The sequence below is a fragment of the Saccoglossus kowalevskii genome, chromosome 3, assembly GCF_978046115.1.
Source record: "Saccoglossus kowalevskii chromosome 3, keSacKowa6.1, whole genome shotgun sequence".
Lineage (NCBI taxonomy): Eukaryota > Metazoa > Hemichordata > Enteropneusta > Harrimaniidae > Saccoglossus > Saccoglossus kowalevskii.
Window position 1 is genome coordinate 13942878 of NC_140643.1, and position 144179 is coordinate 14087056.

A 144179-nucleotide genomic window follows, 5' to 3' on the forward strand; every position below is an offset into this window, starting at 1 on the left:
GTGTGTAATTAACTCCGTTAGTATGTAAAAAGCAGCATGAATGGGTGTGTGTGTATGTGAGCGCCCTCTACGATGCATTCAGAAGTGTGGCGTCAATGTTCGTCCGATTTGAAAACAATAATAAAAAAAATTATGATAATTTAAGCTAATTTATTCACGAAGACCTCGTTACTCCCTCAAATTAAAAGTGTTTTCACTTTATCCAATTGTGACGGCCATGTATGATCATTTATGCTAATTTTTGCATGGATCCCCTTTGTGACGTCATCATTTATGCTAATAAGTTATCCACGGCCCCATTGTGATGTCATCGTTTTTGCACAAATCCGATTATGACGTCACGGTGAACAGCGCCCCTCCATATCGCCCCCATAGTGTCACCTAAACAACTTGTAGGGACACGTAGTTTTGTGTAATAGTATCCAAGTACCTCTTATAAGACTGAATGTTGAACCTGGATATATTCTTTCAATGTGCACTCCCTGGTTTTTCCATACAACAAAGTAGCAATACTCCAACTCTGAAATGTTTATCTAGCTCAGCCTGGATAGAAGTAGGCACGAGTTTGATCTAAAACTAGTTTGGCATCTTTCTCATTGAGGCAAACATTGTTGTCCTTGGGGCATTCATGAATTTGCAGCTCTCACTGATTGTATGGCCGCTGATGAAGAGAACATTACTAAGCAATACACAGGAAATGTTTGACAATACTGTATGTATGCATATTATTGTGAAATTATATAAGAAATGTATGTATGTATAAGTGTTAAAGTTAAAACCTTAATTTTACAGACAACCCCACAGCAATTGTATTCAACAATTCCATTTCGTGATGCGCCACGAAAAGGGATGAGATGTTCTAGCGAAAATCGAGTGAGATATTTTAGTTGTTACAGCACATGTTTCAGCTTTTGGTTATAGCGCCACCAATAGACATCTTTTGGATAGGTATTTTGGATTGTAGACGAAATATGGTGGCTGCTGCCGATTTTTAAGGACCCGAAGGTCAAATACGCGTTTGTTTTGGAATCTGTGTTAGACACCACACACCGTAATAGTAGAGAGCAGTAGATAAATAGAACCTTGTTTGCTTGAGTCGTCTAAAATCACGGTAGGAACCAATTTAATTGTGTATTTCCAGTTTTATGCTATCTACTGACCGTCAGAAAATTAGACACATGCGTTTTGTGTTATTGACGACGCCGATTTATTGTTACCTCGTCTTTCGCAGTCTATTCGTTAGTAATACTGAAAATTTTCATTACATATGAGTATTGTATATTATTTTCATTGAACAGTTTTTATGATGAATACTATTCATGCAATTTACGGGCATTAAATGATGACTCATTAGTGTATGGCATACCATGTGCGTTTTGATATTCTGAAATTGTACTGACTATTCCACTGCGTTTATTAATACATCATCGATGTTCTGTACGATTTATTTAGTTGTTCTTTGTCAGCATATCAAATGTTATTTAGGGTTTTTAACCAGTCACCGTGTTACCAATGACAAATGAAGGATTTGAACGTTGACGCAGACGTGCCTTTTCTGAATTGCTTTAAAGTACCGGCCTCAGATATGAGTTCAGTATGTTTTGTACTTTCAAATATGTATGATTTAAAAAATGCAATGTTACAATTGTATTTATATTATTTCAATGTTTACAAACAATTACAGTTTATTTGGTTCACACCTGATACAATTTGCTCAACGACATACTGTTAAATTTGTTAGTTTGAATCATCACAGGTATACCACACAAATTTATTGAAAGATGCACTGTATCATTCAATAAAAATTGAATATTATCTTATTCGGGGGTTACAGGGATATATAAAGCGAATGAAAATATTCAGCTGGATCAGGGACTTGAAAGCTAATATTATTTTTCTTCAAAAAACGCATAGTTTGGAAAACAATATCATTTATGGTGTTCACAGATTAGAGGTAATGTGATATTTTCTCACGGGATGGGGGGCAAGGGGTGTCATATTATTAGAAATATATAATGCAAGGTGAATAGTGTTATTAGGGATTCTAAGGGTTTTTACAAAATATTCAGGTAACCATTGAAGACAACAATTGTCATATTGTAAATACATATGGTCTTAATTACGAACTTGATCATTGTATTTTTTTGACATTGGTAACAAAAACCGGCTCAAAATGGATATAACTCCTGATACTCAAATAATTTGGGGAGATGGCCATAATTATGCATTGGATATTGTTTTGAATCGTAAATGGGGCAATCATGAGAATGGCGGTGATCATTAGATTGGTATAAAAAACTAATGAAGAATTTTAGCCTCGTTGATATCGGGCATGTCCAAACTCTAGTTGTTTTACATGGAGTCGTTACCGACCCGAGTTCATACAGAGTAAATCGATTACTTGTTGGTTAGTGAATCATTGCAATCTTCTGTGTATCCTCCTCAATGAAACCAGAATTGGAGTCGAATAATTTAACAATTACTCTCTTCATTACCGTAAAAATCAAAACAAACCAATCACATACAATTTTCCATTATCAGTACAAGAATACAAAAATCTTAGAAATATCCTTTTAATTTTGAATTTTATGAAATTTCGTATAAGGGATCTTACAATTACCTATTCAAAGAAACGAGCTGCAGAAAAAAAGAAAGACAATTCTGAAATTAAACATTGAAAAACTAGCTTTGGAATTGAAATATAATTCGGATCTATCGGAACAGCTGTCCGCTAGGCTTGGAGGCAAAAGGAAATCATTAGAAGAAGTATATGACCATATAATTGAATGATGTATAACTAGGTCGAAAGCCGATTGCTACGAAATAGGGTAAAAAATCTAAATATTTTCTTGGCCTAAAATAGCCAATCAGACTAAAACTCAGATGAATTTGCTCTTATAGGCCACTGTTCCCTTTTCTTTATTACAATACTGATACAACAAATCATTGGTCAAATGTCAAGTACATCTTGTCTCAACTTAAATGCATTTTGTATAAAAACAGCTAAGTTACTAATAATTTCAAATGAATTACATGACATTAAAGAATAAAACTTATTTACAGATGGATTTGTTTAAGACCAAATGGGAATGAGCCGCTTTCTAAGCATCTCGTATAGAGGACATATCATAATGAAATGATATTCGTCCTCTACTTCCATCATGCCACAAACTTGACATAGTTTATAGCCCCATGACCGTGCCGCCCTCTATTGCCAATACATGACTGAAACATCCAAAGCATGACAAGGTTCTACTCAATTTAACATTACTAAAAAATAATCTTCCCCTTGGAATAGCATTTTGAAATTACAATATGTACGTAGTTTGTCTTTTGTACAGACCTCCGCTCTCCAATTTTGTCTAAATATATCATTTGCCCAGAACATATATTGACAGAGAAAGGCTTCAGGGTCACCAGGACCCTGCCAAAACCACACTTGGGTGCATAGTTAATAGTCTTAGCCAGTATTTCATACACTGTATAATTATAAATAGGGTATATATCTACCACACTCTCCAATTACTGCAACGTCGGATGTGAATGACTTAACTCCTAAAAAAGCTTTGCAATACTTTAATTAGACTCTTTCTACTACCCGATACTCATTATGTCCCCTGATCTCTGACCCATAACTCATAATTGGTAAAATCATACCATCAAATAATTTAAAATAATCATTATATGGAAGAATCCCAGTATTATGTATCATGCGAAAAATTGCCCCCATCGCTTTTTGTGCTTGTCTTGCTAATGTATTTGCAACCATTGACCATGAATTTCTACTAGAGATCAATAAACCAAGGTATTTGTAGTAACTCCCTGTATTAATCCGTGTCCCTCCAAAAGCCCAGTTTTCACTTTTCTTAACAATGACCCTGCGTCTAAAAAACTATGATTTCTGTTTTACTTAAGTTTAGCGACTTTTTCCAAAGTGTACGAAATAGGAGAATCACTAGAAATGGCCACATCATCTGCATACACAAGTGAAAATAAATTTAAAAGTTCCTGTGAGATTTGAATTCCCACGTGACCTGAATTTTCTAACATAGTACTTAGTTCATTGATGAATAATGTAAATACAAATGGACTAATCATGCAACCCTGACGTACCCCAACATGACAAGAGAAGTTGTTTGTAATACCTTGCTGCAATTTAACACAGGCTTTGACATCTTTGTACATGGACTTCAAAATAATAAGCATTTTCCCACTAATACCCTCTATACATAGTCTATACAATAATAAGTTATGGTCTACTGAATCAAAAGCTTTGCTAAAATTCACAAATGCGCAATAAAATCTACCTTTCGATTTACTCAAATATTTTTGAACCATAACATGCAAGACAATAACAATAACCTTTGCGAAAACCCGTAGTATCTGCCCAATTGACCAGTCTTATATTCAATATTGGTATGGAAATTTTAAATGAGTTTAATAAGGTAATTCTCCTGTAATTTTGTGGATCAGTCATACTTCCCTTTTTATGCATTGGTACTATTATTCCTTTGCACCATTCATTTGGAAAGACTCCAGTGTCAAAATAACATTAAACATAAACATTAGAGCGGGAAAAAGTATATTTTTGGCAGCTTTATAAAAATCATTGGGAATGCCATCAGGAAATATAATACATACGGAAAAGAATATTTCATCAGTAATCGGGAAAATTTCCCTATTTAAAATAATCAGACAGACATCTTTGTGAGGGTCCAATTACATCTAAGGAAAATTACGAGGCTCTGCAAAATTCCAAATAATAAAACACCGAGGAATGATGGTCTTAGGGCCGAATTTTACAAAATTGTTGGGCCTTGGTGGGTTCCTGTTTGGTGATAGCATTGAATTTTGGGTATGGAGTATGAAAATAATCAATTACACGAAGGCTGACAGTGATAACACTACTTCCTAAAGAAGTAAAAAGAACCTCAAATATATTAAAAATTCGCGTCCCATATCGTTGTTGAATTTGGATTATAAGTTTGCGTTTAATTGTGTTACCCTGAGAGTGGAAAAGTATTGCCCTCCCTTATTTCTGAACTCAAGTCTGCATTTGTTAAAGTTGGATATATAGGTGACTGTGCACGTCTGATAGATGATCTTATGAACTACACAAAAGACAGGAATATACTTAGAATTTTATTTGGATTGATTTTGAAAAGGCATTTGAAATGGCAATATATTTGTGCTGTTCATTTATAAACTAAAGTCATTGTTTCTACCCTGATATTTCAAGTTTTGTAATGAACAAAGGCTTTTCAACTGGGTATTTTAACATGAATCGGGGTGTAAGACAAGGTGACCCTTTATGCCTTGTTTTGTTTATTTTATGTGTGGAACCTTTGCTAAAGGCTATTACTGAAAGTAATAAAATGGTATTAAGATTGTTTCAAATCAAGTGAAATACACTGCTCATGCAGATTATCTCACCACTTTTGTTCGAGATTTGGCCTCAGACTGTGTTAAAATTGTTGGTATATATTTTTCATATAACAATGATCCTGCGACTTCCATGAAAAATATCTTGTGTCAGTTGGAAAGCTTTTAAATTTTTGGGTTTGTCGCAATTTGTCTTTACTCGATGAAATATAAGTTATTGTATATTTAGCTATTTCAAAGCTCTTGTATACTTTTAACCTTATTTCCGCGATTTAATCAGTATTAAATAAACCTAAATTGATGTTTTATTATTTACTCTTGAACGGTCCGATTAAGATCGCCAGAAACACTGTGATTGGTGATATGTTAAAAGGGGTGCAAAAGCAATAAAAAATACCACCCTCAATGGATAAGTTTGGTGTCTTAATTCGGTTGGTGGAGCAAATTTGTTTTTCTTTAATAGGGAAATGTTACTTGCCACCTTTTTACGAGTCTATTTTTCATGCATGGTCGGAAGTAAATATGCATAACCCCCCGAAAATGTCCAAGAAATCGTAAGGGAGATGAGTTTGGGTTTGTAGATGCAATTCCAAACACTTGGCATATTAAATGTTCTTATGTTGTTAGACCCACTCTCCCAGTAAGTGTTCCTAGTGATTGTAAAAATATAGTTATTAGCAAAATGTTCACAAGGATACTTATCCAAATACTAGATACAAGGATTTTTTACCCCGAAAAGCGAAATATACTACCAAAGTTTGGACTATAACTGTATTACAAGGTTACAATAGAAACCAAGTCACGTGCGTTTTATTTTAAACCTTTGAGAAATATTATATTTGGGGTTAAGTTTATCATAATTGGGGCACAAGTTTAAATCTAGACAGTCTTCGGGATAAACATCAATTCCTACCTGGAGATGGTAATTTTAGTACTATTACAAATCAGGTTACATCGCTTGCTAAACGGGCTATTTACACTGCTAGATGACAAGACACCTTACCCAGTTTCATAGTATTAAAACATTTGGTGTTCAATATTTATAAAATTGAAAAATACAATGCAACTCGTAAAAATATTATGAAGCATCATATAAATAAATGTGATGATTTCCCTGTTGAATAAGTGGAATTTTTGACTTTACTCTGATAAAATGTTTTATCTGTGATTGTTCTGTACCTATTTGTTCTGTTTCTTTTTCTTGCTTTGTTAATTGAATAAAAATAGTACATAGATTGAGTCATTCTTTGATATTCAGAAACTGCAGAAAAAAATATGTTATTTAAAAGGCAAATAACATACTAGTACTACATTACTGAATTTGTTTACTATTATTAGTTAATATATACCCACAAACAACATGATTATTGTGGCTGTTTGCCATAATGTAAATACATTTATCAGAATGATTCAATGAAATAAAATTAAGATTATCCTTGTGTAAATCGTATAATATGTCCTCACATCGACGCATTGTTTAATTTGGCTGATTACAGAATAACAATATGTTCTCTGAGCCAAGTTGCCAATTCGGGGAAATGATAAACATTTAGAGGCTAATTTCAGAATTGTCTTCAGACGAATATGTATTGCCGAGTCACCAAACGGATTCAATGCTTTCATACATTTACCTCTAAATATATAACTTTCGTCACATATCTGGCCAAAATATTTTCCTTTGATTATGATTTGTGTTCTTTCAAGGTAATGCAGTAAAATTTACGGAATTTCACAAGCGGATCTGAGTCATGCATTTTTGTTACCTTATTTTGTATTTTTTTTTAAACTTGTATTCAAGTGGAAAGTTACTCCTCAAAAGTGGCACATCAGTATAACATGCCAATAAACGCACAGACACCATTCTGCGCTTTTGCAAGCCCTTTATTGCACCAACAAAGAGAATAGAAACATAGTATACACCCAAACCCGTGACTTTAACTAAATATTCTTTTCGACGAAACTAAGCTTTATTATTCATATAGTGAGGCTACTGACCATCGGTTGACTGTAAGTGTACATTAACATCTGCAAGATAAAAAAAATATTCGATCAATCAATCTATTCATCAATCGTCCATCATGATATTCTGATTCATTCAGTTTTTCATACTTACTGTTTGCCTTGAACTTTCCAGCTCTCTCCAAACTCAGTAACATTTTTTACAATGACACCGTTGGGTTTCTGAAAGTCATTTGTGGCATCACCGTCACCATTACCAAGCAAACCACACATCTTTCCGCGATAATAATCACCAGTGAATTCGATATTAAAAACATGTTTCCTTCCCGTCCAGAATATCTTGAATGTTGTGTCTTTCACGTTGAAAGTCAATATTGCCATGTCATCGTCATGTACAATGTTTATTTTTTCAAGACTGTCATCACTCTTCTGAAAGAAAAGGGGATCATATGTTATTCTGTGATTAATAACTGATTTCATATTTTGAAATTCTATTCGCTGTGGAAAGTCTACACTGTATAATATTTCCAACATGTCATATTTGCATGTACAATTTATTAATACAAATGTTTCAAAATTCGGTGTCAGTAATGGTAGTCTTCCTATTTTTTTGTACGTACATGTTTACCAACACAGATATCATCAGTAACTGGAAGTTCTGACTTGTACACTAATATGCCCAACAGTATATAAATTGAACCTTGTACTGACCACATAATCGATGCTATCGAAAGTGATTACTTACAGTCGCAACATTGCCTTGATTAACGACAACGCTTTCATTTCCAACTGTAACATTGATGGCAACAGCTCTGGTTCTAATTTTATCACCGACATCGTCTCGTGGTGCTAAATCAGCCGTGATTTCAAACTGAGGGTTGTTGCTGGAGCAGTCCTTTACAAGTGTATACCAACAGGTGCCTTGGAAAGTGTAATCACGCCCGTCTAAAGTAGTTATGTGAGGGTCATGTTTCACAACTACAATAAAAGAGTGTGGACAGGATGCATTAGAACTTATTTTGCATGGTTGATTTTAAATTGTTCCCATGATTAGTCGTTCGATATTATAATATCTCAAAGTGCGTCATAAAAATGATATAGTGTCTTACCGGCACATTCGCATTCAAAGTGAAACGCGGCTGACAAGATTTCATCTTGAGTCAATGTTCTATTGTAAATTTGTATACAAGTTAATAGACCATTAAACCATTCTTGGGCATATAGGCTTCAGTTGCTATTTCTCCTGGGGTAAAAACTCCAGTCGTTATCAAATTCCCATTCAAATACGCATACCCAGTGTCATTGTCAAAATCGTACATAACAGCCCAATGATACCATTTATTCAAAGCTGGTATATGTACGTCTAATGGTGGTACTACAGCTCCGTTGCGTTTAGTAAATCTAACACGTGCATACAACTCCCCTGGTGCCACAATACTTGCTTCTTGCGTCATTTGAACACCACCATTCGTAATATTTGGATCGAAGTAGAAGATAGGCCCCGCATTACCATACGGACAAACCCACGCCATGATAGTGATTGACTTTTTAGTGTCAAAAGCACCATTGTTTGGAAAAAGTAAATACGAGCTGGGGTTACCACGGAATTCGTAAGCGCCGCAATAACGTCCATTAGCTCGGAGGTGAATTAAGCGGTAACCTGTAGCGTTTGTTATATTCATGACTGTTTTAGTTTGCAAACTGTATCTTGCATACCGTTTGCGTTAGTCAATTTGACATTTTCTGTGATGTGAGTGATAAATAGCAAGAAGCAGAACTAGAACTGTCAGTGTTCCCATGTAAAGTGAATTCAATAACTAAGATACACCCATTTCAACATATTTTGCTATGAATTGGCAATTTAAATACAAGTATTGAGCGACAGATAACATTGAATTACGTTGGCAGTACACATAACTATATACAAACCACACGTCACCCTAAGCTTGTGAATTGACATCGGGTGAAATAAGGGTATCCAAAGTATGGACTCATTATGATTACATAACAAATTCTATAGTAGTTAAAGATGTGTTGAGTGTTCATAATTTTAACATGGAGTGCAGTGTCCAATATATACAGATGATATTAGATTAGACAATAATCTAATAATTCAGCAACCATGGATGAGTTAGATAGTAAATAACGTCGGAAAACAATATTCAAATTCCAAATTTGACAAGACATAGTATATCACTATTACACAATTTGCCGATTCAACTAAACGTGATGAATGTCATATTATAAATTTATAGAAAAGTGTTCCTAGCATTATAACATTTCTACTTCAAACACATACCTGACAAAGAATTGACAAGTACCCTAAAATACAGCTGACAAGTACACAAGAGAACACAGTCAAATCTGTATGAGATTAATATTTGTACCTCATGGTAATTGCTTTATATTGTCAAGAAAATACTTGATGATATCTATGGAGCCCAAACAAATAAATATGGAAATATCATAACCGCACGCAGGCTTTAAGTATATAATGCGTCTTAGTTGCGGAGACAAAAATTGAATTCGCAGCCAAATAGCCGGAAATTTGTTTCGTATTTTCTTGCACCAATGTCTTAACCCATGTGGTCTCATTATGAAAATCGAAGACCCTGATTAAATTCCTCCATGTGAAAACTTTCTACAAATTATAACTAAAACAGAATGAGGTTGTTCCCTATTGAAATACACACGAAGTTATTAAAACAATTCCAGAAACCTAGAAATTAGCCTCAACATACCTCATCTTCATGTCACCGTCTTAGACAATAACACAACTAGTACACATATTAAATATTGTTTTTAACAACATGAAATCAAATATTAATTATCTCACAGGACAATCACCGAGTTGAATAAGATAGTAGTCTATCAAATAATAAAAACCTAATATTTTAACATAATGTTAATATATTTACACAGAGACTATCCGAACCTGGCACAGAGAACGTAATTTTCACGCATTTCCAAATATTTTATAGCTAGCAAAATACAACAACAATGGAGACCAGATATAAAACAACTATATTATATGCCCGGAAAGCAGTTAGTATGTTAAAAATATTAGTCAACTAAAATAAAAACTGGCAAAGCAAATAAGCTGCCCGATCTTTTGAGTAAGATGCCGCGAAAAATTGATCACCATAATTCCGATATTCATGGGATTTTTTTCTATGTCTGACAGTCGTTACGTGGTACAGCTGATAATAATAAGACTACACCAAAACAATACTGGTGAGCGGATGTTCCATTTTTAGTACAATTGTAGGATTGTGTTGGCGAATACAGTAATCAACTGAATACAATATGATTGACAGAACTAGCGTGATGTAATACTGTTTTTCTGTCGGCTTTGCTGAAATTTTACACCATCTTTTGTAGGATGTTCGTTTTAATTTGGTTATTTGTGTCTTAAACAACTTATTTCTCAATTCCATATTTCACACAATTTTGGCGATCACTGAAAAAAAAATGCAAAAAATGCAGCAAACTTTTAGCAGGTATAAATTTTAGCAGTTAAAGAACAATAATAGACCAACTAAGACCACTACCAAGTAATGACGGATCTCCGCGAACAAATGTTCTACCCCTGCGTGTATAGGCAGTAGTAGTGATTTTTAATTTTCAGTTTTTAATTGGCGGGGACAGGTGACTTGTCATCGTCTACAGAAGGTGTAAGGTGATCGTGGGGTCCACTAGCTTGTGGGTTGTCCTTGGGCAACACATATCACCCTCTAAGCCTCCCGTACCAAGGCAACGGCGAAGATACCGGCAACAGAGTATTAGATGCTCCTGAGGACAGATGATTTTTCCATTGTGGTTTTACAATGGCTTCAGGCTAGCTCGACGGCTAAGTGGATGATTCGTAGTTTCACTGCAGACAACGTTTAGGCGACATCAATCATTATAAACATGGTACCGCAATGACGGAGATGAGAGTGGCACCACCACTCAGTATTTCCTGCCAAAGAACCACCTATGACATGACATAAAAAAAAGCCATACTGGATCAGTCAGGGCCCAGGGTAAAAACGGCCACACTGTCTGTTGACGCTCACAGGGGTGGCAGCGAAAAGTTAGCTATTTTTTGGAAACCAAAAAAAGGACTCCTGATAGCTAAGAACAACATATGTATTGGTACATGGAATGTCCGATCGCTGAAAGACAAAGAGAAGCTGGACATTTTGGTTAATGACATCTCAACCATTGAATGTAACATCTTCAAGATTTCTGAAATACCAAGTTGGTATTTCAGAAATGCGTTGGACGGGAATTGGCGAGACAACAACTTGCGAAGGTCACAAAATATGGTACATCGTTGATGAAAACAAGCATGTTCAATGAGTCGGAATATTAGTAGAGAAGGAAACATTAAAGTCAGTAATTGAATGCACACCTATGTTCAGCAGATTAATATCAATCAGATTAACAGGCAAACCACAAAACTTGATGATCATCCAAGTCTATGCGCCGACAACAGGCAGCGATGATGATGCAATTGAACAGTTCTATCAAGATATTAAACAACTGGTTAAGAACAAACAAAAGAAAGACATCCACATTATTCATGTAGATTAGAGAAAAATAAAAAGATATCAGCAAAAAATGCAGCGACCACAGAACAATTAGGTGGATCAGTCATCCAAGCAAGATTTTACTCAACATCATTTCTAACCAAATAAGACCTAAAGTAGTAAACATCTTAGACGAATCACAAGCAGGCTTTAGGAAAGACCACAGTACTGTAGAGCAGATCTTGAACCTCAGACTAATATGTGAAAACCAAAGAAACCATCAGAAAAACCGTCCTTCACAACTCCATGGACTTCAAACAAGTTTTTGACAGCGTTTGGCATGAAGCCTCGTGGCACACAATGAAAAAACACAACCTTCGCCAAGGAATGATAAAACTGATACAAACATTATACGGATGTGCAAAAACAACAGTTATGATTGGCAACAGCTATAGCGATTGGTCTGAAAGCACAGTTGGCGTGCGACAAGGATGTATTCTATCTCCAACACTATTCCACCTGTTTTTAGAATGCATTATTGAATGTGCAGGACTTACCATCAATAACTTGAGATTTGCTGATGACATAGATCTTATGGCAATCAGTAGCCAAGAACTAGCGGAAATAACAAGAAAATTGGACAGAACATCTCAAAAATATGGAATGGAGATCATTTCTGAAAAAAGTAAAGTAATGGTCAGCGGAAAAAGCATAAAGGAAAATGTTACAGTTCACGTAAACGAAGAGCAGCTAGAACAAGTCAAAGAATTCAAATACCTTGGTTCAACTTTTACAGAGAATGGAACAAATGAGATAGAAGTCAAGCAACGCATAGGAATGGCTACCAGTGCTTTAGCCAAACTGGAAATAATTTGGAAGATGAGGAAACTTATTACGAAAACGAAAATAAAGCTGTTGAACTCCATGGTAAAAAGTATTCTCATGCATGGCTGCGAAAGTTGGACAATAACGGACATGAAACGAAATGCCATCGAAGGCTGCTGGGAATAACATGGAAAGATAAAAGAAGTAATAAATATGTATGGACTAGAGTCACAAATCACTTTCAAGCGAGCGAACAAAAACCAGAACCTTACATACAGACAGTGACAAAAATAAAATTGACCTTTTTGGGCACCAAGTTCGCAGAGGAAAGATGTCAAGAGACCTCATCCAGGACATATGTGAAGGTAAAAGACCGCAAGGAAGGCCAACAAGAACATGGCAGGAAGACATCAAGGAGTGGATTAACCTCAGTTTGCAGAATGCATGTCACTGAACATTGACACTGGTCTGTTGTATGCGCTGCATGAACGACTCACCATTGAAGATCCGTTGAATGAAAATGTCACGCCAGGGACAAACCAGCCTGTTTATTTCAAAACTATAGTATGAGGTTAGATGTGAACATGATCGTGCTTTATTACAATGTGCATCATGGGTTTCCATGTAATAGATAAGGCATCAAGCAAACATTTTAAACTTGGGTTTAAAATTAGTTTTGAACAAATTTTGGCAACACTATGCTAATCTGCATCCGACAGTGATGATTTCATTTCACTGTCTATTAAATCGCTGATTGTATTCACTCCACCAAAGTTGAAAAAACAGTTCATGGAAAATGGGATTGTTAAAAAGGGTTTTGGTTGTTAGTTTTATACTTGAACATTTAAATAATGACTTGTTTGTTAAGACAATACCAGGATTTGTTGCCTGTCCAAGTAATGGTGACCATGACCATACTGGTTATAACGGATATTAATGTTGCCACAATCACAGTGTTTGTTTAAAATGACACCTGTGGTGCGTGTGTACTTCTTTATTTTATTACTTCGTTTCATGATGCGCGCTTTTTGTGACGTAGTGAGGTGTTGGTTGAAAAACGAAAATAAAGAATAAGAGCGATGAAGATGTTACGATCCCACGTTCCAGTCTCAAAGCAGACGACGAAAAAGAAGGCTAGTTCACGAATATCTAGATATCCGAACTATTCGTTTATGTTTGTCAAACAATTCATATACTTCAATATACGACTAAACTGTGTTACAAATTTTAACAAAGAGTTTGACTTTCTTTTTCTCATAAAACGCTGTGCGTCGCCAAAGTGAGATCCAAACGAGTATTTAATCCAATATGTTGAAGCGAATTTTGATCGCCACAAACGGGGCATTCATTGTTTTTACAGTGGTTTATTTTGAGCAGAAAATTCCTAGTTGTGTATGTGCCTTTTAAGATACATCATTGAGCATGATACTGTATAAATTGTGTTACGCCAAGCATGATTAACACTGATTTATTTATATGCACTGCCTTTGACAAATTTGTAAATTGGCAGATTCAAATCATCAGAAAAATGCAAATTGAATGTGTAATGTCTAGAGTGCAGTATCTTGGCTATCATTGTCATCAGTGCCAACACATAAATAGAATATAGAATGGTGGTAGATTTGAGAAGGGTTAATCAAAATTCATTACAACAAGTATGCCAAATGAGCAACATTATTTAGGAAAAAAATCTAAGAATATGAAGTTCACGTGACCATCGTAAAGATGCCTCTGTAAGTAATTTACCTGCATGGCCTTGGTACTAGAAACAAAATTAACAACATCTTTGGTTCCGTAAGGTAAGCAATTAGAGATGGAATTTTTCAACAGGAATCCAATGGTTAAAATCTTGATTACAAGTCATTAAAGCTATACGTCATCTGTATACGTTATATGTATGAGTTTTTACCCTATGGTCTCATTATGACAATAATCTGAATATCTGATTAAGTTCATAAACGGCTCAGTGGCAAGAAAATACGATTCTTTCCTGTGAAACCTGGATATCAATTTTAACTGAAACTGAATTAAAACGTTCTCCACAGAGAATTCGAGAAACCTAGGAATTAGCCTCAATACATCCCGTCGTCATGTCATCGACGGAGACAATAGCGAAACAAGTACACATATTAAACATTGTTTTGAACAATCTAAAATAACATAGGAATTGTATCACAGGACAAGCGCCGAGTAAAATAAAATAAAAGTCTATCATAAAATATCAATTAATAGAAAACTAATAGTTTACGTATGGCTGCCAGACATAACAACTATAATTCGCTTTTTCGAGAGCCCCATAAAATAGCAAATCATGACAGGTATTGTTGAATTATTGAACATAAACTCAGTTGCGAAATGTATTTTGTAAACTGTAAAAACTGTAAAACATTAGAAATTGGGGTGCAGGGAGCCGAAAATGAAGATTTCCTGCTTTCCAGCTGAATCTAATAATTATCAATTTGTAATGTTTAGCTTTCTTTCAATATTTCGGCAAAATGTTAGGACAGTTTTGTTAATTTGTATATGATGTCAAAACAACCAGTGTTGGCGAGTTGATGTGTCTGGTCATTATTGAACAGCTAGTAATATGATAACAGAAGCATTCTGTCATTGTCAGTCAATGCCATTTTCAGTGAAATGTATATTGTCCCATGTACATCTTGTCATCTTAAGTGCATTACCGAGTGCCTTAGATTTATACAGAGATATTGATGGTAAGTATGTTAAAAATATTAGATTCACCAGTACTACTCAATTTTGGATCAACTAAATACAAATCCTCATAATTGATCCCCATAATGATGAATATGCACTTTGTGTATCAAATGACTACTGCTCGGCCTCGAAAGTAAGATGCCGCGAAATATTGGTCACCATCATTCTGATATTAAGTCATAAGCTGTTTTTGCCATGCCAACAGTCGTTATGTGGTACAGCTTGTCTGTGCACTAACCTGATAATAATCAGACTACACAAACACAATACTGGTAAGCAGGTGTCCCCTTTTTCAGCACAATTGTAGGATTGTGACGATTACATTAATCACCTGAAAACGAGTTATGATTGACAGAACTAGCCTGATGTAAAACTGTCTTTTCACCATATTTTATAAGAAGTTAGTTTTAATTTGAGCATTTGTGCCTTGAACAACCTACTTCAACCTTCATATTTCACCTAAAATTTTGAATTTTAATAATATTAGCAACACCAGGAAAACGCAATCACTCCAAAAACAGTCATTTTACTCGGGCGAAACACTTTATAAAATCATTTTCAAAAAGCTGCCCGCCTTAAGGCTGAATAATGTGCAATCACAGAATCATTCTAATCTCCCCCTTGCCGGCGCCATTTCTATAGCAATCTGGACTAATAGTAGCATGCTGGTACGTGCTGTTATAAAACTAACTACTGACAGAAATTATTTTTAAGGGGGCTCCTGTTCATATTAAATATCACATGTAGTAGTCCTCAGACGTGCTGGCAGTCAAAGCGGATCGCACTGATTGGGGGGGGGGGGGGTTAAACGTCATGTATAGATTCCCCCTAAACAAACCACAGGAAGAAAACATGTCTACGCTTGCACTTGCACAACCATGAAGCAGTGCATTTTGTTGTGATACCTTAGCCCTGACACGTATGGTCTGTGATATGACTGACAACCCATCGACGATGAATATAGTATGCAGATATACATGACAGTATTGTGATGTATATTAGTAAATCAAGTTAGGGTGTTTCTTCATGATCATGGCATGATTTGCTTCCCTGTAATCAATGTAAACAAACAGACATATTTTCAAAAAATATTAAATAATACATTAATCTTTATGTACTGTGAATAGTATGTTGAACTTGTTTTCATACATATGTGAAATGTTGGCACACGAACCAAATTAGTCCAAGCCAGATTAATATTATATTATTATACATCTGTTACCGTAACGTCATAAGTTACATCGTGCCGTAATTTTGCGCTATTTTATGGAATGATGACGCGTGTAAGCGTCCTCTAATAATAAAACAAACATGGCTGCCATCAGGGTTTGACCGGACGCCATACAAAGAATTTCGCTGATTCTGTTCTAAACATTTTGGATTTCGGCATTCCCATGATGTATCCTTGAAAGGAAAAGATGTATAATAGTAAGGTTATTACTCAGACAGTACCCTGTTGCATCGACCTCCGCTGCGCGTCGGTCGATACTGCAGCTGTACTGTCTTCGTGCATACTTTGAGGTATGTTCGTAATAACCTTATAATATAGCTACCAATTAAAATGTAAAATAATCCTGAACTTAAATATACTTTAGTTATTTCAGTGATGTTTAGCTGAAACAACTAAAGTGACAAAGATTACATATTTAACACTAATACAATTCGTAGGTAAATCTTGGCAACTAGTCAAGAACAAATGAGTAAAATATTAATTAAAATATAATGGACATATTTTTAAAATATACAAATATAATTTTCAGAACATAAACATATAAAATAATAAGTAAATCATGTGACTGTGTCTGCTGCACTCTGACCATCTACAACCGATGTTACTGATCCCTTATGTATTAATATGATTCTTATTATTAATATTATTATTCAACGGCTGATACAAAGTTTCCAAAGAAATCCAATGCCGCCCATGCCATAAAAAGTTCGCAAGTAAAAACAAAATCAGAAAAAAATAACGTCATTAAAATTAATGTGCGCCCTATATACGACATGTTTTTTTGTACAAACTCGGTCCAGAATGTCGCAAACAAGGCATTTATCGTGCTGTTCTAATCTTGAACTGAAGATATACGTACCTTTAGTGTAGGCATCATGAAGAATTCTCCATTGAAGATCGTCTTCTAGTTTGGATATTTGGAAATTTGGCTTAAACTCGCTTGTCGAAACTCAAATGTCGCGTCACACACTACCAATTTTATCAGTATGATGTTGAGCATAGAGTGAAACAGTCATATGTTTATAAAATTATAAAAAAAATCTTCTTAAACAGAGATATATTTAAATCATCGGAATTATATAGATCAATGTTATGGTAATTGTTGGGGCAGATAAAAGACTATCTCCGGCTGTTTTAAAACCGGAGACGGAAACCACCCCTTTCTCGCACTTTGATCAAGTCACCCACTTTGGTGACGCCAGCATCAACAAAAGGTTCGAAGACATACGGTTTATTTCTAAATGGGTGTAAAACCATAGGATTATTATAAATAGGTTCTCAAGGAACAGTGAAAACATTGCCGGTGTTTACCTTATGGCGTTTATCTAAAGAATTTCAACATTTCAGATCAGAATAAAAGGTAGGTATATGAAAGGATAACATATCAATGCTGGTAAACATTAAGTGAGCTGTGTATTTGCATTTACCTACTTTGTAAGATGATAACTCATGAACAAGGATGTCTGGAGTCTGAATATACATATTTGTGAATGTATTTCATGCACATGACTTCAACCCAATGCCCACCATGGCATAACAAATCACAAGTAAAGACTGTATGTAATTAACAGTGTCAATAGGCGGAGTACGACTGGTAAAACGGTACATCGAATAAGAAAGAATAACGTTATTAACAATTAACGTGCGCCCTCTATATGACATGCCCGGCAAAAAGCATGACCAATATTCAAGCTTACCTTCAGTTATTTGTACAAGCTCGGTCCATTTTGTTCAGTGTAATCATTGTTGTTACCAAGGTAAAAAACGAGTAGTTGCAGGCCAATATTATTCCATTTGATACATTGTTATTCCATTTGATTTGGCGAATCAACGGAGTTAGACCTGCGGCCGACCCACAGGACTACTGATTGAACTTTGTAGATATTAAGCCAATTTACCAATTCACCAAAGTCTTCATTACTTGTTTTTGCTGTTATTGTTAACCCATTTACTTTACTTTCATTTCTTATTTTATCAAGAAAAGATACAATACACATGACATAGCGTTGGGCGCAGATTGAATAGTTTGTGGAGGGGTGCACTGAGAAAGTTGTTTATTCGAAACAATATTAAACTTGTTTGTATATTAACCCAATGATATAATAATAAAATGGTCACCATGGCCAAATTCTTTCGGAGTGCTCATAAGATATGTATGATTAACCCTGTTGAAGTGCAATTATAATCGAAGACATGTAAATTCATTTACATAATCAAAGCAGTCGCACAACATGGTAAAATTGGGGTGTATATGCCTGCCTGGTACACAACAGCTTTGATCAGGATGTATAATGTTGCCGAGAACAAAACAGAACGCAATGAAAAGATTTTTGTGATGATTTTGTAATGACTGCATAATAGACTGACTGGGCGACATTTTTTTAAACAAGTATTGCCACCTTTTTTGGGGTAGAAGGGTAACAAACTCTCTGTTAGTAGAGACATATAAAATACCATCAATGATGGACGTAAGTAAGACCCGATGAAAATCCTCACCTAAATCATGCCATCATTTTTTTTATTAAACTCATTGGGCAAGCCGTCGATTTCAGGAGTACGCCCGGACGGTAGTCCTTTAACTTGTATTGCCCAATTCCTGGTACAGTCTTGTTTCCAATTATTGGTAAGTATAGAGAAAAAAAATATATATATAATACAGCAATCAATTGGCCTGGGATGATGAAATAATAATATTATCATGACAATACCACGAAGTATGTAAGACAGTGTTCGTACAATCATACACACGAAATTACTTCATGACATGTTTAAAAAACACTTTTGTCATATGTCTACTTTGTGACCCAACCTTTAGTGTTTTTAGGTTTGCTCCTTGAAATCACATTTGTCATTGTTAAAAAATAGTTACCGTTAATTCCTCAAGGTTTAACAATATTATGATACCGTATTCAAAACTTGCTGACCCATGATGATGATATGCTAATTAAATTAATAACAGTTGAAGTGTTCCCGGATTTTTCAAATCCGGCTGTTTTTAATTTGTTTAAATATATATGCACTATTGTTTGGGATATTTTGATAATTTGTTATATAGTAATAATTTAAAAACATGCTGATTAGAATTTGTCCTTATTAAATTTTGCTTATTATTTTTCAGGAACTTTCACACAAGTGATATTACGTTAATCCATATGGGACTTTGAAATAAATACAGAACACGTAATAATATTTGAGAACATTCTTTCTTATGTAAATATGACAATATATGTATTGTTTCAAGACTTTTATAATCACTTTTTTCATACAAAGAAAAGGTATTGCAGACTTGGTTGATTGCTTTGATTACATAGGGATGATTATGGCCACAGACTTAAAGATTTGTACTGGGCCACATATATGTCCCACATTTCATAATTCGATGTTTTGCTCAAACTGGCCAGGCAGGTCATGCCTTCACTATGTTAGTAGGTAATATGTGTCAACATTTCTGGCCAGCCGTTGCCATAGAACAGCCAAAAAGTTACTACTTTAATTTTCTTATATTTTTATTTCATTAGCGAGAAATTTAATATCAAGAATTTTTCATCACGAAATGGATTTTTAACTCTTCTGTGATATTTCTTTGCTGGGCTGATTTGATTTAAACTTGGCAGGCAAGTTACACATTCACTCCAGTTAGGTAGTAAAATCTAAAAAAATAATCCTTGTTCACCGTTGCCATGGCAACAACCAAAATGTAATACTTTCGCGCCAAATGTATTTCATTCCACGATTCTAGGATTAAAAAGCTCAGACATAGCTCAGTCTAATCAACTTGAGTGTGAACACAACTTTATATTTGTGTTATGGATGTCTTTTTTGATTATCAAGAAATTTACCTCAAAATTGATATCTTTTCATTAGTAACAGATTTTTAACTCTTCTGTGTCTTTTTGGCTCAGCCGATTTTGTTCATACTTGACAGGCAGGTTCCAGGTTCACTACTCTAATAGCAACAGCCAATAAACTGATGTTTAAATACATTGGCCCGAGGTATTACCTCCTACCAGTCTTGTTGCAGTGTTCAAATGATCATGACAGAAACTCACCGGCGCCGACATTGTTACACTGTGTTCGCATTCCCAACGCAAATTTGAACCTTAAATAAACTATAAAAACTGAAAATAGAAAATGCAAACGCAGAATGGTCGAAAGTTATAACAGCAGAATACGTGCTACCAATAAAGTAAAGTGTCTCCTAAAAACTGAATCTTTTTGCGTACTTCATAAACGGTGCCCGGTTTTAGTTATAAACCAACGATAATTTAACGTTCATCGTTATCGTCATGTCATATATAGACATATAGTGCTTCATATGAAGAAGTGAAAAGTTACAATTGTATTTATATTCTTCCAATATTATCATAAGAATGCAGGTTGTTTGGTTGACACTTATTAAAATTTGTTGAAAGACATACTGTAAATGATAAAGTTTGTAATGAACAATAAGGTGCATCTGACATTTCTAATATTAACAAAGTATATTATGTGGTATACCATGATAACAGCCACCTATAATAACTCAAACTAGGTATGTTAGGATTACGAGGAGAGGCAACCAATGTTGTTTTCATTACAATGCGTTTCATGGACAAAGTTGTTTCACACTGTACCTGTGTAAGTTTATATTCTTATTTGTTCATGTTCATTTGTTTTTGTTCAATTGTTCGCCAAAATTTACCCTCTTCTTACCATTCATTATCGTTCGTACATTGTACCCAAAAATACAAAGCCACTTACAAGATTATTCCTGATTGCCAACCAAGCCTTAACATCTAACAGTCACACCAATCTGAGATCAACGTGTTTAAAGATAGTTTCTATGTTTCCAATTCTGCTTCATAAGATATACAGCTTCAATCATAAAATTATAGTATCTACAATAAACGTTTATATTTTAATTGAATTTACAGTCAGTAGTTAAGTGTACATTATAGAGCATCTTAAATAATTAAGACGTCACAATAAAATCCGTTCATAAAGTAGAAACAAATAAGACGTTACAATATAACCCGTCATAAATTAGCATAAATTATGAAGTCACAATGGGCACGTGTACATAAACTAGCATAAATTATTAAAATTAACGTGAATGGAGATTTGAATGATTACGACGTCACAATGGGATTGTGTGAATAAATTTGCATAACAAATATTTTGAAATATAGCGAGTGACGAGAACGTCGTGAATACATTAACATAAATTAGATAAATTATATTTTTCTTTTTAATCGTAGCAATGACGTCACACACGGCATGAATTTTATGATTGAACAATAATGGATGCTAACATACACAAACACTCACACTGCGTATGTTATTAAATGCACGGCGTTTTTGCGTACTAACAGAGTTTATTACACAAAAGAAGTTACACGGAGTTACATAGAGTATAGATTTCCAGCATAGTTTAATATTACTGAAAAAAGAAAGTAAAAAAAATCGATTAAACACTGATTAACATATTCGATTAAAAAACTGAGTAACCTTGAAAAGTCAATCCACAATCTGTCTAATCAGTCAGAATAGCTTATCTGTCCTAAAAGAAAATAGAGAAAAATAATATAAAATCGATAGTTGTTTAAAGAAGGTATAAGTGATATGTTTGAAATTTCAAAGTATAAATCACCCAGTGAAACTGCGTGGGAAAAATATTTGTCATAAAGAGATAAATTGAGTTCGGTAAAGTTCTTGATACATCTGTTCACATAAACGTCGTATACATGCCTATCACACGTGGAAGGGTCAACTACGGAGTACATAGGTTCCCCTCGACATCTGCGCAGCAAGTAATACCGAACGCATTTACCGCACACTGTAGAGAAATCTCTCAAATTCCACGTAGCAGGGTTGACTAACGCATGAGTATAATATAAAATATAAATTATTCTCCATGGTGAGAATCCTTCAGATAAAAAGCTACCCAGAAGAGTAGCGTCGGTGAAGACAATTTTAAATGCGGGATTTTCGGTTGAGCTGATATAGCAGAACTGATTTTTAATGATAATTTCAGTCTGATTTCCACGCCGTTGAGAAAATACTTTGATTGAAAAAATATGTCTCTGTGTATTCGCCCGATCATGTCGACCATCTTAGTGCGTGATGTGCGTGATGCGTTATTCATTTTTCAAATATCGCTGCACTGATCTGCGTTGATTTTGCGTTCCCTCCATAATTCAATAGCGTTTTGATCAGGTGGGATGTGCAACCAAAATCTGCTTCCCATTCATGTACACATCGATTTCATTGAAGTGCGAATACAACCACAAGTTCACTGGCCCTACAGTAGCGTCCACAGCCAAATTTTCCCGTTGGCATTTGTGATTTTTACCTTGGTGTGCAAAAGCATAGAACCAATATCGATGTAGTCACTTCCGACCGAAGCTATTACGAATTTGATCGGACCATTAGCTATATTCGTGGATGGGTTCCTGGTAGACGGTAACCTCCATCATTTGACTGATATCGATGTAATCTGTAATTTTGTAAATGGGTGGTTGCGTGTTGAGGCATCCAACAATCATTATTACCACTTCGGTCCAATTCGGCAAGTATCTTTTGAAAACCGACATTGAGTTTACAATTCTCCTTCTTATTCGTCTTCTTCCCCTTTCCCCTGCTTTTAGGTCACTATACACTATGTCTCTGGTTTGCGTAGGTAAAGAGTGAGGGTTTGGCATTTATACTTGATGGTTGTTGTAAGAATGTACCTTGCCATATTCCTCTTATTACCCGGCTTCGTAACGCTATGGGAATCTCGATGCGCGAGCCGTGCAATAATTTTCCATATCACGCCCGGGCCCCGTTTACCATATTTTGTAAACGCGTCTATTTCCTGGAACTACTTTCTGTTTAGAGACAACGCGCGTAATTTGAGTCTGCGCTTCGATAACGGCTGACGATATTCAGTGGATAGGCAATATACCGAATGACCAGTTGGACTCATTATTACCCTGACGAAATCCGGCATTCCACCACAACCAATCATAAAGATAACTGGTCACAAACACGTGTCAAGTTTACAGTACTACGATACAGCGACACCGATGCCGATGCCAGCTGACTCCACAGAAGATCATCGGCGCATTTCAGATATTCTTAGTTGAGCTACGCCAGAATCTGGAACTGTAAACCAAACTGCTTCTTGCCAAGCAATTGTTTCTCGTTCACGGACAACAGTTTTTAACAACTGTGAAATCAACGTGTCTCTAACTGCGGCTACAACATCAGCTCCAAGAAAACGCACGTTGTCGTGTTCATTCTTAAGAAAGAAAGAAAGTTTATAATGAGTTCGTATTTACTACCGTTAAAATATTGTTACAAATTTACATTCATTTGCTGTTTCATTAAAACGTAATTTCTGGATATATTTGGTATCGTGGTGTCTATTTTGTGAGAGTTGTTGGCGCGTTTGCGTCGTTCAGATTGCCCCGTATAAATCCGCGCCAGTAAAACGGCCCGTATGGTGTGCCATTAGATCCAAAATTGAAAAACACCAATTAATAAAAGAATGAATAAAAGAATAGATACATAAATGAAAGAATAAAACAATAAATAAAAGAATAAATTGAAGAATAGAATAAGAAATAAATTAATATATTGAAGAATAGAACAAGAAATAAAAGAATAAATTGAAGAATAGAACAAGAAATAAATTAATATATTGAAGAATAAATAAAATAATACAACAAAAAATAAAAGAATAAATTGAAGAATAGAACGATAAATTAAAAATATAAGAATAAATAAAATAATACAAAAAAAATAAAAGAATAGAAAAAAGAATAGGAAAATAAATAAATAAATAAAAGAATAGAAAAATAGAATGAGCTTATTTAAATAAGTGTTTTAAAAAAGCTGTTTAAAAGTAAACCGCCGTTGCGTCGCAACGGAGCTAAAAAGTAAACCGCCGTTGCGTCGCAACGGAGCTAGAACTTTGACCCCAACCTTTAACCCCGAAGTCCTAACGCACACACGTCGAGGGAAAGTCAGCATCAACAGGCAGGCGCTGATCATCGTCGATCTCGTTTGGTAACTGCGACTGAAACAGTTTTGTAAAAGACGCCAAGTACTGAGGATAAAGAACAATTGAAACTTGCTGGTTTAAAGAAAAAACAAAAACGGCGAGCACGAATATCTCATGAACATATTATATTCTGAATTAGACATGCTATGTCATTCACAATTTGGCGCACGTGTAGCCGAAATACCAAAACGCTTGTTGAACTCAGGCCACCTATATATGTATATTTGCTGAAGCTTTTTTTTAGAAAGGACTTATTCTAGGATCTGCTGTAAACAGTTGATATGTGAAGCCATTATGAACAAAATGTATTGGAACCAGAAATGACGACAAGATCAAACTTTTATGTAAGTATTCTTGTCTGCTTTGTATTTATTTATTTATTTATTTATTTATTTATTTATTTATTTATTTATTTATTTATTTATTTATTTATTTATTTATTTATTTATTTATATTTTTGGCTATTTAATAATATTATTATTTACATCATCCCAGGCCAATTGATTGCTGTATTATATATCATATTCTTTTTATATATATACTTACCAATAATTGGAAACAAGACTGTACCAGGAATTGGGCAATACAAGTTAAAGGACTACCGTCCGGGCGTACTCCTGGAATCGACATTTGAAGTTTGTTGTGCATCAGCTTGAGTTGATATTTCTCCCGGGGTGAGAATTAGAGACGTTATGAAATTCCCATTTAAGTACGCATACCCAGTGTGATTGTCGTACACGACAGCCCAATGATACCATTCATACAAAGCTGGTACATGTATGTCTAATGTTTAGTAAAAAACAACGCGTGCATACAACTCCCCTGGTGTTGTACTTTCTTCTTGCGTCAATTTAACACCATCAGCAGTCATATTTGGATCGAAGAAGAAAATAGGACCCGCATTACCATACGGACAAACTCACGCCATGATAGACGTTGACCTGTTTGTGTCGAAAGCACCGTTGTTTTGGAAAAGTAAATACGAGGTGGGGTTAACACGGAATTCATAAGCGCCGCATCTATGTCTCTTGGCGCATTCTGGTATCAGCGTTACATTGCCCCAAATGTGCTGTGCATGATTACCATTCCCAGACGTGTCAGCAAGGAAATGTTTATCATTCAGCGGCCAAAATGCTACAGCAACATTTGCTATTAAAAACAAAACAAATCTTCGTTAACATATATATTAACACTCAAAATATTAAATTATATAGATTAGTGGGTCTGTAGTGTACTAGTCGTAAAATAAACATTACAATGAACCACCTTTTTGAAAAGACTACGACTGGCAGGCGATTTGTTTTATGATCATGCGAGAATCATGTTTCTTTACCCATTTGTTTATATGATAGTACTATATATTCACTATCGTATCTTGAAATATATTACCTTTAATTCGGAATGGTGATTAATATTATTGGTAAAATCTAATCATTTATACTCGTATTTTGGCAAATAATAACAAATATCGTTATTCAATTGGGCATTTGTGAGTGAACAAAGTGTTTTATATAAACTCACGTGCAGAGTACGGTGTAAAGTGTGCCTGAAACGACATAGATTTATAATAAAATGACAAGAGAAACACACGCACACATACAATTTATAATTCATCAAAGGAAGAATGCATTGACTGCTTTGTCAGCAGGAAGCTTAGCAAAATCAGGATAATAGATCTGTACAAAGTATTTCTTTCAGGACTAAAGTACGATCGGAACAATACCATACTAATAAATAATATTATATACACAATAGAAATATTAAAATTTTCACGATCTGACAAATCAAATGAGAAGACGGAAACAAACTAATATCACGATCAAGCGAGGTAAACACGTTATTTACCAAACATAATGTGTATCTACTCACCATACCCTGGCCTTCCAGTGCAATGATTGTCGCAACGATCAGTAGAACGCGGAGCTCTTGTATTTATTTTGTTAGTCTCTATTGTCATAAGTTTGATTGATGCGGATATATGTGTCTCACCCGGAGATTTTGGAGATTTAGTGCGGATGTTTGTTGAAAACCTAGAACATTCTATATTTGTGGAGCACGCAGTGGATTATGGGAAAATTACACGATGTTATTCTCGGTTCACAATTAAAAATCTGGCATTGTTATTATGTTATTCTGCTATCCATATTTCGAGATAGATTTAGTGAACATTGACAAATCTATCCATTTGATATGTTTGATTGATGTTCCATCGCACCTTGTTTTGCGGATTTAGTGTGGGCGATTGTTGGCGTGTATATGAGTCAAAGGTCGAAAATCTGGAACATTTTATCTTTGACACATCATGCAGTTGGTTATGGGAAATTTAAATGTAACTCTCCAGTCACCAACTCAAAATCCGAAATTATCTCAGTGGAATGCAGTGGTAACCTGTAGATGTACATTTATGATTTTTAGTCTGCAAACTGTATTTCACATACCGCTAGTGTTAGATTTTTAATGAATATGACAAAAAAAAATTTTTTGGCGAGAAAACTGTCAGTGTTCCCATGTTAAGTGAATTTAGTAAAATACAACTATTCCAGCCTTGCTCTTGCTACTGTATGATATATATTTTAAACATGGCTTCGCATACCCGTTAGTGTTTCAAACAACATAACGATGCTGAGCCTTAATTTTCACTAAATGTAGGGAATAACTGGACGTGTGAATAAAAACCATACCTTAAAATAATTTCTATGAATTGTCAATATAAATAACAAATAATATAAATAGTGATGGACGACATTGAATAATAAAAGCATTCTGTTGGTTTTACCACAGGGAGTTGGACAAACTTGTGTATTTTAATAAAGTATTAAATAATAATATGTTATATATATATAACTTTTCTTTTACCCCCCTCCTGGTATCGATTTCAAGTAATCACTGATCTTTATTTATACCACTCTTTCCTTTATCACAATCTTTGTTACGCGCTAAGTTATATAACATTTTATTATTTAATAATTTATTAAAATACATAAGTTTGTCCAATTCCCTGTGGTTGTGCTCATGCCACAGTCCTGGCGCGTTTCAACCCTTGGGATATTTTACTATAATAGGTTGTGTCTACATCGCGCGTTAAATTTGCATATACAACATTAGCGTGTAACAAAGATTGTGATAAAGAAAAGAGTGGTATAAAAATATCAGTGATTACTTGAAATCGATACCAGGAAGGGGGGAGGAGTAAAAGAAAAGTTATATAACATTTTATTATTTAATAATTTATTAAAATACATAAGTTTGTCCAACTCCCTGTGGTTTTACACGTAAATATATACAAACCATATCACATCATATGCTGATGAATTTACATCTCTTGTGAATAAAATGACATCTGGTGAATCCAAAGTATGGACTCAACATGATTGCATGCCAAAATCAATAGTAGTTACTCATTTTAGGAGAGGTGTAGAGTGTTCATAATGTTTACATGGATCACAGTGTTTTCATAGTAGATGATATAAGAAAAGGCTAGACAATTTTGTGAGCTAATTAAGCAATCATGGATAAGTTAGATAGTAAATAACGTCTGAAATCAATAATAAAATACACAATTTCGAATGCTGGTCAACTAAACATGATGCGTGTGCTTTGGAACAGTTTTGATGTAAATATATGTATTCTAAAGTTGATTCATGTACTTAACCAGGGAAGTAAAACAAATACCTGAAACGATTTGACAAGTACCCTAAAATACAGCTGGTAAGTACTCAGATGAACAAAGTAAAATCAGGAAGAGATTAGATATGTGTACCACATGGTGATTGCTTTATAATTTGCTCATGAAGCAAAACAACAAAATATGAAATAAAATAATCTCACACCGACTTTATCATGCGTTTTTTACCTATCCGGTCTTAGTTAATTTAAATACCCAGCTAATACCGGAGACGGTATTTTTAAATGGGTTTGTGTCGATAATGAATATCACATATAGCACCCCTCAAAGTTGATGACAGCAATGTAAATGCAAATCTCACTCACGCTAAAATTTCAAACCACCAGTCAATCATCTGGATAACATTCTGCTTCCCTGCAGTCAATTATTAATAATAAACTATGTTCTACTTTTAAAAAAAATCTAACAATTTACTAAACTTAGTCTCCTTAAACTTAAGCTCAAGTATTCATAATACAACAGTGAAAGAAAACATATCAATTGATGGATTTTTCAGTATCAGTTGCAAACTAACTTCTAACAATAGAAATGTAGAATAATCCCAAACGTAACTATTATACCTAGATGTTTAATGGCTTTCAATTCAAACAACTGGATGACATGGATTACGTATTTAACACTGTAACACAAATCATAACTGAATCTTGGCTTCTAGTCAAGAACTAATCATTCAAATTGAGATAAAAAGTTTTCAAAGAAATCCGATGCCGTTCATGCCATAAAACGTTCACACGTAAACATGAATGTAATTAACAGTGTCAGGTGATAGGTGGGAAACGACTGGTTAAACAACTGAAGCAGAACAATTAACGTGCGCCTTTTATTGGGCATGTGTGGTAAAAAGCGAGATCAAGATTAAAGTTTACCTTCAGCTTTTTGTGTAAAGTTCTATTTCAGATCTGACTGTCACCCATAACAACAGCCGCACTTGTAAACAGAGAATGTACTATACTTGACAGGATAGATATCTGTATGATTTGGGAGGCGGTATTATACAATACCGCTATGAAGGCAACTTGGACTACTGTTACTGTTCGAATTGGTCGAATGAAAAAGCAACAGGTCAGTTACAGTGGAGCAGTCAAGGAAAATATGCTGGATGAAACTGCGCCATCACATAGTGAACACCTGTAATAAAGCCTGCCATCAAAGCGACGCGCCATTAAAAAAAAACGAAGATTGAAAATGTCACGCCTGTTAAATTCAAAAACACTGTGTTAATCCGCATTTGACAGCCATGCTTTCATTTCACCGTCAATTAAATCACTGATTATTATCGTTGGTTTTAAAAAAACGAGCAGTTCACGGAAAACGGGGTTGTTAAAAATGGTTTCATTGAGAATGTGATAAACACTTGGACATTTAAAAAAGTACATGTTTGTGAAGATAATATCAGGATTTGTTGCATTCTTAAATAATGATGGCCATGACCATAATGGTTATTAGCGATATTACTGAATATTACTGATTATTAATGTTGCCATAGTTACATTTGTTTTAATAAACTGGCACTGGTACATATATATTTCTCTATTGTATTAATCCCTTTCATGATATGCGCTTTTTGTGACTTAGTGAGGTGTTGGTTGAAACGATAGTTTTTCAATTGGTTTGCTACCACTTTAAGGTCATCGTAAAAATGATTGTTTGAGCATATTGTATCTTTTATTGATTCAGTTGTGATGAGTATTTCGCAAGTGGGCTCCTTTAAAATGTCAGATATATACATTGAATAGTACTGATTTTATATCGTCGTCAAACGCTGCTAAATTTAGCGTACGTGTTATTATACCATTAATTACTGCTTGGTGTGCATCGGGTAATAAACAAGTTTTGTTAGCTTCCATGGTAACCCGAAAGTTTAAGTGAAAGGGTAAACAGTGGTGTCATTTTTAAAATTAAAGTCAGGTGGCCAAGTTGAAATTACCATATTAGTTTCACCTTTTATTGCGTGTCGGTTGTCCCAGACGCGTATAAGTGTGTTTGTTTCCGACCATCTTCGCCAGCCAAGGACCATTTATTCAGCCATAGCCTCAACATCAACCTTTGTTAGATTTCACCACAATTCATTGTATGTCGTACGTCCTGAAGCGATTATAGAATTCACTTGAGCTCATTTTCATCACCCAATCAGAAGTCCTGATAGAAACACATTAGTTAGTAAAATTAAAATGGTGGAATATCGAAATGAACATGTTACTAGATAATTTTTTCTGTGAACGAGCTTTTAATACTGACCATCAAAAGAAAGTTTATTGTGCACCTTTTGGGGTCAAATGTGTAGTGTTTGTTGCAATGAAAACCGGGACGGGCTACCCGATATGTTATCAGTTTCGACAGTTTTGTCAGTTTACAAAAACACAAATATTTAGACATTACATTGTCTCCATTCACCTGTCAATGAATATAGACCTTCTTTTATTGACTCCGAGTGAATCAGCAAAAATCCTACACGTATTAACCTGTTATGACCCCCTTCCACACTTTTGAGACAGTTGAACACCTTGTCTCAACAATAAAAAATTCACGAGACCAATGTAGGTTTGAAGTGAAGGCAAGACATGTCCTTCATGGAATCTAGATCACAGTATGGACTGTGGTGTTGGTGGTGGTGTAAACAGTAGTTTATGATGTAAAAGTGGTAGTAAAATTAGCGAAAGACATTTAGTGTTAGTTTTCAATACAACTTATATTTGAAATTATCTCATTCGCTTTTTACTTCGTCCATATCGTTATAGAAGCGTGAAGCAAAATTGTTGTCTGATGCCATTCACAATTTTTTAGATGATCAATCACTATGAATTGTTCAATCCTCAAGAGATTGTGCAAACTGTAACTAAAAGCATTTTTAGATGAAGAAATACATTGATAAATGAAGATACTAAATGTTAGTGATACGCTCACAAAGGTTTGTCAATTAGGTTTTGAATATATTTCAAAAAAGTTGCAATTGCAGTTTTTCCAGCCTCTTTCAAATCTGGCTAGTATTTTATTTTACAAATACTGTCTTAAGTTCAGCTTCATGTGTTTTGAAGGAACAAACAACCCCACGCCAAAGAATCTAGTTATTCTATTGACGGATACTACATCCCGTGAAAAGGTATATAATTATCACCTGAATTATTTATATATGTACATCAAATTTACCCATATCATGTTATATATTAATAAATTAGCATGTTTTTTTTCATGATTTAGGGCCGTTTAACATTTTGCTTTGGCAAACGTTGAGAAACATTCTTTACTAAGATTCCATTGCGTATTAAGGTGTCCTTGAGATGTGCGGATCCCGACATTATTAAAACGAAACTGACGCTTCCAGAGTTCGGTTTTGAAGCGGTAAGTTAAAGATAGGTGCATCTTCGAGACAAGGATGGGAAGTATCATTTCAAGTTCGTTTGTTTAACTCCGTTCACCGGGACTATTAAAAAAAAATCTCATCAATATTGATGGTACATACTCATCGAAGTGAATGCATTTGCGCATGTAGCTCCTATCTAGTATCGTTTTCAATATCAACGCGACCTTGTGATGGTAGATTTGCAAACCTTATTAAAGTAGAGATGCAGTTTACCTGACAGGTATTTGAATTAGTTAATTAGGAAACCAAGATGACCTCCCTTGTCCACAAAACTATATTTTTTCGGAAAGATTATTGTATGAATTTAAAAATTTTGTAAGCATTTTTTTATGGACACTGTAGTTTGAAATATGCACGAAAATGTGCTTTTTGGTCAAATTAGCTTCTAAAAAATAGCCTTTAAACCATGCCTCTGTTTCCTGTCAAAATTGGTTTACGGGTACATATGTTTACTATGAAGAAATTGCCGTCTTGAAAACTGTCTACCAGTTGTCAATTTCGCTGGGCAGCAGCTTAAATTTCACTAATTCAAGTTTATGCATAAATTAACACCCAGGCTAGTTGTCCGTACGATTGTTGTAACACTGTTCAACCAAAAACAATGCCCCTACTGCGTTTTGAAGATAATCAAATTGTCAATCAATTATGAAAATTTCAAAACAAAAGATCAAAGCGTCTAGGAACTATTTTTTCTGGGATGTGCACTAATAAGAAGCTGAGATAATTGCTAATTTGCATAACAATTCACTCAGTAAGAAGTTTGCTAGTGCTCATCATTAAAATGGCTGTAACAGTTCCAAATTTAAATGTATTATCGTTTTGTAAAACGTTAAATATAGTGCATAGTATGGAGATCCCGTCATTACTTTTTTCACCATGTTTCTTTTTTATTATTTATGCACAGGCTTGCTAAATCTTGCTAAGCATTCAAAAGCGAGAATGTTTGTACCTGTTATCTATATTTTATAATCGTCTTTTGAGTATGTTCCACTATTCAAAATTCTACAAAAAATTTACAATCTATAGCCAAGACTATTTCGATAATAAAAAGCTATAAAAATAAATTCACTCCCAAGTGCCCACGAACCTGCATCTCTACCTTAAATACATTGCGGAGAGCCCTGACGATGTTTACACCACGACGACTGACCGATAGCTGGCGACAATGTCATGTACAATGGAATGCAGGAGTACCTTGGAATATGGGTAGTTTCGGGGATGATTTTTGGTACTCTAAAGGGTAGTTTTGTCACCGTATTTGGCGGCATGTATATAAATAAATCGCGAATGATGTAAATTTCCTAATTAAAAACCGACCCGCTCGATATATAAGATAATATCTAGTTGGAGCATTCTAGCTTATCTTCATTCCGAAGATAACAATTGTAAAATATTGAGTGAGTTTCCACTATACACAGCAACCAAAGCAGATGTTGTTATTTGGGGTAACACTTGGACCATACTCAAGCAATCAAACAAATTACGTTAATTCAACTGAACTGTGCTAGCAAATCAAAAAGGGTAACAGTTAAGTTCAAACGAAATCTAGATTTTTTCCTGGTGGCGGATTGACCATTGGAATTCATGTGGTTGGATCCAACCAATCGAGTTATTTATTTGGAGCAATGATTAACCGTGAATAATCGTTTAAGAGCATTATAAAAACAGCGAGACAGGATTTCCTTGCACGGACAGACATTTTCAGTAATGGCACAATTTTGACCAAAAACAATTTTCTCGTTCTAAAAAGATTGTTAATTTCAGTTCAAAATTAGACCTTTTGATTTTTGTCTCCATTTAATAATAATACCCAGATGTTTTGAACAACAGGGCGTCAGATCCATGTGTTTCCAGTGGCTTCAAAGAATTGTGTATATTTAGACCGAATCACAAAACGTTGCATTGAAAAGGCAATAGCACAGACCGTATCTGATCTTCTTTTTTTTCAATGCTGCCCTATGAGTGGCAAATGATATCAAATCTCATCAAAATCCACGGACCTATACTCCTCAAACTTAATTCCTACATGAAAATATATCTTTTCTCGGGCGGAATGCCATGATAATATATCGGACTAACTAGTGGTATAGAATTGTCCCTCGAAATGCCACCAGTTCTTTAACATGATCTATTTTGGATGACTAATTGCACGTCATTTTACTTATTTATTTGTTGGGCCATTTGATCAACGGAAGGTTATGTTTATTTCTTGTCTTCTACCCATTTGTAAGATACGTTTTCACCGATTTTACTAATACATAAATACATATTTGACAATTCTCCTAACTTGTTTGAGTTATATAACACTTTTCAAATGGTATTGTATACCATGTCCTCACATCGACATATTGGTCAATCTGGCTATTTACAGAATAAACAATATGTCTTCTGAGCCAAGTTGCCAAATCGGAGGAATGAAAATTTTCGTAGGCGGGTTTCAGAGTTCAGCGACGAATATGTATCACCGATTCATCTATGTCACCAAACGGAATCATTGATTGCATTTACCTCCGAATATATAAATTACGCGTGCAACCAACATATCCTTCTCTAAGTACGCGGAATTTTCTCCTCAAAAGTGGCACATCAGTATATGTCAATAATCACACACACACAATTCTGCCCTTTTGCTAGCCCTTTATTGTACCAACAGAGAGAATAGAAACTTAGTATACACCCAACAACCAAACCCACTTTAACTGAATCTGCGTTTCTACATTAAGCCTCATTTATAATATTCATATAGTGAGACCTGTGAGCACCTGTTGACTGTCCAGTGGTATACATTAACATCTGCAAGAAAAAAGTGTGAAACAAATTTTAATCTATCAATCAATCAATCGTCTGATCGTCAATCATGATATTCTGATTGTTTTGATACTTACTGTTTGCCCTGAACTTTCCAGCTCTCTCCAAACTCAATAGGATCCTTTACAATAACACCGTTGGGTTTCTGGAAGTCATTTTTGGCATCACCGTCAGCATTACCAAGCAGACCACACATCTTTCCGCGATAATAATCACCAGTGAATTCAATATTAAAAAAGTGTTTCTTCCCAGTCCAGAATACTTTGAATGTTGTGTCTTTCAACTCGAAAGTCAGTATTGCCTTGTCGCCTTCGTGTACGATGTTTATATTTTTGAGACTGTCATCACTCTCCTGAAAAACAAGTTAATCATATGTTAGTCTATGCTTAATAGCTGATTTCATATTGCAAAATTCAATTTGTGTATTACAATCCAGTCGGTGTGGGCAGTGTTCACTGTATAATATTTCGAACATGTTGTCATATTTGTCTTAGTCGGGACAACAACAACAACCAACCAACACAGACATGATATAGGTAGCTGAAAATTCTGATTTCAACACTAATATGTGCAATAGTATATGGATTAATCTTACTACTGACCATACAATTGATGTTAAAGGAAGTGATTACTTACACTCGGTACATTGTTCTGATCAACGACAACGCTTTCATCTCCGACTGTAACATTGATGGCAACGGCTCTGGTCCTAATTTGATCACCAATATCGTCTCGTGGCGCTAAATCAGCGGTGATTTCAAACTGAGGGTTGGTGCTGGAGCAGTCCTTTACAAGTGTATACCAACAGATGCCTTGAAAACTGTAATCACGTCCGTCTAAAGTAGTTATGTGAGGGTCACCTCCCACTACAATGAAAGAATATAGACGGGATACATTAGAATTCAATATATATGAATGTCCCTATTGTTAGTCATTTGAAATGATAAAATCTACAAATGTCATATAAATTATATTGTGTCTTACCGTTACATTCGCATTCAGGACGATGCGCGGCTGTATGTATTTCATATATATCCAATGTTCTATTGTAAATTTGTATACAAGTTAATAGACCATTAAACCATTCTTGAGGATATAATGCGGCGCCTGCTTGTGCATCAGCTTGAGTTGCTATTTCTCCTGGGGTGAGAACTATAGACGCTATGAAATTCCCATTTAAGTACGCATACCCAGTGTGATTGTCAAAATCGTACACGACAGCCCAATGATACCATTCATACAACGCTGGTACCTTTATGTCTATTGGAAGTACTGGAACTGTGTTGCGTTTAGTAAATATAACACGTGCATACAACTCCGTACCATTTAATATTTGCCTCAATTGAACACCATCAGCCGTCGTATTTGGATCGAAGAAGAAAATAGGACCCGCATTACCATACGGATAAACCCACGCCATGATAGTGGTTGACTTTTTCGTGTCGAAAGCACCATTGTTTGGAAAAAATAAATACGAGCTGGGGTTACCACGGAATTCATAAGCGCCGCATCTACGTCCCCTGGCGTTTTCTGGTATCAGCGTTACATTACCCCAAATGTCCTGTGCATGATTATCATTCCCAGACGTGTCATTAAGGAAATGTTTATCATTCAGCGGCCAAAATGCTACAGCATCATTTGCTATTAAAAACAAATCTTTGTTAACATATATATCAACACTCAAAATATTTAATTATATATATAGTGGTTCTGTATTGTAACAGTCGTCGACGTCGGACAGGCGACTTGTTTAATTATCATGCGAGAATCGTATTTCCTTTTTCTTTTGTTTCTATGACAGTATTATATATCTACTATATAATCTTGAAATCTGTTTAATTCGAAATAATGATCTCAATTATTGGCAACATATAATCCCACTCCCGAGGATATTAATCATTTATTTATTAATCAAATATTGTTAAAATTCATTTGGGCATTTGTGAGCGAACAAAGTGTTTTATATATACTCACGTGATGAGTACGGTATAAAGTGTGCCTGAAACGACATAGATTTATAATAAAATTTATAAAATTATTCATCAAAGTCAGTCAGGAAGCTTAGCAATATCATATTAATAAATATGATAAAAACAATGGAAGTATAACGTAATAAAGTCAAACTTAGATGTAACTATTTTCACCCTGCATTATTATGGTATGACAAATCAAATGACATGGGATCAATCTAATAACACAATCAAGTGAGGGAAAACATATAATATTTACTCACATCACCCTGGTTTTCCAATGCAATGATTGTCGCAACGATCAGTAGAACTCGGATCATCTTTGTATTTGGAGAACGTCTACACGCGCTTCATCAAAAGTTGTAAGTGGTGTATACAATTGCAACTGTGGGCCTTCAATTTATCCTGTGAGTCTCTATTGTCATAAGTTTGATTGATGTGGATTTATGTGTCTCAGCTGTTTTACGGATTATGCGTGGATATTTGTTGGCGTGTGTGTTTCACTGATTGAAGACCTGGAACATTTTAGTTTTGCAGATCACGAAATGTGTTATGGGAAATTTATATGATGTTTTTTTCCATTGATGATTTGTTAGTCTTCAATCTAACTGTTTCTTACTGTATGATATAGAATAAACAGTTGAATATACTACTATGGTTGGTGAATACACATACACATCAATGAACTACACATCAATATGTACCCTTGAATTGAGCGACAGACGACATTGAATAAGAATATTCTGTTTACTGCACAAATAAATATACGTAGAACAATCGAATTCAGCGAAAAGTTGAATTAATGATTTGTTATTCTACAATCTACGTATTTCATGTTAGATTTAGTCAGCGTTTCATATTTATTTGTTTGATTGATGTATCTGTCTCACCTGTTTTGAGGATTTGTCGGCGTTTGTTTGCGTGTATGAGTCACAGGTCGAAAACCTGGAACATTCTATCTTTTACAGATCACGCATTCGGTTATGGGGAATTTAAAAGATGTCATTCTCCGACAGCCACCTCAAAATCTGAAATTAGCTCAGTTTATTGTGCACCTTTTGGGGTCAAATGTGTAGTGTTTGTTGCAATGAAAACCGGGACGGGCTACCCGATATGTTATCAGTTTCGACAGTTTTGTCAGTTTACAAAAACACAAATATTTAGACATTACATTGTCTCCATTCACCTGTCAATGAATATAGACCTTCTTTTATTGACTCCGAGTGAATCAGCAAAAATCCTACACGTATTAACCTGTTATGACCCCCTTCCACACTTTTGAGACAGCAACGCTGATTGGTGGCGCCAGGTCCTATGCGCTGCAGTGAAATACAGTTTATTTCTAACACGATCATGCACAGGTTCCTGCGTCGATTATGAATAGCCGGCTTTAGCGAAAACCGTGCGATTCGGTCAATGGTTTTCGACGCTTGTATTTTATGTCAGCCCGCCATACAGCTCTGGAATTGAACCGTTTAATTCGGTCAATCCCAGTCGTGTCATCACATACGTATATTGAGCAATGAAAACCAAGCACTTTGTGAGTAGTTTGTACTGCCTTCATCAGAAGCACCGTTACCAGGTGAGTTTTTCTTCCATTATGAGGCATGGTTCTGAACCACTAAACCAATATGCTTCATTTCTGAAAATGACTTGCGCAGTTAGTTATATGTCGCTTACTTTGGTACACTTCTCTTGGATTTGTTTATTTCACTACAATGTTTTATTTTTAAATTGGCAAGATGGAAAGCGATTTACATTGATCAACCAAGAAAAAAACACTATTATGCGCCTTCAAGAATGGGAAACTATTTCAAGAAGATAAGATAAACACTTTTAGAAAGAGAGATTCTATCTTCTATATTGAACACCTTGTCTCAACAATAAAAAATTCACGAGACCAATGTAGGTTTGAAGTGAAGGCAAGACATGTCCTTCATGGAATCTAGATCACAGTATGGACTGTGGTGTTGGTGGTGTAAACAGTAGTTTATGATGTAAAAGTGGTAGTAAAATTAGCGAAAGACATTTAGTGTTAGTTTTCAATACAACTTATATTTGAAATTATCTCATTCGCTTTTTACTTCGTCCATATCGTTATAGAAGCGTGAAGCAAAATTGTTGCTGATGCCATTCACAATTTTTTAGATGATCAATCACTATGAATTGTTCAATCCTCAAGAGATTGTGCAAACTGTAACTAAAAGCATTTTTAGATGAAGAAATACATTGATAAATGAAGATACTAAATGTTAGTGATACGCTCACAAAGGTTTGTCAATTAGGTTTTGAATATATTTCAAAAAAGTTGCAATTGCAGTTTTTCCAGCCTCTTTCAAATCTGGCTAGTATTTTATTTTACAAATACTGTCTTAAGTTCAGCTTCATGTGTTTTGAAGGAACAAACAACCCCACGCCAAAGAATCTAGTTATTCTATTGACGGATACTACATCCCGTGAAAAGGTATATAATTATCACCTGAATTATTTATATATGTACATCAAATTTACCCATATCATGTTATATATTAATAAATTAGCATGTTTTTTTTCATGATTTAGGGCCGTTTAACATTTTGCTTTGGCAAACGTTGAGAAACATTCTTTACTAAGATTCCATTGCGTATTAAGGTGTCCTTGAGATGTGCGGATCCCGACATTATTAAAACGAAACTGACGCTTCCAGAGTTCGGTTTTGAAGCGGTAAGTTAAAGATAGGTGCATCTTCGAGACAAGGATGGGAAGTATCATTTCAAGTTCGTTTGTTTAACTCCGTTCACCGGGACTATTAAAAAAAAATCAATATTGATGGTACATACTCATCGAAGTGAATGCATTTGCGCATGTAGCTCCTATCTAGTATCGTTTTCAATATCAACGCGACCTTGTGATGGTAGATTTGCAAACCTTATTAAAGTAGAGATGCAGTTTACCTGACAGGTATTTGAATTAGTTAATTAGGAAACCAAGATGACCTCCCTTGTCCACAAAACTATATTTTTTCGGAAAGATTATTGTATGAATTTAAAAATTTTGTAAGCATTTTTTTATGGACACTGTAGTTTGAAATATGCACGAAAATGTGCTTTTTGGTCAAATTAGCTTCTAAAAAATAGCCTTTAAACCATGTCTCTGTTTCCTGTCAAAATTGGTTTACGGGTACATATGTTTACTATGAAGAAATTGCCGTCTTGAAAACTGTCTACCAGTTGTCAATTTCGCTGGGCAGCAGCTTAAATTTCACTAATTCAAGTTTATGCATAAATTAACACCCAGGCTAGTTGTCCGTACGATTGTTGTAACACTGTTCAACCAAAAACAATGCCCCTACTGCGTTTTGAAGATAATCAAATTGTCAATCAATTATGAAAATTTCAAAACAAAAGATCAAAGCGTCTAGGAACTATTTTTTCTGGGATGTGCACTAATAAGAAGCTGAGATAATTGCTAATTTGCATAACAATTCACTCAGTAAGAAGTTTGCTAGTGCTCATCATTAAAATGGCTGTAACAGTTCCAAATTTAAATGTATTATCGTTTTGTAAAACGTTAAATATAGTGCATAGTATGGAGATCCCGTCATTACTTTTTTCACCATGTTTCTTTTTTATTATTTATGCACAGGCTTGCTAAATCTTGCTAAGCATTCAAAAGCGAGAATGTTTGTACCTGTTATCTATATTTTATAATCGTCTTTTGAGTATGTTCCACTATTCAAAATTCTACAAAAAATTTACAATCTATAGCCAAGACTATTTCGATAATAAAAAGCTATAAAAATAAATTCACTCCCAAGTGCCCACGAACCTGCATCTCTACCTTAAATACATTGCGGAGAGCCCTGACGATGTTTACACCACGACGACTGACCGATAGCTGGCGACAATGTCATGTACAATGGAATGCAGGAGTACCTTGGAATATGGGTAGTTTCGGGGATGATTTTTGGTACTCTAAAGGGTAGTTTTGTCACCGTATTTGGCGGCATGTATATAAATAAATCGCGAATGATGTAAATTTCCTAATTAAAAACCGACCCGCTCGATATATAAGATAATATCTAGTTGGAGCATTCTAGCTTATCTTCATTCCGAAGATAACAATTGTAAAATATTGAGTGAGTTTCCACTATACACAGCAACCAAAGCAGATGTTGTTATTTGGGGTAACACTTGGACCATACTCAAGCAATCAAACAAATTACGTTAATTCAACTGAACTGTGCTAGCAAATCAAAAAGGGTAACAGTTAAGTTCAAACGAAATCTAGATTTTTTCCTGGTGGCGGATTGACCATTGGAATTCATGTGGTTGGATCCAACCAATCGAGTTATTTATTTGGAGCAATGATTAACCGTGAATAATCGTTTAAGAGCATTATAAAAACAGCGAGACAGGATTTCCTTGCACGGACAGACATTTTCAGTAATGGCACAATTTTGACCAAAAACAATTTTCTCGTTCTAAAAAGATTGTTAATTTCAATTCAAAATTAGACCTTTTGATTTGTGTCTCCATTTAATAATAATACCCAGATGTTTTGAACAACAGGGCGTCAGATCCATGTGTTTCCAGTGGCTTCAAAGAATTGTGTATATTTAGACCGAATCACAAAACGTTGCATTAAAAAGGCAATAGCACAGACCGTATCTGATCTTCTTTTTTTTCAATGCTGCCCTATGAGTGGCAAATGATATCAAATCTCATCAAAATCCACGGATCTATACTCCTCAAACTTAATTCCTACATGAAAATATATCTTTTCTCGAGCGGAATGCCATGATAATATATCGGACTAACTAGTGGTATAGAATTGTCCCTCGAAATGCCACCAGTTCTTTAACATGATCTATTTTGGATGACTAATTTCACGTCATTTTACTTATTTATTTGTTGGGCCATTTGATCAACGGAAGGTTATGTTTATTTCTTGTCTTCTACCCATTTGTAAGATACGTTTTCACCGATTTTACTAATACATAAATACATATTTGACAATTCTCCTAACTTGTTTGAGTTATATAACACTTTTCAAATGGTATTGTATACCATGTCCTCACATCGACATATTGGTCAATCTGGCTATTTACAGAATAAACAATATGTCTTCTGAGCCAAGTTGCCAAATCGGAGGAATGAAAATTTTCGTAGGCGGGTTTCAGAGTTCAGCGACGAATATGTATCACCGATTCATCTATGTCACCAAACGGAATCATTGATTGCATTTACCTCCGAATATATAAATTACGCGTGCAACCAAAATATCCTTCTCTAAGTACGCGGAATTTTCTCCTCAAAAGTGGCACATCAGTATATGTCAATAATCACACACACACAATTCTGCCCTTTTGCTAGCCCTTTATTGTACCAACAGAGAGAATAGAAACTTAGTATACACCCAACAACCAAACCCACTTTAACTGAATCTGCGTTTCTACATTAAGCCTCATTTATAATATTCATATAGTGAGACCTGTGAGCACCTGTTGACTGTCCAGTGGTATACATTAACATCTGCAAGAAAAAAGTGTGAAACAAATTTTAATCTATCAATCAATCAATCGTCTGATCGTCAATCATGATATTCTGATTGTTTTGATACTTACTGTTTGCCCTGAACTTTCCAGCTCTCTCCAAACTCAATAGGATCCTTTACAATAACACCGTTGGGTTTCTGGAAGTCATTTTTGGCATCACCGTCAGCATTACCAAGCAGACCACACATCTTTCCGCGATAATAATCACCAGTGAATTCAATATTAAAAAAGTGTTTCTTCCCAGTCCAGAATACTTTGAATGTTGTGTCTTTCAACTCGAAAGTCAGTATTGCCTTGTCGCCTTCGTGTACGATGTTTATATTTTTGAGACTGTCATCACTCTCCTGAAAAACAAGTTAATCATATGTTAGTCTATGCTTAATAGCTGATTTCATATTGCAAAATTCAATTTGTGTATTACAATCCAGTCGGTGTGGGCAGTGTTCACTGTATAATATTTCGAACATGTTGTCATATTTGTCTTTGTCGGGACAACAACAACAACCAACCAACACAGACATGATATAGGTAGCTGAAAATTCTGATTTCAACACTAATATGTGCAATAGTATATGGATTAATCTTACTACTGACCATACAATTGATGTTAAAGGAAGTGATTACTTACACTCGGTACATTGTTCTGATCAACGACAACGCTTTCATCTCCGACTGTAACATTGATGGCAACGGCTCTGGTCCTAATTTGATCACCAATATCGTCTCGTGGCGCTAAATCAGCGGTGATTTCAAACTGAGGGTTGGTGCTGGAGCAGTCCTTTACAAGTGTATACCAACAGATGCCTTGAAAACTGTAATCACGTCCGTCTAAAGTAGTTATGTGAGGGTCACCTCCCACTACAATGAAAGAATATAGACGGGATACATTAGAATTCAATATATATGAATGTCCCTATTGTTAGTCATTTGAAATGATAAAATCTACAAATGTCATATAAATTATATTGTGTCTTACCGTTACATTCGCATTCAGGACGATGCGCGGCTGTATGTATTTCATATATATCCAATGTTCTATTGTAAATTTGTATACAAGTTAATAGACCATTAAACCATTCTTGAGGATATAATGCGGCGCCTGCTTGTGCATCAGCTTGAGTTGCTATTTCTCCTGGGGTGAGAACTATAGACGCTATGAAATTCCCATTTAAGTACGCATACCCAGTGTGATTGTCAAAATCGTACACGACAGCCCAATGATACCATTCATACAACGCTGGTACCTTTATGTCTATTGGAAGTACTGGAACTGTGTTGCGTTTAGTAAATATAACACGTGCATACAACTCCGTACCATTTAATATTTGCCTCAATTGAACACCATCAACCGTCGTATTTGGATCGAAGAAGAAAATAGGACCCGCATTACCATACGGATAAACCCACGCCATGATAGTGGTTGACTTTTTCGTGTCGAAAGCACCATTGTTTGGAAAAAATAAATACGAGCTGGGGTTACCACGGAATTCATAAGCGCCGCATCTACGTCCCCTGGCGTTTTCTGGTATCAGCGTTACATTACCCCAAATGTCCTGTGCATGATTATCATTCCCAGACGTGTCATTAAGGAAATGTTTATCATTCAGCGGCCAAAATGCTACAGCATCATTTGCTATTAAAAACAAATCTTTGTTAACATGTACATAAACACTCAAAATATTTAATTATATATATAGTGGTTCTGTATTGTAACAGTCGCCGACGTCTGACAGGCGACTTGTTTAATTATCATGCGAGAATCGTATTTCCTTTTTCTTTTGTTTCTATGACAGTATTATATATCTACTATATAATCTTGAAATCTGTTTAATTCGAAATAATGATCTCAATTATTGGCAACATATAATCCCACTCCCGAGGATATTAATCATTTATTTATTAATCAAATATTGTTAAAATTCATTTGGGCATTTGTGAGCGAACAAAGTGTTTTATATATACTCACGTGATGAGTACGGTATAAAGTGTGCCTGAAACGACATAGATTTATAATAAAATTTATAAAATTATTCATCAAAGTCAGTCAGGAAGCTTAGCAATATCATATTAATAAATATGATAAAAACAATGGAAGTATAACGTAATAAAGTCAAACTTAGATGTAACTATTTTCACCCTGCATTATTATGGTATGACAAATCAAATGACATGGGATTAATCTAATAACACAATCAAGTGAGGGAAAACATATAATATTTACTCACATCACCCTGGTTTTCCAATGCAATGATTGTCGCAACGATCAGTAGAACTCGGATCATCTTTGTATTTGGAGAACGTCTACACGCGCTTCATCAAAAGTTGTAAGTGGTGTATACAATTGCAACTGTGGGCCTTCAATTTATTCTGTGAGTCTCTATTGTCATAAGTTTGATTGATGTGGATTTATGTGTCTCAGCTGTTTTACGGATTATGCGTGGATATTTGTTGGCGTGTGTGTTTCACTGATTGAAGACCTGGAACATTTTAGTTTTGCAGATCACGAAATGTGTTATGGGAAATTTATATGATGTTTTTTCCATTGATGATTTGTTAGTCTTCAATCTAACTGTTTCTTACTGTATGATATAGAATAAACAGTTGAATATACTACTATGGTTGGTGAATACACATACACATCAATGAACTACACATCAATGTGTACCCTTGAATTGAGCGACAGACGACATTGAATAAGAATATTTTGTTTACTGCACAAATAAATATACGTAGAACAATCGAATTCAGCGAAAAGTTGAATTAATGATTTGTTATTCTACAATCTACGTATTTCATGTTAGATTTAGTCAGCGTTTCATATTTATTTGTTTGATTGATGTATCTGTCTCACCTGTTTTGAGGATTTGTCGGCGTTTGTTTGCGTGTGTGGGTCACAGGTCGAAAACCTGGAACATTCTATCTTTTACAGATCACGCATTCGGTTATGGGGAATTTAAAAGATGTCATTCTCCGGCAGCCACCTCAAACTCTGAAATTAGCTCAGCGATGAATTCTGTGGGCACCTGCAGTTGTTACATTTATGATTTTTCAGTCTACAATCTGTATTTCACATACTGTTTTTGTTAGATTTAGTCAATTTGCCAATTTTTGTCATGTGATCGGTGAAACAATTTTTGTGATGTGGGAAATAAATGGCAAGAAACAAATGCCAGTGTTCGCATGTAAAGTCAATTCAATAACTAACAAACAACTATTTCAACCTTGCTAATATATAATAAGTACGTTACTGCACTGTACTCCGTTAGCATTTCTAACATATGGATGCTAAGCTTTTATTTTCCCTAACTGTAGGCCATAACTGAACACAAACATACATTGGCAAATTAAATAAGAGAATTGAGCGACAGAATAATAATAGTAACACGTCGGTTGTACTCATAAATATATGCAAATCACACTTCATCTCAAGCCGATGAACTGCTATCTAGTGTAAGTGGTTTGACATCAGGTGAATGGACTCAACACGATTGCATAACAAAATCAATATCAGTTACTCATATTTTTTGGGGAGAGATGTTGAGTGGCTATATTTGTATGAAGGACAATGTTCCTATATGTACTCCGAGTTCTAGCATATCGTAAAAGCTGGGAAATGTATATACGCCAGAAGAGAATGTTTTTGTAAAAGTGTAGAATATTGGTTTAACTGAAGGTAGAATTAATGGGCTATATAATCACAACTTGAGCAGGACATCACTTCTGCCAAATCATTCGATTCGGGAAAGAATTTGTTTCCATTAGAATGTCGAAATTATTTTCAAAGGGACCAATTGTTTATAGGCATTCATGTTTTCCCATTTTGCTTGTCAATATCTTCTTTCGCCACAGGCCACAGTGGAGTTGTATAGCTGTGCTTTATAAAGAACTGTCTTATGTAGTTTTCAAATAAATTGTGGACTGTTGACTATTGAGTAATACAACTTGTCTAAATTATAGGCATGTTGTGGTTTACGACCCAATCATATTTCAGGTTATATTGTGTAGCGGATTTGCGGCTGTTGCGAGATTGAGTGTTTGTATGACTAAACTTTTACTAGAACGAGGAAACGTCTTATTTTTGTCTGATTTCTTGTTGCTGGGAGTAGAATTAACATAAATTGTAGAGTATGCGGAAAACATAAAGTATATGCAATGTGAGCCCTTTTTTTTATAATTTTCATGTTTCGAGATGTCATCAGAGCCTTTACCATGTCATCGGATATGTTTTCTGTTTCTTTCAAATTCGGTTTTTGTTATATGAGGTATATGAGGTATAATCTGGAACAGTTGATACCCCCTTTTCTAGGTTTACCCATTGCAATTGTCTAGCAAACCGATTAGCATAGAATGGTTGGCTACACCACCGATTGTTATTCTATTGTACATTCACCAATTGTGATTTGTCATTTTGAGACTGTAAATGCATACACGGTTGAGGCCTTCTACCACTGGGATCTTCTTTATCGGTCTCTTCTGGTCAAGCTTGCTTACTATGTTTTGTTTTGAAAACTACCACAATATGTAGATGATTTCACAGAATAATGTATATTCCCGGAGATCAGTCTGTATGGTCACAATAGAAGCTCTTCTTTAAATGTCTCTTCTTTGTAAGTAACAAGCAATTGGTTTGCCGTCGAGTATTGCTGGAATAGCAGTCTCGTCTGAATTCACTGTTCATCATCGGCAATTGCACGTTAATGTTTTGACTTTTTTATTTTCAAAGAAAGGTAATTACAATTACTGTAAAATAGTAATATTTCAACATGTTACTTTTGTGATAAAAATGTAAGTCCATCCATAATTAGTAGTTGTTTTGGGTCTTAATGCTAGTGATAAATAACGCCCAACTCCACTTTTCCTATTTTTTATTTTGAATGAATGGTGCAGTACCAATTCTCAGTTCAGTCACCCAACATTTTTTTCAAATTGTTGACTGAGAAATACAAAATATCTCCAATCGGCTAATTGCTAATACTTGATAACCCAACACTTTTTGAAAATGCAAATACGGGTAAAACACAGTTGCGAGCAACAACAAGTTCAATCAGGCAAAGGAGCACAACCTCATTCCTGCAAGCTAATGCTACTAACATTTTTAAAATACACAATAGCTGAATCAGTACAGTTCATTGATTGTAAATGTATTTAGAAAAGCTGTTGCCACAATAACCTGGTAACTCTGATCATTGATCATCGTCAATATCAACATTCTACTCAATGTGGAAATAAAATAACCTTATACAACATTTACGATTATGAATCGTTTTATAGCTATGTAGAGGTGTGAACATCAGCGAGTGGCAAAATAAAGGAATGAAGCATGGTCTCGAATATGTAGCCTAAAAGAGAATTGTTGAAGTGAACCCTTCTATGACTAACATCTTAGTTATAGAGAGACAATTAAAATACATGTACGTGTTAAAACAAGCAAAATAACCGGTAGTCTGTATCGTATTTTACCAGGTAACATAGCACAGAAAACAAATATTTTGACATACTTTAAAAAAGTTTACAGCTTGCAAAATTAAAAAAAAAAACGGCCAATCTAGCGTCGCTGTTCCAAGAGGCCCAGGGAAAGCAGCAAATTGTTCAATCAGTGGAGACAAATGTATTCTGGGAAAATCGGTGTAAAACGTTGTGCGAGAGTGCTTAGAAATTGAGGTACACCAAAAGGAAAACAAAAACTTCCAGCTAAAACTTTTCAATATTTAGGATTTTTACTTTCCTAAAGAAAAACCTATAGTCCTATTAAGGTCAACTATATGTTGTGTAAATAGCATAACAATAACGTATATTAATCAAAAGAAAAGTTTAATTTTATGCTAAAGTCGGAAATCATATTTCTTTGCTGCGCAGTGACATGTATTATAACACTTGCCTCACAATGCGCGCCATGCTGATCAATATAGACAACCAAAAAAAGTTCCTATTCGATGCTGGTGTCATGAAGCTACTAAATATCACTGTCCCATGTAAATCGTGCAATTTTTTTCACTGGGTGCCATGGATAGTAAGTATGTTAAAAATATTCGCCATGGATAAAGTGAGTCACCACTACTACTCAACTTTGGGTCAGCCAAATAAAAATCAAAGAAAGCTTCGAAAAAAAACTTGAAGGTATTCATGCCGGAGGCATGAAGAACAAATACTAAATTAAAAACACATCTTCAATACACATAAAGCAAAAATTTGGATTATGGCATGCAAAATCTTTGAAATATGTCTTATTTTGACCATAGACTTTGTCCTATATTTTTACAGTAAGCACTTCTAACGTGCTTCTAAATGAGCAAATACTGTATTTAAAAATACTGCAAGCGATAATTAAGTTTGTTCCAAGTAGATATGGTTTAACAATTATAAATATTTATGAAATAATTACCATATATGATGACTTAATATCTTGGTTATACATCATGTCAGACCACAAACTTATAGCACCAATTGCATGTATCTATCTCTAACAGTACTTTGTACATTACTGTTATGCATATTAATAAACACATATGAAACTAATAGCAGGTAATTAATATGCATGGATTTCAATCCTGAAATAATCAGATATGTGGATTATTTAAAATCTCCTATTCATTAAAACATGATCAGTGATACTCAAGATATCTGTGGAGCCCGATAAATTGTTTAATTTGTCAAAATTAAGTAAATAGAAAGCACAAACTTTAACACTAAACTGAACATGTATATGGCTTATCCCTAAGCATCTAATACGTATCAAGTTTTATTGACATAATTTCAATGGTTCTTGAGAAAAAGGTGGAAACGCTTAAAATTGGCTAATTAATATGGTTAATTAGATAATCGGTATGCATATTATGCATAGATTTTCAATAATACTAATCAGTACTGCGCTTTATCCCGGGCATCTATGCACTAAACAAGTTAAAATGCTTAAGTCCAATTTGGGTAATTTCAACCAGAACCTAATCACGTGTGTGTAATATCACAGAGCATCAATGTACTATGTTTCATTGAAATCTGTTTAATAGTAAACGAGAGACAAGTGGAAATGCTTAAAATCAGTTTATCAATATGCAAATTAGGTAACTAATATGTACAGAATTTCTGTGCGCTGTTCTAGAGCATGTGTACCATATTTCATTGAAATCTGAATAATAGTACATGGGAAACAAGTAAAAATGAAAATTAGTTAGTTAATATGCAAAATAAGTAATTAATATGCACGGATTTCAATCAAAACCAATTATCCCAGAACATCTATGTACCAAGTTGCAATGAAATCTGTTAATTAGTTCTTGAGATATCAATGGTACAGACACACACACACACAGACGCACTAACAGCTTCGCACACGGGAGTCAAAAATGGTAAGTAAATAACCTTGGCTGCAAGGTTGATCCTCATAATGAGCAATATGCATGTAACACACTTGTGCTTCAAACTAATATTTCTGCCCGATCTCTTGAGTAAAATGCCGCGAAAAATTGATCACCATAATTTTTCATTCATGAGATGACTTTTCCATGCCTAACAGTCGTTATGTGGTACAGCTTGTCTGTGCACTAGCCTGATAATAATCAGTCTACAGTAAAACAATACTGGTGAGCGGGTGTTTAGTAACATAAACCCCTTTTTGCACACTATTGCAGCATTGTGTCAAAGATCACAATAATCGTTTGAATATGATTGACAGAACGGGCATGATGTAATGTTGTTTTTATCTGTCGGTTTTGGTGAAATTTTACCCAATGTTTTGTATCATGTCGGCTTTAATTTCACATTAAACCTAAAAACCTCAATTTTCAACAACAGAAAAAAACCGCAATAAGTACAAAAAACGAATCAATGTCTATCCGAATACGTTCTATGCAGCACAAAAATATTAAACAAACATGGTTGTATACAAATATGCTTTATATTAAATCTCTAATACACTGCATGAAAAATAAGTGTTCGCCGTCCGAATATCAAAACGCTAAATTCGTGCATGCAAAACTGTAAGACAGTGCACTAGTTCTATTTCATTCATTCCCGCCACTTCACTATCAATTTGGGGAAATAGTTGAATACGCCCTCTCAAAACGAAAATTTATAACAGAACAACTCATTTATGACACTGGTATAACTGAATTATCGCTTACAACCTCAACGTAGGACTCGACTGACACACCCTCAATGTCACTACACCCTATTAAATGATTTCATTCTTATTGATGTAGGATTGTTAAAGCGGCGGCCATATTACCAACACCTTTTCACACAGTACGGAGCCAAACCATCCCTAAAGGCCAGCATCACTCACGATTTTAAAGACCAACAAGTACAGTACTTACATATAAAAACTGTACAAGTTACTCGCTAGCCACACGCAAAGAACAAGACGAAAGACCAGTCGATCGCTAATAACACATGTCCTAGCAATGCGAGTAGTTGTAGTGGACAGTGTGATTGGTTGTGGTGTCATTATTGTTGCTGCATATCTTTGGCGTTTATTTTCTGAGTTTGCGCGTAGAATGTTTGAAACTATATTGTTCATATCATACGTTGAGAAGGACAGCCAATATTATCTGAATGTTGGTTGAACTGGTTGAAGTGCAATAGTGGTTAAAATAGTTTTGTTTGATGATCACTTCAACGACAAAGAGCGTAACTATATTTATAACATCATTGTGGTTATTTGTCAAGTGTGCGCATCTTGTAGAACACTCCTATTTGATTTTCAAAACATGGATTTGAACCCGTAGTGTGGTCTGAATAGCAGGATGTTATATTACTAATCTGAAATGTACTTATAGGATCAGTTCATGTATAAGCTTTGCTATATCATACTGAATTTACTATTAGTTTTTACTATGAAGGGGCAAAAAGTATTATTTCCTATTATTTTTGCTCTTATTTGCAGGTTTGTTTCGAAGGCTCATCTCAGTTAAAAGATGAAGTGGTAGAACAAACAGGGTGTCTAGAAAAGTTGTTATGTAAAGTGTCTGGCACTTCATTAATCAGAAATATACACAGTGCTGTACTTTTTGCCTAAAATAATAACAAAATTAAAACAAATCAATGTTTGCAGTACAATTTCAATTCACTACTACAGCATGCGATTGTCACTATGTAAATAAAATGGATATAATAGATGGACTTGCCAAGTGTTATTCGTTTTGTTATTATATGTTTTTTTTTACATTTAACCTTACTATAACGTTTTTTGTGTATATATATATATATATTTTTATCCTTTTTTCACTTGTTATAGCAGGCATACCATGCACATAACAGATGTTTGTAGTCTCCCAGGAAAAATTCACAGGAAGTATGGAAGCCATTTTTACATTTCGTGTGCAATTGGTTCTCCTATACAGGTATAATGTATGATGGTGCTTTTAACGTTGGTCGTTCATGTGTTAACTCTAATGCACACGAATATGTAGTATTGTTTAAAATGTACTATTAGTTAAAGTTGAATGACTTTGTAGTTAACATTTGACCTGTACGGCAGTCCGCTAGGATAATGAAGCCATTTCGTAATTGTTTAAGCTTTAAACTACGGATTCCATTTGACAACATCAATCAAGTATGCACGCTGTTATCAAAAGATTTAGGCCAACATTTGCTGACTACGAAAGCCAATTGCTTCTTTAAAAACCTATTAATTAAACATTAAACCTAATTAATAAAACGATATTGTCAATACCACATATTGTTATAATGTTGGCAACAACTTAGATATAGTCAGATGTACAGAACGTAGTCAAACTAAGACATAGTTATAAATTAAAAACTAAAAGTATAAAAGGAAAACACCGTCCAAATTGAACGTTTCACATCTGGAATCCCACACAAATCTCAGCATTTCTAGTTTTGTGCAAATCGAAGCACATTTGACGGTTAAACTGATACGCTATTTTATGTCTTGTATATTTTAAGTGAAAACATACACTTATTTACCAATAAATGTGTTGTCAGGATGAACAAGACGTGGTTGGCGATCTAACGTTATAGTCGTGGTTTTTAAAAAGAACTTTTCAAACAAACATAAATGAAACTTTTTTGAGAAGACGAGAGAAGTTTATTTTGAATATAGCAATATAAATATATGATATACTTTAGAGATAAATTATTTTTTTCTTTTTTTAATAACCAATTATTCACTTTCCATTTTATTTGATTATAAGGCGAAAAATTATATAAGATAAGATAAGATAATTCTTTACAACCTTATAGAATGAATTTCATATCTATTTTGGTTTATGAAATGCAATAAAGGTGTTAAAATAAACATAACAAGTTAGATATCTAATATCTACTACAATACAGATACATGGAATAATGTAAAAAATATTAATGACCCATTAGGTGGTTTTCTCTAATGGTATTTGCTGTTTTTATAAATTTGATAAGCTCTGTTAGTAAATATTTGTTGTTTGTATTCAATATATGAATGAATTTTTCTTTGTTTGTACAGTGTTGAAAATTGTTAATTTTCTTTGAAAAATGTGAATATAACAACTCTCTTTCATCTGTGTAAAATTCACATTTTGTGATGTAATGAATTTCATCCTCAAGTAGGTTGCATTTAGTACATTTTCTGTCTTCTGTTTTTATTTTTGGTCCTTTGTGCCTTCCCATCTCGATGTTTATTTTATGGGCACTTAGTCTCAATTTTGCTAATAGACCGATGTTTTCTTTATTATCCAGGATTTTAATGTATGGTTCAGTATTTATATTTTTCTTCAGTAATGTATAAGTTCTTAGTTTTGAATCTGGTCTTTGATTATCTTGGTTCCATTTATAATTGTAATATTCATTCACTTTTTGTTTAAACTGGTCTTTTTTAATTGTTTCTAAATTCTTAATATCATACAGTTGTTTTATTTTATGCAGATTCATTAACCATGTGTCATTATATTTGTTTTGTTGTTGATCTTTTATTGCGTCATATACGAGACTGATTGGGCCATTCTTAATAATATTTTGGTAGTATATGATTGCATTCAGTTGTATTTTTGCTAGTAATGGTAGTCGTCCAATTTCCATTCTACTACCAATGTTACTTGTTCTGTTATTAACATTTAATAATCGTCTACAGAACATTAAATGGTGTTTTTCTATACACGTTTTGTCCCAGTACTCTGGTCTGCTATTGATTCCCCAAATTTCTGCAGCATAAGTTAAAATTGGTGTCTGGATGCCCTCAAATAATTGTAATTGTAAAAGCATGTTTAACTTGTTTGATGTTAATACTGGTTTGATTGCTGCATCAGCTTTTTTTGCTTTATCTATCAATCTTTCCATGGTCATGTTTATTGCCCCATTTGTATTAAATGTTACCCCTAGATATGTGAATTGGTTTGTTTTCTCAATTGTGTTTAGCCCATATGAGAATTCTGTATTTTTTTTATTTATGACCATCTTTTGTGAAAATCATAATTTTTGTTTTTCTCATATTCAACTGTAAACCCCATTGTTTTGTATATTCATAAAGTGTGTCTAATGACCTTTGTAAGTCTTCTTTGTTAATAGCTGTTAGAACAATATCATCAGCGAATAGAAGTGAAGAGATGTTTTGACTATTTAGGTTTGGACTATCCATTGTACAGTTATCAATGTTGGCTACAAAGTCGTTTATATAAATGTTAAATAATGTTGGGTTTAATGGACACCCTTGTTTGACACCTTCTTGAATTTGAAAGCTCTGGGTCACTTTGTCATCTAATTTAATTTTGAATTGCATATTCATATACATATGTTTTAGGACTCGATATGTATCCCCACATATGTTGTTTTGTAATTATTTTATGAATAGTCCCTCTCTCCAAACTGTATCAAAACATTTGTTTAAGTCTATAAAGCAAGTGTAAAGCTTCTTGTTTTTTGATTGGTATTTTTTGATCAGTGTATGTAATGTCAGTATATGATCAGTTGTTCTGTGATTGCGTCTAAAGCCGGCTTGGTTTGTATGGATAATGTTGCTGGTTTCAAGATGTTGTGTTATACGTTTATTTAAAATTATTGCAAATAATTTTCCAATTGTGTTACTTGTTGATATGCCTCTGTAATTGGCCGGATCATATTTGTCTTCTTTTTTATGTACTGGTGTGATTATATTTGTGTTCCAACAATCTGGATATTCCCCACCTTTGTAAAATCATATTAAAAATCTTTTGTAATGCTTCTGCTATAAATGCATGACTATGCTTTAGCATTTCAGATGGGATGCCATCAATTTCAACTGATTTTCTTGTTTTTATCTTTTTCAAAGCTTCATTGATTTCTTTAAGTGATATTTCAGCGTTCAACATATTATTTAGGAAATTCATATTTTCTAATTGCCTTAATATTTTCTGTATTTCTGATTGTCTCTTTTCTGAAGTACTAGTATTTTGACTGATATTCTGGAAATGGTTTATCCAATCATTGTATGGTATTTTAGACACAATGCTGTCTTGTTTTCTCTTTGTGTATTGTCTTATTACCTCCCAAAATTTCACTGTATTTTCTTCATTATCTATGTTGTCTAATTTTTGTTTCATCATTTGCCATCTTTCCTTTTGAAGTGTTTTGACATATTTTCTGAATAGTTTTCTTTCTTCATGATATACTTTTCTCAAGTTTTCATCATAAGGTCTCTGTTGTATGTGCTTGGCAAAAGTTTCTAGTTGTTTCTTCATTTTCATACAGTTTGAGTCAGTGCATTTTACTTTACTTTTCTTAATGTTTTTTCTGTGTTTTGTCTTTTTTATGTTACATTGTTTGGCAATGTTTTCTAATAAATTTTGAAATTTTGGGGTTATCTCATTTACATGTTTTTTTGTGAAATCAGTTTCTGTAAATGACTTTATTAATTGTTCACCTTCTTTTGTTTTTAAAAATATCTTGTAAATATCTGCTGCTGACTTCGTCCATTTATAGCTTCCTGGGTGATTTTGCAGGTTTTTGTTTATGTTAAACTCTGTTTCTGTAAATGTTGGCATTTGTATTGTTGTTGGTATTGGACAGTGGACACTTCCTGGTACTAATGTTTTGACTTTAAAGTTCAAAATACATTTACTTAATCTATTGTCAGCTAGAAAGTAATCAACAGTGCTGGCACCTCCATTGTCAGCATGGCAAGTAAAGTGACCAAGTATGTCACCATTATATCTAATTAAATTTTTAGTTCTGGCATTAAAATCGCCTTGTATCATTATTGCACCCTTCTCTTTGTAATTTTGTATTTCTTGTTCAATAGCCTGGTAAGGGTTCATGTCTAAGTTATTCGCATACCACGAGGAATCAGCTGGTGGGACATACACCATGCATAAATAAATATCTCTTATAAGATTAAAATATTTTTACCAAACGCTTCAGCGTGGTATTAAGAATTTGTTTTCAGGGTTTGAGATTGAGAAGACAGTCGTTCTTGTGAAACAATGGACTTACTTCTCCAGGGTATCAAGGGTATTTATGATTATTTGAAGTGGGAAACTGATACTTTATGGAAGAGCAAAGTTAATTAACCCCGCACATTAGTGATTGGTCTAGGCTAGTTGAAGACGTTTATAGAGGGGTGACTCGCTAGAAGTATTCACCGTGAGTCCGTAATTTTTATTCTGGTTTTTATTACAACACATGTTACTGTCAGGAAGGTTTAATGTCTTGTATTCGCATAATGTGAAAATATATTGTCAAAATATATACGGGTGCGTGTATGCGTGATGAAACTATACAAAATTTGCTCTACGCACACCCGTTTCATGTGTTAAAAGAACATCGCGATTTTCTCATGGAATTGTTAAATCTTGGTATCATTCCCAACTGTCACCAAACTACGTTTTGACGACTCGTGTGCAATTGCAAGAGAATATTTCAGGTATACTCAAATTGAATCTCAGCACTGTGCCTTTTATAAATGTTATGGTTCTGTTGCAGCAAATCTCCGAAATATTGGGGCAGCAAATTTGCAAACTCGCTAGCGAATTAGCTAACTGCTTGGGTTTTGCTAAACAGTTGGCTTTCGAATCTCAGTTAACCCAAGCAGTTAGAGATGCTGAAATGTTCGAGTTACGGACATCGAGTTACGAAAATATTGAGTTACAGAAATGACCACACCCATATTTTTAAACCACGCCCACTTTTGTGAAACCACGCCCAAATTGTAACTCGATGTTCAATCAACAGTTAACAGAACTTCGAGTTACAGGCAACATATATTTTTATTTTTGTTAAACGTTATAATTTGGGCGTGGTTTCAACAATATGGGCGTGGTCATTTCTGTAACTCGATGTCCGTAACTCGAACAATTCAGCATCTCAAGCAGTTAGCCAATTCGCTAGCGAGTTTGCAAATAGGCTATTCAAATACTTCTTTCGTTGCGTAAAACTAGCTTTCGCCAACGTTCCAGTGCTGTAGGTTCATTTTCCAGTCACAAAAAAGGTATTTGTGATCACTAGATTGGTCGATAGATGTTTTAGCTGGTTACAATCATGAAAACTGCAGAACGGTTCTCCGCCATGAATTTGTAGGCGGGTGTCAAATCCCCGGTCTATGCAACTTCTCAGGACTGTAGGGGCCGAATGATCAACGGAAGAAGGCCAACCGACAGGACTGTATTCATGACTAGTTTCATGGGTTAATAGGCCACTCCTTTGCTTCAATTCCAACTATATCTCTGGAAATATCACTTGCCGTTTATCATCAATATTTCGATATCCCTCAATGTCTCGATTGCGTGTCTGGTAATTCTAACTAACTACTATTTCGCAAAATTTTACCAGCCTTGCCTCCACCAGTCATTTAAGTCAACTCCCATATTGTCCTTCACAGTGAAGGGTAATTACTCAGAACATGAAGCTATAACCACAGACCGTCTAGGTGCTGTAATTAAACCCTTGTATAAGCGCCGGTTAGACAGGCTTGAACTATGTATGTGAAGCCAGCCGAGAGGTATATTCAATCATATAGATTTCTCATTGTTTGGTAACTATTTGCTGCAAATGCAACAAAAATCAATATAAAAATATTACCCACAAAGCATTCTACAGGTTACTTGTTTGTTAAGTTTTAACCATTGTGTAAAATCACTAGAGTTCTGTATCACAGTAATACCAGGTCTTATTGATTTCTTTATATACATGCTTATACCACCAGAGTTTTTCCATGCTTTACTATGTTGCCTGCGAATTTTGTGATGAACATAGTATTCTTGTGGTGTTGGAATTAAATCAATTGATTTCTGGTCTAGCCACGTTTCTGTAAAGGCATAGATGTGATAATTTTGAATACATTTCTCAATATTGATTAACTGTTTTGTTTTAGTGTCTACGTTTTGTGATATTTTTGGAATGTAATTATAACGTAATCCATGTGAGTTCCAGTGTCCAATTGTCATTATGTTTTGTGTAATAACATTTTTCTTATATTTATTTCCTTTCATGGTTTTGTGCATTTTACCATTACTGTGTACCACTGCTTCTTGTCCTGAGTTGTGCTAGTTGTTTTTCTAGGTTTTTTAACGACGCAAGTGTAGTCACATTGAGGTATTAGTATCGTCTGCGTCCTGTGTAATCTGTGTATCATTTTCTTGCTGGTATTCATTTCTCTGTTTTCTGCTGATGGTACTCTTTAGTACTGAAGCATAAGTACCGGTAGGTTGGTTTGATGCATTCTTGTTGTAGTTTGTATGTCTAGTTGGATTTGTTTGAAATCCCCATGTATTATTTTGCATAATCCTTCTTGTTTTTGGACGTGCTTCTAATGAAGAGAAATCATTTATTGCAGATTTCATGTTATTAATGAACAACTTTACACCCTCATTGTGGTTGATATGTATGCCATCATTCCTAAGATTACGTAGTTGTATGTTATTCATACTGACTCTGTGGATATCTTTTTTGCTATCTTTGGTTTTAATCTTGTCATTCAACATATCTATCTGTCTCTTGTTATTTTCCAGCCAGTGTCTTCTTGGAAATATCTCGCATAAGAACAGGACTATATTTGGAATTTTCTGCTTTATAATGAAGATAAGATCTTCATAGTTTTTCCAGATATCGTCACTGCTAGTTCCATTGTCAATATTATTACCAGCAATATTAAGTGTTAATGTTTTTATAGTTGTTGGGAATTCATTTTATAATATTGCCTGTCTTATGGTATCTATAGTAGCACCACTGTACGTTAACACCATTTGATTCTTTGCTAAATATCTGTTATGTATAGAGGATGACTGAGAATCACTCATAATAAGATGTTGTACCCCGTTTGGTATTTTCCTGGGTTGACGTTGTTTTCTGACATACTGTAACATTATTGGTTCCTTAGTTGTTTTTGTTGATGTGTAACTAGTGTCTTTTTGCTCTGTTGATTGATGGGATGGCTGATTGGTTTCATCTACAGCTGTTACCAACTTTTCATTATTTTTAACTTTTTCACCAACTTTATCTATTTGTTCCACTACAACTTCACATATCTTTTTTCCCATTTTCTGAAAGTTGTTTTCATTTGTGTAGCTGCTTGTTGTTTGTTTGTCCATTTCTTTCTTTAGTCTGTTTATTTCTGAGTCCTTACTTTCGATAATTTCTTTCAATTGAGCTGTTTCAATAGTCATTGAGTTGTTTTCAATAATTGTGTTATTTATCTTTACTCGCATCTTTTCTATGGTGTCTTGTTTCTCTCTAAGTTGCATCTTTATTTCTTCATCTTTATGTTTTATTTCCTTCTGGAGTATTTTCACATCTACTTGAATATTGCATTTTGTTGCAGTAGCTGAGGCTACTTTATGAAGAAGTTGATTGAAAGTGTCAGTAATCTTGGTATCCATGTTTGAAAACAGTGAGATTTGCTGATGATGATTATCTTCAATTAGTTCAACAAGTTGCTGATTATCAATGGCTTGTATCTTTGGTGGTTGTTTTGGTGACGTAGATGTATCTCCATTTATCATTCTTACTGGTATTTTGCTGGGAGTATCTTCTTTAACAAATAGTAAATGGGTAGATTTGTTTTGGGTGGGAGTTAACGGATTGGTGTATACTTTCTCAACTCCATTCACTACTTGTTGGCTGGTATCGCTATTTTCGATGTGACCATTTGACTGTGGTCTGTCTGCTGTTTTTTCATCTTGTCTGTATTTTATGGGCTTTCTAGTGTTTCTTTTTGGGTTTCTTCTTGTTGTTTCGGCTGTTTCTTTATTAGGCACTTCAATATTCAGTTGTAATTCCTGTTGAATGCCTTTCATTAATATTTTCCCTTCATTCATTACCCATCTGTGGTATGAATTGCCTTGTATTAAAAGTGTTCCATTATTGTATACTTTGATAGTTACTGTGTGGCCATTACTACTTGTGAGTTTTAGCTGTACACTCTTTTCATCTGATTTTTGTTCATAAGGATAGTTACTCTCAGGATATGTATTTTTTAAACAGGTAATCCATAGGTCTGTGTAGCACTTATTTGAAGTCAGTGTAACTGATTGTTTGTTGATGTTTATCTCAATGTCGTTACCCTTCAGTTGATCAAATGATTTAAAAAAGTTCTTTAATTTTTCACTATCAAAATGCTCTTCCATACTTTTTTCATTGACAGGTTTTGTGGCAGGTACTATAGTAGTATTCTGCATGATCACTGTGCACGTGTTGTCTATAATGTATTGTCCTTGTTTGAGTGTTTGAAACACTGTTCTTGGTTCTTCAAAATTGTTTGTCTCATTGTGTCAGCAGTATAAACAGTGTTTATGCTGCCTCAATGGATTGTATTCATTTCTTTTTGTCTCATTACACAAATAATCACCCAACAGGTATAATGAGGAAACTTCTTTATGTAGAAATTACAGTTCTTTAGTAATAGATGACTTACATGTTATAGCATATGGTTATATCTCACTTAGATCTCAGTTGCTGCTGTCTTTGTTCTTTAACCTTGGATTCCAGCACACATTTCCAGTGTAGAGTGCAGAGTATTTAAATCCATAGAATATATGTCTCTCTAAGTGGCTGCTATACTTCACAAAGTGTCTCACCTCTTCTACTAATCATTCAGGAATTAAATCCAGTAGATGTAATAGAACAGAAACTTAGACTATTTTCCTAGTTGATTTGCTGACCTTGCTGTTGTTCACTTGTAAACATTCCTTTGTCTGCCAGTTGTCAGTCTTTTCCCCGTTGCTTGCATTTAGTTATCCCAAATAACTCTTCTCTGGTTGTATATAGTGTAGTATATCTTTATCAGCTCCAAAGACTAGATGTTTATAAAACTTGTTGTTGTCCACCTTATGATATACTGCATAAAACTAAAGTATTTTGAAGAGAAAAATGTCATGGTACTGACAGGAAGTCAGCCATCTTGATAGATATAGATTTGGTCAAAGGCAATGTCCAGAATTGATGAAGGGAAATTTGAAAATGTTGGACAGAAATAAAATTAACCACATCAGAACGATTTAAAACAACTTATTAATGACTGAGCTATTTTGATATATGTGAGGCTATTTACAAATACATAAGTTACAATTAGAATATTAATTGCAATGTCACGTGTTATGCTCAATAACACTTGTTACATAGACATGATTATTTATTAACTATTTATCACTGGTGCCAATTTCTAATATCTCAAAAAATGAGATTTAAATTTGTATTTTGACAATAGTGCTCTGAAATAAATCTGACTAGAAATCACATATGTAAAGTTCTACACTGTGAATCACATTGTTTTCACATCGTGCATCTCAAATAACAGACCTATATTAGTCGTCAAACTTTCCCAAAATATCTCAATACTCTCAGCACACAATTCTTTTTTATATGCGTTTTCAAGTTAGGTTGATTTTTCAAGTTAAATTGTCTTCTTATTTTAGTTACAACTCAAGCAATTTTTATCTGATCATATTCAAATACGTAAATCGTATCAATCACTATGATATGTCGATGTCAACTAGCAAGTTCAATCTTCGAGATATGTGGTAAAATGTGGCTGAAATATAACATTTTAAACTGCTGATGAGAACTAGATGTCAGTAAAATGCTCTACAAGATATATCAGTTGAAAAAGTCATTACTCAAAATAAGTAATATGACTAGTTGCTATCTTTGATCTTAACATGGAACAGACATCGTGAATATGTAGATTAACATGTATAATATAGGTACTAAATTTGACAAAAAAACAACTGACAAAGCATGACCATTTTTGCCCTGATTTATAGCCAGTATTTTTCGCACAAACTGTTTCGATATACTACGGCATTGTTACAGTAATTTTATATTCATCTTACGCAAAAGAATATCGTTTATCGTTAGTTTCTCTCCATTTGTTATTTAATCTAGATTCTTAATAGGCAAAGTTTTAGATATATTCCATATCCGGAACTGTCACATTTCTCCATCAGACTTGCCTGGACCAAGATATTCAAAATTAATATTGACATCACTCACGACACGATTGAATTTGTAAAGTGATTGCGATATTACAGTTATCATATCTGTTGTTCAATGTTAAGCTACTGGTTACACTTTCCTATCTTGAACATTTATAACAAATATCATATATGGTCAATTGATATTTCAGTTATACCACTTTCCCCACCCTTTCACTATAGCCCTGATTGCATGCCCATCTACACAAATGCATGATATAGTGTAGGTATGCATAATAATGAGGTCACATGGGCATAATTACAAATAGGTTTTGCCCCACAAGTTTCAACTACTATCTTAACGAATTGGAAGGATCCTGTTCATTTTTGCTTCAGTTTTTCCTCAAGATATTATACAACAAATTTGCAAAATATATACTCCAAATGCAACCGGGTATGATGGTATTTATCCAAAACTTCTGCACATTGTATCATAAATAGTTCATTATCATAACTAAAAGAGATATTCCCGGATAGCTTGAAAATTGCAAAAATTATTTCCCTATATATGGTTATATGTTTTGTAAGTACTTGCAACTTAACCAGTGCTATAATAGAGATACTATTATATCACTGGTTAAGTTGCCAGTACTTATCTGCGACAATGCTCAAAATATTACAGTTATGCATATTAATGAGGTCACATATATGGTCATCTAATATTTATTTCATCATATTATGAATCTTACTTGTGTGCAATTATTCTTAGTAATACTTATTTATTGAAGAAAGTTTTGTAATTTACATCGAGCTGTTTTTGCACATATTCTAGATATATATGTTACTTTTAATTAAAACAACTTTAAAATTTTTACTGTAACATGATAATATGTAACACATACACTATGTGTGATGGTGATAATACACATGTACGTCCATGCCAGATGATTCACTTGTGGGAAGAAATTGAAATGTCTGACAAAAACAGTCATTGTCATGAAAAAAACACATTAAAAATACTGTCAAGAATATCAATATAATATATTCATCGTCCATATGTTTTCAATCATACCACAGACTCACTGGTCTTATGTTTATGGGCTGATGGGCGCTGACCTTGGTACATCCGCAGAACGTTGTTCCTCTCTGTGGTTTGTGTATGGGAAGCTGTGCGTGTAGTTGGACACCTTTCGAATCAGTGAGATCTGCATTAACTCGACTGTCAATGCTGCCTTTAGCTTGAGTGTTACTACATGCCAAGCACGCGAAAATTGACGCCTACAAAGGAGAAAAAGAATGACTCTGCAATTGGACCTTAACCTGCTTTGTAAAATAATTACATTGAGTGTTTTGCCTATGACTGTACGAATTTAGTGTTTATATCAAAGCATATTTCTAAATTTGTATAAGCCCATATTTTTGTTTATATATTATTTGTTTTGATTATTGGTTCGTTATTCAGGTGTTACCAATATCACTAAAATTGAAATTGTTTATATGTTTAATGTGGTAGCGACTATTAAGTAGTTTAAGTTTCAAATGTTAAGACATTAAAACATCATAAAAAATACTGGGTATAATTTCACCGAAACCGACAGAAAAACAATAACAAATGCTAGTTCTGTCAATCATAACTCAAACGATTATCGTAACCTTTGACACAATCCTTATAAATTATGATCAAAATGAGTTTATTTTACTTAACATTATTATCAGGCTAGTGTACCTCTTAACGACTGTTTGGCAACAAATCTTATGACCTATTATAATAATTATGAGAATCATCCTTGGACCCACGGTTATTTTGTCTATTTTTGTTGACCCAAAGTAGAGTAGTACTTGTGATTCACTTTTTCAACAGATACTTGCTAAAATAAGTTCCTATTCATAAATCTAAGGCACTCGGTGAAACAGTTGCATATGCACTTGAGATGACCAGCTGATGTACATGAAATAGTGACCAACGTCGAATCAAAATTATAACTGGTTCTCTGTTCTGAGCTGCACGACTCAGACGAAATATGATTGCCCACTTCTTCTGATCAATATACGTTATTGATATGCTAAATAAACACCGTATAGTTGAGAGTCTGTTAGCCATTTCCTGTCAATCATTGTGTGGCCAGTCATGAATAGAGAAGGAAAATGCAATGTTCATCAATAAACAAAAATAAGTATGGGAATACTTCAATTAAAATATTAATAACTGTCCATTAATGACCGGACAAATCAGGACTATTGGTTTGTATTGTAATCGCTACAACTCACACAAAAACAATGTGCTTAAAATAATACCATTGAAACACTTGTCTCTAAATGAACAACGTAACACTGAAAATGTGCCAAAATACTAAAAGTAAAGTGCAAGTTGATAATTATTACCTTTCAGTGATGTACCTCAATTTATAAGTAATCTCTGGCAATGTTTGCACCGTTTCTTTCAAGAATGCATTGGGCAATCTGGGTTGCTGAATATTGGGCCGTTAATCATTGTTGGCGCCCCCATCTCCGTCACCCTTATCAAGCAGCCTACACATCTTTCGCAAACATAACCCATATTGAAAACGTGTTTTCTCCCAGTCCAGAATATCTTGAATGTCCTGTATTTCAGCTTGAAACTCAATATTGCGATGTTTATATTTTTGAGACTGTCATTACGGACCTAGATAACAAGTTAATCATACATTAGTCTATAAATAATAGCTATGGTCATATTTTACTAACTCAAAATTCGACTAGTACATTATTATTTATGTATCATCATAACGAGCTTCGTTTCATGGCGCAGTGAGTGTAGCGTAGTTGGTAGCATGCCTGCCTGCAGTGGCGAGGCGAGTGCCGTGATGTCGAACTAGAATGTTGCGACCCAAGTGATTAAACATTATTAACAATCTAATGTGTCGATCTGTCAGGTATGTCTAACGCTCAAATGCTGGCATAATTTCAATTTCCATATTGCCAACTGCCATGATGGAAAATCTGATTTAGCTAAGTTCCTTTTAATTTATATTGAAGCGACCAAACTAGACAAATATAGAGAGTATGAATACATTACAGACAAATGACAGAAATGAATAATTAACGTACTGTAGTAATATTTAATTGGGAAAACAAACTATTATTTTAGTGTAAGAAAGTTGAGCCATTCTACAATTATTGACTGTTTTGTGTTATAATGCTAGTGATAAATAACGCCCACCCACCAGATTTCAGTTTTCTCATTTTTTGTTTAGGCGGAATTACCACTACAACAGTCATTCAAACTAATTTTCATTGAATCAAGTTTTTTTTTTCAAATTCTATATTGTCTGAGAAAAGCTGTTCCTTACCCTTGGTTTGTCAGTTGCATTGAAATGATTCTGGTGACTGAGAAATCATTCTCATTATCGATGTTCGGTGATTACCAAATTAAAAAAAATAATGACATGGAACCAATACTATTGCTTTATACTGTCGAGCAAATACTTGATTAGTTGTCTATGAAACCAAACAAATGATGCGTTTTGTACCTATATGGAGTTGTGGACAACAGTAGCGTGTGGCAAAAAAAGGAGTGAAGCATGGTCACAAAAAGTAATTGGTGAAGTGAAACGTTTCATGGACTAAGCTCTTAGTTATAGAGAATAATTTAAATACATACATACATATTGTATTTAAGTGTTAACGCCGCCGAATAACCGGTATTTTACTTTACCACGTAATGCACCAGATTGCTAACCCATTTGCCCAACGATGACAATTTACGACAGTCACAGGACTGCTATAACATTTGACCTGTCTACTAGATTTCCGTCCTGTGAACACTTGGCCATAAATTATTCACTATTGAAATGCAGAAATTACAAAGGCATTGTTTCACAGGGAAACTACCGAGTTGAGGAAGATACAAGTTTATCATTCATTATTAATTGATAGAATAGGAAATCAATATTTAACGTAATTACAAACATAATTGACATGTTGTCAGCTGCCCGGTATGCTCATACATTGGCGTATATGGAGTAATAACAACTGAAATTATCATTTTTAATAGATAAGTCATACCTTTTAATGGGAAATGACTAGATAAATATGGCACTAAAATACTTTTCGTAATTTTGACGTATTTCCAACATGACAAATGTCGAACATAGCTGGCTAAATGAAAACAGAAATAATGGCAGCCAGATATAGATCAACTATACTTCGCTATTTCCAAAGCTCATGAAAAGCAGCAAATCAGCCAAGATTCACTGAATTAGTGGTCAGCAACCCCGTTTGTCCAATGCATTCTGAGAGAAACAGTGTAAAACATAGCTGGAAGATGCTTATAAATTGAGGTCCATCACTGAAAACTAATAATTATCAACTTCCAATGTTTAGGTTCTTTAGTTTTAGTATGTTTGCACAGTGTAGATGTTACCTTGGAAACAAGTGTTTCAAAGATAAATTATGTTGTGTACATTGTTTCTGTGCCAGTTGTAGCGATTGCAATACAAACAAAAACAACAGGCCTGATTTGTCTGGTCATTATTGGACAGTTACTAATATTTTCACTGAAGTATTCACATACCTATAATTGTCGGTCCTTGATTAATCGGTTTATTAATGAACATCGCATTTTCCTTCTCTGGCCTGGCCACAAAATGATTGGCAGGAAATGGCTAATTTTGTTGTGAAAATATACTGTTAACTATACGGTGTTTATCTAGCGTATCAATAACGTTTATTGATCAGAAGAAGTGGGTAACTGTACAATTCAACGCCATCCTGCCATCCTATCATATAGTAAAACATAGAAACAGTTTTGATTCATGGTTGGAATCATAGATTCAAACAATTGAAACACATCAATTAATTTAATAAGTGTCACTGTTTTATGTACATAAGCTGGTCATCTTAAGTGCATATGAAACTGTTTCACCGAGTGCATTAGATTTATGAATAGGAACTTATTTTAGCAAGTATCTGTTGAGAAAGTGAATCACCAATACTACTCTACTTTGGGTCAACAAAAATAAATAAAATAACCGTGGGTCCAAGGATGATTCTCATAATGATGAATATGCACAAACTGTATGTATCAAATAAATATTTTTCCCGATTTTTTTAGTATGGTGCCACACAAATTGATCACAATCATTCTGATAATAAGTCATGAGATGTTTTTTTTTCATGCCAAACAGTCTTTATGAGGTACAGCTTGTCTGTTCACCAGCCTGATAATAATCAGTCTACACCAAAACAATACTGGTGAGCGGATGTTAAAACAAATGTGTGTTATGATTGACAGAACCAGCATGTTATGATATCGTTTTTCTGTCGGTTTTGATGTAATTGTACCCACTATTTTGTATAGTGTTAAAATGTCTGAACATTTGAAGCTTAAACTAATCAATAGTCGGTACTACATTAAACGTATAAACAATTTTAGTGATAATGGTAATAACGAATCAATAATTATTCTTATACGTTCAATGCAACACAAATATAACAAATATGAGCGTATACACATTCAGAAATATGCTTTGAGCAGGTTAACGTCCAATTGCAGAATCATTCTTTTTCTTTTTTGTGGGCGCCATTTCTATAGCATTCTTGACTAATTTTAGTGTGCTGTTACGTATTGTTCGATCTTGACATGTAGTAACCCTCAAAGTAGAGGCAGCATTGATGACAGCAGAGTTATTACGGATTTCATTGATTGGAAACAACGTTCTGCGCATGTACGAAGGTCAGCGCCCATCAGCCCATACACATATGACCAGTGGGATTATGATACGCCTGATATTCTTGGCAATATTTTTAATGCCTGAGTGTCTTCATGATATGATTGAATATGCTTCAATTTCTTTCCACCAGTAAATCATCTGGCATGGGCGTACATGTGTATTATCACCATCACACATAGTGTATGGTGTACATATCATCATGTTACAGTCAGAATTGTAAAGTTGTTTTAATTAAAGGTATCATATATACCTATAATAAGTGTAAAACAACTTGATGTAAATTATAAACTTTTCTTCAATAAATAAGTATTACTAAGAACAATTGCATACACGTAAGATTCTTAATATGATGAAATAAATAGTAGATGACCATATATGTTCATGTGACCTCATTAATATGCATTACTGTAATATCTCGAGCAAAATCGCAGATAGTTACTTGCAACCAGTGGTATAATAAATGTAACTTACAAAACATATGACCTTATATAAAATAATACAGGGACCTTCCAATTCGTTTAAGATGAAAGTTGAAACTTGTGGGGCAAAATGTATTTGTTATTGTGGTCATGTGACCTCATTAGTATGCGTAACTACACTATACCATGTGCCGAAGAAATGTTCTTAACCCTGACACAATATTTGTTGTGTATCAGCCAAATACTTTTCCCCATATATTCTCTTTACAACAAGGACACATTTGAATAGTCATTTTTGGAAATTGTTGTTTTTATTTTCACCTCAAAAATATCCTTTTCCATTTTCAGTCCAAACTTAACCCATAGCAAATGTATTGAGCAGATGCATGGTTAGATGCATTACGATTGGTAGATGTTAGATCTTATTAATACCCAATGGCCTATACTCGCATAAGCGTTCCAACTCAGAAAAATGCCCGAGGTAACTAGGATACTGGGATGTCTAGGTGGATCAAAATAGCTGCTATGATTATGATAACTTTATTTTCTGTACATTTTTGATGTATTACATTTTTTTACTATGAATGTGGTATTACATGTTTTATTGTTTTATCACAAACCGCATATGTTATGTCATAAGGTTGTATCATCAGTCTCGCTATCTACGAGATGAGAATTGAATGGGATCTTGGCATGATGTCACCATACAGTACTATGTGCGTTGCAAACCCCAAGTAATGTACCTCTGATAAGACATAATAATTCGACTCTTTTCACTTATTTTTTCTCTTCAATGAGGTGAAATTCAATCACCACAGATTTTCGATCAGACAAAGATGTTTCCCAGGAATTTTTCAGCAACTTTATAAATACCACACACGTTACTGAATATTTGTTGATTTGATTCAAAATGGCGAACTACCAAATTGATATTATTTATCCTCGACCATTTTTTTCTGTAACTTATTTACCGATTTTGTTTGCAGCTCGTGTATATTCTCTACAATTGCTTGATAACTATCTTGTGTTATTTTTCAATCTCTGACACGCGTTACAAATTTTATTAAAATAAGGTACCAAGGCATGAGTTGCTAACAGAACCAGTGTCCCGCATACGTTGGTATGCATGTCTATCGTCGGTTTTACCACATATTGGAAATCGATATTCACAAATTATCCTCCATCCTGACTGAATATTTCATTTTTTACTTTTTATTTTTCCAGTAAAATTAGACTCCGCTTGATCTATTATATTTTTCGCTTATTCATGACACCCCACACTTTTCTGCTAGCATTTGTATGTATATACATAGAATCTTTTTCAAAAAATGGTGTTTTTGTAAACCAATTTAACTTGAGCAACGATATCAGATTTTGTAGGATGGATAAACGCATGTATTGCCGGAAACTGTTCTTCAGATTTACTATTTGTGGCAATGTGTTTTAACTTCATCAAGTATGTAATGAAGTGTTTAATTGACACTTGATAAGTAGGCACTGTGATGGATCGCTATGATATTTGTTCATTTAATGACAAATATATTATTGAAAAATAACAGCCAAATAAATTTGATACAAAATCTCAATTTACCAATTTTTAGTTCCTATTAGGAGGAAGACCGATAAATATTCAAAAACGTTTCTGTCATTCCAGGGTCCGTGTATTGGCATAGAAGAACATACAGATCGAATTTATGTTAAGATCACTGTAATCTGAAACGCATTCGGTAATATTGACAGAACCTTCCGAGAGGGTAGTTGCATACCACCTTTTAAATAGCAGCATGTACCATGTCCGTACTCGACACATTGGTTAATTTGGCTGTTCACAGAATAAATAATATGTCTTCTGATCCCAGTAGACAGCTCGGGGAAATGGAAATTTTTTGAGGCGAGTCATCAATTTTATTGATTTCATATGTGTGCCTCTATTTATACACGTTTATTTTCTTTCAAGGTAGCGAGCCTAAGGTTACCAGAATAATACAAGTAGATTTGAGCCATGCAGCTTATTATCTTATTGTGTAGTTTATTCCATCTTATATTGTCAACTGGGACCTTTATCCTTACACGTGGCCCATCTGTAATCTAACATCAGTATAACATGCTAGTAAATACACACACTATTGTATCCTTCTGCAAGCCATTTATTTTACCAAAAAAAACGAGAATAAAATTGATACTGTACACCCAACACCAAACCCACGACTTTAATTAATTATGCGTTTATGCGACACTAAGCTTGATTTGTATTATTCATAGAGAACGATCAGTAACCATCTGTTGACTGTCAGTGGTGTACATTAACATCTGAAAGAAAAAGTGGTAAACAAATTCTAGTCGATCGATTAATAAATTCTTGACTGAACACTTATAATATTCTGAACAGATTCACGATTCATTCAGTTCCTCATACTTACTGTTTGCCAGGAACTTTCCAACTCTCTCCGAACTCAATAACATCCTTTACAATAACACCATCGGGTTTCTGGAAGTCATTTTTAGCATCACCGTCAGCATTACCAAGCAGACCGCACATCTTTCCGCGATAATAATCACCAATGAACTCAATACTAAACATGTGTTTCTTTCCAGTCCAGAGTAACTTGAATGTTGTGTCTTTCAGCTTGAAACTCAATATTGCCTTGGCGCCGTCATGTACGATGTTTATATTTTTAAGACTACCATCACTCACCTAAAGGATAAATTAATGCACGAGTCGATTTTCGAATCAACTTACTATCAGCTAATCACTGTGGAAGTGTGTTATTTAGCATAATAAGTTTGGCGTGGTAGCTGCTTGCCATGATCTTGAGTTCGAATAAACCTTATTATCGAGAGTGACTGTGTCCAATATCAAATGAATCACTTTTTGAGCATTCAAAGGCAGACAATTCAAGAAAACTGTACTTACACTTGCAACATTGTCCTGATTAACGACAACGCTTTCATCTCCAACTGTAACATTGATGGCAACAGCTCTTGTTCTAATTTCATCACTGGTATCGTCTCGTGGTGCAAAATCAGTGGTGATTTCAAACTGGGAGTTTGCGCTGGAGCAGTCCTTTACAAGTGTATACCAACACATGCCTTGGAAACTGTAATCACGCCCATCTAAAGTGGTTAAGTGAGGGTCATGTTTCGGGCCTTCAATAAAAAAATGTATAGACAAGATACATTATAACTTTTTTTTTCAAAAATGTCTCAATATTTTTTAAATATTTTGTTTAAAGGAATAATTAATATCGACATAATATCATGATATGAACTTTATTGCATCTTACCAGAACATACGCATTTGGGGTGATACGCGGCTGCCTTAATTTCAGCTTCAGTCAATGTTCTATCGTAAATTTGTATACAAGTTATAAAACCATTAAACCATGCTTGAGGAAATAGTGCTGCACCGGCTTGTGCTGGATATTGAGTTGCTAGTTTTCCTGGATCATAATTTGACCATGCCATTTCAATCCCATTTATGTACACATACCCATTGTTAATGTCATCATTGTACATAACAGTCCAATGATACCATTCATTCAAAGGTATGGATGTCGTTAAAGGCGTTACCTGAGTTCCGTTGTGTTTGGTAAATTTAACGCTTGCAGACAACCCTCCCATATTATCTACCACTTGTGACAATTCAACAGCTGTATCCGTTTTATTTGGATCGAAGTAGAAAATAGGACCCGCATTACCGTACGGATAAATCCAAGCCATGATAGTGATGGACTTTGTTGTTTTTGATGTGTCGTATGCACCGTTGTTTGGAAAAAATAAATACGAGCTGGGGTTACCACGGAATTCATAAGCGCCGCATTGTCTCCCGTTGGCTGGTGCCACCAGCGTTACATTCCCCCAAGGGTCAGTTGCATCATTACCATTACCAGATTCGTCATCAAGTTCGTATTCTTCATTAAGCGGCCAAAATGCTACAGCATCAGATGCTATAAAAAATATTCGTTAACGGGTTTATACAACAAGATTGTTCTGTCTTGTACAACTGGGAGTGATTATTCACTTTTTTTCTTTATTCTGTGGAAAGCAGTTACTATACATATACTATCATCTTGAAATATGTCACATTGGTGATCATCATTTTGAGTTCAAAACGACACTATTTGCAACATCTTATCCCGCATTTATACTTGTTTTTGTTGTAAGTGCCAACAAAATATTGTTAAAATAACAAGTGTTATTGTACATATACTCACGTGTATAAACAGGATTATAATCAAATCGTTTAAAAAATTGTGCCTGAAATGATATACATGTATAATGATACATTACAGGAGAAACACACAAAAGTACAAAAGATGCAATGTTCTATTCGTAGACGCAGGTTCATTACCACAGCTTTTTTTTTACATAGTGTTAACATTTCGTACTGCGGAACATACTCAAACATACTTTTTAAAGGCACGTGTATTTGATCTATATTTTTGTTACGTTGCTCTAAGATTGTCAAGTCACTGTTGATGACATATATAAATTCATTGCTGGCCTCAGTATGGTGCAGCGACGTGTCACTGTCGGTCGCGGTTCCCTTTTACTTACCTCAAGCGCGAACAACTAGTCCCACAAACTACAAAGACATACAAGACGGAGACGCTTCCAGCATGGCAAGCGAAACAAGACAAAAGAACATGTAGTTGACAATAATATAAACAAATCGTTCACTGTTATCTCACAAAAGTGTCGACGATTCTAGCCTGACAACTGGCGAGAAACATGGTCACAATTGTATTTGTTCTCTTGGTTGCAAAGATTTAATAGCTTTTTGCATCGTGGACGATCTAAAAAAATCACAAAACATTATCTTTCTTCAAAAGATTTTCGGTTCGCAATACAATAACATAGCATTTCCGGCTGGTAGCATTGCAATTCAATGCCGTCTTAGTGGTATGATGCCGTCTTAGTATGTTGTATGGCCTGCTCGACGACCTCTAAGTACTGAGACACTCTATAAATTTCCAGATGTCAAGGTTTGTTTCATATTTACTTGCCGCTTTGTCTGTAGTTGAATAAAACATGCCTCGATAAACCTGTCTTTGATAATTTCTGCTACCGAATAGCTGAATAGCTGTTAGTTGTATGTGTATGTTCCGCTGCGAAATCTTAGCAGTCTCTAGCAGACAAAAATCAGTGTAATCAGTGTTAACGAACCTGCTCCTATACAATAATAACAAGAGAACAATCTAATATTAATATCAAGTGAGAGCAAACAGTCTATTTACCAAACATATAATGTTTACTCACATCACCCTGGCCTTCCAATGCAATGATTGTAGCAACGAGCAGTAGGACACGGAGCATCTTCATATTCAGAAAACGTCTACACGCGCTTCAACGAAAGTTGTAGGTGGCGTATGCAATAGCAACTCCGACTACTCTATATATGTTGTGAGTCTCTATTGTAACACGATTGATTGATGCGGATGTATGCGTCTCATCTGTTTTGGGGATTATGCATGAGTGTTTGTTGGCGTGTATGTGTAACAGGTCGAAGACCCAGAACACTATTTTCGTTTATCACGCAATAGGTTGTGGGAAAATTACTCGATGTCATTCTTCGATCCCAACTAATTTTTTTTACATTTATGATGTGTAATGTTGCAGTCCATATTTATCATATGTTAGATTTAGAAAACGCTGACAAATATCTTGGTATTTCATAAGTTTGATTTATATGTGCCTCACCTGTTGTGAGGATTTAGTGTGGGCGTTTGTTGGCGCGTATGTGTCATAGGTCGAGGTTCTGGAACATTCGCTTTTTCACAAATTACGCAATGGGTTATGGGAAACACGATGTCACTCTCCGGTCAAAACACAAAATCTGACGCAAGCTCGGTGAAGGATAGAGTGGGAATTTGTACTTATAGTTACTTTTATGATTTGTAAGTCCTCAATCGGCCTAAGATGAATTGACATGCGCATTGTGTTTACATTTTTAAGGTAGAGATGCAGTTTACCTGACAGGTATTTTAATTAGTTAATTAGGCAACCAAGATGACCTCCATTGTCCACAAAACTATATATTTTCGGAAAGCTTATTGTATGAATTTTAAAATTTTTTTATTATTTTTTTAATGGACACTGTAGTTTGAAATATGCACAAAAATGTGCTTTTTTGGTCAAAAGTGATTTAAAAAAAATAGCTTCTAAACCAAGCTTCTGTTTTCTGTCAAAATTGGTTTACGGGTATATTTGTTCACTATGAAGAAAGTGTCGTCTTGAAAACTGTCTACCAGTTGTCAATTTTGCAGGGCAGCAGCTCAAATTTCACTACTTAAAGTTTATGCATAAATTAACACCCTAGCTAGTTGTCTGTACGATTGTTGTAACACTGTTCAACCAAAAACAATGCCCCGACGGCGTAAACACATTGTCAGTCATTTGTGAAAATTTCAAAACAAAAGGTCAAAGCGTCTAGGGCGCTATTTTTTTAAAGTTCTGGGATGTGCACTAAAAATAAGCTGAGATAATTGCTAATTTGCATAACAATTCACTCAGTAAGAAGTTTGCTAATGCTCATAATTAAAATGGCTGTAACAGTTCCAAATTTGAATGCATTATCGTTTTGTAAAAAGTTAAATATATTGCATAATTCTTTTTTTCACCATGTTTCTTTTTTATTATTTATGTACAGCCTTGCTAAATCTTGCTAAGCATTCAAAAGAGAGAATGTTTGCACCTGTTATCTATATTTTAAAATCTCCTTTTGAGTATGTTCCACTATTCACAATTCTACAACATTTTAACAGTCTATAGCCAAGACTGCTTGGATAATATGAAGCAAAAAAAAAAAATTCACCCCGAGTGCCCACGAACCTGCATCTCTACCTTAAAACAACTAATTAAACAGCAAAATAGTGTAGATGTATCAACTAACTCAGTTATGCAGTTCCCGCGGTTTTGGCAGAATGCACTTGTATAATTTCAATATTTCGTTGAATTATAAACTTACTCATACACATATTACTTATTAATTTTTCGATCATATGTGATACCTTATACATGTAATTTAGTATAGCGCACTTTGTTATGTTCACGTATGTATTCACTAACATTATTGATTACTTGCAAGGAATAGAGGGTCTAGTTGTTTTGCTTAATTTGAAACCATAACTAAGACATGTCTATTTTCCCTCTCTGCCAATAGGAATATCTTATTGAAAACTATGCGTTCACAAATATGCTGTATTTGAAATTAAATTAACACAGGCGTTATTATAGGGCTTACAAAGGTTTACTTGTGTGTAGAATTATATTCTACATGTTATGACGTTGGTGACTTGAATAGCGCATGTGCAACTAGTCACTGTAAGAGCACATTCACTACATAATTCCAAATTCTACATGTACTACCATGATAAAACATCTGAACAACATCTTTTCATTTATTGTCTTATTTCTGATTTGTTAGAGCCAACACACTGTAAAAAATTAATAAAACTGAACGTCTTCCGTCTTTATTATGTTAACACCCGATGAGAAGCGACATCAAGTTTACATAAGACCGGGGTCGAGTATTGCTGGAACAGCAGTCTCGTCTGACTCATTATTACCCGCAGTTAGGAGTTTCTTAATTGTCAAAAAATATAGTTGAATTGTACAAATGAAGTCAAGAAAAACATCTCGGAGTAGTAAATATAATTTTGAGTGAATTGACAAAGGGTACAGAAATTTGATTTTATATATGGCTACATTATATACTATTGAATACTTTTACAGTACTGTTGTGATAGAGAATTGGGCTCTTCTAAAATTCGTATCGGTTTGAGTCATAACGCCAAACTCCATATTTAATTTTTCTATCTTAATAAATGTTACAGTGCTAATTTTTCATAAACAATTCTGCAGTTGCTTTATATTTTCTTGATAACTGAACACATAATGGTTCTTGAAGTGTGTTACTGTGATGCTCTAAAAAGTAGTTCACTATAAAAAAAAAAGGTAAAAATAAAATTAGAGGTACACTAGATTATCGAAGGCTAAAACATGTAAAATACAATTGCAAAAGTAAGTAGCAATTGGGCTTCTTGGATACAGACAGCACTACTTCATTGCTGTAGCTATGACCGTATATAATAGAATATAGTATAGTATAGAAGTTGTGGAACATCAAGAAAAGAACCAAAGAAATAAACTGAAGAAAACGACAGGTTCTCTAAAACAAATAACTAACAACTTGCAATGTTTATGTTCATTACTTTCAATATTAGGGTCGGCGTATAATTAGTATAACAATAACGTACAATGATCAGAAATTAAATTTGTGGCGAAGTGGGCAACCATATTTGGCAGTGCCATCCATTTTTTTTTTGCTGCGCAATGTTGGTGTCATAGTTGCAAGCAACAAATCTGTTCCATGTATATCCGCTTGTCATCTCAAGTAGATAAGCAACTATTTCATCGAGTGCCTTATATTTATAAAGAAGAACTTATGGTAGCAAGTATGTTAAAATATTACTCAATCTGTACTACTTTTTATTTGGTCATCTAAAATAAAAAAAAAATATCGCAAAACAAATAACCTTAGCTGCAAGGTTGGTCCTCGTAATGATAAATATGAACATCAACAATTTTGCATACCAAATAATATTTTTGATCTCTTGAATAAGATACCGCATAAAAAAAGATGACCATTATTCTGATATTAAGTCATGTTATTTTTTCCAGAACAGTCGTTAAGTGGTACAGCACCAACCTGATAATAATCAGTCCACAAAAAAACGATGCCGATGAGCGGGTGTCCAATAATATAAACCCTCTTTTTTGAGCATAATCGAAGGAGTTTATTGAAAATTACAATAATCGTCAGTGATTGACAGAGCCTATCATGGGATGAAATAGTTTTTCTGTCGATTTTGATGACATTATATGATGTATCTGTTAATTTGGGGACTTGTGGCGTAAATAACTTACTTCTCACCATCATATTTCATCTAAAAATGTAAAGCGATATTACCAATATTAAGAAAAGCGCAATCACTACAAAAATCCATAATATGCTTTATATTGAATCTGGAATGCACAATGCACAAATCATAAGTTTTCATAATCCTAAAATTCAAGCACTAATTCAGACAGACAAGATCGAAAAACTTCATATTTTTAATTAAAAAATCTTCTCGCCTCAAAGCTGGTTAATGGTCAGTCGCAGAATCATTCTTCTTTCTCCCTTGCGGGAGCTATATCTGTAGCACTCTTGACTAATTTCAGCTTGATGGTACGTGCCGTTAGATCTCCAGGAAATATTTCTTTCTCAGGACGGTACTGACAAATGATTTATTTTAAAGTTGTTTTGTGTAGAGAATGCATATCACATTTATAGTCTCATGTATCCCTCAGTCTAAGGGAAGAGGCGATGACAACATATACCCGGAAGTACTGTGTTGTATGCAAGTCGATTATATTTGAGTGTTGGGTGTTTCATTGATCATGGCTGGCTTTTTTTTCAGACGTATTGAACGTATTTCAAAACATTCCTTTTGCAAAAAGCGTACAGCTAATAAGACTTTATGAACCCTGTTCCGCTAATCTGCTTAAACAATTAAATATTCTTCATGTATGTAAGTATGTAAATTTCATATTCCATACCACTTATCCAACAACTAGCAAACACGACACACAACTACCTCAAATTATTATACTCCTAGAATGAACAATCATTCATATCCCTCTCCCTGCTTCCTTATATTGGAATTAATGACACATTTACAAATAAAAAAATACGTTCATGCGTTTTCCATTTGTTTTATGTTTATGTTAAAGATCAGAACATAAGGTAAGTTCATTAAAGGATTAAATATCAATGTTGAATGACAGTAATCGATATGTATATTTGAGTTTATCTACATGACTGGAGCAGTGGTGAAATTGAAGTTAGGGTGTATGTAGTCTGAATATAAATATCTTAATGTAATGCATTATTACCGTATTTAATCCGCATAGATTTAATTTTGAATACACGAGCAATCTTCTGAGCTCCTTTTTACAAAGGCAATTACAACAGAAACAGTTTCCACAGAAACCCAATGCCGACCTTGTCATAAAATTGCGAAGACTGAATGTAATTAGCAGTGTCAATAAACAGGGAAAGACTGGTAAAATTACACAATCAATAAGAATTATCGTACCATGATACGCCTAACTCTAGTTTACCTTCAGCTTTTTGTACAAGATTGGTAACAACAATAATTACACTGAAAAACTATGGACCGAAGTAAAAACCGACACACCACTGCTTCGACTCATAGGCCATCTGATTTATTTTCATTTAAGTTGATCTTAAAATTTGATCAATGCACCAAAATCCCCATTGTTATGAAAAGTTTTATATCATCTAAATAATCAGTAGCGTTAGTGTTTTAGCTATCACGGGTAGGAATAGTGACTCTACTTTTTTCCTGTCACATAGAAAAGGTTCAATACACATAACATAGTGATAGGAGGACAGTGAACAGCCTAATTGTATACCCCAAGCTAGCATAATGCTAATGAGTGTTAAGAAGGTATGTATGATGAACGATGTCGAAGGGAGACCGGAGCATCTATACCCATAGACATAATCAATGATGACGCTTAACAAGGACACATTGTCGTGAATATAGCTGCCTGGTACACAGCAACTCTGGTTTGGATGTATAAAGTTGTCAAGAACACAACATAGAGGCAATAAAAGGGTATTTGTGATAATCCCTGCATATTGAACTAAAATTTGTTTAAACAAGCATTATCAACGTTTTGGGATAGAATTGTAAAAATCTCTCTTTTATAAAAACAATCACTGATGGACGCAAGTAAAACTGATGAAAATCTTCCCATGCCAACATGTTTTTATAAAACGTAGTGGGTAAACTGTCGATTAAAGAAGTACACTGAGTTTTTATAGAAATCATAGATGAGATGGCGGATTTACACGGTACCACTGGCCCGTTTAAGTAAAAAAATGAATTTTCCCACGCTTTTGAAGATGAAAATCGAAACGGCCCATTCGGCTGTTGATAACATGCTATCTTTATTTACTGATGTTTTTGAGCAGTACACAGGGTTACAAAAAATAATGTTTTAATGTATACGAACAAGTGAGTGGTTAAATTTGCTAGACCTACCAGATCTGCCTTCTATCCTATGTAAAGTTGTGTACATTACGATGATAAAAATCCGTGCATCAATCAATTTAAAACGGAGTAAAAATGGGGATTGGCTTAGATTATCAAGTGCCGGGAATTCGGTTTTCATAATCAGGTGGTTTAGTTAGACCTTTACTGCCACTGCCTCAACGTAGGTACTAACTGAAATACCATACACATTATCACATCTGATGGCATCGTTAAGAGTCAATTTATTCACAACAGGGTCTGCATTACGTAGCGTTTATTTTTTTCAAAGGCGACCACTAATCACAATAACGAAAATGCAGCAAACTGCTGTTAACGGCTAATATACATAAACAATGAAATAAAATACTCACTATTAGTGATTTTTAATTTGCAGTTACACAAGTACAGATACTGGAAATAACAACAACCCTACCAGTCTCAAAGCAGAAATACAACTCATAAAAACTACACACTATAGATTCAGTCCTGGTCAAAATGAACATAGTAATGACTGTATTCTGCTTTAGTGTGTGAGTATGAAACTTTATTTGATGTGACAGTCATCCATTACATGACGTGGCGGAGCGTACTCAAGCAACCCCACAGCGCAAACTCAGAAATAAGGTGTATACAATACCGTTCAACAAAAGAAAACAAATGTGTGCAGAACCATTTGCCATTAGCATGATGAACTCAAACATTGTGCTTAAATCCATTGAACTGTCAGCATAGGAAATAAATGTTTCTAAAAGCTAATCTGCAATGAATTCTTAGTCCATATTTTGTCAAATATCGACAGGGACCTTATAGAAGTTGATTCTATTTTGAGCTTTGCGTGGAATAAGACTATCATCACAATGTCGTTTATTATGGCGAATAGCAAGTTTTATAGCAGTAGTTTTAAACTGTGCTTGACGGTATAGAAAACTGCATGATTCGAGTGGCGGTAAAATAACATGCCATAATGGAGGAACCTCGAAATGTGGGTGGGTTAAGATCATTTGCAGTGTAGCAGTCAAGGAAAATATGCTGGATAGAATTCGCACTCACACAGTGGACACGCCATTGCGACTTGGGTTTACATTTAAAAAAACTGACCTGTTGTATACGCCCCGGGAATGATACGCCATGAAATATCGCCTGCAAGCCCTGTAATAGATGGCGAATAACATGCTGCAAAATATGCGGTAACATGCTGTACAATACCTAAAATGTCACGCAAGGGACAATCCACCCTCAGGCTGTTAGGATGTTGTTTGGCATAGTGTACAGCATTTCAGTACTGGTAAATAGCTCCCTGCATCTTATATATCGTCAACTCAATATTGAAAGACAATTCAAAATTGCAGTGTTTGAGTACATACGGATCTGGTAGTGCTTTATTAAACCGTGCAAATCCGCATTTGACAACCATGATTTCGATTCACATTCAATTAAATCACTGATTTTAGTTACGACACCATTGATACAGTGGAAAAATGAACGGTTTATTTCGGAATGGGGGAAATAACACAGGGTTGTTAAATGGTGCTCATTGTTTAATCTGTGAATGTAAAACTACAGTGGACATAGTCAGATTAAAGATACACACATGGCATAATTTGCCCACCTTTTTCGAAAGCAAGATATATTATCCCAGCTAGTAGGCCCTACCATAGAAAATTACACAAGCAGAGATTCGTTATAGTTGATAGTGTCTCATGATAAGCAGATGCAATTGAAGCAGTACAGCAGTTGGGAAGCTATGATATTGTTAACCAAAATTATGCGCCCTCTATAGCACATGGCAAGGGATTATTGGGATCAGAAATCTAGTTAATATTCAACAGCAGCTCAGCCCAGTTCTTAATATTAAATGACTTATAGTTATCAAAATACACTCCAAGTAACTTTAGGTTGGGCTATTTGATGCAGATGAGCATCAGTGTGGCTCTGCCAACTGTCCACCCATAGGCATGTGGATTTTTCTAAGTTTAGTTCAGCATGAGAAGCGCAGTAAGGCATGATGACCCATTTAGTAAAACCATTGAAGTCTTTTTCTGTGATATTTAACATGTCTAAATATCTGCACTATGTATTAATTGAAATGTAATTACTTTTGGGCATTTAATGAATATTATTACATGCATTCTATCACTAAGCATTTCACATTGCCACACTTGCTACTTCTATGTAAATGCTAAGTGATTTGCGTACAGTTAAGCAGTTCTCATTCGCTATAGGGAATTGATATTATTTATATTGATTGGGACTGATATTAGGAAAAACATTTTGGTTGAATTGCCTATTTTTCATATAGTGAACCTGTGAAGTGTGTAATATTATTTGATTTGGATCACCTGGGCTTACGGCGTTACCATCATTACCAATGGTCATCAGTCTGTCCCTTCGTAGCATGTTGTATAAATAAATATAAAATGATAAAATAATTCATAACAAGATTATTATATTACAAGCAGTAAACATCAAATGATGCTTTAAAGTAATGACTTACAATTCAATTACCAAAACACTGAATAAGAAAGAGCGTATAACTTTCACCCATGAACAAATGACTACACAATACATTAATACATACCATATCAAAAGCCCTTGCTATTAAAAGGTCCACCCCAACTAAGATCGTGAAATATTGACGGTATAACATTACATTGTGTTTCATCATACCACACAACGCCGCAAAAAATAAAACATATCCTCCACCCACCACAAAAATTGTATTCAAAATTGAACAACCAAGAAATTGTCATGAATTTGTTTTTGCGTATCTGTTGACCGACTTAATTAGCTGATTATTAGCTGAATTGCTGTGTTATGTCTGTCATCGTTTAGGCCTATTTGAAGTTTTGGACGGAACTTGGCTCAGTGATTTGGAACTAATTACCAGATAACCGTCGCGATTCTGACAGTTGGTATCCATAGTTATTAATGTAGTGAACGATTAATCAAAAGATATGACGTATTCAGTACTTAGTGTGATTGGCTTTATGATTGAAGGTTACGCCCTAGAGTCTTTTACTGTTTTGTAATTGGTTAGAGTTTTGAAAATGAATAAAGAGAGTTTGAGTTGGTCTTGGGGAGCACAGAACGATAGACGCAGTAGAGAGAGTGCAGTCCTGAGCAGACGAGTCCAGTCCTGGAGAGACTTAGGGCGAGCCTTGACGCAGTCTTGGGCGAGTCTTGGGTCAGCCTTGTTATAGTCTTGGGATTTTTCCCCAGGGCGCTGTGTCTTATAGAGTGCTCCACAGATCGACTAAGACGAGAGTTGAAACGTATTTCGTTGTGTGCGTCTTATTTGACTGTAAAGTATAAGTGACTTCCCCGATCCCGTACCTCAAGGGGACGAGATATAGAGACGAGACGAGATTCCCCCCTGACAGTGTGGAGAACCCCGAGAGAAGAGATTTTCCCCCTGATAAAATCAACAAATATCAGTCTGCATCCTGAAAACTACGAGATATCATATTACAACCAGTCATTGCATACATGAACTCTTCCAGCATTAATGATCCATATATTCATGTTAATGTTATGTACAACAAGCTTGCCAATAGTGCACGCGACTCATCAAACTTTTGACCAACTACTCATTCTATTTATTGTTGATTGAGGGCGCCATTCACAGATGAAAAGGATCTTATGAAGAAAAAAAAACTGATATATATGGTACCGTCTGCCATGTTTAGTTAAAAATGGCTGGTTCCCGCTTCAAGTGTAATAGCGCATCTAGCCACAAGAGGCCGCTGCCTAGTCATGGTTACGGCATTCTGATTGGTCAATTAAGTTATTCTTATTATTTGTTCTATTTTACTTGGTTACCGGACATCAGCACTTATGCTCGCGGTTGTTTAATACTGCACAGTTCCTCTATTCTTGGGGCGCACATCCGGGCAAGATTATCCTTACATATGCAACATATATAAATTTGAATAGATTTAAAGTTGAGTTTGTGCTGTTTCCGCGACTTCAACTGATTTCATTTGCTATTGAACCGGATCTACAGCAGCTTGCACAGAACTAATAATGATATTATATATATAGCTGCATAGCAGCAATCAACGGTTTTCAAGACCATGGCACATGGCCAAGTAACATACAATGCATGGCCATGTATGCCTGTTTGCAATAGCCCTCAAAATCAACGTTTGTATAAGTGATATGTCCGAGATATTATAGCCATGCTTAATTAATGAGTTCTATGACCATATATGGTCATCAGGTATGTTTGTCAATTCTCTTGTGCAATGTCTTCAATTATAGCATTGGTTCCATGTTTTTATATATGATAGTGTCCGAGATATTATAGCCAAGCATATTTAATGTGTTCTATGACCATATATAGTCATCGGGTATGTCAATTCTCTTGCCCAATCTCTTCAATATAGCATTGGTTCCACATTCGTGCTTGCAATAGTGTCTGAAATATTAGAGACATGCATATTTAATGAGTTATATGACCATATATGGTCATCGAATATGTTGGTCAATTTTCTTGTCCAATGCCTTCAATATAGGTTTGGGTACATGTCTCTATCTTTAAAAGTGCTCGAGATATTATGGATATGCATATTTAATGAGTTCTATGACCATATATGGTCATCAAATATGTTGGTAATTTTTTTTTTGTCCAAAGTCTTCAATATAGCATTGGTTCCATGTTTGTGCTTGCAATAGTACCTGAGATATTAGAGACATGCATATTTAATGAGTTGTATGACCATATATGGTCATCGAATATGTTGGTAAATTTTCTTGTCCAATGCCTTTAATATAGGTTTGGGTACATGTCTCTATCTTTAAGAGCGCTCGAGATATTATGGATATGCATATTTAATGAGTTATATGACCATATATGGTCATCGACTGTGTTGGTAAATTCTTTTGTTCAATATCTACAATATAGCGTTGGTTCCATGTTTGTACTTGCAATAGTACATGGGATATCAGAGGCATGCGTATTTAATGAGTTGCATGAATATATATGGTCATCGAATATGTTGGTCAATTCTCTCGTCCAATGTCTTCAATATAGCATTGGTTGCATGTTTGTACTTGCAATAGTTCTCAATATATGGCAATTCAATGTGTATCCTATTTAGGGTCCCCCCCCTTTCCCATAATGCATCAGTGCCGAATATTTTATATAAAATATGAAAAATATTCATAAATCAACTCCTTCAAAACTACTGGTCGCACTGTCATGATTTTTTCATTAATCTGTAGTATGTATGATGCTCTTCAAAAGCGTGGAATTTTGATACTATCAAAATTATGCAAATGAGATGCTGAACAATTTTTCGAAAAATTCTAGAAAAAAAAGTCACATGACCGTTCAACTTTTTTGTCATGAAATACAGAGCTCTATGGCCAATGCTGCTTTTAAGCGAAAGTTTGAGACTCCTAGACCCTCAGAACAATAGGTTTCCAAGAAATGTGTCTTGAAAACCTAATAATACGCTTTATTATAGCCTTAAAAGCAAATTACAATTCGGCTTTGGTTTGTAATTAATAAAGTATTTTTCTTAGCCATGTTGACATGGTGTAAACAAGTACCAACTTAACTACGAGTTACTGCTAGTCTTTTAGTAAAAGCATTGTTTATGTGTCAGATAAAATGTCTAAGCAGAGATGTTTTATATATTATGCAAATTCTTTCATCAGCTCAGGTTAGAGTACTGTTAGTCCCATTTCAGTTCTTTGTATATTGTTTTGATATATCATGGGATTTCTGTTTTTTAATATTGTCAATGTCAATATTGTAGTTGTTTTTGATTACATTTAGATAATGTAATCAAGAGTTTTTGTAACGATTTTCTTTTAGTTCCATCATATGCAACCGTTATTTGATATCAAGTTTTAATAGTAGATGATTCCTTTGTACTGAATAATTGATAACAACGGTAATCTACCAGTTTTCTTTCTGCTACCAATATTTATGCATTTATTATTGACATTCAGTTGATCATGACAGAATTTAAGATGATATTTTTTAACACAAGTACAGTCCCACTGCTCATTTTTGACTCCCGTGTGCAAAGCACAAAAAGGGAGTCTTTGCAGTTAGTGTGTCTGTGTGTGTGTGTGTGTATGTGTGTGTGGGTGGATGGGTGTGTGTGTGTGTTCCACTGATATCTCAAGAACCATACATTGATTTTTGATGAATTTGGTGCATAGATGCTTTGGGCCAATGCGCAGATTTGATCAGGTTTTGGTAAAAATCCAAGCATATTAATTACCTAATTTGCATGATAATTAGCTGATTTAGCTGTTCCATGACTGTTCCACTGATATCTTAGGAACCACTCATTAGATTTTGGTGAAACTTGGCACATAGGTGCTCCAAACTAATGCGCAGATTTGATTAGTTTTGGGTAAAAATCTGTGCAATATTAATTTACTAATTTGCATAATGATTAATCAGTTTTTGGCTTTTCCACTGATATCTCAAGTACTAATCATCACATTTCAATAAAACTTGGTACATAGATGTCATAGGACATTGCAAAAACCTGATAGTTTTTAGGGTAATATCAGTACATATTATTTACCTAATTTGCATAATTAATTAATTTTTAGCTTTTGATATTTCAAGTAGTAATCATCACATTTCAATGACACTTGGTACATAGTTACTTAAGGACTGTGCAGACCCCTGATTAGTCTTAGGGTAAATATTTCAATGAGACTTGCTACATAGATCTTCTAGGACTATGCAGAGGCCTGATTAGTTTTAATTGGATATTAATGACCTAATTTGCATAATGTTCCACTGATATATAAAGAACCACGAATTGGATTTTAATGAAACTTTTAAAGAGAACTATGCAGAGACCCAATTAGTTTTTGGTAAATATTTATGCTTATTAATCACCTAATTAACATAATTAATTAACACTAATATCTTAATTACTGCTCATAAATGCTCTAGAAAATAGACAGGCCTGATTAATTTTGGGTTAAAATTTGTTCATATTAAATCTCTAATTAGCATATTAATTCATAATTTTTTGTTTTGTTCATATTAGTTACCTGATTTACATAATTAGTTTTCAGCTTTTGCATCAATTTCTCGCGTATAAGTAATTTTTAATTAATTTTTAACGTGTCTTCAATACTCTCAGCACACGGAAGTTCTTTCTAAGCTTTCTTTGATTTGTGTTTATTCCCCATAAATCTGATCCATATAACAGAATTGGAAGCTATAAGAACTCAATAATTGTTGTTTTAAGATTTATATTTTCGTATATATCTTCTATCCCTCTTTCTGCTTTCCTTGCTTTGTCGGTTAAAGGTTACATTGTCTCTGTCATTGTTCCATTTGAGTCAAATGTGATTCCTAGGTATGTAATTGATTGGTCTTGGGTAATCTTGAATAATTAAGACGTCACAATAGAATCCGTGTATACATAAGCATAAATTATCACAATGACCATAAAAGGAAGTTTGAATATGACGTCACAATATAATCTGTGAATAAATTATCATTAATTCTATATTAAATCGAGCGAGAAGGGAGGAAGTCGTAATAAATTAACATAAATTATCATAAATTAAATGTTTTCTCACAGGTCGAATGAATTTTATGAATGAACTATAGAGGGCGCTTGCATACTAATGGTTTTATTCCCTAAAAGAAGTAAAAATTGGTGAGATATTTACATGGTGTATACATTTATGACGTGGTTGAGTATTTTTGTTAACGTCACGAAAATACGAGTACGTAAACAATTCGACTAAAAACCACCTAAACAGTGATAAATAACAAAATTATATTTGCATACAAATAATTTATTAATTTTGTTTATGTATTTCTTACTTCCATCCAATGAGTCAAGTAGTCTGTACACTTTTTTTATTCCGTTGCTCTTTTCTAATCAGAATTAAAATCGGAATCTCCTATCTGCCGTAGAAGAAAAACGAGTGAAAATAATATAAAACCGATAGTTATATGAGCAGAGTATAAGTTAGATATTCTTGTTTGAAATTTCAAAGTATATGTCACCTAGTAAAACTGTGTTGGGAAAAAATATCAGTCATAAAGAGGTAGATTGGGCTCGGTAAAGTTCTCGATATATCTGTACACATAAACGGAGTGCATAGTTTCCCCTCGATCTCTGCACAACAAGTAATACAGAAAATATTGACCACACACGATGTATTTAATAGGGCTTAAAGTATGCTATAATATGGTAGATCCACGTATGGGCGTTTGTTTTTTGTCGCGAAATTTCTTAAATTCCGCGTGATGGTAGACTACCGTATGAATTGAATTACATGCTATATATTTACCTGATCGTTTCACAGAATAACTTTGAAAGTACTCTCGTGTGAAAATAATAATAACACGGAATGATTTTACGGGATAACGTAGATATTTTCGTTATTCCCGGCAAGCAGCCAGCCCTTTTGAATAGGGGGTTTGAAAACAACAATAATATATTTGATGTGAAACGTGCATTATTTTAATTTTTAAAAAGAAACATCGTATTGTTTGGTATCTTAGTGCTGTGTTACAGACATTTTTATATGAAATTGTGAGAATGAGGCATGCCATTCTTGCTGACAACAATCTTTTATTCATTGATTAAATATTTCTAAGGAATTTGCAGTATCCCTAACTTGTTTTTCAAACCAGACAATACCGAAACCATACTTAAACAGAAGATTGTTATGTGGGTTGCCCGAGTAAGTCTGCCGACTCGTCTAAAAGTATTATATAACATGTTTTAACCGGCTATTTTTAGTTCAAGTAATTTCAACCAATACGAGATACAATGTGTCAGGCACTATATATGTCACTTTTTCATCATATGTTACCAAGAAAAATTGTGAGATATTGGGAAATAAGCTTGCCATAAAGCAAAATTAGTAATATGCCCTAAAACAATAAAATAGTCTAGCTTCACTGTATTTTATTGATCGAGTTCCATTTTCTCCATTAATATTTTTGTAACATCATTTTTTTACATGATATATCATTCATGTAAAGATGAAGAAACTGACAATAGTTTCTGTAGCACACTGCTTTGATAACGTAGACTACATTTATTATACATTTATTAAGTTATCTACCTTAGACGTAACTTCGCGAACGTATCCACAATACAATCAATATCGATTTCTCGATGAATGTGGAGTAAGGCTAGAGATGTTAATCTCTTTCGCCCCATATATATATTCAACCTTCTCAATGTGGAAAAACTGCGCTCACACTCACATCTTGTCAATGAAATGACCGCAATTTTGGTAGTTTAACGCATATGCTTGGAAAGTATGACTCATCGCATAATTTCAGAGCTGTGCTGAAGCAACACACTGGAGTAAATTGTTGACTGCTAAAGTCTCTTTGACCTATACAACTAATGATCGAACAATTTTGCTGATGATAAATCTTCGGAATTTTTTCAATGATCTTTTCAACCCGTAGCTGTACACCATTGTCCAACAACACAGTCTACAATACGTTGACTACATTTGGCTAATTTATAACAGATTGCCCATTTATAAAAACTTTTGTGATTTGCTGCTAGTATTAGTCGACACTATAGGGACAACCATGATGGAGCTGTTCATATTGGATGGGATGACGTCATACGGAGTTAGATGACGTCACAATGGGGGACCGTGCATGAATGATGACGTCACAATGGGGATCCATGCATAAATTAGCATAAATGATCGTACAAGGTCGTAAAGGGGATCATATGAATGAGGATGAGGTCACAATGGGATACTGTGAATTCATTTGCATACATAAAATATATTTGAATACGAGGTCGTAATGAAGTCATCGTGAATAAATTTGCATCAATTACCATATATATTTTTATTTTAATTGAATGAGCACTGACGTTACGAAAGATTTTTCTGAATGTATCGTAGGGGGCGCTCTCATACACACACTAATATATACACGTCATTTTGAAAACTAACGGAGTTTATTACACAAAAGAAGGGTAAAACTAGCTCAGTTACATGGAATATACATTTTTTGTTTTTTGTTTTCTGTTTGAGTAAATAATCAAAAAAGAATGGATTAAAAACTGAGTAATATTAGAATGATATTAATAAGAGTAATATTATTAAGAGTAATATTAATATTGATAATAATAAACATGAAATTTTAAAATGGTTTAAATATATAGAGTATACATTTTCGAACGCGGTTAAGTATTCACACTGAGTAATATAAGAATAATGTTCTAACGTGATAAAGTTTCAATTATAAAAAAAAAAATTGTAGAAGAAAAAAAGAGTAACATCGATACACTTTTTTCTAATCAGAATCGCTCATATAATAAATGCGAGTAACATCGAATAATAATAATTTTAATAATAATAATAGTATATGGAATAGGGTGTCCTACATTTTACTGTACTATAGAGACTGACTGCTAAAGTATGATTGGCATGCTTATTTTATATATGCCGCTGTATCATATCAAATAGTTGGGTATTCATTTCGAGTGTTGATAACGTGAATTCACAGGAGGCTAAACACATTTTAGGCTTTGATTTAAACCGTTGAAACAGCATATGGGTATAACACTTGGAATATTTACCAACAAGATCTGGGTGAATACAAAACGCATCATAGTACATAGCAATTTTACAACTATCAATTTCGCGCAAAGCTTGGTCAATGTAGATTAATTTCATTAATCTGATCGCAGAATCCGTAAGATAAACACCAGTGCTATCTCTGTGAAGGATGCTATATCTCACATCCAAGGCAATTGGCTTGAATGATACGACGCACCTGTGTACAGATGAATTGAGAGACAATTTTCTTCATAATCAGCTTATCCAATGGTTTCCTGTTGACTGTGAAAAAAATACAAATAAAATATCTATATAAAATTTCACGCATAATAATGTTAATCACTAGTAAACGTTTAGCAGATTGAACTATATGTACAGCAGTCTCAAAATATCAGTTTGCAAACTCACTAAGGAATTAAAGCTTGGAGCTTTTTTGATAGTTGCGCCACTCTGAACGAATCTATATAATAGCAGGGGGAGAGGGCTTATGCTTTTCGTCTCGTAAATCCCACCTCACTCTGGACGAATCTATATAACAGCAGGGGGAGAGGGGTCACACCTCTATTTTGTAGTCGCGTCCACTCTGGACGAATCTATATAACAGTAGGGAGCGAGGGGCCGGGTAAATGAGCAACGGATGTTTGGATTTTAAAATAAAACGAACATACCTGACAACATGGTTGATTTGTGGTAAAATTTCATTGAAATCTCTGAACTGTTTCATGGTTAATGATACACTGTGCTTGGTGGGGTAGCCATTATAATACTCATTATATTAAACTTGGTGATGACACATATACACCACAACTTCAGCTATAGAACTGTTAAATACAGATGGTATCATCTTTTATTTTCTCACAAGATACAACATTCCTTGGAGCCATTAACATTGGCGATGAAGGATGAATGGCCGGACTGGCACCATGATACAATTTTATCAGACCACACAAACACACAGTGAAAATCTAAGCTGGCTATGGTGTTGAAATATGAATGTCAGGGGTGGTGTGTGTCGGGAGTTATCAAAACACAAATTCGTTCTAACATATTTAGACCTATGATTTCCTCGCTTCAACTGGTCATGGCTAACCATTATCTACCCATGGAACGAGGGGAAATGACCTCCACTGTTAAAATAAGGTAATCGATAGATAATGTTGTAAACATTAGCCAATGAAATGATCAGTTAAACCAGGGGGAGACTTCTACCCATGAGCCTTTTCGTTTTTCTAAAAGTGCGTTGTTATTCTTTATCGCTATGAGAGACATTCTGATTTTGTTATAAATTGGCAAAGAAACAGTAAGTCTAAGTTTGCAGTATGTATAATAATGAAGACTTGTTTACCAAAAAAACGAATACTAGAATGTTTTCAAATGATTTTATACCGGTCATTCGCAAAAAACGCCGGGACCCAGCGAATCATTGATTACCGAGCGTACCCCTCAGCTTTAAACAATTATTATGTGTGGTGTTACATTTTCCCAATTAGTTAGGGTGTCTTTTCACTAGACTTGACCTTGTTTTGTCATGAAGGTCGACATATTGTATAGCGCTACCCTATGTCACACAAAAGTTTCTGAATATAGCAACATTCCCGATGTTTCAAACCTGTATTCCATCTCCCTTATTTTTCACAAACAGGCGACTAGATATCGCCACACTGTCAAGATTGCGACATTCTCTAAGTCAAGCCTACGTCACCAACTGGTCAAAATCCCCCAATCATTGCCGATGATCATGATACGTAGCAACATTATTTCCCCCAAATTCTTTTGTTTATTTCCCGGTCTGTCTTAGAGAATCGATCTTAAATGCATGCCCTCTATGTGTGAGTAAGTTTTTTTTTGACCTGACCACAAGTTGGCGCTGATGCAAAACTGTTTTTATTTACAGACATATGAATGACAATTCAGATGATGGGTAACTGATTGATTGATTGATTGATTGATCAGTAGGTAGGTCGGTCGGTCGGTCAGTCTGTCTGTCTGTCTGTCTGTCTGTCTGTCTGTCTGTCTGTCTAATAACCATTTTCAATATTTATTACTTTGATACAAAGATCAACAGGACAGGTTGAAATGGTGAAATTGTTTCCGATGACTAGAAGTGTTGCACTAGAGGGATCGTAGTCGCCATGTCACACGCCACAAAAGACGAGAATCCACCATCGATGTGGGATTCTATGAAGAGGGAAAAAACGGCGAGCTTCTCTATGCAAACTGTCGAAGCTAGGGAACTTTTACAAAAGGCCAGAGTCGAACAGGGTCCATGTGGCATCGAAGAGATTAACAAATTCTAGAATGTGTTACCTGATTTCAGAATACATGTATGACTCCATCATCTCTGTGGGCGATGCCGCAGAAGGTTCCAAAAACATATATCTGTTTCTGAAAGACGAACACGACAACGTCATCACAAAAATGACCGGTTTTCTGGGAAAGAGCTACTATTGCACTAGGTGTAACAAGTCTTAATCTAAACGTTACAATCACATGTGTTCGGCGGTGTGTTTGAGTTGTGGAAATCAACGGGACTGCATGGTTACACGATGGACAAAATTTGGAAATTGTCACAGATTTTTCAAGGACGAAGAATGTTTCGAACGACATCAAAAGTCGGTTAATGGGAAACAAACTCTCTGCCAGTCAGTTCAACATTGCAATAAATGTCACAAAGACCTCAAATATCGTGATGGGTCTCACAAATGTAACGAAGTTTACTGCAAAACCTGCAAGTCTTTTCAAACGTACGACCACTCACCGTCAGAAAAAAGAACCAAGAATCTGACGATTGGATGGAAGAATTTGCAGAGGATGACTCTGACAGCCATCGTTTTGAATGCACGACCGACGAACATTGTACTCATATTCCAGATCTGTGCACAGCGAGAATTTCACTGAATACAGAGAAAGTGTTCAATGGTCCATGTACCTTGAAAGATTTCTGCGAGTGGGCGTTAGAAAAAGAGCATAATGGGATGATTTTCATCGTGCATAATTCAAAGGGGTATGATGGAATTATGATTCTGAAATACTGTCACGATCACAAGATACTACCGGAAGTGATCATGAATGGTTCAAAAGTCATGCAACTATACATCTGTCGTGCAGATATCACATTCATAGATAGCTTGAATTTCCTGCCCATGGCTCTATCTAAACTTCCTGAGACCTTCGGCATAGACGAGCTACACAAGGGCTTTTCTCCCCACCTGTTTCCGAGAACTGGTGGAGACAATTACAGAGAACCGATACGCTGGGCTCGTTATTTTGACCCATATGGTATGAAGAAGGAGGCTAGAAAGACGTTCTACACATGGTACAATGGAGAACTAGAAAAGAACTCCATTTATGATTTACGTAAAAAACTGCTCAAGTACTGTCGGAGAGACATGCGCATACTCGAGGAGTGTTGTTTGGCATTTAGATCGATGATGATGGATCTCACCAAAGTTGACCCCTTCAGCCGTTGCATCATGATTGCTCCCATGTGCAACGTCATAATTTCGAAAAAATTTCCTAACTCCTGACACAATCGGGGTTGTGTCTGAGAAAGATTACCTCAGTGCTCAGAATCAATCCCCAGATACCATAAGATGGATGGAATACGAGGCACACGTCAATGACACGCGCATTCAACATGTTCGTAATTCCAGAAGGGAGATGAAAATCAGTCTTTATTATGTAGATGGATATGATGCTTCTACTGAAACCTTGTATGAGTACTACGGCTGTTACTACCATGGTTGCCCAAAGTGTTTTCCCAGAAGGAATGAGATGAATTGCAAGAATGAACTCAGTATGACCTCCCTCTAAGAAAAGGCTACTGGCGAAGGAAGAGTGGTTGAAATCGAAAGGATACTCGCTAGTTACCATGTGGGAATGCGATTTCGAAAACCTGATGAAGAACAATCACAAAGTCGAGAGGTTTTTCTGAAACTTAAATATTTCAAATCCTATCAGAGGCAGGGAGGCTTTTCTCGGTGGTTGTACTAATGCCCTGCATCTGTATTACGAGATCAAGGAAGGTAAAAAGGTACAACAAACATCACAATTGCATGAAATTAGTCAAATCGAAACGTGTCCCAGTGTCGGCGAAAGGCTTTGTAAACGGATATGTTTATGATAAACAAATACATTGTAGCAAACATAACGCCCAACCGTCCACTGCAGGTAATATAAATAGGTTATGTTACGACGCACATTTGTGTTAGGCCAGTTTATAGGGGGCATAGCTCTTCTGTGTCGATAAAATTCCTAATGTCTGAAAATAACAAATTTGATGACACCAACTAAAAAACCAACACAAAGACTAATAGCCGACACACAAAAAAGCAACGGACCCACAGCTAAGTCAAACTGTTACACTCGCTAAACACGGTATATCTCATTCTGGAGGATATGGTGGCCCTAAAAAGTACCGTTTTGTGCAGTTTCTGAGCTAAACAATCAGATATCCTGTTGCACTGAAGAATGATCTAGTGTCAGCTGGTGTAATTTGCTCAACGGCAGAGTATATAGAATACGAAAAATTTTCGAAGCTGATTAAAGACAATGGTGGTCGCTCTAAACACCTTTTTATTTTGTTAAAACAAAATTCCCCGGACTATTTCACACACACAAATGCTTTTCACAAAATGATGACTGTACATGCTCAACGCGTGTTCAGAGAAACTGCCACTTCTTGAACTCAAATGGGTACCAGACTGGATTGGCAGACTGGGGTGCCAGCCAGCTCCAGCTTATTACAGGATTTAGTTATAGGTATATTTCGAAAATTGTCGAACCGTTACCATCCAAAACTTGTTTTTATATGAACGTGTCACATTCCGGGTTTGTTCGGCACAAATGAGATCACAGTTACCACTCCTTTGAGTAAAATGGTTTGTCTCATTAACCTTTGTTTTTAAACTGTAGCCAGTTTGTTGTTACAGTTATACCGACCAACAAGCAATCAACGGCACCAGGTGTCTGGCAGGACAAACGCACAATCAATCAATCAAACAGGCCATTCGTTCCAAACTAATTTCACGCAATTATGAAGTTCGTTGTAGTGTATGTTGACTTTTGCAGCCTCTGCCCTTACATCAATAAGACCTTGCGATATCCAGTTGGGTGGCCAGTCATAACTAAAGACTTTATCGCCAAACCCACAGACTATTTCGGTATTATCAAGTGCGACGTTTTACCTCCGTGGAGATTGTACATATCAGTCCTACCTTTCAGGGTGATCAACAAACTGATGTTCCCACTCTGTTCCAAATGCACGGTAACCATGAATTAAGACGAATGTCACCACGGTGTCAATTAATGCCAGCTGACAGGTGTTTGGTGCACTCTGGAATTGGAGAAGGCTGAAGAAGTAGGGTATCGCATCACCAAGGTATTCGAAGTTTGGCATTACAATGAGTCAGCAACTTACAATCCCAAGACTGGAGAAGGAGGGTTGTTCACCAAGTACATCAATATGTTTCTGAAAATTAAACAAGAGTTTTCCGGTTATCCAGACCAAACCATCTACATCCAAAAGTACCACGAAAGAGAAGGTATCGTCTTGGACAGAAGCAAGATAACCACCAATCCAGGCCTCAGAGCCCTCGCCAAGCCAAATCTCAATTCATACTGGGGAAAGCTGGGACAGAGATCAAACTTTGGACAGAGCACGTATGTAGAAACAGCCGCCAAACTGTTGGAAAATGTTGATGGATAGTACAAAGGACATCACAGATCTTTCTTTTGTCTCTGACGAAATGGTTCTTGTCCAGCACTGCAATAAAGAAGACTACATTACTGAAGCACCCAATACAAACATTGTACTGGTTGCCATGACGATGAGCTATGCCCGACTTTGCTCGACAGTGTTCTGGAGAAATTAGGTAGTAGAACCTTGTACTTTGACACAGATTCCATCATTTATATCCAGCGAGCTGGAGAATGAGATCCACCGACGGGTAATTATCTCAGAGATCTGACGAGCAAAATAACAGACGGTGTGTAAAGTGAGAGGGTTGACCCTCAATTACAGAAACCAATTGAAAATTTTGACTCCATGGATCGACTCGTTCGAAGAACAAACGGCCCTCTACACGTCAAAGACCCCCGAAAAATAACGTGCAAGGGAGTTAAAACGTACAGTTTAGTGTATAACAAATGAGTGATACAAGGTGATTACCGTACCCTCCCATACGGTTTCTAAAAAATATAAATAGAGGCGAGATCATCGGTTACCCTCCATTCATTCATTTGAACCTTAAACAATCACATTGACATGAGCTCTACCAAATCAAAATGGTTCTATCACTCATCTGTTCTGGCTTATGCACACTACCTCATTTTGTTTTAAACTGGATGTTGAAAAAGTACATTGAAGAACGTAAAAAGAGACACGATAACGAGCGATGTCCTATTATATCATCATGGATGCAAATTCAAAACACCCATTTACCTCTCTCGTGAGCGGTCCCACGCAGTCGGGAAAGACGTTTTTGTCAATCAAATATTAGAACATTGTGACAGCGTTATATCTTCAGAAGGGGTACCTCTGGATATTGGTAGAATAATCGACCTAAAAGGAAGATGTTGGGTAACGATAAACAAATCGCCAAGTTCTTCACGAAGGGATCTATCCATCGAAACTTATCCGTGATACTGATTTTGCAAAATCTCTCTCATCAGGGCAGGCAATCGAGAACCATCAGTCTCAGAATGCACTACATTTTCCTGTTTAAAAATCCGAGGGATGCGTAACAAGTCAACGTTCTGGCTAACATTAAGTTTCTTCAGGAGGCATTCAATGATGCCACCCAAGAACCTAACGGATACCTTCTCGTGGATCTGATGCCAGACACCCCTGAGGAAGTATGCATTCGAACGAACATACTTTCATCTCAAGTACCGATAGTGTACGTGAGAAAGGTATAAAAAAAGACTTCCATTGTCAGTCATTCATCATGTCACCTGCATGCAAAAGAACGCTGATTTCCTCTCCATATTGCACAAGGCCAACTCGAAACAACAAAAGGAGATAATTGATGGAGCCTCTAATGACTTCTGACTAGTAGTGACTCTAGTGATACTGTGTCTGTGTGAATGCTCGCTCAATGTGTTGAAAGGGAACGTGTGATTGTGGCGCTGAGTTGTCACAAAGCTCGTCCTTCTCTAGTGTGAAGACAAAGAAAATGAACAGACATCGACCTTACACGTCTCACGTGGGGGTTTATAGAAATTACTACATGAATCAGATTGGACGAGGATTTGTATTTTCTGGTGCGAGACTACAACGTGGATATGGAATCGGAAGTATGTTCTTTGGATTGACAAGATGGGCCACACTTCTATTAACACAAGGTCTGAAAGCCGCAGCAAAACCAGCACTTGGGTATTCTAGGTGACGTTGTACATGGGAAAAACTTTAAAAAAGTGGCTTCGAGTAGAGCAAAGACTGCGGGTCATCAAATTACTACTTCAGTATTGAGCAATTTATTTGGAAGACCCTCTCAATTGGGGCGAGGATGCACCATCAAAAGGATGAAGACAACAATGAGATGTGTCATTTCTTCGAAGGCTAAGAGGAGGAGAAGATTTCCAGATATATTCGTCTGAACATCATGGTTTTTGTACACGAACACTCCTGCGAACGCGCAAAGATGGAACTTGATCTCTTTACTATTCCTCCATCACAGACAAGTATTGAAAAAGGAAGTTACAAAGAGGTAAACCCACTCACGAATATAGCCAATGGTCCGATCGAATTTGTAATACCTTCGGCCGGAAGTGACTATATTCGATATTGGTTCTACGCTTTTGCACATCAAGGCTAAAATCATGAATGCTAATGGAGGTAATTTGGTTGCGGACGCCACTGTAGGGCCTGCGAACTTGTGGTTGCATTCCCTCTTCAATCAAATCGACGTGTACCTGAATGCAAAGCAGATTTCGGACGCATCTCCCACCTATTCTTACAAAGCCATGATCGAAATGCTATTGAATTATGGAGGGGACGCCAAATTAACACAGATCGGTCGACATGATCGGACAAATACACAGAGACTTATTTTTTCAACCAAAGTATTTACTAAATGGGGTGGAAGTTTGACTGAAATTACATCAAAGTAAAAATCTGTTCTGCTTGATCAGCTCAACCGAAAATCACGCATTCAAAGTAGTCATCACCGACGCTACTCTCCTGGTGAGAAAAGTCAAGTTGAGCCCCAGCGTACAACTGGGACACATCGAAGCATTGAAACAGGGTACTGCAAAATACCCCATCGATTATGAAAATCGCTTCCATCCCGGCTGGTACAATGTCATTAAACAAATTTTTTTGTTATTGCTCGGTCAGTTGCCAAAAAGGATCATCCTGTTTCTGGTTTCCAATGCGTCTTTCAACGGATCCTACGAAACCAATTCATTCAACTTCCAGAATTATGGTATCACATCACTCGTCCTCAACGTTAGAGGTGAGCAAGTTCCCGCAAAGCCATTGAAGATGGACTTCACAGCGGATGGTGGCAGAAGTTGAATCATGGCTTATTACATCCTGTTTACCGGTAAAAATATAATTGGTCAATACCAAGGCAATGGCATCAATCAAAACGAATATTCCGAAGGGTACATAATCTTCGCATTTGACCTCACTCACGACGAATCGGCCAGCGATTATAACCTCAATTTGATACAAGAAGGAAAGATTGGTCTTGAGATTCAGTTCAGACAAGCATTGACTGAGACTGTGACCGTTTTGATTTATGCTGAATACAACAACGTTATCGAGATTTACAGAGACAGAAATTTCTAGCTGCGATGGACACGAATAATCAGCTGGATCGTGAAAATGTGTTCTTTGGCGTTTATGCTAGAGATCAACTGTCTAAGGCAAAAGTGTTGGAGTATCCCACAGCGTTTGTATCAAACACCGATGACAGTAGTGGGGGCGGGATGCAAGGGGTACCTAAGTCCGTAGCCGACTCTTTCACGCGTGATAGACATTTGAACGAGATTTATGTGAACAGATATATCGAAAACTTTACCGGGCTCAACCTCCTTTTTATGACAAATATTTTTTCCTACACAGTTTTACTAGGTGACTTATACTTTTGAAATTTCACATGTATATATCAATTATAACCTCTTTATATAACTATCGATTTCATATTATTTCTCTTTTGCTTTTTATCACAGATGAGCAATTCTGATTCTGATCAGAAAACAGTGTGTTGTGATAGGTATTTTTGATGGTTAAAAACCTTTCACTTAGGTAACCGGGATTCGGTCGTTTCCACGCTAGGCTGACAAAAACACACACAAGCTTCGTTCATGTTCCCCAAACGATTCTCTGCCAAGTCCCTGGTTTTCACCTGAGACAGCATTAAATCAATCTTTATTTCTTGTCACTCCTTAACCAATTACAATCAGTATAAGAGACTCCAAGGCCTTGCCTTCAAACAAACAACCAATCACATGAAAGTTTTACACATCATAATCAATTAATTACTCGTCAAGCTGTCTAGAAAAAACACTTCTATATATTGTCAACACTAACTAATATTGATGGGGTAATAGTCTCGCACTAACATTCCACAAAGATACCACCTTAGTTAAAATCGCAAACAACATTGGTTTTGAATTACAGCTACTGTATTGTATCTTAAAAACTGCAGAGTCATAAGATGTTTTTGGTTGATTTCGACCAGCTCGCCATCTGGTCTTATCATTAACCTTTATCAGTATATGTCATGGCAACCACTGTCAAACTGACTGAAATATAAATCGTGATAGTGTATTGACTTTTTCGATGTTACTCGTTTTTTCTTCTACGATTTTTTTTATTATAATTGAAACTTTATCGCGTTAGAAAAAATGTATTCTTATATTTGAAAATGTATACTCTATGTATTTCAACCATTTTAAAATGTTATGTTTATCATTATCAATATTAATATACTCTTAATAATATTACTCTTATATTACTCAGTTTTAGATCCATTCTTTTTTTGATTATTTACTCAAAAAAAATGTATACTCCATGTAACATCTAGTTTAACCCTTCTTTTGTGTAATAAACGCCGTTATTTTTCAAAATGACGTGTATTTATTAGCGTGTGTGTGAGAGAGAGAGCCCTCTACGATACATTCTGAAAAAACAATTTCGTGACGTCAATGCTCGTCCAATTAAAACATAATTAAAGATTATGGTATGCAAATTTATTCACGATGACCTCGTTACGACCTCGTATTCAAATATATTTTACGTATGTAAGATTGCCCAACAATGCTTACTGCAACACAATGCAATATATTCAACGAGTTTTAAATAACCCCTGTGCGCTAACACTTAATTCAGTCTTGAGATTCATTTCAGACTGGTATTAACGGAGACTGTCTGTTTTGATTTGTGATAAATACAACGTTCCGTCTCTGTCGAGATTGACAGAAACGGAAACATATCCAGTTTACAAATCCATACAGGATAAATGCGTTCTTCGGCTTACGCTAGAGGCTAACTGCCTAAAGCATATTAAATATTGTAACCCGCAGTGTTCGTATCAAACACAGATGATTGTAGCGAGCGAGGTGGAACGCATTGGGCTGCTTTCTGTCTGAAAGACCCAACCACGAAGAATGTTTTGACTCGTATGGTAGTCATCACACAGAATGTAAGAGATTTCTCATACGTAGATCAATAATCATCGCATACTTTAAGCACCATTCTCTAGCTGAATCTTCCGCAGGAAGGCTAGGACGTATCTTCTATGCCGGGAAAAACGAAAAATCTCAGAAAAATCATCCCGTGTGTGTATTTATATCACACAAGAATACTTTCAAAGTTATTCTGCGAAATGATTAGGTAAATATATAGCATGTTATATTTTAACTTATATGGTAATCCGTTATTATGTGAAATTCAAGAAATGTTTCGAAAAAACAAACGCCCGTACGTGGATCTACCATAATCGCATACTTCAAGCTCCACTCTATACATCGTGTGTGGTCAATACGTCCTGAATTACTTGTTGTATAGATATCGAGGGGAAACTAGCACTCTATAATTGACTCTTTTACACGTGATATACATTTAAACGACGTTTATGTGTACAGATATATCGAGAAATTTACCGGGCCCAATCTACCACTTTATGACTGATATTTTTTCCCGCAGTTTTACTAAGTGACTTATACTTTGAAATTTCATACAAGATTATATAACTTATACACAATTCATATAACTAAAGGTTTATATTACTTTCTCTCTTTTTTACTCTATGACAGATAAGCGATTCCGATTTTAATTGTGATTAGAAAAGAGCGAAGGAATAAAACAAAGTGTACAGACTACTTGACTCATTGGATGGAAGTAAGAAATATACAAAGAAAATTAACAAAATATTTGTATGCAAATATTATTTTTTATTTATCGCTGTTGATTGTTATTGACTTTTCTTTTTTTATGTTTTTTATTCGCATTGTTTAAGTACTCGTATTTTTGTTGGCGTTAAATAATGACCAAACCCACACTATACATTCGCACGCTATGCAACTATTTTCCTTTATATCGTTTTTGTTTGTATTGTTTTAAAAAAATACTCAACCACGCAATAAATTTATACTCTATGGAACTATTTCATAAATTTTTACTTCTTTCATGGAATAAACTCCGTTAGTATACAAACGCACCGTGTATTTATTAACGGAAGCATTGTGAATATATGTACGAGTGTGTATGTATGTGAGCGCCCTCAGCCGTTCAATCATACAATTCATTCGGGGTGTGACGTCGTCATAACCCATACGATTGATGATAATTTATGCTAATTTATTCTGGACGCTTTGTTTAATCACACGATTTTAAAATATATTTAATTTATGATAATTTTATGATAATTTATAATAATTTATTCACGGATTTTATTGTGACGTCCACTGTTTGTTCAGTGTTATGTTTCCATAGGCGAACATAGTATCTTCAAGTTTGCAAATATTTTTGGTGAAAATCATACCTTAGGTTTTCTATGTGTTCACTGTTATTCCCCATGTCTGTGTGTATTGTTGTAGAATATAAGGTTATTACGAAGATACCTCAAAGTATGAACGAAGACAGTACAGTGGCAGTATCGACCGACGCGCAGCGGAGGTCGATGCGACAGGGTACTGTCTGAGATGTATATAAACGATAACCTTTTACGTTGTACTCCCTTGATTCGGTATACTCCTCTTGTCTGGACTTGTTGCGACCATAGAAGGTGCTGTAATTATAATGACAATAATTACAATAATATAACTTGCTCATACACATCATATACATTATCCAAGAGTCCCGAAAAGTCAGGACGTGTCATTTATTCGTTATTTGACACTGTCATCGATGAGCACATAGCAAATTACACAATTCAGTATTTCCTATAGCAGCTTATATGTCTCAGATATTCAACTTTACGGTCTCTATAGCAACAGTCAAATGGAACAAGAGTCTGAATCAACTGAACAATATTGGAATAACTGGTTACAATGAATGAAATAGTTCAGGACTAGTTTCGTTACTACCAACGCGTAAAACCTACTTCACCTATTTCCTTAGTTACCGTATCAAAGGTCACCCAGTGTCACTGACCTCTGCAGGAGTAAATGTTCTACCGCATGAAAATACAACAGTATTCATGTAAAATTGTATAAAAATAAACTACTGAATAAATCTTAGTGAAATATCTCACTGGAAGGATAACTATTTATCAGTATACTAGGTCAATCGAACACGAGCTCTCCAATTATAACGGCGCGGGGAATTGCCATTTTATGTATTTCAGAAATAGCCAAACAGCTAAATTGTAGTAATACAGTTCCTGATGCAACATTATAAATTCACATGCACGCTAAGCTCATCCAATGCGATATAGTGTAACACAGGGAAAAATCATATAATTCTACATAAACAACCCACGCTCGTCGTATGCAGGCAACACGATTGCAGTTCGTCAATTGCACAGATGTATATCTATGTAATGTGAAATAAAATACGCTACCACCCAAACCTCGCATGCATATCGAGCGACCTAATAAACTCGTTGTTACGGCCAAATAACGTTATACAAATTTCCTATTGTACAGTATGTCGCCCTCTGTTGTTGAGATTTGGTGAGGTGGATATTTATAGAACCGGGAAAAAGCAGAGAGAAATGGCTGATCACAGCATGTCTTGCTCGTGTTTTGATGCATTTGCATGGTTTATAGCAGCCGAGGGAGCTACACTAAGCAAAGTTTAGGTTGTTGTGGTCTAATATTACGGTGAGCATACATATGATGTCTTTGTTACGAACTACTGACTGTTTGCATATCCTATGCATAATGCGTGGGGTGATAGTGTGCACAATAATTGCGGCCCTGGCTTTGTAGGCAGTGTGCGTGACATGCACCATGTAGGTGGTCTTTGGAGTGATTTTGATTCCGGTTCCTATATTTCTGATCACAAATCATTCTATGAAGTCATTTTGACGCAGTGAGAATAATACAATTTCCTCAAAACATGGCAAGTCTAGTTAAGAAGCTATCATTCAGTCTGCGGGATAAGTGGAGAAGTGTTGTGTAGGGTATCAAAGAAAGGGGTGATATTGTTGAGTTTGGAGTCAATGTAAAGTTCATTAAGAAATAAGCCAAAAAAGTCAAATACCCTATATGTGGCTAAGATGCACTCAGTGGTGACCATTAAGAGGGCAGACACAAGGACGCCAACTAGCGACGACAACAATTTAGAGCATCTAAAGCAACAAAATACGCAGAAACCAGACCCAATCGAATCCCCTTTTTATAAAGGGAATGAAAAGAGTGCTACTGGTTTTCAGCAAACAAGAAAGCCTCAACACAAGCCATGTATATATAATGAAGGTACAAGCCATGCTATAGAAGCCTGTCGCCTGCTAGCAGCACAATCACATGAAGACAGAACCAGTTCCTTGAAGTTCAGAGGACTCTTCTTTGGATGTCTCAAAATATGACACCAGAAGAAGTACTGTCGGTTTAAAGAGACGTGTGTAAATTGCAAAGGACTGCATTCTACAGTGTTACATATTAAAGAACAAGATAAGTCTCAGAACGGTGATAGATGAAATGGTGGTAACTCAAAAGTTGAGCCTTGTCCAGTGAGTGTCTGGGCAATTATGGCTTGAAGGGAACAGCGTTATATGGGGGGGGGGGTGGTCATAGATGGTGAATGTACCATGACATTTGTTTCTGTGAAAATACGAATTAAGAATAATAGTCGGGCAATTGACACTTACGCATTTCTCGACCCTGGGAGCAGCATCCATTTCTGTACTGAGAGTTTAGTGAAGAAACTTGGTTTGAGTGGAAGAAAAGTGAAGATTACACTCGACACTATGGGAGTACTACATGCCATGAACACCTATATTGTTCATGGTCTTGAAGTTTGTGATCTCCAATGTAAAAATGCTATTGATCTTCCAAAGGTTTATGCAAAGGACAAGATGCCAGTGTCACGACACTACATTCCAACCCAAGATGATTGGTCCCATCTTCAAAGAGTTCATGTCCCCCAGATTTATGCTGATGTATTGTTGTTGATTGGTAATGCTATATCAGATGCATACACTCCTCTGGAAATAGTCACAGGCCCACAAGGTAGTCCTATTGCCTCCAGAACTCTTGGGTGGACTTTGTGGAATGTAGTTCGCGGTGAAGATAACAGCGAGCAAGGTAGCTACACAGTTAACAGAGCTGATATCATTGCTGTACAGGAATGAGAAGAGCTGAAGCAGTTGGATCTTAAGGTAAGTAGCTCTATCAGTTTTGATTTTTCTGAGCAGTGTGCAGTTGACGACAAGAGGGAGCCCTCCCAAGAAGACAAGATGTTCTCAATGAAAGTAAATGAATTCATTAACTATGTTAATGGAAATTATCATATCAGTTTACCATTTCCAGATGATGATGATGTGAAGCTGCCGAACTGCAAAGAATATGCAACCAAACGACTTAAAGGTATTAAGAAGAAGTTGAGAAAGTATCCTGAATAGCCTTCATAGAAAGCATTATTAGTAAGGGATATGCAGTGAAGGTTCATGAAGATAAACTTGATAGAAGTGATGGCAAAGTTTGGTATGTTCTTCGTCATGGTGTTTACCACCCAAGAAAACCAGAGAAAATACACGTTGTTTTTGACTGTGCAGCCAGGTTCCAGGGAACAGCATTGAATGATCATCTGTTACAAGGGCCAGATTCAACAAACAACTTACTTGGTGTGTTGCTATGCTTCAGACAAGAGCCGGTCGCTTTGATGGCTGACATTGAAGCAATGTTTCATCATGTACATATCCCAAAAGATGACTGTGACTGTCTGCGGTTTTTGTGGTGGCATAATGGTGACTTAGATAGACAAGCGAGAGTATATGCCATGACAGTTTATTTGTTTGCGGTATCTTCCTCCAGCTGTGCCAATACTGCACTTCAAAGAACTGCTGAAGACAACAAAAACTACTTTAGTGCATATGTTGCGAATACAGTCCTCAGAAACATCTATGTTGATGACTGTTTAAAGTCTGTAGAGTCTGAAACAGAGGCTACAGTTTGGTACATGACCTGAGAGATCTGTGTCAACGAGGTGGTTTAACCTAACAAAATGGATGAGCAACAGTCCTAGAGTTGATTCATACTGAAGAGTGTTCTAAAAAAGTTAAGCAGCTTAACCTTGACTATGATGATCTTTCTGTTGAGCGTGCTTTAGGAGTGTTTTGGTTGGTTAAACCAGACGTGCTTGGTTTCAAGATTATTGTGCAAGACAGACCAACCACTAGCAGGGGAATATTGTCCATCATCATTTCCGTCTATGATCCTCTCGGCCTTGTGTCACCATTTATACTCCCAGTTGCGAGGTGTTATAAACCTAAACATTTTGGTGAAGTACTTTCATGTCAAGTACATAATTTCAGTGATGCCAGTGAACAAGGATAAGGGATGATATCATATATGCATCTGTTCAATAAGAGAGGAGAAATTCATTGCTCCATACTTTTTGAAAAGTCTATGGTTGCATCCCTCAAAAAGTTGATGATACCCTGCATGGAACTGACTGCAGCAATGCTTTCATTACGACTGAATGAGAAACTTAAGAGAGAGTTGGATTGCAACATAAACAAGTCTTATTATTTGACAGATAGCATGTCAGTGCTGAAATACATCACCAATGAGCCTACACACTTCCATACATTTGGTTCTAACAATGTGTCTACAATTCCTGAGGGATCAAAGGTGTCTCAGGTACATAAATACGAAATTAAACCCAACAGATGATGCTTCAATGGGTTTGATAATAACTGACTTCATAAAATGCAAGAGGTGGGTTGCTGGTCCTGATTTTCTGTGGTCTCCAGAATCGGAATGACCAGAGGATCAAGTAGTTTCAGAGAAAATTCACGAAAATGAGGATACTGAAGTGAAAAAGATCCCAAATATTGTTCTAATAGATGAGAAATCTAGCCTTATGAGTAGTCTCATTTCTCGTTTTTCCAGCTAGATTTCACTGAAGCAGACAGTTGGATGGATTTTAACTGGTAAGGGAAATTTACAGCGTGTGTGAGAAAGTATGTTTGCAGATGAAGATCCCGAAAAACAAGAGCAGCTTGATGATGACTAGATAAGGAAAATTAGGTCTAGAGTAAACCTCAAGTCTGCTTCTCTTGATATTGACATACTACAAGTGGCAGAAAGATGCACTGTGACTGATGTATAAAGAAGTCACTCCTCAGATGCGGTTGGATAAACTTCACAAACATTTTCATAGTAAGACTAGAATGACTGTTAAGAAGACAAGCTGTGTCTATAAACTAGATTCAATTCTGGACTAGATTCAAAATTTGTTGTATGCCACAGTTATCGAGCCAAAGCTGGTGAGCAAAAGATGGCAAGTTTGCCTGTGGGCCATTTAACACCAGATGAACCACCATTTACACGTAGTGGTGTGGATTATTTTGGGCCCATAATGGTTAAACGTGCTCAAAATGTTATCAAGAGATATGGTACTGTGTTCACCAGCTTGGTACACAGAGCTATACATTTAGAAGTGGCTAATGCACTTACTGCTGACTCGTGTATTAATGCATTGCGCAGATTCATGGCGTGAAGAGGTCAGGTCAAGATTGTGCAGTTAGATAATGGAACGAATTAGGTTAGAGCCAATCATGAGTTACGTGATGAAATTAGTAGATAGAATCATAGTAGAATCTCTGGAGCACTACAACAAAGAAATATCAGATGGAGGTTAACCCTCCAGCTGCGTCCCATTTTGGGGGAGGTGTGGGAGCACAATACAGAAGGTTCTCTTTGGATTGTTGAAAGAACAAATCATTCACTTGGACAATGAGGGTATTGGGACATTGTTCTGTGAAGTGGAAAACATTACAAATAGTCGGCCAATTACACAGTTTCAGATGATCTGAATGACTTAGAACCGTATACGCCCAATCATTGGCTACTTTTCCAGTCCAATCAGAGTTTACCACCAGGAGTGTTCTAAAGTCAAAAATGTTACAAGACATGTTTCGGAAACGGTTGAGAGAGTATCTACCAATGCAGCAAGAGCGCCAGAAGTGGTTGAAACCTCGGAAAAACCTGGCAGTATGATGATATAGTTCTAGTGGTAGACAACTCATCACGAACTCGTGGATGATGGGAGGAGTTATGAGGCAGTGCAATGACTTGATGAGAGCCAAAGTGAAAACAAGCTTAAATGTCCTTGAACGTCCCATTGTCATAAGTTCTGCATAATTTTGGAAGCTGATGTTGTCTGTGGTGGTACTTGATCTTCTGACTTTCCAGGATGACTATTTTAGGAGATGTGGGATCCTGTGGGTTGTGTTTCTGTGTGGGCTATCCTGGCTGTGTGTGTGGCTGTGCGCACTATGTACCCATCTGTGCTCGCAGCATTCTTTGTTGGCATCAGCACATGTTGTTACATGCGATGTACTTATCATATTCATGTTGTTTTATTTGTCCTTTACTTCTTTCTTATTTGTAATTGTTTCAAGTATTTATACCATTAGGGGTCTGGGATGTTACTGCCAAATAACGTTATGCAAATTTGATATTGTACAATATGTTGCCCTCTGTAGTTGAGATTTAGTAACGTGGCTATTAATAGCACCGGGTAAAAGCAGCTCACAGCATGTCTTGCTGGTGTTTTGACGCATTTGCATGGTTTATAGCAGCCAAGAGAGCTATACTAAGCGAAGTTTAGGTTATTGGTTGTTGGGGTCTAATATTATGGTAAGCATACATATGATTTATATGTTATGAACTGCTGACTGTTTGCGATGTTTGTTTGAGGTCATTGCTTCGTATACATGTGACGCTTGTTTACCGATCACGCTAGTTTTTATGCTTTACGATCTACTGCGTGTTATTCTACGTATTTCTAAGACTTTTTGTGATGCTTTTACCCATTGTGAGATAGTCGCTAACTGTGATGATAGTAATATGATTGCATACTATGCATATCAATCGATTACCTGAAATGTATTGTTAACTTATGTGCGTTATTTCTCTGTATATTTTTCAGTCAATCGTTTTCAGTGGTGTGTTTATGTTCGGACATTTGTTTCTTAAGTTTTTGAAGAGCGCAATGGCAACTCCCAATAATCCAACAAGGGACCGAGCATTAGCTTTTAGTAATTGTTTGTGTCCCACATTCATATAAGTTATTGTCAACCACCATTGATATTACATCCTTTCATAGACCTACCCTCTATTCTGATCTTTTGAAGTGTTGGAATTCTTTGGATAAACGTCATAAGATTAACACCGTTCCGGCATTCCTTAACAATCAATTTGTAATAATAATGGTTTTACATCTAGTTAGAAATGAACCGTCACCAAATAAGTGATTTGATCTACACACCAGAAAAACAGAAATATTCTACCAATGTCTACCAGAGATTTATTTTATTCTAACTTATTCGGTTCGTGGGCCAACATTCATCATATTTAATATATTCTTTTCATGACATACATATTTAGTGAATAAAAAAGCGTCAACATAATTATTTAATGTTTTCTGAATATGTGTCTGTCTGTTATTGTTTCGAATGCAAGAAAGCAGGGAGTCCCAGTGTTTTGTTGAATAAGAAAGGTTGTGCTCATTCTAGGAGTATATAATTTGAGGTAGTTGTATGTCGTGTTAAGTAGTTCTAGGTTAAGGAAAGGAATGGAAAACAAAGAGATGTGGAATATGACATTTATATACATAGAAAACATTTTTGCAAATGGGTTGTTTTGAGAAGACATATTTAAGTATTTTCCCTAAATTACTACGGAAATGGCGATATTGGGTAAAATGTGGGAGTTGTACAATAATATCACGATGACACAGCGAACAACATGCTAAATGTTAAAAAATTAGCACGAATTTTAATAAAAATAATTTTTGTTCAACGTTCTACTGATGAACCAGAAACATTCAAGTTTCTAAACCATGTGACTACAATGATCTTGGGGCGTATCCTCAAAAAGGAGGCTGAAATCTAAAAGCATTCAGGGGCTAACGTCAAGCGATATACGTACATTAGTAGAAAGACTTAATTTGTGTTTGTTAATTAGCAATGATCATTTCAACCAGTATTCATAATGTTCAATTTTCGAAACCATACTAGGTACTGGGTAAAATATCATATTTGTAGATGTAGTTGGTAATTTATTTACTTATGATTAATTCAGACTTTTGGCCGAATTTTAAAAAGCCAGTAGTTTCTTACACGTGTAGTGACACTCTGGAAATTGTCAGAATTACCAATAATATCCAATTGAGGAGGTGGAGTCTAAATGACACACTGGTCTGAAGGTTGATAGATATACATTATACTTTTAAATTATACAATTCAAAACATGAACAAAATGTCAAACGTACACTGTATATGACAGTGACACCATACGTACATGCCAGATAATTGACTGGCGGATTGAAATTGAAGCATGTCTGACAAAAAAACACATTCATGATCAAGAAACACACAGGCAGTAAAAATAATCGACTTACATTACAAAACTGTCAAGTATTTGCACATTCTATATTCATCGTACATAAGTTACATCACAGTCCATATGTTTATTAATGTGTCACTACAAAATACGCTGTTCCGGTTTTGCATGCGCAGAACGTTTTTCATTTCTTTGGTTCGTGTAGGGGAAGCTGGACCCCCTTTCCAACCAGTAAGGTCTGCATTAACGTTCCTGTTATCAATGCTGTCTTTAGCTTGAGTGATACTACTTGTGATACTCATTTTCGACAGGAATCACCCTTGAAATAAATAATTTCTGTTAGTACCGCTTCGAAAACGTACTAGCACGCAAAAAATAGTCAAGATGGTGTATAGATAGCTCCCAAAAAGGGTTAAGAAGAATGACTATGCGATTGGACATTAACCATCTTTGATGCAAGCACCTTTGTGAGTTGATTGTATGAAGTGTTTTGCCAGCGAAAAGTGACTGTCCGAATTTAGTGTTTGATTTTTAGGGTAGCCAGCACTCATGTTGAAACTGTGACATCATACATAAATTGTAAGCAAATTACCTATTTTTTCTATAGCAATATTTGTTATGTATTATTGCTTAGAGCGTATCAGGATAATTATTGATTGGTTTCTGTATTTTCTAGGTGTAATACTAATAGTTGTATAGTATACTATAGTATAGTAAGTTGTTTAAGCCACATTAACCCAAATTATAACTAGCATCATACAAAAATGAGGTAAAATGTTACTGAAACCTAAAAAAAAACAATATCACATAATGCTACTTCTGTCAATCATATTCAAAAGATTATTGTAATCTTCGACACAAACCTGCAATTGTGCTTAAAAAAAATGGGTTTATATTACTGAACACCCGCTCACCGGTATTGTTTTGGTGTAGTCTTATTATTATCAGGTTGGTGCACAGACAAGCTGTACCACATAACGACTGTGAGTCTCATGACATAATATCAGAATGATGGTGATTTTTTTCCGGCACCTTACTCAAAGATCGGAAATATTTAGTCGGTACACAAAATAGTTTACGTTGGTTTACGTCACATTCATAATTATAAGGATCAACCTAAGTTTATTTTCTAAAATTTTAGTTGAACCAAAGTAGAAAAGTACTGGTAAGTCCTTCTACATATACAAGTTCTTCTTTAACGCACTCGGTGAATCAGTTGCTAATTCACTTAAGAACAGGGATATTTATTAGATTCATTGACGAGTGTTTCTTAAAACTATGATAACGACATTGAAAAAGAAATTTAGCTTTCTATACTAATCAGCATGATGGCACGCCTTTTGAGACAAGTCTTACAATGTATGTCATTGCTCAGAGAAACAAAAATTAATGGTTTCCCACTTGACAACAGAATTAAATTTCCATTCTGGTACGTTATTGTTATTCTAATTATACACCATATCATTGGCATTGGCACGGGGGAGGGACAAAGGGGGCGGTTGCTCCCTCAAAAAAAATTTAGGGGCGTCGCCCCTCCAAAATTACACTGAAACCCTCAAAATGCTGGAAATAGCGTTTCAGAGGGTCTAGATTTGAGGGGACCATGTCTCATGACCCCCTAGCCTTTGGCGCGTGGGTTGGTGAGCAGATCCCGCCCACTCATGAAAAATTCCGTGCCGCCGCTCTACATATAGATGTCAGTATCTTTTCATGACTAAATTAGCCATGTTTGCTTGTCAGCCAGACATGAATAATGAAGGGAAGTATTTAAAATTTCAAAAAAGTGCGATGTTCATCAACAAGCAGATGAATCAATCACTGACAATGGTATGATAATACTTCAGTTATGATATATTACTGGCTGTTCAATAATAACCAGACAAAAGACGCCATCATAAATGATGATACGAGTAGATAGGTGTAAGACTATTGTGTTTTACCTTTAATATAATTGCTACAGCTGGCACAGTACACAAGGAAACTCATTTACAGCATTTAACAAAGCAAGAATAACACTGTGCTAAAATACTGAAAGTAAATATTAGTAATCTAAACATTGTAAGTAGATAATTATTGGTTTCGGCAAAAATTTTAATTTCTCTCAGATTATTCTTTTTATGATGTATCACACTGTTTTACATCGTTTTACCCAGAATACATTGCGCAAACTGAATTTCTGTCCACTGATTCAGCAATTAGTATGCTAATTTCTGCTTTCCTGGGCACTTGAATCAGCGATGTATAATTGTTTAACGCCTGACCGCTATTGTTGTTTTCTTATTTGCGAGCTATAAACTACGTCGAAATTATGAAAGGTATTTGTTTTCTGTTCCATATTCGGATAGTCAGGGCCGTCAAATATACGGCAGTCCTGTGATTGTTTGTAAAATACAATACTGCTTTATGGTTATTTGGCTGAGTAGGTGTATTTTCAGATTTGTGTAACGTTTAATTTAGCAGTTTCTTGTATGTCCGTAGCAAAAATACTATGAAACAACAATAACAATACAATATGTGCTGTTTCTAGGGGTACATTTGCTTGAACGTTTGCTCGCAACTGTGTTTTACCTGTAGCCGCTGTTTTGTCTGCAATATCCTGATGTACTTCTAATTTCATTTTCACTATTTGTATAGTGAACTGCTTTGTGCAGGCTGCACAGTAACTAATTTTATTAAATGTGTCAGATTACCAAGAAAACATGACCGTTAACAGAAATCTTGTTTTTCAATGTAAATATTATCTTGTTAAATATTCAAAACAAATTTGGGATGAATGATTTTGTTTCAAATCAAAATTTGTGGAGAATATCAGTACAGCATTCAGACAGGCTTTATTTATCAATAGCATTGTGACACGAAACGGCGACTAATTTTAGATTGGCTCAACTTTTTATCACTAAAGAAACATTTTTTTTAAATGAAGTTTCAAAAAAAGTGAAATATTACTACTGTATTGTAAAACAATTTTGTATCTCTCTGTCAATTCACTCAGAAGTTCCGTTGCTTCTTTGAAGTGTTTTCTGCGATTTCTTGTGTGCATATTTTTCTGTATCAAATAAATTAAAATCAGAATTAATAAAAAGCTGTTATACCCATTAATATTATGGTGAGTGATTTAAAAATGAAATTAACCAAATACGGCAAGGTCATTAATCAAGAGACAACCCAAGACATTCCGCTGTGACACAAGAACTGTTTTTTTCAGGGGAACACATTATTCTGCTCGGTTATCTAAATATTGTGGTAGTTTTTAAAACAAAACATAGCAACCAAGCTTGATCAGGAGAGATAGAGAGCCTCAATCGTGTTTTCAAGGATGAGAATTCATTTAAAGTCTCAAAATGACAAATCACAAATGGTGACTGAACAGTAGAATAACAGTTAGTGGTGTAGTCTTGAACATCACTTAAACAGGGGTGGGGTATCAAATGTTCTAGAGTTAGACCTCATACAACAAATACTGGTTGCGTGGGTAGCATAAAATATATGAGATGATAAGATCATGCTCATGAAATTTATGAAATACCTCAAGAAAAAGGGGCTCACACTACACAGACTATAAATTATTTTAAGCCAGACAATCACTCAATCTTGCAACAACCTTGGAATATAGCTTACTATGGCAGGAAATTTGATTTGATTTTAGTTATAGTGCTGTATATAAGATTGTTAGAGAAAGTGATATTCAGAAGTCCTACAATAGGGATCACAAACCAAACTATCCACAAATGTTTGGGTATTTGGTTATGGTGGAAAACTTGTCTAAAATGAAGATGAATCATGAATTTCATGTGTTTTTTTTCGAAAGAACTGACAATGAGCTGCACATCCAGAATTCAGTTCATCGTGTTTGGATGAAGTAGCAACTTTTGAATCTTTGATTTTTTTTATTTTTATTAACTTTACAAATAGTCTGGACCCAGACAACATTCCACGATTTACAGCCCTGTTATAGTTGAGAAATATTTGCCAGTCCATCATCGACTAGAATTGGAATATTTTTTCCGAAGTTGTTTACTTCCTAAATATCCCAAGCCTGCTTTGCCCACTTCTCAATATTGTCAATTTTTTCCAATATTACATGTACCTATGTGAATAGTGTCCTTCATGTAAACGTTATTTTATCAACACCTCTACCAAAATGAGAAACTTATATTGATTTTGCTATGCAATTATTTTCAGTTCCTTCCTTGGATACTCACGTGTCATTCACATCATCCGTGGGTGATTTGGGTTGATACAGTGGCAGCGATCAAGCTCTAAAATTTACAATATATATTGACATCATTATGCATATAAGGTTTGAAAAAAAAACATCCGTTATTTTATTTTGTTTTGTTTTGTTTTGTTTTGTTTTGTTTTGTTTTGGTGTATTTTAATTATTAATGCTCCTGTGCTTATGGGCATGATGTTAACCACAGTTTCGGTTTCGCATCACATACTTGCACATGCGAACAACTCACAACTCGGTACATGTCCCTCGCCACTGTAAGAAAAGGCGCTCTGGAGGTAGTAGGTATCTCGCTGTTCAATTATTTGTTCCAATCAATCGAACGAGAAATGTTCACTTGATCACAACACATGGTAATAGGACTCAACTCCTGGGGCCCCATATGTTTTCATTGTAGTGGCATTATCAATCCTGTTTTCACACTATGTTTTTCAACATGATGACATGAATTATTTTATTTTATGTGATATGCTAAACTGCTTGAGATTTTGACTAAACTTTGGGAGTCGTGTATGTGCGTATGTATATTCCAATTTGATTACCGTTTATTATTACCATATAGCTCAATGTTGAAATTTTTTCCATATTTTAAATGGTGCTAGTGAAGAAACTCATACTCTGGTGAATTGTGTTTTATTATTTAAGTGTTCTCAATAACTTCAGTTAATATTGCGTTCGTGTGACCATTCCATTGTTGGACTTGGACGGTTATTATATTTGAAATGCTCAATCATTGCCTACAGTTAGTGAAATAATAGCATTTAAAGCATCATAAGGATGCTTTCATGAGTCAGACTGAAATGGTTGTATGTTAGGTGGTTAGTGGACATCAGAAAAACACTGTCTAATAGCTTTAGTTCTCTTTTTGTTTTTTTATCATCTCGCAATTTCTGATACTGGATAGAAATAATTGTATAATTGCGAGATATTATGTCAATGTTAACTACACAAACAATATGTGAAATACAAATTGAAAAATAGCAATAAATGTAGCCAAAACGACAGGTATCAACAATATTCTTTGTCGAGCTAGTGTGTCAGATTTTGAGTTGTGACCGGAGAATGCCATCGTGTAATTTTCCCATAACCCACAGCGTGATCCGCAAAGATAGAATGTTCCATGTCTTCGACACATCCTCGTCAATAAACGCCCACGCATAATCTCTAAAACAGGTGAGACACATACATCCGCATCAATCAATTGCTGAAATGGCAAGATATTTTGTTAACGTTGTCTAAATTTAACAAAATACGTAAAATAAATAACAAAAATATTCAACAAAAACTACAGATTTCAACTAAACTCTTTGCCAGATTTTGTGTTGTTATTGGAGAATTACATCGTGTTTTTTTTCACAACCCATTGCACAAATTAGAGTAGTTTCAGGTTTTCGACCTGTGACACACGCACGTCAACAAACACCCACGCATAATCTCCAAAACAGGTGAGACACATACACTCGCATCAATCAAACTTATGACAATAGAGACCCACAACATATATACAAGAGTCAGAGTCGCAATTGTATATGTTACCTGTAACTTTTGATGAAGCTCGTGTTGAAGTTCTCCAAATACGAAGATGCTCCGTTTCATACTGATAGTTGCGACATTCGTTGCAGTGGAAGGCCATGGTGATGTGAGTAAACATTATATGTTTTGTAAATAACGTGTTTTCCCTCACTTGATCATAGTATTAGATTGTTCCTTTCATGTCATTGGATTTGTTAGGACGTGAAATACAAAATGGAAATTGTAATACCTGAAATTGTAATATGGGACAATACATGCATTATTTCAATCGTACTACACTGTTCTAACAAGTACCTTATTATTCATCTTTGTTCTCTTGTTTATTTCTCCTGGTATGTTTTATTAAAAACCTATTACTTTTCAGGCAACTTTTTCAAAGCGAAATGATCCACGTGAGTATATATACAAGAACACTTTGTTCGCTTACAAATGTGGGTTTGTCGTATCAGTCATAAATTCCGAATCAAGTGTAACAAATGTCAAGTCACAATGTCAAGGCTATGCGGTACTGTCGTAAAACCTCATTGGAAAGGAAAACATTCTTGATATTTAAAATCTTTTAAGGTTATGATTAATTACAAGGTTTTATGCAATCGCTAGATATAAGTCAGTGATAGACCTCCCAGTTAATTACAATGTTTATTCTACGACTTATAATACAGAACCTACATATATGTATTTTAAAATGTGAAGTGTTTATATATACGTTAACGAATATTTTGTTTCTCAATAGTGCCTGATCTTGTAGCATTTTGGCCGCTGAATAACAAACATTTTCTTGACGACATCTCTGATAATCAAAATCATGCAACTGACCCTTGGAACAATGTAACGTTGACATACAAAACTTACCGAAGTTGCACCGTTTATGAATTCCGTGGTAACCCCAGCTCGTATCTGGTTTTTCCAAACAATGGTAATGATTTCGACACTCGAAGGTCAACCACCACCATGGCGTGGGTTTGTCCATATGGTAATCCAGTTCCTATTTTTTACTTCGATCCAACTTTAAATGATAAGGGTGTTCAAATATCGCAAGTGATAACTGGCGGGGCACCATCGGGGTTGTCTGCAAGCGTTAAATTTACCAAACGAGATGGAATTCCACCGGTGACACCATTAGAAAAAGAAATACCTGCTTTGAATACATGGTATCATCTGGCTGTTGTCTACGATTATGAGAATGGCATGGGACACTTGTATCTCAATGGGAATTTGGAATCGGCACCCTTTGAAGGAGAAATAGCAACTCAATATGATGCACAAGCCGGCGCTGCACTTCTTCCTCAAGAATGGTTTAATGGTTCCATAACGTGTATACAAATTTACAATAGAACATTGACTGAAGCTGAAATTAAGGCAGCCATATAAAATATAAACATCGTACACAAAAGCGACATGGCATTACTGACTTTCAAGCTCAAGGACACAACTTTCAAGATATTCTGGACTGGGAGGAAACACGATTTCAATATCGAATTCACTGGTGATTATTATCGCGGAAAGATGTGTGGTTTACTTGGTAATGCTGATGGTGATGCCAAAAATGACTTCCAGAGACCCGATGGTGTCATTGTAAAAGATGCTATTGAGTTTGGAGAGAGCTGGAAAGTTCCTGGCAAACAGTAAGTATGAATCCCAAAAAGTGTTTATTATAAGAGTATCATAATGAGCGATCGGACGAGTGATGAATTAAAATGTGTTTCATATTTTGCAGATGTTAATCTACACATCACTGATGATGACAGATAGTAACTGGTCGTAGTATATGAATATTATAAACCAAGCTTAGTGTCATCGAAACGCAGATTAAGTTAAATTCGTGGGTTTGGTTGTTGGGTGTATAATATGAAATTTACTCTCGTTGTCGGTTCAATAAAGGGATTTTAAAAGGGCAGAATGGTGTTTTACTCATGTACCACACGAAAAGAAAGTTTAAAATCGACATATAAATATAATTTTTTAAAAATTATATTTTTTTTTAATTCGTATCAAAGTAACAAAATTCGCTGATTTACCAATTGGACACAGAGAATAAATTAACCAATGTGTCGATGTGAATATACAAAGCAAACAACCCTTGGGAGTTGTGTCAATATTGCAGAAACAAATCTGACATATCAGGTATCAATTCAATTTGGCTTGTATTTTTTTAAACATTTATAATAGATAACATTGTCAATAAATTTACATATCTGACAGCTGTTCACTAAAGTGTCTACATATCAAGTGTCAATTATATCGGGCAAACTCGATGACAGCTAGTTAAACGCATCGCCAAAAGATGTCGACATGAAAAACAGTTTCGTGAAATATACATGCATATATTAAATCCACTGATTTATAAAACATTCCTATAAATGTTTAATTTTAAAAAAATGCTGTGTATATGTGTAAAAGACTAGAAAAAAGGCCTGGTGTTAGAATGAGATAAAAAAGTATAATAGATCAAATGGAGTTGAGTTTCACTTGAACTATTACTGCTACCTATAGTGTCAAACGGTCTGAAAGGTGAATACATTTGTGAATAGCGCTGTATTTCGATTTTGTAAACAGCGAAGCTCAAAACAGAGTTACAAAGGAGTTGTAAATACATAATCAAACCAGCGAGTGACTCGCCTACAAACGAATGAACGATGAAAACAATTAATGAATTTCCAGTTAAAAAAAGATCATTGACAATAAAACAGACTTCTTTTATATCTAGAAAAGTAAATGAGGTGTTCGAAAAATAACACAACATAACTGCAAAACAACTCTATATATTTTGGTCTGTCTGTGAACTGGAAACACAATAGGTAACAATAGTTACAGTAAAATCGGTGAGGATACTTGAAAATGAACCCAACATGGTGGCTGGTGATTTCGAATCAAATAAAAAAATAATCAGTAACGTACCATGTGTATTTTTTTTTCATACCAGGTTCGAATAAAGTCGATGAGAAATTCTTGAGAATAGTTGAGAACATGTTTGAACCAAAATGTTTGGCGGTTTCATTTCATTGAAGAGAAAAACCCAAATGGTGAGGATTGTCAAACTTGTATGTCTTGACCTTCTACCAAATTTAAGTAAAATAGGTGAAAGTGTATCTTACAAACGAGTAGGAACCATAAAAAATAACTTTCAGTTGACCAAATTACCAAACAAATGAATAAAATAGCAATTCAAAGTGTCGTGCAATTAGTAAGAAATTATGAGTATGACTATACCACATTCCACTTTGGGTACCACTCATGAATGAACTTCTCGTAAACAAAAATATTGTAGAATCAATTAAAAATATAAACGTGATTGTGAACTGAAACATAAAGAAATTATACAATGGCGGCGGCACCGTGGCGCCCACGAAAAATAGGTCGATAAAATAAGGTGAAACGCTCATCTATATTTGTAAGAGAAATATACCTATAGTTTACCATCAAAATTTGCTTCCAAAAATGCAGGAAACAGCGTTTCAGAGGGTCTAGATTTCAACATTTTTACGGGGGAGCATGCCGGACCCCTGAAGAATTGTCGCGCGACCCCACGGGCCTTCGGCGCTCGATTTGTTGACATTCACATAAAATCTTCGCCCCCACAATAAAAAAAAGCTTTGACAAATACCAGTAAGTAAAATATATAACTAATTTTTATTTGATGATAAAATGAAGAAAATTAGCGTATACTACTTTCGCATGCAAGTATAATGTGTTAGACTACAATGTGAGATAACGGCCAGTTGAATCTAAGTATATCTACAAGATAGAATTAGGTCAGTCAATACGCAGTTCTAAGATTCTATCAGGGGGAAATTCTTCTCCCTGGGGGTTTCTCCTCACTTGTCAGGGGAGAATCTCGTCTCGTCTCTATATCTCGTCCCCTTGAGGTATGGGATCGGGAAAGCCACTTATACTTTACAGTCAAATAAGGCACACACAACGAAATACGTTTCAGCTCTCGCCTTAGTCGGTCAATCGAGCACTCTATAAGACACAGAGCCCTGGGGAAAAATCCCCAAGACTATCGCAAGGCTGAACCAAGACTCGCCCAAGACTGGACTGCCTCAAGGCTCGCCCCTGGACTGGACTCTCGTCTCTCCAGGACTGCCCTTGACTCGTCTATCGTGCTGTGCTCCCCAAGACCAACTCAAACTCTCTTTATTCATTTTCAAAACTCTAACCAATTACAAAACAGTAAAAAGACTCTAAGGCGTAACCTTCAATCATAAAGCCAATCACACTAAGCACTGAATACGTCATATCTTTTGATTAATCGTTCACTACATTAATAACTATGAATACCAACTGTCAGAATGAGTAGTCTGAATAGCGGCGGTTATCTGGTAATTAGTTCCAAATCACTGAGCCAAGTTCCGTCCAAAACTTCAAATAGGCCTAAACGATGACAGACATAACACAGCAATTCGCTAATAATCAGCTAATTAAGTCGGTCAACAGATACGCAAAAACAAATTCATGACAATTCTATGATTGGATTGTTAATTATTGTCAAAGTGTGCATTTTTTTGTACAGTTTAGTTGTGTGGTACGAGTTTGAATAAATCCTAGATAGTCTAAATACACACGTAATTAGCTTTCAATGGGAGACTATGCGCAATTCAATTTAGCTTAGTGTTAAATACATATATTCACACTCACTGGGACTAATAATAGCCGGTGTACCAAACCCTGTGTGTCTACATCGTGTGTCGGGTAGCACGTTGGACGGGTGATATTTCTGCAGTGCTTCAACAGGATCTGGTTACCATAGTGATAGTGCAACACTTTCGATCTCGATTTTTATTTAACACAGCTTGGTGAAAGTCTGTGCATGTTAACTGTTCGGAAGCGACGAATTCACCTTGACAGCTGCACTGGTAGGACGTCACCTTGTATGCGTGAACAATTCTGCCATGTTATTGTTTGGCATAACTATGTCCTTTGTTTGAGATACAGCTGTGCAGTGGGGTCTAGGAGAATGCTCGGTGATCCACCAATCAAAGACGGTGAAATAGTCTGGCCTGATGGACGAGTCTATGAAAGGGGGTCTAAATCAAGCCTCGTGGCTGTCGTTTACTACTGGGGTTCCTTCCATGCAGCACGGGGTTTCAGGGATGAACGTGACGAAGTGTGTGCTATTGGATGTTGGTTGTTCGCCGGTAAAGACGAAGACTACATTGAAGATTGACTCTCCACAGTTTAAAACATCTGCCTTGGTGTCAGACGACTACATGTACCGGGACTGCCGATGACGGAAAACTACAGTGAGGAGTAACACTCTGTGTGACCACATATTGGAACGTCGGACTTTGCGTCAAGAGACTGGTTAGTGACAGGTCCCACAAACACATTAGAATAGGCGCATAGTTGTTCCGTATGTTTGTTTCGCATATTTCGGTCTTGGTCCAAACGCATGTAGTCTTTGCGGATCGTAATTAATTTTAAATAGCGTATTTACAACAGAGATAGGCCACTAGTCACTTCATGCCCTCGTATGTATTATTACCCCAATAAAATCGGTTAGTTTGACCGTGAAAAGTATTATATTGTCTGATTCATGTATTCAAACCACACTACTACTACGTTCTACAACTACGAGATACTATGATTGTAATTTCTGGATTGGTTTCAAGAACCCAAACAAGTTGGAATATCTGCATTATTTGGCATTAATTTGTTCACACTAGTCTCATCGCAATTTTCTGTCCAGTTTATGCAAACTGGTGCAGTGACCTCTTGACAATTATTAAGGCTGCATCAGAAATCACTAACAATCTTGCTAGTAGCTTTACATTTATGATTACAATGTAGGGACAGAAGTGAATGTGAAGGGTAGGAATGAGACAATTGTTGGGGGAGCAATTAGATTAGCAATTAGTGTATTCAAGTTTATTTTGATTCTTAGCTGCGAGATACTACCATAACAAAATTTCACTTGTGGCATGCAATAACACAATAATTTATGTTAGCCGAAATAGGAACATTTTATAGAAGTGATAGAAGTTAAACTAAATATTCAAGGCTCAAATTGATATATACTTTATAATGATAACTATGTTTACGGTATTATGTCATACTAAGGTATGTGTGTGTGCCCCCCCCCCAACGTTGTGACGACTTAAATTTAACTTTACGGCGACTTGTGACGATAGGACCTACATTGTGACGACCCTCACTATTTTCATAATTTATATTAATATTTAATCGAATTCAATTTATATTTAGCATACCTCTCCCCTTTATTAAAACCTGAGCTTAAACTCCAATTAAAACACAACTCTAAATAGAAACGTATCATGTCATAATAACGTAGAACCGTCTGCTAATGTGGACGTATTGGTCAAAACTAAATCATGTATTTGTTCATGTTACGACAAGTGGGACCCACATGTGGCCCAGTACGATTGATGACTGCAATGTCTTATGATTTAAAAATGTGACCATAGAAAGGGCACCCAAATCACGAACACAGTCGAGCAATATAAATGTTTAGGATAAACACGAGAACAAATGAATTATGGCTAATTTAAAATGTCGGCTTTCAACTCAGATTTCGAGTGAGTAATTTCTACAGCTTGTGTTATACAAATCAAACGATGCAAGTGAATAGTATTAACAAAATACACCCACTATGTCTAGCATTTATTCGGGAAATGTAACATTCTGAATAGTAATATTAAAACTGCTGTTATGTATAGTTCATTGACACAGTGTAGTGCAGTTCACTGACAACAATGATAACATGTATTTGATGTTAATTCAAGGCAGAGTAATAATTAGAGAAACTAGAAAAGTCTGGTGGCAAATCAAAATATATTTGGCAGTTTCGATTATCTCATTTACTTATTTCTAGTAAATGATCAACTTGAATGGTTCGAAACAATTATATTTTTAAGGAATGTTTGTGACATTATATGTGACATTTGTGGCTATATTACAACAATACTGTGCAACAAGTTTTGATCAATACGAATGTACTATTTTTGCAATCTTCATATTCATGTATGCATGTATGTATGTTTAGTGTTTAAAAGTATGCAAGTGCATGCATGTAGAATAGAAAAAGCTTTGAATCAACAGTATGAAACTTTTGAACCAATCATGTGAGCCAGATGACTATATATTGCCCCTTATTCGATGAATTGCACACATACGTGCAACTGAAGAACGCAACATTAACAGCTAAAGAACAATTTGTTTAAATAACTTCATTTTAGCAGACAAATTACTGAGCCATTCTGGGTTGATTGTTCATTATTTACATGGACAACATGAAAAAAAAAGTTGTACATCGACAACCACTGTACTTGTAACTCTACCATATAATTTCACTTCAGAAAGTGTAACTTACAGTTATGAAAGACAAAACAATGCTGTATTCAAGTGAACTATTAAGTAAATTGCTCTATTAAATATAATATATAACAATAATTTTAGCTTGATCAAAACAGTAAGAGCAACTATAGAAATAAATATTTCCATTAAAATACATTGGTTATGCATATACAAGACTCGGTGGAAAACAAAAGAACAATATCATCCTGTGATTCACAGGTGCGATCCACACATTAGGCCCTGGCTAACATTTATTACTATTAACACATCCAAAAACATACAGTTTTAATATCAATTATCAGAGTGTTACAAAATGTCCTGATTACGTGCTATATATAGTGGAGGGTGGTACTTTGGAAATGATATTTACCTGTATCCTTTGATTTGTAAAACATAAGCAGTAGATAGTTACTCATCCCTGCTTGACTTTACTTGGAAACAAGCATTTTAAATCAACCAAACGTTTTTTTTAATCGACAATAGTTTTTCTTCTTTACACTCATTTTATTGTGTTCATTCGATTGTGTTCAAGTTCTTGTTCACGCGCAAAAGTTGTTATATAGTTATATTTTAAGTGTAACCTTAGTATTGTAGCAACAGTTATTGACAACAAATATCAACAACAAATTCACTTGATCACATGATGTCCAGTTATTGTGATCATGGAATATAAGAGGACAAGATATCCAGTTCATTAAATCACCTATAACCAGTACTGCTGAATCTTGCACTTGAAGTAATAATAATTCAAGTAGAATGATATTTGAACAATGTGATGCTACAAAAGTGTATTTATTACTAATGTGCTGATTTCTATATAGTCGAATGTATGCGAATGTTAAGATGTGCTTATTTTTTCACAGCCCCAGGCAAAGTCGGTTTGTGTAGCTGCTACAGTGAAAACACAGTTGTCATTGTTGTGTGCATTTGTTTCCAAAACCCTCACATATAGAGCATGTGTAGCTGATATAGTGATTATATAATTATCAGTTTTGTTGTGTTGTGTTTTTCTACAACTCGTGCAAGGCAGCCTACCCAGGTGTAATAATGGTCATACAGTTAACACTGATGTTATGATGTGTCTGTTTCCTCTACAGCCCATGCAAGTCAAACCTGTCTAGCTGCTCTCATAATGCTCTCAAACGATTCATCACGGTTTATCATTGCTCCAAATAAATATTTATTTATAAATATTATTTATTTCAATGGCCATTTCATCTCCGAGTAACACTTTTTCAACACTTGAAAACAAATTCTGTTTTCTATATTTTGTACATTCCATGAAGAAATGTTCAACTTCAATCATTCCTTGTGTACAATTTTTACATGATTCATTTCTAGGGAAAATGCATGTTTTGTTAAAGCATGTTCTTAAAGTGTTTTAGGCGAAAATAAAGGTTCCTTTAATATTTATCATGCTAGATTTGGCAAACAATTATTTGTTTACTCATAATTTATTTTGCAGAATTTAATTGTTCAACTGGTGTTTTATTCCATTTTATTTTTATATTGATATAGATTGGGTTATACACAAGCCTTGTTTTAGACAAGGATTGTTAGCAGTCTGTTGGCTTCTGTTCATAGCGAAGTCCCACTCAGGATATTCCTAACTGAAATCTTCGGAATCTTCGAAAAAAATAGGCGTTGGTGCGTCCGACAGTCCGGGTGCCCCACTAAATTATTTTATATATCGTAATCGTGATCATTTCTGTTTTCTCATTCATTTAAAAGTATTGCTTCCTGATCCGGTACATAGGGTGCTCGACTAAGCGCCTAACCCCCAAAAACATGATTTATCAATTGAGACCTGATAGGTGACTACCTCGATAGACCCTGTGTGAGATTTGTTTATTTCCTGATTTTATCAGTTATTTTCTATATTTAGTTCCCATTCGTTTGTTATTCCGCACATCACAAAACAGATTCATGGATTTCAGAAATTTAGCTCAAAATACATAACTTGCGGCCAAAATATTACCTCATGTTTTTCAAGGTAGCGAACCTAAGTTTGCCGGAGTGGCACTGATTTCAAATTGTATTGATATGTCAAATTGTACTTTTGTTTTCACATGTGACCCAGTACTGGCAGTACTATGTATGTAATATTGTCGATCTTGACATCTCTTACTTTCAAAGATATAGTAGACTTTCGTTGGGCAAAACAGAAAAAGCCTGAATAAAACAAATTATACTGATTAGTGACTAAAAAATTTGTACATGTTACTGTAGCCCTTGCAACATTATATCAACAAATTATTCCAAACACTAATGTCATCGTTAATTACGTCACGTGACTGTTAAATAAACAAAATCCATTGTGTTGATATTTTTTACTGCTAATAAAACATGAAAAAAAGAAGACAATGTTCTCAAAAATAGATAGTTTTTGAATTGTTTAGTTCTTTTACAAAGTGGTGAAGAAGAATTTTGTTATAAATTATAGTACTCTGTTTTCACCGGCCAATTATTCATAAAATATGAATGATACTTCAAAACGATTTTATATTTTGTTTTCAATTAATTTTGAGTTCATATCTCAATGAAATCGGGCAACAACTGTTCGCGTATTCATGCTTTTTGTGGTGTTAGACACGTTACTTTTCAGATGGCTTAAAAGACGTATTCAGTTATTGTTTGATGTTTAAGATAAATATTGTGTTGGTTATAAGCAAACATATAATGTTTACTCACGTCGTCATGAGCTTCCACTGCAATGCTTGTCGCAACGATCGGTAAAAGTGCTTTATTAAATGTTGCAGATGGATTCAATTGCAGCTCCGACTTGCATAAATGTTGTGAATCCCAATTGTCATAAAGTTGATCCATGCAGATGTATGTGTCTCACCTGTTTAGGGAATTTAGTGTTGTTCTGTACTTGTCACAAACCTGACACACTCTACTCGCACAATAGGATGTGGAAAATTATCGGATGTTGTTCTGCGGTCAAACAAAAAATCATACCCTCCAGCTCGACGATTAGGTCAGTGGAAACCTTTTGTATTTTATTTATAATTTGGTTTCTGCAATCTGTATTATATACATCGCTTGTAATAGAATGTTGATGCTATCATGAAATCAACGATGACAAAATATCTTTCCATTATACAACTATTTCCATGCTTGTATCAGAAGACAATTTATGAGATTCGAGAAATAAATAGCAAGACGCAAATTCACTATTTCTTTCTGATTAATGAACAACATAAACTCATTTCAGCCTTGTTATTTCATACAATACTACTGTATGGTATAGAATAAACAGGCCATTATACTGTACGGGCTACTGTTCCATTTAAAACATAAGGGGGCTAAGCTATTTGTTTCACTGACTAACTTTAGTACCTAGACATGTGAATACAAATCACACCTTAAACTAACTTATGTAGGAAAGTTGAACGACAGACGATACTGAATCTATTTTCTTGGTTGTACTCATAAATACATACAAAACACACCTCATCCAAGTGGTTTGACTTCGGGTTCATTGAAAAGCGAGAGAGTGTAATAAAAAAACCAATATATAATGACGATTTTGAAATTCGAACTTTCTAAAGTAGAGATGTTTTATTCGTTCGTGTTAATGGACCCTTTATATAAAAGTACAAACAAATTGGCAATACCTTAAATGAACATTGATGCCCTCAATTAAATCAAGACTTCGAACATTCTATTATAGTGGAATGCGCAATAAGAAAATTACACGGTGTCATTCTCCAAATTTTTGACAATCTAACTTGGCAAGGATTTTATCTGAAATCTGTATCTTTTTTCTTACGGAATACAGATCAACAAACCATAAATGTATTTCACATATCGTGGGTGTTTTGGTGTGTACGCGTTATAGGCAGAAGACGGAGAACGCCATTACGTGCATCACACAATGGGATGTGGGAAAATCACCTGATGCCATTCTCTGATCACGACTCAAAATCATGCACTCCAGCTCGGCAAAGAGCTTAGTTGAAATCTGTACTTTTTGTTTTGTTTTACGATTTTTTAGTCTGCGATCTATATTTTAGATAAGCTTGTGTTAGTGTTGATGTTATCATGTAGTCAACGTTGGCGAGAAATCTTGCTGATCTCAACATTAAGTGCACAGTTCTCACGACAATGAATACACATTGTATAATATTTTATTATAAAACTTGTTTCAACATATACAAAGTTGACTCGTGGAAATCAATAAGCAAATATTAACAATATTAATCTGAAATATCGATCTCTACCGCAACCAATTTCTAGGGGACAAACTATTTTATTCCAAATATCGTGTATTGTAATGACAAAAGGCACTGTGGTTAACAGCATGCTCGTGTGCGTTTATGATTAGGATATACCATGACAAATAGATTGACAGATGTTTCTTTCAGACATAATCCGCGTGATGATGTCATTATCTCTTATGGTGTAAATATCTGCGTCTCGTGATGAGATTATATCAAAGGTTATAAATCGTTTGAGAAAATATTTTGACAAATCAACAGTATTATATCATCATGTGTGATTTGTCTTTTAAGACTGTAAAGGCATACTTATCATTGAATACAAAGTAGAGACTCTCTTACAATAGTATCTCTGCCATTTTTAACTGTGTTTTGTTTTAAATACTATTACAATATGTCGGCAATCTATCCGAACAATGTTTATCGCTAAAGAACAGCTCTGTGACAGGCAACTAATGTGGCTTTTGACCAATGACCTTGTGTTTGGCTAAGTTCTTGTTTGAAATCATCCTCTATAATTTTAATCAGTAAGTCGACAACTTTTAGAGCTGCTCTTGTAAATGTCTCAAGGTTAGTATGCTTCTCTTCTCTAAATTTTTGCATAGAAACAAACTGATCAATATGTATCAAGACTTTGATCTTTTATTTGTGATTCTAATTATCTACAAAGTCACACTTTTGGAGTCGTCTAGAGATCTAGCTTAGTCAATGGTTTAACCCTCCATTTGTTTTAGTTGTCAATATACATTTAGTTTGGATGTGAATTATTTATTCAATGTTTAGGCATTAGCTTAACTATTTGCAACACCTACTTCTTGTAAATATGCTAGAACTGTTAATGTTTCTTCGGGGTTACATCATTGTTGCTCTTATTATTTTCTGTGCATAAATATATCCTGTGTTCATATTCCGAATATGGTACTAACAAAACGTTATTGGAACTACATATACCGCGGCTGCGTAGAGGGCGCACAATATACGGTGGCCATTCCTCAATTAATACATATCTTTACGGCTTTGCTAACACCCCCTTTATACATACTGGAAAAAATAAATCATCTTATTGACCAATTTGTTTGGAATAACAAAAGACCCCAAATTTTAAAGAAGATATTAAAGCTGCCTAGGGAGAAGGGTGGATTAAATATGCCCGATTTGTTATTTTTTTCAAAATCATTAAAAGCTAGTTGGGTAATACGGTCGTCTAAAAAAAATGAACACCCACGGATGGCACTCTTTCAAGAAAACGATAGTTATTCCAAAATTTGTGAGTCTGATAAAAAATATGTTGAGAGATGTAAAAAAAGAAATCAAAACCATTTTGGCGTTTTTTGCATTAAACAAGTGGTCACCCCCGAAAATATACAGAGCCAAAATGTATGGCTAAATTCAAATTAAGTACGAGTATGTAGATAGGAGAAGTTGACAGAGAAAAAATATTTGGTATATACATGATTTACTAAATGAGGATGGCTTTTTCTATAAATATAGCGAGTTTGTTCAGAAGTATAACTTCCATGTATTTTTTGAATTTCCCGCTTTGCTGAAATCTATTCTTATTTCTTGGAGAAATCTTGAAACTCGGACCCGAAAATTGATTCTTGCTATTGCAATATTCTTTAATAACTTTCAAGATAAGTCTAATCCACATAAATTTTTGTATAAATGCCTAATGACTAATCATGATCAACCATTAAAAGATCACAAGAAATGGAAAGAGAAGTTAGAAATTCATCTATAACTTGTATAACCATTGTACTGTTGATACGAGACTACATAAAATCATTTATACCAATAACACGTTATGTTTATAGAAAGTAGTAGATGTTCTTTAAGTACTTTTTGCAATGCAGATACAGAAACAGTAGAACATCTTTTCTTCACGTGTCAAAAAAGCATGGAAAAGCAGGACACACAAACATGTACTATTATCAGATAGAGATATAAGTTTGGGTCTTTATGATATAAAGTATTGTCTACTTTTGAATCATTTTATTTTGATGTGCAAACAGCATATTTATTCTTCTCGGCGTAAAAATGTGAACCAGACGTTGTAAGCGTAAAATACCAGGTGCAAAATGCTTATTTAATAGAAATGGAAATTGATTTTAGCACTGATACCATTGCACGATTTAACAAAAAGTGGAAATGGCTTGAAGGTTGATAAGTTGTGAACATTGTCGTGTTGATAAATATTTGTGTTTTCAATCATAAACAATCAATGTTAGCGATATTAGCAACATGCGCAAAATGCAAAAAGTATAAAAACGAATCAATAATTGTGCTAATATGTTCAACTTAACTGTATAAAAAAACTGTAATATGCTTTATATTGAAGCTGTAACACATGCATGTTCATTATCCTGACCTATCCAATTCACGAAGCTGCTAACCGTAAAGCTGCTTAGGGTCCAATCACAAAAGCACACCTCATTGTGGACGCTTTTTCTACAGCAGTTGAGAGTGGGTATACATTAAAATGTCACTTGAAAATCCAAAATTGAACAAAAGTCTGCAACAAATGTCAACAAACAACAAACTTTCAAGCTTTCTCGTGACTATACATATATTGGGTGTTATAATTATCAGGTAATTGGATATTTACTCAAATTAATTCAAGATCATAAAAATAAACAAGTAGTCTGTGGAGTCCACTGACGGAGTGAGACAAGCAAGCGATACTGGAGAACTGGTATATATTCCAGTTTATTTTCAATCTTCTATACAAGATCGTTCCAATTGACTGTACAGTTAGTCAAACTACTTCTAAGATGAAACCCAAAACAATGTAACTATTTATTATTCCAGTAATATTAAGTGGTGGAACAGTACGCATGATTTTAGAGTTAAAAGAACGTTAAAAGATATAAGTTTAATCAGTGTGGGGACTGTTGTAATACAAACCTCGATGTCGTCGGCATATGCTGTTAATTTGATATTGTGCCCATTACTGTTTGGTTCCACGAGATCTTGGTACTTCTGATTTTGTCTGGAAGGGGTTCGATACAAATAAATATAGCTAGGCAAGAAGGCGCACCCTTGTCTGGTGCCCTGAGAAAAGAGAGAAGGAGCAGTGAGGGCGTTGTTGACCCGAGTAAGTAATTGTACATTGTTGTAAATTAGATTAATTAGTGCAATGAAACGGTCTTCTTGTGATAGCCATCATGAGTTAGGCACTATCAAAACACAAGTAGAAGTTGTAAATTCATTTGGTGAAGCACGCGATATTTCTACTGATCAATTCTACGAAGGCAGAATCTCAAAAATCATCTGGTTGAAGATATAATCTGCATGGATTACTTTGCTACAAAAATGTGTTTGGTTAGTCGATATGGGAGACCTTAGTTGGTAGATCAAAGCATACAAGATATACGCTTTGTCCGATTATTTGGACAACGAATTTTCAACGTAAAGTCATCGCTGGAGCCGTCATACATGATTCAAGTTAATTATTCAAGAAAATAATTATTTCGTGTGATTGATGGTCACAGTATTGTTTGTTTATAGTGACTGTTTGTGGGAATGTTTTGTCGACATTCTGATGTTAACGGTGCCTTACTGTGTTGATGTTGCGGACGACTGACAGTGCGAATTTAGGGATGTGCAAAACATATTTGTCGAAATCGCCAAATGTTGTGATAGAAAATCCACCGCGATGAAATTTAGATTTATAAGCGAGTTGGACATATCGCCATCAACGGTACCCATTGACTCGTATAAATGACTAAATATTAGGACACGCTCCAAACGACTGAATGATTTAGACTCCCTCGTTTTGATGGTGATGCTGTGTTTATCTAACTGTAATTTTAAATGACCTGATATCGTGACGATCTTCCATCATTTTCGGCCAACACAGGCGCCCTATTTTATTTAATATATAGTGGGGTCACGTTGCTGTTACAGTGCCACCTACGTCCAAGGTTACGTGTTCGAACCGATTTGTTTGCACGTACGTACTGATTTATTATTTCCACCATCGCAAAATGTTTTATTATATTATTTTAATTTGCGAGTGTTCAAAAATGTCTTGCTCGTGTGTCGCGCCATAATCTAGATCTTATTTAGATCAGCCATATGACCACATTTCAACTTGACCTCTGCCATTGACCCACCCAAGTATTCTATATACCGAACAAACGATCCCAATTGAAAGTCATTGTGAGGTCTCCAAATCGTGTGTATGCCGCATAGAGTGTACATTATAATATTGTGTGCTGCCAATTATTAAACTACTCGACCATCGAACAGTGTCGATTTAGCTTCAAATTTTTTGTGTTTTTCGTCTGTTTAAATTTTGTGTGTTTTTCATACCCCAATTCTTGTCCCGTTATCATGCATTAACATGCAGTGTATCGTACTCCATTCCATAAATACTCATCTTATTATAGTATCCATGGCGCAGGTGCATGGTTAATATCACAGATGATCAAATTTGGCAGTTTAATGAATTTAATCGTGACTGGAAACCATAAGATAATAATAAGATTGGTCATGATAGTTGTGGATTGAAACTTTGCATATTAATTCTGGCTGTTCATTTATTTCCTAATTGATCTGTGCATATGTTTATATTCACATTTACGTGATTAATTTCATGGGCATTTAAAGTAAAATTAAATTTTCAATTATTCTTCTATGAGATGGGATGTAGATACACATTTACTACTAAATACCCATTGTGCACACAGGTGGAGACTTTAGTATAATTGTTAGCTGATCATGTGACCTCATTAATTATGCCCATGTCGAATACCCAAGTCATGCACATTGTTAATTGTTAATTCACATTTACTACTAACTGAACAACTAACCACACCAATATGAAATTTGGTAGAATGTATATTAAAATCTTTAATCCTGCTGGTCACAATGTAAAACTTTTATCCTTGTGAAGCTGTTTACGTCTTTAATGTACGTTTAATATTCCTTGTGCCCTTTGTATTTTCTACAGTATTGATCCTTTAAAATAAAATAAAATTATTAATTAACAGTTTCATATGAGTAAGTATTCAGTAATAATAACAGTAATATTAATAATAATTATTTATCTGTTCACGTATGTTAAAACCTAATAATGCAATTATTGTTTGAAACAAGAAACTGTTCAAGCTTGACATTTTAGGAATTATCCCCTACGTGAACTATATATTATTTTTTGTTGATTTTAGTTCTACATATGTTTTATGGCGTTTGAGTATTCAATACAATGTAGACAAATCATCAATTCCTTCTTCGATAGGAACATACGCATATTGATGTATGTCATGTGAATAGCTAAAATCCTCGTTAACAATTGTTTGCTTGTGAGAAAGTAGAGTACTCGTCTCTAACACTTCGCTAACGGTGTATGGTTTCGTTCAGTATTTACTCGGAAAGTACTCTTTTTCGTTCTATCAAACAGCAGCCATTAGCTAGGAGTCTGTGTGTCACAGGCTAATTTGTTCTCACCCCATTGTACATTATGTAAAGGATTTTTTAGTTTGGATAGTAACTGGGCTATTTTATGACTACTAAATGTTCATCTATTTTCAAGTTCATCCAACTGAATTTAATTTCAATGGCTCAACATATATCGGAACTAAACGAATTTCTGGAGGAGTAAAACGAGAGGTTTGAAACCGCAATGGAATATGGCTCAAAACTAGGAAGGATAATTATGAAGAGGAAGTAAATAACCTGATTGCCAATATGCAAATAGACCAATCTCCGGAAGTACATGTACTGGCCACTGGATCTGGAAATGGTAGGTGTATATATTTAATGACTTATTCTTAGTCCTACTGTAGTTTGTTGTCATTGTAATGTTATTGTAACTGTGATATAATTGATCTTAACATTCATGTGTATGTGTAACTTTTTAGGTAGTGCAGATGAATACCTCATCAATGCACTGGTGGAGAAATATTCCAAAGTACGATATTGCGTCATTGATCCTGCAAAAGAACCTCTAGGAAAATTCAAGGTTTTGGTTCAGTCTCATGAGAACAAGTGGGACAATGTTAGCTTTGAGTTCCATGCACAGGTAATCAATGATTATCTAAAAGACTGCGAAGCCGTAGAGAGATATCATCTCATTCATATATGTAATGCCGTGCATTGTTTTAAAGACGGGAGAAAAGTTGTGTCCGAGTTATGCAATGGTCGTTTATATGACAAGGGAATTATTCTAATTAGAGTGATTAGAGGTAAGTCAATCAATATATGGGATAGAAACGTGTTTATCGTACATATAACGTGTTATTTGCTTTCAAAAATAATCTCATATTTTACCAGTGTTTATCAAAATATTTCGAATAATAATAATAATAATAATAATAATAATAATAATGAGGTTATTACGAGGAGAATACCGAAAAATATAGATGTAACAACCTTATCAATATGAATCTTTTCCTCCCAATGATACATCATGGGAATGCCGAAATCCAACAAGTTTAGAACTGAATCAGAGAACTTCTTTGTGTGGTGTCCGGTCAAACCCTGGTGGCAGTCATTCAGTGAATGGGATCCATATTTGGAATTCACATTTCCTAATATGGTAGGATGAAAATACCGCAAAATTATGGCCCGCTGTAACTTATGGCGTCACGGTCACCGATGTATAATAATAATAAATATACGTAACTATTAAATTTGCCATCACTATGTACGTTTTTTGTTTAAATGATGTTTATAAAATACCCACCAATTGCCTTGGTCTAAAGAACTCGAGTAAGCAAATCGTAAACGTATGAACGTAGACGATGATACATGAAACACTAGTTTATAAACTTGAAATCACATTAATCCAGACAATTAAGTTATTACGTATAAATGGTAACGAATTTTATGGAAGTTGTATTTTCTAATCGGACATAAACAAAGACAATCGCCTTGATTTGTTTCTGTTGTGAGTGTGTATAAAATATTTAATAGACAGTTACAGTTCAGATTAAATGAACATAATACAGATGGTAGATATATAGACGTAGTGCTGTTTCTTATATTTTTTTGTAATTACTTTATTGTAATTACTTCTCCATGCATTCGTCGTTATTTGTCCATGCATTCTATAGTCAATTAACAAGACATTACAGTTGACATGTAAAACTTTGAACTTTGGATTTTACATAAATAACTGGGTTAACAATTACACCACATTGCAGCAATCATCAAGCTGATTGATTGATTTAATCTGTACAACTAATTAACTCCACAATTATCTGCGTTTCTTATACAATCATGTTGTTTGGTTTATAATGAATAGTGGCCAGTTATGATAGCTTTATATTTATATTAACTCTTGCACTGTAAATCTAGGTGTTTTAAAATATGACACATTTTTGTCCCCACTTTAAAATAACTTTTAAGTGATTTATAATTAAACACATTAAGCGTTTTTCTTAAAATCGCAATTGAGTTAGTTTACAACACTACTATTTTAAAATAAAACAATTTTACTTTTGTGTGATAAAACATTTAAAGTGTTTATAAGCTTGTCTACACTTTAAAAACACCTAAAGTGTTTATAATCTGCATAATTGCGAGAAGTGTATATTAGAACATTTCGTGGGATGCTTTTGCCCATAACCCATGTACAGTGGTGCCATTAGAAACACGTGCTTATTATCACAACACTTTTAAAAGTGTTTTACTGGTCGCACATTTGTAAAGTGTTCCCACCAGGAACATGTATGAAAAGTGATTATTATCTCAACACTTTTAAAAGTGTTTTTACTAGACACACATTTTGTAAAGTGTTTACAATCACGACACATAGAAAAATGTCTCAACCGAAGACATGTTTTAATGAAGTGTTTACTATCACAACTGTTGGAAAAGTGATTTCACTAGACACACATTTTGAAAAGAGTTTCCACCAGAAATATGTATTGGAATAGTGTTTATGAAAAGTAAAACACAAACTGAATATTGACAAGTGCTCGTAACAGATACACATTTTAAAATGTATTTACACTGATAACATAGTAAAAATCATAAACATTATCATTTTCGAAAACAAATTATATCAAATGACGCGTTTCATGATGAAGCACTTTGCACTATTGTACAGTAATCATAACAAACGATAAACAAATCACATAATCAAGTAAGAATGTATTCCTAAATATAAACATTAATAAAGTAAGTTGGAGTTTATAGTTGTAAAAGATAATATCAATCGCGTTAATAAGTGTGTTTACTGAAATTCAAACCTTTCGCGAACCTGTAGATACAATACCCAATATTTGTGAACATTAACACTTCAAAACAGATGAGTAATTAACTGAAACGAACAATAACATTTTTGAACCCTTTCCTCACTGACATAAATGAAAAGGTCTAATCTCTTCCCATGTGGTATTGTTGTCTCGAATGCAGTACCTCCGGGCACATCAAGTTCCTGGGGACATTAAAAATCATTAATTTCATATATTGTGATCCCATTCACACTCAATCCTCGACTTTGAATATATGCACTACATCTATTTTATTTCATTTATCTTTTACTTTTCTATCCGTCAAATGGGTTGATTGTTTATTTTCATAACTTTTATAATCACTCCTAAAAAGGATAATGTGGTATTTTGAAAATAATTTACCTATTAAACCAAAGTTCTTCTCGCATAGAAGACGAGGGCACTGAACTAACAATAACCCATATTAACAGGACAAAATTAATTCCGAATATTAGTAGTATTATCTTGTCCGCTCCGATTCTCTTAACATCAGAAAAGTATAATATTATCAAACTGCAGTGAGTAGTGTTCAAATAATTATCAGTATTGTTTCAAGCAATGCGATATTTGAATCTGAAATATACAATGTAAAATATTATTGTTGTTATAAACTAACGCACATGTAATGTGAAAACGAAAATATGGTCACGAATTGAACTGCAATTTCCTGTTAAATTCTGCAACATTTTCTATGATTTTATTTGGTAACTCAAATCTTGTCTATATGGCATCTCGGCATGAAGGTAATATGGTATGGAATTCACTGGACCTGTAAATTCATGAACTTAAGTTTAATACTAAAATACTAAAACCGGTAAATTTATCGCTACATGCACAGTATGACTTGCTGACGAATGTGACGTGTGTGAGCATTTCTTTTCAAAAATTATGCTGCATACAATCGATAATAAGTACTGCGTACATTATAGATGCATATCGTAGACGGCATTCAAAAGCGTCTTGTATATAATCGGGTGTTTTAGGTTGAAACATTGCACGTGTGTTTGTTTTCTGAAGTGCCTCAAAATTAAAAAGTTTCAAAGTCAAGTGATTTACTTACTCTTATGCACGTTTGTACATGTCATATACGTAAGCACTTATGAAACATGCATAGTCGAGTATTTTACCTTGAAACATTGCATGTGTGTTTGTTTTCTGAAGTGCCTCAAAATTAAAAAGTTTCAAAGACAAGTGATTTAGTTACTTTTATGAACGTTTGTACATGTCATATACGTAAGCACTTATAAAACATGCATAGTCGGGTGTTTTACTTGAAACATTACATGTGTGTTTGCTATAGAAAGTGCTTCAAGATAAAACAATTTAACATTTTGGAAGAAAGTGTTTAGGTGTTTTAGTTACATGAACATAAATATGCCTTATACACTTTGCGAAACATTTATAGTCTGGTATTTCGTGTTGAATCATCGCTGGTTATTTTGCTTTCTGAAGTGTTTCAAATTGAACATTTTTCGAGAAAATTACATGTGATAATGTTCAGATGTGATTGGAACTTCAACTACTGATCACCAATTGCAGATTAATAAAATCCTTTAGGTCAGGAGGTACTTAATGCACCACGTGTCTCGATTTCTAGTTGTACTTAGGTTGGTAAGACTAAATAGGTTGGTGCTTGACCCATCTCATTATGCATTGAATTACGTCACTTTTGGTGATTGTCAAGTTGGCATATACACCATAATATTTACTCACGAGTCTCCAGACTTTTCACTCAATTGTGTTAATACTGCTTGTATAAAGTTGGATGCATCAGTCCATAAATGTTCTATCAATAAACACTTTAATGACACATTTATGTCGCCATAAAACACTCAGTGTTTTATTTTGAAAAAGTGTATGTGTGTTTACAATGTGCTTAATTTCCATCAAAAATTGTTTTAATAACTCTCTAAAACACTTTTCTATAAATACTAAAACACTACTGTGTTGATAGAAAACACAAGTGTTTTATTATATAATACACATATTTTTAATTACAACAATGTGTTTTCAATTAAAACGGCGTGTTTTAATGAAAAAAACATGAAAGTGATTCCAAGATTTACAGTGTGGTCACTCTCGTGTTGGTACTTCAGTATTTTTTTTTCAATTCAACGCACTGTTCTATACTTGCATAACAATCACAATATAAATGTGAATATTCAATGTTGATCACAATATGATATTTCCATATTTTCTTATTTAGAAGGATGGGAGAAATGTAGAAAGAACTTCAAGAGATATTTGTATGACCCAAATAAAAACCTACTTGGAGCAACAATGGTAGAGGAGTTCCTGAGACATGAATCAAAATTAGCGGTCGTCAAAAATATCAAACGATATGTACCAATTACTGCCACAAAATGTTTTGACGAATTCTCTGACGATGGGAATAAATTGCTGGATTTTTTTCACCAGAAATTAGATTTTAGAAAATCGTTGCCCAAAGATGAATTCGCAACCCTACTGTCGTTCTTCAAAGACAAGTGCTATGATGTTGTAGGTGATGAGGTCATATTTGATGCTACTGAATGTGATATTATAGGCTCTAAGTAGAAATGATTTGGTTGTCAATTAATATAGATTTGTGCCACGAAGTGTGGCATGTGGAAGATTAAAATTAAACGCATGCACTAAATTTCAAACAGGCAAAGAATGATGTACATCTGAATGTGGTTTTGTGTTGCTTACATGGAATGTAGTTGAAATTAGTTACAGTCTTGAATATACAATCACCTAATTGAACCAAACCTGATTATATGGTCTATTAGTTTATGACAACTATAAAACAATGCCAAATCTTTATATATATAGATTTAATTTCAATTTGACTGCAACCTTTATCCTATGGGGTTTCATAGTGTAGTGTAGTGTAGTGTAGTGTAGTGTAGTGTAGTGTGCGGTGCGGTGCGGTGCGGTGTACTGTGCTGTGTACTGTGCTGTGTACTGTACTGTGCTGTGTACTGTACTGTGCTGTGTACTGTACTGTACTGTGATTTTTGATTTACGGGTATGTAAAACGAAATTACATTAACGGATGTAACTGATAACTTTTCCAATGAAATCCTTAGCACCCCCGTTGGCAGGCCAGTCACACTGGTTCTCACCACAAGAGGTTACGATCCCCCTGCCAAATGCTAAGTACAACTGAAACCATTATATACATAGTTACATGAAAAATTGTCCACCTATGCGGATCTGTTTGTGCAGGAGTTTTACGACCGTATGCCCTTACTGACGTCAACCAAACTTGTTATGTGGGAAGTTGGCACCCAAGGCTCACAGGTGCTACACCTTGCCCAAGGGTGACCTGGAGGTAGTTGTGGCAAAGGGTAACCTCATTCTCCCACGTCCATAGACTCCACAACCGGATGTAGTTTAAAATCTTGCCCAGGACACATATATACATATTTAAATAAATGTAAACGTTGCCTTTAATAGGTAATACCTCACACGTGAGGCTGAGTTGGTGCAAGGCTTTTATGACGGTATGCCCTTACTGACGTCAACCAAACTTGTTATGTGGGAAGTTGGCACCCAAGGCTGACAGGTACTACACCTTGCCCAAGGGTGACCTGGAGGTAGTTGCGGCAAAGGGTAACCTGACCAAAACTATGGATTTATATTTGTAAATCCACATTTCACGCGGTGATTGTAATACATAGTGCTAAGATATTATACTGACTTACTGCTTTCCGTTGATTTCTCTCATCCTTGATTCATGATTTTACGTTAAGTGATTTGTATATCTTGTTTTAATCCCAGTGCCGTTGTGCAAATTTGTTCAATCAATCCTATTTTTAATGCTAGATTTTGTATACAATCAAAACAGTTTCTATATAACTATATAAATCACATATTACATTTCAACTGGGTGCTAATTACCCGGAAAATATCCTATTCCTATTCTCTGTCTCGATGGTTGGAATTCACATTTTGTTGCTGAATCGAAACCCTCTGATGTCCACGGTATGGTCGCAACAATGTCAAGAAGTGTAAATATCAAGCACTTAATAATACCACGTGCATATGTGCTATAGTGAATTTAAATGGGGAAACACAGGTTTTAATTGATGGTCGTTTGATGACATAAGCCAACATTAAGCTCGTTCGGAGTTGTCGCTCGTCGAATAATATCTGGGTTGTGCGTACGTTTATATCTGCCAAGTATTATGACATGAACGATTATGTAATTATAGAAATACAGGCTCTGAACCACAGTTATTAAGTACGCAGACTAAAATTCTAACTCGGAAATCATCAATCTACATTCAGACTATACTCAAGAACTCCGTACAAAGGAACGGTAATATATCTTTGAAAAGAATAGAGTATTATAAAATGTCCAACTACCAGAAAAACATAGCCTTGAATTATAAATGTATTGTCATTTAAAGTAGTTCTCTGTTGTATTCTTTCAAATCATCAATTCCGGTAATGGTTGATTGCAGTTCTGCCATTTTAATGAACATTTCCTAGAACACAATTTCAAGCGTTTGTGTAGTGAAATATTTAGTAAAATAAGTAATGTCAATCATACCAAAAGAAGCTAGTTTCCTACGATATTTGCCAGTATTGACATACTATATATTGTTGGCGAATATAAATTATAGTTGTTACAAAATAAAGTTAGCACAAACAGCTCTTCGTGTAACACGGCAATCATGTGTTTTGTAAGTGTATTATGTGAGAAAGTTATGCACTACATGCATCCTAGATTTATAATACATGTTAACAACATTGTTGAGTTGGGAAAAATGCGTTCTCCGTGAGAAAAAACAAAAAAATATTTAATCGTTTGAAAGACTGTATCTATAATCTGGTTTGGTATGATGTTTGTAGTACATCTGTTCTTAATAATATTGTAAATGCTTAAACACATTTTTATTTATGTTTTATAATTTACCAATTTTACATATGATGCCCCAACGTTAATGTACTTCATGTCCATTTGACTATCTGTCCAAAAAAATACTTGTACATACTTACTCATATACATGAACATTTATTGATTCACAGATTCGATTCGATTGTTTAAATCATACATTATGTACATTGATTATATAAACATTGCCCGTACCACGTGATGAGCGCAAACACACTATATTTACTAGAATTTAAAAGTAAAACGTACCATGGCTCGTTTACTCTCATTGCATCGTTGGGCAGCGGTTGAGACTTGCTGCATAGCTTCTGTAGATATAAAACTGAACTGTGAGATTCACGTGAAATAAAAAATGGTCAAATACCGCTTAATGTTAAACGACTGCATTGTACATCTAAATTTTTTTGACATACCAATTGCATCATCCTTTTCTTCAGATTCGCCAGAGAATGTTTTTGTATTCTGGAAATAGAATTTATAATAAAATATTATTGGCATTAATATTCTTTTATATAAATTTATATAAATTTATGCGCAATTATTCAATGCATGTAATATATATTCAATTCATCAATATATGTTTACATTCACCAACCTTTTAACAATAATTCATAACGATATATTCGTTGTACAGGTTCCAACATGTGGTGAGATAGTTTCAGTTTGTATCTCTTTACATCAGGGACATTTAAGCTAATAACATGACAAATAAATAAAGGTGTTAGTAAATAAACACAAACAACAAATAAATAAATTAATTGATCAATTAATAATGTCGTAATCATTGTCGTTCAAATAAAAAAATATTGTATGAAAAAATGATTGTGTTATGCACTAGTTCGTCATTTGGGAAATGTGATTCACTGAAATATATTATTTTTTTACAAAAGCCTTCGTATGTGAAATAAAGTCATCATATACTGAAACAAAGTCTCATACTATGCGATTAAAATGTGTTAAATAAATCCGTCAATGTGGATCACTGAAACGTATTTCGTATTGTTGTATGTTGTTGTTAGAAACAAAAACGCCCTTCCATTAGATCCAGACATAAGTAGATGTTTATACTTATATATGGTGTTATGGCTTTTATAAGATGTCAGCTAGAAAGGGACTAAAAAATGAAAATAAAATAATTATATCAACGATATAGTTAACATAGATATATTTAAACAAGTTGTACCTCAATGCTATTGAAATATCTAGAAAATGACGGTACTTTATTCATACAGATGTTTAGTAGTTCGACAGCGTGGTCCGCGTTTTTAACGTATTCCGAATACATCTTGAAATACAGGCAGTATCTTTTTTTAAAAGCTTCTTCACAGGAATATGCCTATTGTTATCCTTATTAGTCTTCTTGTACAAGAGTCAATTATGTTTTGTGCAATGGGTACCCACTACGTCTGCGCCTTTTCATGTTTTGAGCGGCGTCAAACAAGGTGGCTTTTTATCCCCACGTTTATTCAATGTGTATATAGATGGATTGAACAATCGTTTGTAAATAGACAAGTTAGTTGTTATTTGCACGGGCGGTGTATGAACCCTCTACTATATACTATTAAAAGGCTTAAATTCCAGGTTGATGAATGTTGCATGTAAGCAACTAGCCATAGTATTATTTTTAATCATAAAAAGTCATTTTGTATTTCCTATTTCCTATTTCCATCACAATGTATGATTCGGCGTATATCTAAAGTATTTTAATGCATTTGTAGTAGAATTTTTAGAGAGATACTCATATTTGGGTGTTGTCATAAACAATCGTAATGAAGACTTGTGTATTTTGTATGTACCACTATCATGGTCATTCAACTGCCACGCCACTATGGAGAAAATAAACGGGGGTTCACCTACGCCCGAATAAACCAAGGAAGTCCCGCCAGATCTAGATCGACTGTCACTAAAGTGAGTAATCAAATTGGCATAAGCCGGCCAATTCTGTTTTTATGTGTTAGACAATGCCCTTGACTTGGGCCATCAGTATTTTTGAATCGCTACACATTACTTTTCCTTATCATCAGCTAGTAAAAAATAGGTCAACGAGGGTTTTATTATTTATAATACCATATTTTTGCACATAGATGGTGTAGCACCATAAATAACATATCGTTAGAAGCTGTGTCTTAAGCATGATGTCAAAAAAAAACATTTGAATACTTTTTGCAAAGTAATTTTCCAAAATTGGCCACTGTTAATTGTGGTTCTGTTCATCCAGAGCTATTTCACAAACATGCTTTAATCAATCACATTCAAACGTAATACAAAGACCATAAGCACTATCGCTTGGCGATGAACAGGACTATGTACCAGAATCATACATATACAGGTGGTTGTTTTCGAGATTTAAACAAATATAGCCAGCTAGTGGCTATTTGGTTTTTATTCATGTCTATACTAATTCTTCACTAGATTATCACATGATTCAATTTGAACACGAATACTATACTCGTAGACGATTCTGTAGGTTGATCAAATTTGGTGAATTTGTGGCTATACTTTTACCTCAAACAATTTTTGGCCCATTTCTTTAAAATTAAAGTTGATTTCATTCAAACTTTTTATCAGGATCATGCATACACAGGTACATATGCATGTCTGTGACATTGCACTCACTTTATTCGTTTTACATCTTGTTTACAGTTTTCCGTTTATCAATCAATTTCTCAAGTACTTAATTAACTTAACTTAAATATAAACCAAAGAAGACAACAATGTCAGTGTCTAAAGCAAGTTTTCTACAGTTACAGATGTGCAACAGAATAATCAGAAACTTGACACAAAGGAAATTCTTGACAGAAAGGTAATGAAAAGATGCTACTGGCAATCAACAAGCAAGAAAGCCCCAGACAAGCCATGTATTTATATTGTGATGGTGTAAGTCATGCTACTAAAGCCTGTCATCATTACATAAAGCTAAAATAAGTTTCTTGAAGTCCAAGGCTTTGGATGTTTCAAAGTAGGTCACCAGAAGAAGTACTCATTGTTTTAAGAGACGTGTGCGCATTGCAAGGGACTGCATCCCATGGTTTTACATCTTAAAGAACAAGATAAGTCTCACAACAGTAATAGACGAAATGGTGGTAACTGAAATGTTGAACCTGGTCATGTGATTGCCTGTGCAAGTATGGCTCCAAAGGAACAGTGTTATAGGGTGATGGTTAATGTACATGACGTAGTGAAGATACGAGTTAAGCATAGTAGCCAGGCAATTGAGACTATTCATATACTGAGAGTTTAGTGAAGCACCTTGGCTTCAGTTGAATAAATGACATTTTGCATAATGGGTGTACCACATGTCATGAACACCTATATTGTTCATGGACTTGAAGTGTGTGATCTTCACTGTAAGAATTCGTTTGATCTTTCAAAGGTTCACACAATGAATAAGATGCCAGCGTCACGCCACTACATTCTGACAAAGAATGATATTTATTGAAACAAAAAGCAGCTTGGGCACCTCTCTCTTAAGATTTGGTACCATACTCAATACCTTTAGCTTTAAAGACCCCTTGTGCAGCACAGCCAAACCCCAACCACTGCGATCAATTCTATGATTAACATTCAATTTGTAACCATCAGGAGTGATTTCACCAATTAACACATTATCATCAGGTTTTAACCACGTTTCTGTGGCTGCACAAATATCAATCTGCTCTGTTTGAATAAAATTCACTAAAGAATGAGTTTTATTTTTGACAGACAGCATTAAGAGTACATAATGTTATCGTATTATCATAAAAATGCTCATAGTCTGATTTATCATTAATGCTGACAGGAATTAGACGGGGTGTGGATAATGGGGTTATTGGTCTATAGGTGGAAAGTCGCCTCGATGAAATCATCTCAGGAATATGTTTCCCGCAGTCGACTGACGCTTATTTGCTGAATATCTAGCAATTCTCCCAGTGACGTATACCACGACAGTCTTTCTGTTTTTGTCTAGCTTGCACACATGACCAACATTTCAGCCTTGTTCAATGTCTACATGTCATTTGAATGTGCCCCGTTTCGTCTTGTTGAAAATGCCTGGCTTGGTCATTAATATAGCCAAGATAATTTGCGTTTCGTGCCTGGAAAACCATTATTGCGCCCCATGTTGAATTGTCGTTGGTAGTTAACTCTCAGAATTCTCTTCCAGTGAATTGCATAATTTCAGCTTGAGCGAGTCAATCTACATTTGCTACTCCCTAATTGTTTCTTTCGGTGACGCAACCTCATCAACAATTAAAAGTAAAATCTTTCTATCATCACTGTTCATCTTCTATGTACATCAGATGACGATAACAGGGGGATTATGCAAGGTGTTGAACCATTAGTGTCTGTACTACTATCAAGCTGATTAACAATAGTTGTTAGATTGGAAAACAGATTTTTTCACAATTCTTGCATAGCAATAAATCCCTCTTTGTGAGGTTGACACCTTTGTTGATCAAACAATCATTACATCTTGGCATAGTTGAGTGCTGTACAGCAGAACAATGGTGAAGCAGGCACAAACAGGTGACACAACTCTTACATAAGAATCAACTCCAATATGTTAATGAGCCATGTACTTGCATACATTAATTTGTCATTAACCTGTACAATGAAGGAATAATTTTCGAAAATACACGAACACACTCCAAATATGTTCAAGACTTCACAAACAATCCTCCAAGCACAGTAGCAATACTTTCACAGAAAAAGTAGGGTTCACAG

At 35.0% G+C, this 144179-nt stretch overlaps 6 protein-coding genes and 1 long non-coding RNA gene across 7 annotated transcripts; 3 read left to right on the forward strand and 4 right to left on the reverse strand.

The window, feature by feature from the left end:
- Window positions 1-945: 945 nt before the first annotated feature.
- LOC146747498 (uncharacterized) lies at window positions 946-51129 on the forward strand. Its single transcript, XR_014928943.1, has 2 exons — window positions 946-1111; window positions 50894-51129. It is a non-coding gene; the product is annotated as an uncharacterized LOC146747498 (long non-coding RNA).
- LOC144343131 (SCO-spondin-like) lies at window positions 7401-9023 on the reverse strand. The gene is made up of 4 exons (XM_085496618.1): window positions 8549-9023; window positions 8087-8319; window positions 7496-7770; window positions 7401-7407 (listed from the first exon to the last, which is right to left on the reverse strand). Exons 1-4 carry the CDS (start codon window positions 9021-9023, stop codon window positions 7401-7403), a joined length of 990 nt encoding a protein of 329 aa, XP_085352744.1.
- Window positions 34316-36866, reverse strand: LOC146747499 (uncharacterized). Its single transcript, XM_085496789.1, has 6 exons — window positions 36740-36866; window positions 36481-36505; window positions 35491-36147; window positions 35143-35372; window positions 34584-34858; window positions 34316-34491 (listed from the first exon to the last, which is right to left on the reverse strand). Exons 1-6 carry the CDS (start codon window positions 36794-36796, stop codon window positions 34485-34487), a joined length of 1251 nt encoding a protein of 416 aa, XP_085352915.1. The 5' UTR covers window positions 36797-36866; the 3' UTR covers window positions 34316-34484.
- Window positions 41814-44365, reverse strand: LOC102806351 (uncharacterized). The gene is made up of 6 exons (XM_006825045.3): window positions 44238-44365; window positions 43979-44003; window positions 42989-43645; window positions 42641-42870; window positions 42082-42356; window positions 41814-41989 (listed from the first exon to the last, which is right to left on the reverse strand). The coding sequence occupies exons 1-6, from the start codon at window positions 44292-44294 to the stop codon at window positions 41983-41985; spliced, it is 1251 nt and encodes a 416-aa protein (XP_006825108.1). The 5' UTR covers window positions 44295-44365; the 3' UTR covers window positions 41814-41982.
- Window positions 51130-69578: 18449 nt separating the features above from the next.
- LOC102806473 (uncharacterized) lies at window positions 69579-72835 on the reverse strand. The gene is made up of 6 exons (XM_006825046.3): window positions 72712-72835; window positions 71667-71709; window positions 70737-71399; window positions 70367-70599; window positions 69873-70147; window positions 69579-69762 (listed from the first exon to the last, which is right to left on the reverse strand). The coding sequence occupies exons 1-6, from the start codon at window positions 72772-72774 to the stop codon at window positions 69756-69758; spliced, it is 1284 nt and encodes a 427-aa protein (XP_006825109.1). The 5' UTR covers window positions 72775-72835; the 3' UTR covers window positions 69579-69755.
- Window positions 72836-114834: 41999 nt separating this feature from the next.
- Window positions 114835-116734, forward strand: LOC102806230 (uncharacterized). The gene is made up of 4 exons (XM_006825059.3): window positions 114835-114940; window positions 115199-115226; window positions 115568-116459; window positions 116552-116734. The coding sequence occupies exons 1-3, from the start codon at window positions 114884-114886 to the stop codon at window positions 116203-116205; spliced, it is 723 nt and encodes a 240-aa protein (XP_006825122.1). The 5' UTR covers window positions 114835-114883; the 3' UTR covers window positions 116206-116459; window positions 116552-116734.
- Window positions 116735-132062: 15328 nt separating this feature from the next.
- LOC144343135 (histamine N-methyltransferase A-like) lies at window positions 132063-137149 on the forward strand. The gene is made up of 3 exons (XM_078005856.1): window positions 132063-132117; window positions 132236-132559; window positions 136800-137149. Exons 1-3 carry the CDS (start codon window positions 132063-132065, stop codon window positions 137147-137149), a joined length of 729 nt encoding a protein of 242 aa, XP_077861982.1.
- The last annotated feature ends 7030 nt before the right edge of the window (window positions 137150-144179 follow it).

What these genes read in the sequence shown, in the direction of transcription:
- LOC144343131 (XM_085496618.1), bottom strand. Translation starts at nt 9,023, where the DNA reads ATGAATATAACAAACGCTACAGGTTACCGCTTAATTCACCTCCGAGCT. An exon ending in AGCCTATATGCCCAAGAATG is followed by an intron (nt 8,320 to 8,548) that starts GTTTAATGGTCT and finishes CTTTTATTGTAG; the next exon opens with TTGTGAAACATGACCCTCAC. An exon ending in ATCAAGGCAATGTTGCGACT is followed by an intron (nt 7,771 to 8,086) that starts GTAAGTAATCAC and finishes CTTTTCTTTCAG; the next exon opens with AAGAGTGATGACAGTCTTGA.
- LOC102806473 (XM_006825046.3), bottom strand. Translation starts at nt 72,774, where the DNA reads ATGAAGATGCTCCGTGTCCTACTGCTCGTTGCTACAATCATTGCATTG. An exon ending in TTATAATCCTGTTTATACAC is followed by an intron (nt 71,400 to 71,666) that starts GTGAGTATATGT and finishes TATTTTTTATAG; the next exon opens with CATCTGATGCTGTAGCATTT. An exon ending in ATCAGGACAATGTTGCAAGT is followed by an intron (nt 70,148 to 70,366) that starts GTAAGTACAGTT and finishes TTTATCCTTTAG; the next exon opens with GTGAGTGATGGTAGTCTTAA.
- LOC144343135 (XM_078005856.1), top strand. Translation starts at nt 132,063, where the DNA reads ATGCAAATAGACCAATCTCCGGAAGTACATGTACTGGCCACTGGATCT. An exon ending in GGCCACTGGATCTGGAAATG is followed by an intron (nt 132,118 to 132,235) that starts GTAGGTGTATAT and finishes GTAACTTTTTAG; the next exon opens with GTAGTGCAGATGAATACCTC. An exon ending in TCTAATTAGAGTGATTAGAG is followed by an intron (nt 132,560 to 136,799) that starts GTAAGTCAATCA and finishes TTTCTTATTTAG; the next exon opens with AAGGATGGGAGAAATGTAGA.
- LOC146747499 (XM_085496789.1), bottom strand. Translation starts at nt 36,796, where the DNA reads ATGATCCGAGTTCTACTGATCGTTGCGACAATCATTGCATTGGAAAAC. An exon ending in CATTGGAAAACCAGGGTGAT is followed by an intron (nt 36,506 to 36,739) that starts GTGAGTAAATAT and finishes ATGTCGTTTCAG; the next exon opens with GCACACTTTATACCGTACTC. An exon ending in TCCTGAATGCGAATGTAACG is followed by an intron (nt 35,373 to 35,490) that starts GTAAGACACAAT and finishes CTTTCATTGTAG; the next exon opens with TGGGAGGTGACCCTCACATA.
- LOC102806230 (XM_006825059.3), top strand. Translation starts at nt 114,884, where the DNA reads ATGCTCCGTTTCATACTGATAGTTGCGACATTCGTTGCAGTGGAAGGC. An exon ending in CAGTGGAAGGCCATGGTGAT is followed by an intron (nt 114,941 to 115,198) that starts GTGAGTAAACAT and finishes ATTACTTTTCAG; the next exon opens with GCAACTTTTTCAAAGCGAAA. An exon ending in TTCAAAGCGAAATGATCCAC is followed by an intron (nt 115,227 to 115,567) that starts GTGAGTATATAT and finishes GTTTCTCAATAG; the next exon opens with TGCCTGATCTTGTAGCATTT.
- LOC102806351 (XM_006825045.3), bottom strand. Translation starts at nt 44,294, where the DNA reads ATGATCCGAGTTCTACTGATCGTTGCGACAATCATTGCATTGGAAAAC. An exon ending in CATTGGAAAACCAGGGTGAT is followed by an intron (nt 44,004 to 44,237) that starts GTGAGTAAATAT and finishes ATGTCGTTTCAG; the next exon opens with GCACACTTTATACCGTACTC. An exon ending in ATCAGAACAATGTACCGAGT is followed by an intron (nt 42,357 to 42,640) that starts GTAAGTAATCAC and finishes CTTGTTTTTCAG; the next exon opens with GAGAGTGATGACAGTCTCAA.